General features: G+C 44.2%; 8 protein-coding genes across 17 annotated transcripts; 3 read left to right on the forward strand and 5 right to left on the reverse strand.

Annotated features, from left to right (window-relative positions):
• Positions 1–9,995: 9,995 nt before the first annotated feature.
• qtrt2 (queuine tRNA-ribosyltransferase accessory subunit 2) lies at positions 9,996–27,154 on the reverse strand. 6 transcript variants are annotated; one of them, XM_030079063.1, is made up of 10 exons: positions 26,976–27,154; positions 26,734–26,748; positions 26,439–26,645; positions 26,198–26,253; positions 22,504–22,580; positions 22,154–22,363; positions 21,754–21,953; positions 18,137–18,306; positions 12,672–12,780; positions 9,996–12,519 (listed from the first exon to the last, which is right to left on the reverse strand). In XM_030079063.1, the coding sequence occupies exons 3-10, from the start codon at positions 26,639–26,641 to the stop codon at positions 12,267–12,269; spliced, it is 1,278 nt and encodes a 425-aa protein (XP_029934923.1). In that variant the 5' UTR covers positions 26,642–26,645; positions 26,734–26,748; positions 26,976–27,154; the 3' UTR covers positions 9,996–12,266. The 6 variants fall into 6 exon arrangements, with proteins under 6 accessions (XP_029934923.1, XP_029934925.1, XP_029934921.1 ...); XM_030079065.1 differs by lacking the exon at positions 26,734–26,748 and having other exon boundaries at positions 26,439–26,642; XM_030079061.1 differs by lacking the exon at positions 26,734–26,748.
• On the forward strand, positions 26,275–40,935 carry ccdc191 (coiled-coil domain containing 191). Of its 3 annotated transcripts, none has more exons than XM_030079058.1 (17): positions 26,275–26,282; positions 28,285–28,323; positions 28,423–28,558; positions 28,677–28,835; positions 29,968–30,146; positions 30,308–30,531; positions 31,771–31,915; positions 32,047–32,237; positions 32,846–33,095; positions 33,903–34,333; positions 36,254–36,345; positions 36,745–36,827; positions 36,969–37,070; positions 37,374–37,517; positions 39,353–39,505; positions 39,891–40,045; positions 40,381–40,935. In XM_030079058.1, exons 2-17 carry the CDS (start codon positions 28,285–28,287, stop codon positions 40,604–40,606), a joined length of 2,709 nt encoding a protein of 902 aa, XP_029934918.1. In that variant the 5' UTR covers positions 26,275–26,282; the 3' UTR covers positions 40,607–40,935. The 3 variants fall into 3 exon arrangements, with proteins under 3 accessions (XP_029934918.1, XP_029934919.1, XP_029934917.1); XM_030079059.1 differs by lacking the exon at positions 26,275–26,282 and adding an exon at positions 26,630–26,667; XM_030079057.1 differs by lacking the exon at positions 26,275–26,282 and adding an exon at positions 27,396–27,577.
• zdhhc23b (zDHHC palmitoyltransferase 23b) lies at positions 40,918–49,604 on the reverse strand. Its single transcript, XM_030079067.1, has 5 exons — positions 49,243–49,604; positions 47,003–47,150; positions 44,784–45,473; positions 44,096–44,263; positions 40,918–42,739 (listed from the first exon to the last, which is right to left on the reverse strand). Exons 2-5 carry the CDS (start codon positions 47,137–47,139, stop codon positions 42,466–42,468), a joined length of 1,269 nt encoding a protein of 422 aa, XP_029934927.1. The 5' UTR covers positions 47,140–47,150; positions 49,243–49,604; the 3' UTR covers positions 40,918–42,465.
• A 1,701-nt stretch (positions 49,605–51,305) lies between these two features.
• gramd1c (GRAM domain containing 1c) lies at positions 51,306–64,311 on the reverse strand. 2 transcript variants are annotated; one of them, XM_030079852.1, is made up of 18 exons: positions 64,214–64,311; positions 63,408–63,519; positions 61,882–62,005; positions 60,927–61,027; positions 59,693–59,788; positions 59,465–59,545; positions 57,404–57,522; positions 57,144–57,303; positions 56,903–57,062; positions 56,632–56,775; positions 56,403–56,521; positions 56,157–56,299; positions 55,952–56,055; positions 55,401–55,571; positions 54,831–54,897; positions 54,526–54,645; positions 53,941–54,046; positions 51,306–52,769 (listed from the first exon to the last, which is right to left on the reverse strand). In XM_030079852.1, exons 1-18 carry the CDS (start codon positions 64,252–64,254, stop codon positions 52,701–52,703), a joined length of 2,037 nt encoding a protein of 678 aa, XP_029935712.1. In that variant the 5' UTR covers positions 64,255–64,311; the 3' UTR covers positions 51,306–52,700. The 2 variants fall into 2 exon arrangements, with proteins under 2 accessions (XP_029935712.1, XP_029935711.1); XM_030079851.1 differs by having other exon boundaries at positions 56,903–57,065; positions 64,214–64,307.
• Positions 64,312–64,827: 516 nt separating this feature from the next.
• atp6v1ab (ATPase H+ transporting V1 subunit Ab) lies at positions 64,828–75,732 on the reverse strand. The gene is made up of 15 exons (XM_030079088.1): positions 75,583–75,732; positions 72,007–72,107; positions 71,621–71,749; positions 71,091–71,305; positions 70,853–70,990; positions 70,306–70,457; positions 69,917–70,079; positions 69,718–69,826; positions 69,325–69,447; positions 68,553–68,667; positions 68,377–68,440; positions 68,063–68,266; positions 66,951–67,045; positions 66,485–66,656; positions 64,828–65,565 (listed from the first exon to the last, which is right to left on the reverse strand). The coding sequence occupies exons 2-15, from the start codon at positions 72,086–72,088 to the stop codon at positions 65,473–65,475; spliced, it is 1,854 nt and encodes a 617-aa protein (XP_029934948.1). The 5' UTR covers positions 72,089–72,107; positions 75,583–75,732; the 3' UTR covers positions 64,828–65,472.
• Positions 75,733–76,614: 882 nt separating this feature from the next.
• Positions 76,615–80,655, forward strand: naa50 (N-alpha-acetyltransferase 50, NatE catalytic subunit). Of its 2 annotated transcripts, none has more exons than XM_030079090.1 (5): positions 76,615–76,846; positions 78,080–78,213; positions 78,709–78,828; positions 78,934–79,000; positions 79,166–80,655. In XM_030079090.1, exons 1-5 carry the CDS (start codon positions 76,839–76,841, stop codon positions 79,341–79,343), a joined length of 507 nt encoding a protein of 168 aa, XP_029934950.1. In that variant the 5' UTR covers positions 76,615–76,838; the 3' UTR covers positions 79,344–80,655. The 2 variants fall into 2 exon arrangements, with proteins under 2 accessions (XP_029934950.1, XP_029934949.1); XM_030079089.1 differs by having other exon boundaries at positions 76,617–76,846; positions 78,077–78,213.
• A 212-nt stretch (positions 80,656–80,867) lies between these two features.
• Positions 80,868–90,091, forward strand: usf3 (upstream transcription factor family member 3). Its single transcript, XM_030079167.1, has 8 exons — positions 80,868–80,997; positions 81,558–81,678; positions 81,796–81,827; positions 81,943–82,025; positions 82,158–82,254; positions 82,428–84,812; positions 84,885–87,475; positions 87,687–90,091. The coding sequence occupies exons 2-8, from the start codon at positions 81,635–81,637 to the stop codon at positions 89,490–89,492; spliced, it is 7,038 nt and encodes a 2,345-aa protein (XP_029935027.1). The 5' UTR covers positions 80,868–80,997; positions 81,558–81,634; the 3' UTR covers positions 89,493–90,091.
• A 358-nt stretch (positions 90,092–90,449) lies between these two features.
• Positions 90,450–117,804, reverse strand: boc (BOC cell adhesion associated, oncogene regulated). The gene is made up of 18 exons (XM_030079730.1): positions 117,589–117,804; positions 105,309–105,437; positions 104,169–104,441; positions 100,137–100,283; positions 98,826–98,969; positions 97,919–98,212; positions 96,124–96,396; positions 95,777–96,045; positions 95,405–95,570; positions 94,910–94,975; positions 94,346–94,555; positions 93,793–93,968; positions 93,449–93,671; positions 92,996–93,181; positions 92,613–92,824; positions 92,365–92,453; positions 91,925–92,079; positions 90,450–91,622 (listed from the first exon to the last, which is right to left on the reverse strand). The coding sequence occupies exons 2-18, from the start codon at positions 105,418–105,420 to the stop codon at positions 91,453–91,455; spliced, it is 3,165 nt and encodes a 1,054-aa protein (XP_029935590.1). The 5' UTR covers positions 105,421–105,437; positions 117,589–117,804; the 3' UTR covers positions 90,450–91,452.
• Between the last annotated feature and the right edge of the window lie 9,696 nt (positions 117,805–127,500).

The raw sequence follows: 127,500 nt of genomic DNA on the forward strand, positions 1-127,500 counted from the left end.
AAGGAGTCACGAGGAGGAGGGGCGGAGGCCTCGGGAAGAGGATGTTCTTCATGCGTTCCGTGACAGGCATTCATGAACAGCACCGAGGATTTGAGGTACATGTTTATAGCGATTTGATGTAATTAGTTATAGATGGTTGCTGATGCAGAGAGTTGGCAAATGAGATGAGACAAGGGAGCATTTCAAAGTTCTTTCAAAGTGAATTACTTGAGTGAAACACCACTAAAAAAACTGCATGTACTGTATGTGGATAGGCTGTACGTGTACTGTCAAAAGCCTGTAGCCAGAGCTCTGAAACTGGCCTGAAAACTCACAAGTGAAGCAGAATACAGTGTAAACAATATGTACTTGTCAACCACATGGGCCAAAGTAAGAAGGATAAAGAAAATGGACATGAAATAATACTGTGAGGTAGGTGGAGATAGATAGCTGACGGCTTTTCTAAGCAGCTTTGTGTTTTGTTTTGTTTTTTGTTTTTTTTCTGATTTCATATTTGACTCTGAAGCCTTCATACCCATGTGCCTGATTTGAGTGTTTTCTTACAGATACAGCAGCGGGCTTCATGCTCCCTTCCCAGAAACTTGCTGTAAACAAGGACAAAATACACCGCACATCTTGTTGGACAACACTTTCCAATCTCGATTATTCACAATCACAATTAATCCACTGTTGACACTTCACAAAGCTGACAGATCTAAGGCTTTCAGGTTGCTGTGTTTTGCCTGGCATCTTCAAGTTGAGAAACAAAAAAGAAAAAGAAAATGGCTACATAAAAAAAAAAATCGTTAATGTTACAAAAGTAACTTTATCATTCAATTGATTTTTTTAAGACCTGTAAAATACTCATTTAAGACTTCTGTAAGCTTCAAATTGAGATTATTGAATTTCAGACTTGTTATGACTTTTCAAGGACCCACAGAAAACCTGACAAAGGAACCTGCAAAGACAGAGCTTGCTTGCTTCTGCTAAAGTAGCCACCGATAAGTCCTTGAGCAACCCCGAGTCCCCAAGAAACTCACAATTCCCACAGTTTCCTCTGCACACACAGCTTGGAAAAGGACAGACGCATGCACACGCAGACAAGTGTACACGTACAGTTTACACGCACATTTAAAAACATCATGCAGTAGCCAGTGTGCTCATCCCCTTTTAGGGCTAATGCTTTGTGTCAGTGCTTCTGTGGAGAAGATTAGAGGGGTGGGGAGCTCCTCTGCCCTGAGAATTAGCATCACAATACAGCCTTGTGATTAATATCATCTGGCCAGGTCTCAGCCAAGGAGCTGCTGTTGGAGTTAATGAGCAGTGGGGGAGAAAAGGAGAGACAGAGCGGACAGCGCTGCCCCACGATACTTATCAGGAGAGTAGGATTTAACAACCTGCTCTCCCACCAGGAGACAGCTAAAGCGGGAATCTCTCTCAATGCATGCACTCAAACATTTCCCCTGAGAGACTTCCATTTTTACCCTGCACTGACGGAAAAAAAGAGGCAATTTTGCCCAAACGGAAGGATGTATCTCGCAAGTTGCACTTATTTGCAGATAAGCTTTGCGGTTTAGATTAAAGCACCTGTTTGATATTTTATCAGCATGCATAAGCGATGCGTCCGATGCCTGGTCACACCTTCTCACTTTGGACCCTGACCATTTGGCTCCCCTCATTCTGTTAGTCCGGCGAGCAATTAAAGCCAAACACCCCGACAGCCGTAATTGGGGAGAGGAACTGCATGCGTGAGGAGGTTATGAGGAAAATGTGCACGCATGTGTTTGTATATGTGAGAGAGCGCAAGAGAGAAGCAAGTGGAGTATAATTACATTATATTTAGACCCAAATTACCATAATGACTGGTTATTTACATACTTCAGTCCCGCATTCATCATCCATTTTGAGTCGGCTGGCGATTGCTACAAAAAGGGCGAGGATGTATATCAGCCCTCGCCAGCCGCATTCACAAACCACACAGCAAACACAGAGGCCCGCGAGGACAGGAAAAACATTGTTTCCTCGCCGCTACCGTCCTCACTCATGCATACTAAGGGAGCTCAGGACGCATTCGGGTTCAGCGGGCCTGCCTCAGCGCCGAAGTCCATGTTTGCTTTAGTTGTATCGCACTCTCGCAAGCATCTGGATTCGGGCAGCACTGAGACATGTGCGCCATCTTTTTGTTTCCTAGCACACCTCTCCGTTATCTTCCTCCCTCCCTCACTCTGCCAGGTGAGACACAATGCGTGTCTCCTATGCCCGGCTTTAGAATCCGCAGCGCCGCGCCGCATTCAAAGCACATTTATTTTCCCCTTCATCTTTCCGGTTTTCTGGTTTCCCCACGCCTCCTCTCTCCTGTGTCAGTGCTTCACAATTGTCCCATCTGCAGCTCACTGTACCTTGCAGTTGTATGAGTGTGTGCTTGGCATGTACGCCTCAGACATTCACGTATTTATTGTCAAGTAATGATGCATGGTAGTCTTATCGGTGAGGCTGTGTGTGTGTGTGTGTGTGTGTGTGTGTGACCTGGCTGCTCCATAACTGCCTCCTCTGCAGTCTATTTGAGAAAGTCAGACGGATGGTGGGATTGCAAACTGGCTGGCAAGACAGGTGGAATCAAAGCTGGACTGAAATACTGAGCTTAAAAACAATAATGACAATAATAATAATTAACTTTATGAATATAGCACTTTTAAAAACAAATTAATAAAGTGTTTTACAAGACAAAAATATAAATGGTAGACAAACGACGGTTAAAACAATTTTAAAACATATATAATATCAGGAGGAAATATATGTCAAAAGCAAAAGTTGACCTATACAAATGTTTTTAGAAGAGGATATGGAGCTCACCAGTTGGAGAGAGAGAGAGAGAGAGAGAGAGAGAGAGAGGGCCCTAACACAAAATCATGTTAAAATGCTCGCTCAGTCTCGAAAATTTAACACATTCCTTAACTTGGTGTCCTTTTCTTTTCGGTTCCCTTAGGTCTGGTCCATTTCTCGTTACAATTACCCCTTTATCTCTCACAGCTTTTCTATCATATTCTCTTTTTTCCCCCATTTCTGCGATTCACCCGCTCTCCCAGCTGCAGGCCCCTGCTGCCTCTTAGTCCGGTGAAACTTGTTAATAAAATCTGCAAATTGAGAGACCCACCCTGGGGGAGGGCGGTCAATGTTTGATCGATGAACACAGATAGATGAGAGGATTCCTCTGTCCACGACACTGGCACAAACCTTGGTCCATTCTTCAAATTACCAGGCGGCCCTCTGCACAGTGCCACAGGAATCTCAATCCATCACCCTTACAGCTGCCTGCAATCTCCCTCTTGCTCCATCACGGAAAGTTCACAGTTGTTCTGCAACTATATATTACATTTAATCTATCTGTTACCCCCTCTACAACTTTCCCACAGCTATTGCATTCATCTATATCTTGCTATTTCTGTAATGTTCCTGCCTTTAATCAATTTCCTTTTTTTTCTTTCTTCCTTTTTTTTTTTTTTTTTGCTTTACCCCACTTCCCTTGGGCTCTGTCCCCCCTGCCTCTCTTCCCTCTGGCTGTTGATAAATCGGCTAAATCAGAGGGGAGATGGTGCTAGAAGAGCGCACATGCCATGAACGTGTATAAATGAAAACAGACATGCATGCATGCAGGCGCCCTTGTGCGAACACGTGCGCTCACACACGTAAGTCCACTCGGCAATCAGACAGCCCGTCCTCAGCTGCAGGCGAGCTCTCTGTTTCCCCAGCTGTTATTTGGACCCCTGCGGCTAATTCTGGGCCTGACCTCCCCATCTCCAGCAACAACAGCTCAGCTCAGCTGGCTGCGAGCGCGAGGCCTTCTCAAACATCAGCACACTCGCCAAAATGCAGAGTCATAAAGAAAACACAGGCATGAATCATCACACGCACACAATGGTTTGTCCAAAAGATCTTACATACACACCCTCAGCAACCCACCACCAATGAGTTCTTGAGTCCTGAGTCGGTGAACCTCAGGTGTGAACGCGAAGAACCAAACAACCACACAGAAAATGCCATTAGACTCTGAAACAAACTCATTTTTCACTTCCCTCTTTTACCTCCACAAATCCTTCCACTTTGGGACAAGTGAATAAATAAACGCCGTGGCCTTTGCCATCAGAGCTGATACACCACAGAGCAACCTGGCTGCAGGAGCCCCAACTTTGGAAGTTGTATTGCATTTTAAATCACTTCTCAAAACTGTTTTTTTATAGACTTTATTTCGTTTTGACCTCCTTCCTGAGTTTCACCTTTAAGGTGTTTGCTTTGTTTTCAAAGTTTTTACCGCTTTCATTTCCTGTGCTGTACATCCACATTTTGTAACTGTGTTTTGAAAACGGGTCTATTAATAAAAATCTATAGTGATCACAGCAGTAATATAAACCCAGAGAAATCTCAAATCCCTTGAAAGAACAACCCCCCCTATAATTTCCACAAGATTTTCTGGGTTTCTCAAATGTGGAGATATTGTTTGTAATTTCACAGCACAGAATATCCTTTTATTAAACTTTGATTAAAATTGTCTTGAAATCTTGAAATGATATTCTGGGCGTGTAATGTTTGCCGCCTTTTGATTGAAAATGAAAAAAATGCAGCAACTCCTCTGAATGAAAAATTTAAATTCAGAATCCCTTGTGCGCTATCCGTGTGGCTTTAAGAACCCGCAGCCTGAAATAATAATCTGGTCCTGTTTCAGCTCGTGTTTTCATCTGGCATTGTAACTATTTTTGCTTCCTTCTTTGTGCACATTTCTCCTGCATCTTTAGTTACATTAAACCAAGTCAAAGAGCTTTTTCTCGTCTATACAGATTGTAAAACCGAGCTATCCAAGTCGAAGAAGCAGTCCACATTAATTCAATTTATCAACGTAACAATAAACCGGGATAACCATCATTTAGCATCAGAGGCAGAACTACTCCCCCGACTCTGCATGCATACACTTCAAACGACTACGTTTGGTGCACAAGCCTCACAAAACCTTCAAAGGAAACTAAATTTAAGTGACATCTGTGGAAGCATTTCTTCAAGCACATACGACGTGTGCCATGCATTGACATTCAAATTAAATAGGCCAAGTGAGCGGAGAAGCACAGAGAAGCCACACTGCAGTGGTGTGATGACACTTGAGGCAGTTTGAATGCTGCTGAATGGACGTGGGCGTGCCGCGAATTTATAGACGCTTGTACTTCAGATGCACAACAAAAGGAGGTAAATATCTTCTGTTTACCCCGACGAGACATCTGATCACGCCGCTGCTGTCGTTCGTCTGCTGGATGTCAAAGGTGTGGGTGAGCGAGCGCGTGAGAGCGGCAGACACAAGATACAGTGAGGAGTGGAGGCCGTCAGCAGAGATTTGTGTCTGCGCGTGGCTGTCTGACAGCCTTTTCATCAATGGAGTTACAGACCCACGCAAATGTGTTTCGATGCCGCACTTCACCGGTTCAACCTGTGTTGCCGCACGATTCAGAGACACACACACAAACCCATAAGCCTCGAGCAACGGCACCAAGTAGCCTATTATTGTGCTCGCAGCGCCGTAGATCATTATTAAAGTGAGTTGTGATGGATCAATCAAGCCTTAATGATTTCCTCAAAGGTTAAGATACCAAACAATAGCTGACCCTCTCTAATCCATACCCACGTAATGCGCCCTCTTTTCATTTCATTAAAGAACAAGGAATTTTCCTCCAAGCACTAATGTACATGTATTTATCTCATGCAGGGTGCTATTTTCATGCTAAAAACACAAAGATGCATGATTGTCTGGAAAAAAAATGCTTTAAAATTACAAGGAAGTCAAAGAATTTGCCTTTTGCAGCTGTTTTACCTCATGCTGAGCAACAGACGTGGATGTGAGCTAGAGTCTTAAAGCCTCAGCAAATCTGCTTTTGATTATCCCAATGAACCTCTAATTAACTATTTATGTCCCACCACTTCCAAGTGATTAGCTGAGAAGAAAGCAAGCTGCGTGCTTAAAAGCAGAGTGATAGAGCCGTACTCGATGATCTCGATTTCTCCCTCTAAACAATTCATTTCCTATGCTGGTCTCTTTCCCTTTCAAAGGCTGCTGACGTCCCCCAACCCCCACGGCCGCCCCACCAATACCGCTATCTCCCACTCTCCCACTTCTTTGTAGTTTTTTTTTCATTCTTTGTGTGCTTATTTCTCCTCTCCACATCATTACGTGCTTTATGAATTCCAGGCTAACACTAGAAAGATTCAAATAATGAAACCTCCTGTGGGTTGTCACAGAAAAATATTAATGTACTGTGTGTTTGCACCACCCTAACGCGATGGCACACACACACACACACCCAGTCCAACGTGGTGGGAAGTCCGCTCGGTTTGAATCTTGGAGACGTGAAAACAGACTCACCTGATGCCGTTTGACTTCATCACTGTGAGGAGCGATCAAACTCTCCCCCTGTGAGCGCGATCGCTATTTAATCAAGGCTCCGCATGTAAGCTCATCAAGATGTTGAGTCACGCTCTTATGAAAACGGCCCTCTAGGCTGTCATTACAGGCGAAAGTCTATTGATTTTAATTTGATTGTCACATCATTGTTGGCACCATCCACCGCTCCCCTCAAGGGTTGATGCACCCCAGAGCTGTGTCTCATGAGAAAAAACAAACAAAAAAAAAAACCCCAACAAAACAAAGAGCGCTAACTGTTCACCTTGTCATAAATGCTTTGCACAGAGCTAATTAATTGGAACACTCAAGTACACTTTGCATTTGTTAAACATAAGGCACGTGGCGGAGGAAAACTTGACACACCGTGGGAGTGTTTGCGTTGCTTACATGAGGTCACACCTGCTTTGCCATCGGTGGGCGTGGAGACCTCGGAGGCCGCCGCTGACCTCGCTCCCCTTTTTCTGCCCTGACAAGAGAGGCCGTGCTCTTCATTATATACAGCTCACTTTAGGTTTTAATGAATAAATAATGTCAACATAGAGCACCTGAATTCTGGTTTGATAACATATGCATATGAATTAATCATTTGAGCCGTGTGTGAGGGCTTAGATTGAGGGCAGAGTGATGGCATAAACTCAACGTCATTAAGGCCATCTCTCTTGTGCGTTCGTTTGTGTGGAGCTGGCAGCACAGAAGCCATCAGCAACTGTGGCGATCAACTATAACGAGCTCTAACTTCCATCATAAATTACCGCGTTTAAACTCCACATAAAAATGGCATAAACAACTCCCTCCACGTTTTATTTGATATGGATCAGCCATCAGGAGAGGCTGGATTCCTCAATCACCGCTCATTGTGCTTTCACTCTCAAGCTAGCGCCTTCTCAGAAACAGTAATGGATTGGCGGACTTTTCTCTCCCTGTAAACACTTCACAGAAACAGTTACGCACTTCATTTCCCTTGATGTTCTCGTAATATGTGAGGCCAGAAACTTACAGCGAGAAAACCCTCTTCAGCATGAGCGCTTTAGCAGCCACTTCCTCCGAGCAGCTCCCTCTCTCCTTTCCTTTCAACACACAAGGAGACTTCCTTCCCCAGTCCCAGTATTACCTGATCACGCTCATCAGGAAAGGTCATATCCTCCGTGACCTTTTCATCCATCCCTTGTCCTACTAAACCGAACATAGCTGGCCTTTCGTTCAACTCCCTGTGACCTCTAGGGCAGCGGAGCAGCAGAAACAAAAAGCCTCTTCCAGCCAAACACTGTAACTATAGTAACACTCCTCTCCGCTGCCAGAAACTGGATAGACCATCCTTCAGCTATCGTCCTGAGCTTTAAATATTATTTACATTCAGGCATTCAGCTCAACATTTTCCGCAGTTTTTTTGCGCACTCAGCCAGCAGGAGTGAGGTGCATACAGTAGGTTTTGGCAGAGTCACTGACAGAGATTATGTTCTGTCTGAATTTTGGCTCCTGGGATGGTAATTATCTACACAGTACAGCAATTACGCCTGCAGGGTCCACATCAATATGCAGATGGAATATCATTCAGGCAATTTTAACGCCGTGCTTTTGTATGAAAGTCAGGAAGATTTATAAGGTATGAAAAAAAAAAAAAATTCAACGCGGTACGTAGAGAAAGCTAGAGAAACAGAGTGCTGTACCGTCATCTGAACAGGACGCTCTGTCTCTACATACACCAGATATAGATTTTTAACCAGACCCAACAAAACAGGACTAGTCCACGTCAAAAAGGCAACCAGCCTGCCTTTAGTGATTTCATATCACATCCCATTAAGATATACAACTGCACGACATCAGTGCAAAAGGGCACAAGGTATGTTAACCCGTAAGTCTGGAGCATTAATGTGTTATGACCTTCCCCAGTAAATTGTGGCAGAGCACTTGAACCCACCCACATTATGATGCAGAGAGTCAGGGGTCCTCATAAAATATTCATACAGGCTATCTCAGATGGAGAAAGCAAGCCCCTGATGATTCAAAACACTCCTCACCTGATGATTTAAGTGTAAATGAATCCCAAAATATATCAGGGAGGTAAAGAGGTGTCTGACCTCCTGTTTAGCCAGTTATCATTAACGACCGGCCTGCAAGCCAAGTGGCAAACGTCCCGGCTGCATCCCGGCAGCAGTTTAGCAGCCATCCAGTCAGGGGTTACCATGGGGACGGAGTGGAGGGTCAAGGATTACCGAGGGAATCGTCGCCATGACAGGTGGTGATGTTCAAATCATTTCTCATTGGGTGAAACGGAAGAGGAGTCCCTTTTAATGTAAAGTGACAGCTCGGCTCCGGATTGTGAGCGAGTGTCTTTGCGAGCGAGGCGAGCTCAGTCTGCAGTGACACCTTGTCAAACCATTGATCCAAGGTTACTTGGGATCAAATACATCATGCACACTTATATCTCAAAGTGACAAATATTGGCACCACATCACACTGTCGTAAAGACTTCCGATACTCTGTGACTATGCAATCTGTCAATGTAAAAACCCTTTACAGGCCGTGCTCCTCCATCTAAAGCCCATTTCTGCCTCAACTAGTCAGCTTTATTAAGGTTCCTTTTTTACCGGGGGAGGAAGTAAGCTCATTCATTTTACCTTTACGCTGCCACGATAGCAGATAGCAATCTGGTTGCTATGTGAAGTGAGAGACGAATGTGAGACCCGGCTCGCAAAGTTATCCAGGAGTGGAGAAAAAGTAAACTTGCAGTGATCCGCAGGGGTGGCTCTTTCCTTTTGTGTAATTGCTTGAAAAGCGCCATTCAGACCACTTTTAAATGTTAATTTTGCTCAGGGTCACACACACAGCAGCTCTGAATGAGATACACACACACACTGTAATGTGTGCATGTGCAGGACCATCATCTTTGGTCTGCCCCATGAAACATGTTAAAACTCCAGATGGAAATTTCTATGCAAAACTGCCGGATGCTGAGTAATTTGAAGGCTCACAGACAGACGTTAAGTGACACTTTGGGCAAACTTTTACCTTTACCTCATTACTGCTCGGCTTAACACCTACCTGAAACCGACGGGCCAGGTGTAAATCAATCCACATCGTATCAAAATTTTAAATGTCTCATAAGTTTGAGAAAATAGCAGCTGCTGTTGCAAAATTAAAAATTCCATTGTGCTTTTCAAGCGTAGTGTCTGCAATTAGTGTCCTGTGCTGTGGCTCAGACAGTTTAAAGGCTCACCAGCTCTGAGACTCTTTCAAACAGGACTCATACATATCAGAGATTTCACTTTTTTTTTTTTTTTTTTTTTATTAGAGATTCATATTACACATACACTCCCACTTGCTCTGTGCTGACGTACGTACGATTTCCTTGTTCTGTATCTCATAATTGCTGCTGCATAGATTCATTTAAATTTAATTTATTCTAAATCTGAAGGTCACAGGCTTGATAAATAAATCTCAATACAAATCAACAGAGGAAAAGTGAATAAAACTGAACATTAGCTGTTTTGATTACAAAGTGTCTTAAAACTAAGGACTAAGGTATATGAAGTGAAAGATGTTTGCAATAATAACAAGTTTTGTAACACCATGGCTGGTCTCCCTCCATGCAGATAGCCAAGCATGTTTTTTTTTTTTTTTTTTTAAACTCTTTTTTGGCCATTTCTGCTTTATTAGACAGTCGCAGCGGAGAGAGACAGGAAAGGCAGGGCAGAGGGAGGGGATGACATACAGCAAAGGGTCTGGGCTGCATGTGAATCCAGCCCGCTGCGGCTTCGCCTCTAGTATTTCATGGTGCACGCCCCACACAGTGAGCCACCGGAGCAGCCCCACCATGCATACTTTTTAAAAATAAAAATCTCCCCCAGATACACATTCACAACTGGAAGCGGTCCAATACAAGCATCCCCCCTGCTGCTGACTCCCCAAGCTGTTGAGAGTGAAGTGTCAATTCCAGCTGTTAGCATAAGAGAAAATAATGGTTGTTCACTAGTTTTTATTTTCGCCGGCAAACCACGGGGAATGACCTGAGAATGCTCCAGTCACAAGCTCCTCTCTAAATTCTTCTGTCTACTGCTATCCTTATTAAACATTTAAAAACGCCTGATGTCAGTGCTTGCCTTAGGTTTATACCAAAGTCCCCCATGGACATAAAAAAAACTTCTCTTTTCATCCTTCTCAACCCAATTCTGCTAATTTATTTATTTGTACCAGTGATCACACTGGTGTCAAAAGCCCCCCCCACCAACACACCCATCTGGTCTTACACATGCTCTTCAGGTGACCTGCACGTATTACAAAAAAATTCCATACATCTGTCACACGCTCCGCCTGCTCTGTCTGTCTCTATTTCCCACCGCACAGCCTGGCAGTCAATTATAGTCCCTCACCTTCAAGCCGCTTCCCTTCATCTCAGCATGGGAAGCAGTGGACTCTCATCTTTATCCATGCTCTTTATCCTCTCTCAGCAGCGGGAACAGTGGAGCTGTCAACTCAAACCTTCTGCTAACCTCCTGAAAACTCAGGGGAACTGTTCCTCTGACACAACCCATCACATATTCATGGAGGAAATGTGGGAAGGAATAATGTGACACACGTTTTTATCATAAATGCCAGGGATTCGGCGGATTTGCAAGTTCGTGAAATCACTGTGTGTGTGAATGCACACGGAACGTAACAGATATGATAAAGTCTCCAGGTAAAAAGCGATGAGTTCAATTTATCATGCTTGGCAAAGCTTGTTATTGGAGGAATTCAACTGAGCATAAAAAAAAAAAAAAATGACGCAGCACACGAGGAGCAAACAAGAAAGATGCTTGATGATGAAAACACAGAACTTGACCGATCAATAAAGTATGAGGCGACATCACCGGGGAGCAGCTCAACTTTTAACAGTTAGTGGAAAAAGACAAAACAGAGCCTCAAGGAAATCCTATTAGACACCCGGTGAGCTTTCAGGAGAAAGTAAGAAGTTCTTTGAGTCAACTACCCCCCCGCAGGACATAATTGTGCCTCTGGTTGGTTCTCCCTTTGGTCTGTGCTGCTATTCTTGATATATGTTAATGAGGCCACGGGACATTAGTCATCTGCTGGCCTGGAATAGGACCACAGCAAGAGGCTCACTGGGATACAGCTGTGGTCAATACTCCACCAGAATCCATCCTCCTACTACTTTTTTTTTTTAATGTTATCTTCCCTCTCTCTGTCTCAGCCCCTTCCTCAGCTCCTTTCCCTCCTCTTCCTCTTCAGTCATCGACCGCTTATTCTCTCTACACCATCTGCTCGGATCAATACGCAGGCTTGAAGTCACAATGCAGCTTCAATTTGAGAGCGCCTCGCTTCCTTAATGTGATATATTTCTTGCTGAAACGGGACACCGGAGTGGGACGCAATGCGGGGAGGGTTCACTCGAAAGTACATACCAATGGGGCATCAGTTTGGGAGAAAAAGTGGAGTTTTATTTGATGGGAAGAGCAGAGGGGCATGACTGTTCAAAAATTTGTGACTGTGTGGAATTTTTATGTACGCCTCCTAGAACATGATGCTGCCAAAGTTGTGAAAATAATGAGATTTCAATGTAAAAAAACAAACAAACAAACAAAAATGTGCATGGCATGACAGCTGGTATGAGCTAAAAAGGCTAAACAGTCATATTTCATGTCAGTGTGCTTTTTAGAAAATGGAAAAGGAAAGCAGACGACACACACATACAGCTTAAGTTGTTCCTCAGACCAGGTGGAAGGTGATACTTTGATTTCCCAGGCAAGTTACCCCAGTGACTCTTAAACGGAGCTGTGTTTCTTCTCATCAAAACACCCTGTTTCAATGTCCATGTCAATTCCTCTCCTCTATCTGGGATTTATCAATCTTACTCCTTTGATTTTGTCTGGCCACATTTCTCCTTGAGTACTTTTTTCTTGAGCAGGTCCAGTGTATCCTGAGCCAGAGCTTCCCTCAGAGCACCAAAGAAAGCGAGGTAGTGGGCTGTGTTGTGGAGCATGAGTAGGACTCCCGCCAGAAGCTCATTGGTCACCAGCAGGTGGTGCAGGTACGCCCTCTGGTGGTTCCTACAGCAGTAGCAGCCACACCCCTCCACCAGGGGCCTGAAGTCATCTTGGTACCTGGTTGGAAGTTGCAAAGTTTAAATAAAATTTGAAGTTTAAGTGGAGTTCATGATGTCCTGCATAAATGTTCTACAGTGTTTTGACAGCAAAGGTCCTGGAGGAACTCCTGGTTGTGGTATTTTATATATACATATATAGCCACAACAAACCTCTTGTCTTTCAAGTTGATCTCAAAGGATGTCATCTGGTCATCAAGATTAAGTTCTCCATTCTCGTGCGTCTCCCCTGCTGTGTCCCTCTCTTCGTCCGCCTCCAACACTGCCAAAACATGCATCTCATTAATCAAAAAAACTACAAAACAATTCCCACCACAATTTCATCCTTTCATGAAAAACAAAGTCTCTATACAATGCTGCTCCGTCAGTCCAGATCCAAAAATAAAACACCAACTCAAAGTTCAATCCAGGTTATAGAGTATGACTATGTATGAAAGAAGGAGCGATGGAGCGATGGAGAACAGAGAAAAAATGTGACATGATATTCATATATAGGGGGATGGAAAAATGATGGATGGTGAAGGAAAAAGCATCAGTAGAAACAAAATTGTACACTGACACTTCCACAGAGGACCAGTATAGAGCTACAGTGAGAAAAAAAAATCAATGATTAAACAGGAGAAAGTGGAGGGACAAAATAATAGTGGCTGAAGCTAGGCGAGAATGAAAAAGGCACGCTGATTATAATTAAGTATTGTGTACCCAATTAGTTTGAAAACTGCAATGCATTTGATGGAGAGAGCAGCTATTGAATCGCTGTAATTAGGTGGAGTTGAACTACAGTACGGCTCTAAGAAACATCCACTGATGTTCGCCTATTTCTGATTTTCAGACCCGGTGAAAAGAGAATTGCTGATTTAACGCCTAAAACATTGGCAGTTCAGCATATGCACTTACATATGGAGGTTTCTCCAAGATATCATCCCAAACATAGATAAATAAATTATACCAATGCCTAGCAGCTGGCACTTTAATATGGGGCAAGTATGATACACCCTGGTTTGTCCGTTTGTGATCATATTACAAGCTGTGACGGGCATCAGCACACAGAGCAGTTCCTAACATGTTTTTGGTGTTAAAATTTGCACTCCTTTCAACTAAATAAGTAAGGCCCAATATATTTTAGCATTTCTGATCCCTTTAAGATAAGTAGCATGAGCTGAAATTGAGTTGGTGGATGATAGAGAGAAGGAGAAAAAAAGAAAGATCGGGTGATCAAAAGAATTGGATTCAAAGATGAAGAAAGAGACAGAGATAAAGACGAGTTTGGATGGCCACAAAGTAAGGGAGGAGGCGAATGGGTAATGTATGACTTGTCATGCCAAAAAGGACACTGATTTGGATGTGGGGATACAAACACCTTCCAACACCTAATTGGTTGAGAGGGGAATTAAAACTTCAAAACCTCTTCAGGTTTTCTGGTTTGACGCCAGCACTTTTCTCACCTCCTGTAAACTCCATTAGACTCCCTGTGCAAAATCGATTAATGCAGCCTGACACTGGATCCTACCAAATACCAAACTTCACTCCATCAGGGGACTGTAATGCAACTTTTTGTATCAAACAGAGAATCCACAATGGGCAGAGTCATTGCATTTTCATTGGCTCTTGTCACACGGCATCTTACCTATGTACTCAGGACAGCAATCAGAAAGATGGGCATGGTTTAATTGTTACCTTACTACTGGAAATCTTATGAGATACAAAATGGATTTCATTGCACCAGCCGACTGGCTTCTTGACCAATTATTTTGACTGACCTGAGGCAAGAGAATACACACTACTCACTGTGCACAAACAAATACACACACACACACAAACACACACAATTTCCTTCGCTATTAGACCTATTAGTTCTGTATCTATTAGTTCACATCCGCCAGGCACCGTGAGCGGCACATGCACACAATTCTTTCCAATTTATTATACCCAAACAGGCATACGCAAACAACTCGAGAGCAAATGTGTGAAGGTGCTTAGTAATTTATGACATTCAGCAAGACCAGCTCTTTTCCAAGTGTTGTTAAGGATAGTGTGGTAATTAGTCCTAGTACAGCTTGTTATTATTATTAGTAATAATAATGCTTTTCATTTATAATGCATTTTTATAATACTCGAAGCACTAGGAATCATCAAAGCACACAAAACAGGATGAGGACATGCACAGCTGTACAACAATTTGAGCGATAAAAAGGGAAAAGAACAAAGCATGCAATATAAATACAGTTTATCAAGACAGCAGAAATAAACATCCAGCAGTCAAAAAGCAATCATCAACAACAGGCATTAAAATACGCGCAAAAAGCAGCAAAGAGCTGTGAATACATCAGGAGAGAACCCCTGCCTAAAATTATCAAAGGCTCTTTTACATAGATGGGTTTTCAGAAGTTTCACAGAGCTTTCAAAGCTGGGCGCATTTTTCCACTTGTCGTGCAGAGCATTTAACAGCTGGTGAAAATTACAGCAGACAGCTGTTATCCATGGTTTTAAGTTTGCCATGGGGTTGCTGGAAGGATATGAACTTGCAGAACAAGGAGAGCGGGTAGGTGTCTGCAGCTCGATCTGATCACAGAGGTAATCTGGAGTTGTCCCACAGACTCTTTTTATACGCAATTGCTTGGATTTTTAAATCAGTGCATGAGTATACAGGAAGGCAGTGTAAAACAGAGCGAAAGTGATGTATAATTGAGGTGTGTATAGGGATGCGTACAGCACTGCTTTGTATGCACTGGAGTTTGTTGAGAGAACTACTTGGAAAATAAATGAAAAGAACATCACAGCAATCAATCCTAGATTTAACAAAACATGTCTCAGGTGTCAAGTAATGACAAATGGTCTGAAGCTCCGGCAGCAATGTTTTGGAGGGGGAAACATGGTACGTCCCAAATGTATGTATAAAATGAGTGCTGACTATCAAACACAGCACCACAGGTTTGTACTAGAGTGGACGGAGATACTGAGGTATTGCCAGAGATAAGATTTAGGTTATTTGCTGTGCAGAGAAACCGCTGCCAATCCAAATTGCCTGTTTTGGAGCAATTAAGTTTTGAGAAATTGTGTTGCAAGTTTTGATTTCACTAAAGCACCCGCTTACAGCCAGCAAGGAGGCATTCATGTCAGGTCTGTCAGAGATGTAAATTTGGGTATCATCGGCAAATCGTTGACATCCCGGTCTGTACATCTTAGGCTACATCCACACTAATACATATTTGTTTTAAAATAGCATTTTAAAACCAAAATGAAGTTTGACTCCACAAGCATTTTAGCACTGTATCAGAAATAATCTCCATCCGTACTAACACACCTGAAAATGCACGTCACATGACAATTCACGCACACTGGGCATGCCCAAGCCGATGCAAAGAGGAGGCAGATTGTCTCGTACAGGGGATGCACTCTGGATTTTTCAGATGAGTATGGGGGTCAGCAGCAAAAGTTACGCATTTTAAAATGAATATGTATTAGTGTGGATGTAGCCTTAATTATGGGCCCAAGAGGCGGCAGGCAGGCTGACATCTGATGGGCCCCATAATTATAAATGGCATTACTCTGATAAATTCAGAGCAAACAGACAAGAACAAGTATAACTCAACCCAGTTTTGTGATTTCTGACATTTTGTGATTTTTTTTTTTTTTTTTTAATTTTCAGGCTGTATGCATGATATATCTGCTTAAGGCTGATTCAGTGTGGCTCCAACAGAAACCTATTTAAGCACAGCAAAAGAAGCCATAAACCATGAAACACACACTACAGAGTCTTGTGAAGTCTCATGTTACACTGTAGCATGTTATCAGAAATTGGTCCCTGCTCAACCAATCAGTATTTGTTTGACACAAGAGACATGAGATGCTGTTGAGGTTTACAGAAGTATGTTTTGAGCTTGACCGGTCTGGTTTACTGACATGTAGCTATGTAGCCGAGTAGCTGCAGAGGATGACTACTCCTCACTGAGGAGGGCTGCAAATACAGCCAATATTTCAAATCTTATCAAGACAGCAGAGTGTAAAATCTGCAAAATAAAACGGCTTGCCAGTGCATTAAATCAATATTAACAACAAATCTATTCTACAGCCACATCTGCACCAGACGGTAGCTAGTATTTATACCACCTGACTGCCTTAACAGTGCGACTTGACGACAGAACTGATATAACTTATATAAAGATAATTGAGAGCTCTTCTCTCCACACAAAATGTTCTCATAAAACCTAAAGAAGAAAGAAGACCAAGATGTAAATTATTGCACTCTCTACACTACTTGCACAAACAGAAATGGCATTTCTAGCTTACTATTATTATTAATGCATTTCTATATTGTAAATAATCTATAATAATGACACTCTACCATAGAATACAATTCTATTTAAAATTTTAATTTAAAGTGTACCATTTCTTTCTTCCTTGTGACAAATGGTGAATGACTTTCCAGAGAGCATCTTCCACCTGCTCCTAACACCACTGATTACATTAAAAATGTTAACCTCCCACCCCGCCTAATTATTTGTCATAAGTTCCACTACGTATGACATTTCGAAGTTTTTACTACTGGTTTAACCCTCTGGTCCCTGTGCCTTTCTTTTAGAGAAATGGCTCCAAGGAAAGCAATATCATTAGTAAGGAAGAATGGCATTTCCCACAACACTGTTTTTCATTTTGATATTATGTCTTTGGGATTTAATTCCAATCCAACTGCATGCGGTGAAATTGCTTGTTCCTTATCCACATATCACATATTGAGTTGTCAGTTTTCTGAGGCACACGAAGCATGTGGTGGAGGACCTTAGAGGAAAATACCCCCCACCACCACCCATTTTTTGGGTCATTCCCTACATTGCACCTACATTTTTCACCTGAAAAACAGAGAGAAAAAAAGGCCACTTCACACTGTATGGCCCTGGGCAAGGATGTTTTAACAGAAAGGTCATTTGGTTTAACAGGAATGTGAGAGCAATGAGGGAGAGCAACCATAGTCGAAAAGGTCTCATTTGCATTTACACTTCTTGTGTATAATAAAAATGTTATCAGTTTTATTTCTGAAACAAGCCATGTCATTCCTCCTGTATGCTGTGATTCAAGTGGTTACACATGTATATTAACCTACGTTCATGGATCAATATCCATGCAACAACTGGCAATTTTCTAAACAGAAGACAGAGGGGCTGGGATGGATAAACTCATATCAGAAAACCAGTAATTGATTTTATAATAATACAAAAAACTCTACATTACACTACTAGACAGTCTTGATGGTGTGTCCTAACCACAGACTGTAAAAAAAAAAAAAAAAAAAAAAAAAAATCAACAAATGAAATGTATGCAGCACAACAGCGTTTACAGTTTCAGTTAATACCCTGAAAAGTAAAATTAGTCTACCATCAATGTGTCAGCTGATGACGTACAGTAGATAAATAAATGTTCATAGTTTGATTACAGCATTGTTGCAAAATATCAGATGTTATTTGTTATTGATAATTTATAATATTACGTTGATTTTTTTTTTTTTTTTTTTATGTTGATTTAAAACAGAGTTAGAATAGTAAAACTAAGTTATTTGGGGTGATACTGGTATTGAGGTCCAAATCTGTGACACTAGTCTTTAGCACAGTAATTCACCACACCTGCAGAGGGCGCTCTACCTGCGCGTTCCGGGTCCGGGGTGATGTCGAAGTTGAAGCAGAGAGCGCAGCCTCGTTCCGTCACCTGGAAGGGGAAGAAGCTCTCGAACAGGTCCACCCCTGCCTCCACGCACGCCAGCACCTCGTCAGGCCTTCCCACACCCTGCAGCAGTCTGACGTTCATGCATGACGCACACACACACACACACACACACACACAAAGCAAACAGTTGTTAAATGCTACAGAAGACACAAACACAGCACAAAGTTAAGCACTGAACTGCACATGAAATCAATGTAAACAAACAACCCACAGACGTCAATGAGTACACAGACGATCTATAAAACGTTGCGACACACAACAGGTATACACAAATGCCAATAGCGTTTCCTTTCCCTATAGCGTGCTACAAAAGATGGTTGCCATAGCTTCCAGGGAGGAAGGCGGGGGTTGACAACTTGCCATGGTTTCTGGGACATTTAGTGAGCATTATGAGAGAAAGCACAGATGAAAGAGGAGTGGAAAGGCATAGAGTAGGGCAGGATGATAGTCTGTCTAATGGCCACTGAGTAAGCAACTCACTACAGGTCTAAAACCCAGGCCAGCTCAAGTGGAGTCGAAAAAACATACTCGCAAAATAAAATCTAGACCCTGATATTCCGGTCAAAAATGCATCAGCAAATGCAGACTGAGCTTTAAGTGTTTAAAACTGTACAATCCAAATGCACCTTAATGGCTCTTTAAAAGAAAGAAAGCTGTACCACGTATTATGACTTTTTCTCTACACCAAGGAAACTCACAGCAACTAAATTTAGCCCCAAACTTAACACCAATTTCCACCCACCCATTCCTGCTCTTCTGTCCACACACTGTCACACACTGACCTAGCTATAGCTTCAAACCAGGCTCCCTGACTCACACATAGCGCCGCATGCAGCTTTAGTCCCTTTCACAACCTTAAAAGCTGCCTGAAAAAAATGCTTTGCTCTACTTTCAGTGTTATCTATTCCCTCCTTACATTTTACTTCTATGTGATACTCTGATATGCCTAAACTGCTTCCGTCACGGCCCCCTGAACTCCATACAGTTAGGTTCTGTTTAACATTATGAACACTTGATCACCTTTTTTAAAGTTATTTACTCTTACTTTGTTACTAGGTGATGATAGAGTGCATAAATACTGAAATTCAGAAAGTGAACATTTTCTACTGTGCACAGGAGGCAGATTTTGCATGTTGACATCCATAATGATGATAGCTGAGGATAGGCATTCTGAAAAAGGCAATTAAAAGATGTGGTTATTCAAGCTACATTATAATAAGAGTAAAGTATTATATAAGTTTACCAGGCAACACTACTTTGAAACTGAAAACCCACAGACAATTTCTCAGGCATTTAAAGATGATATATCAGAAACATAAACCCAGGCTTAAGAATAATTCCTGTGTTTTTTGTGACAGCTGGAGAAGGCTACCCTTATTTACAATATTCCTACTATTGTCTGCATGGTCGGTACAGTTTGAGATAACAGGACTTGTTTTCTTGCCTTCAGAAGGGGCCGTTTTCTTCCATTCATTTCTCTACACTGACAAACAATTTCCACAAACATGAATATTGCCTGAGCTAGATAATTTATTGCCGTAAACAACGCCACACTACGTCCTCCTTGAGTTGAAGCTTGTGAAATAAAAAAAAAAACTGCCTTCTCAGAAACTCTGTGCATGCAACTCAGCACATGGAGGAGGTGCCCCTTTTTAATTTTTTACTTCCTGCCCTTTAGAGATTCTGTGCATGCTACTGCTGAGTTGAGTGTTTCCATATCAGCGCACTCTCATGCTGCGCCTGGCTCACCTGACGTCTGAGAAATGGAAGCCTCTGCGAAGACATAATCAGAGACATGCTGCCTAACAATGTATTACTGTAGGTGGGACAGCAGTTCATTTCAAGCTAGATTTGAAGCTGTATACTTTGTATTGTTCCTGTTATGAATAAAAAGTCAATAATAAACAGACGACATGCACTGCAAACACATGGGAAATGCTAACTACACATACAACACTAAATGGGCTATAGCTCTAAATGACACCAGCCGTGCTATCCTTGAAGGTTAAGCCGAGATGGCAGACTGTGGATGGCTTGGAGAGTTGCCACCAGAGCTGCTGGGTTTCCACTTGCAATTAATCAACATAACTAATTGACTGTGCAGATCCACACCCCACTGCTTCCCAAACACCCACCCACTCACCAGAAGTCCCCAACTGGACCTGGCTATGCTGCAGGTCACATTGTTATTGCAGTCGGGACAGAACACAGATGGCCACAGCTGGGTAGTGACAAATTGTGATGAAATACGGGAATCGGTTACTTGGTTTTGTGAGAGGAATTTGAATAAAACTGAATTAAGTACAAAAGAGTTCAGTTTGAGGATCAGTTAGGGGGCCAGTGTTTTTGCTCGTTTTACCCATTTGCTGCACCACATGCATACATTACATTACTGCCAACCATTTTTCAAAGCATATCATACGTTTGCAGATTTTTGAATACTCAGCTGATTTCCCTGTTTATTTAGTTTTATTCAAATGTTCAGACGATAAACTGACTTTAAAAACCCCCCGCTGTTCCAGTTGACATTCATGCCGAGATTTAGAAGTCAGGGATGTTTCAAAACGATGTTTGTAAATCGGTCATTTCTTCAGGGATTATTTTCTGACAGAAACATGTATTTTGTTGTGTGGGTTTCCGAGTGTGATAGGAGGGAAAGGTGCATTCAAGTGTTATCTATAAATGAGGGAAAAACACAAGCAAGAGAGCGCCACACCATCCTTTTTCCACAATGCTAAAGTTTGCATATTATGTGTATGTGTATGTGTATAATAGCATGTGAATGCCATACAGCTCGGCAGCCAATTTGAAGTCACAGTTGTCAAAACTTTGCACCTGAAAGTGAATGCATCAGACAATGTAAGGCCTTCTCGGATGAATGCAGGCCTTAAACTAAATGGTGAACCAACAATAAAGAAACTCTGTCAAACAGAAACCTTGGCAGGATGCAGGATGACAGATTACCTATCTAAATAAAGTTTCAAGTCTCTGCAAGTTGATTTTAGGCTCCGCACTGAAAAGATAGGAAAGGAATGGCTGACTAGACGGTAGGAAAAACACATTAAGATTTATATACTATGGCATGCTTTGAAAAGTTGGTAGTGATGCAAAATATGTGACTTGTAGCAAATGGGTTAAAACATGCAAAAACATTATCCTAAAGGCAGGGGTGCATTGCTACATCTTGGTTTTCATCTAGGGCATAAATGCAGTATGTGCCTCTAAGTACATCTCTCTTTTCTCACTGAGGTCAGGGTAATGAAGGAGAGGATATTAGAAGGGACAGAGTATGCCCACCCACCCACTACACACACCTGCTGCCTTGTGTTTGACTGATGTTGACTGACTGTTTATGTAGTTACACTTCATTTACACGCTGGGGAAGCAGGAAAAATTACAAAGAAATCATAGCACTGAAAAAGTGAAGGTACAAGGCATTCTCTCCTCGCAATTGTATTCCATTCACATTTTGGAGCTTCCCTACTGACTCAGTCACACATTCATGTGTACTGCCAACCTGGGTTTGCCTTCAGGCAGCTCCTTGGTAACAGCAGCAATGAGTTGGATCCTCAGCGCCTGATCCATAGAGCCCGTTTGGAGGCCGTCCAGACAGAATCCAGCCACGGGCCTCTTGGCTGTCTCTTTGGCTGAGCGCACCCTTTCTTCCAGGATGTCTCCTCCTTCCACCACCCCAAACACCGCCACTCCCTGCAACTCCTAACAAAAACAGGGAGAGCTGGGTAAAATAACTGATAGAGAGAAATCTTTGAAACGTGCAGAGAGACTGAGGGAGACAGAAAATGATGGATACTGGCACCCAAGAGGACAAGAATGATAAATAGGCTCAGTGCGCCTCTTCATCAAAATTGCATCCAAGTCTTTAGGTCGACTGGGAAAATTGCTGTTTGTCTGTGTACCTGTGTTTTGTGGTGCACTAGCAGACACTCATCCAGGTGGGCCAGAGTTCGATCCACTGATTTTCTAACTCTTTTGCGAGAGGTGTTGCTCTGCCAGGTCTCTCCGTCTGCCATACTCTGGTACCAGTCTGGCCGCACTGTCCTCTGCAGAGCCATGAACTTGGCAACTGTCAGCTCTATCCGCCCGCCGCTGCCCCACACCGACACCGTCTGACCACAACGAGACAAGATATTTTCACTTGAGAAGACACTGGAGTGACATCAGTGCCATTGTTGATGCTAGATTAGCACCAGGATAATTCTTCTCAAAAGAAATGTTGAGTGTCTGTGCAGAGTGCAGAGAGTCTGACCTTGTTGGTGATGTGACCTGCGGGGCACGGGGTCACGGGATCATGAAGTGAGCAGTACAACACTGTATCGTGAAGACCTGCACAAAGCAGAACAACAATCAATGTGTAAGGTGACTCTTCACTCAAAGAGAACAAAACAAGGCAAGGCGTTAGTCAGAAAATGGACTAAGCAAGGTGAAGAAGCCAGTCAGTTCATTATTGTATGTTAATTTCTCATCTGTGAGTCTCCAGAGAGGAATGAGCTGTGGTCTTATCAGCGAACCCAGCAGCATCAGAAGATCAAAGGGTGACCGAACATGAACGCAAGAACCAACAGCAAATACAGTTAATTTCTAATTATCCAATCAGAGCTTTCAATTTCTGGGACTCTCGATTAAAAACTGTAATAATCCTCTGGCGGTGAACAACAAGTGACGCTGCAGTAATTACATTTCTAATATCAAATCTGGTTGCCTAAGGCAGGGTAGAGCTCAGTGTCATTGCACAGATGGGCAAATGAGGTCACTCTTCTGGGGCAAATTACACAAAACAGAAACTGCTTTGAATCAAGCTCATTGCATTAATCAGCTTTTCGACAACATATTTAGAAGCACTGCAATTTAACTCCCTCCTTATAATTTCAGTCAGTGAAAAGAATGTGGACTGTGTACTACATGCACATTACTTTAAAATGCAACTCAGAGTGAATGTGTGCACCAGGCATGTATGACATTTACACAAATCCCCTGGTCATACCCACACAGGATTGTGAGCACCAAAATACCCAGGTGCAGGATCTTCTGAGGTGGTAGAGATTAAAAATGGCTATAAAATTGGCAAGAGGGCTAAACAGGCAATGGGTTGGAGCAGAACAGCAAAAAGGTTAGATACAGAAAAATAAATCAAGCCCTCCATGTGACCCAGAAGTAACTCAAATTCCCCCCCGCAAGGAGACAAAACTCTTTAAATGAACACCAAAGCCTTTACGGAGGATGCACAGGAATATCACGATCCAGAATGTGAACACGGCACATTGAAAATACATTCCTCTGAAATGAAACATGACTGACCCATTAAGGGGATCAGAAAGACAACTTTGACAGAGAGATGCAATATCTGAACATCGCTTGTCTAAATCCCCTGAAAATGAAAGTCTGTCAAAACCTTGAAATGTTTGATCAAAGTATAAATCCTCTGTGAGTGTATTTTTAAGCTCCCTGAGCCGCACTAATTTGCAGATTGACAACTTTTAACTGCATGCATCAAAGCCATTTTAATAACTTTGTAAAACTGCAGGAAAAAAAAAAGCTCACATCGCTGTGCATTTGGTTTCTTTGGTATCTTTCTCAGGTATTCTATCAGTATCCAATAAAAGAAGTTCTGCTCTAATGCGGCAAATATGAGCTTTAGTGATTTTGTTATTTGAAAGCTGATGATGTCTTATCCGTCATTTAACACTGCCTGAATGCGCTGAAAAGGCGTACTGTTATGGTTTAAGTCTCGCCAGTGATGCTCAGCACATGAACTGTTTATATTCATCCTCTGCTATCCTATTCAGGCTACTCTCTGGAAGGAATGTGATAAGAGAGGAGAGCAGAGTGCATACAATAAAGAAAATAAATTAAACTGCAGTAAATTTCACACGAGGAACCACCAAAAGGATTTTATTATACAAAAGTAAAAAAGATGGAGGACTTGGGGTGACACATCAGGGTCCTAAACATAAAAAAACAGCTTTTTGTGAAAATACTGCATCTAGTCTTCAAAGAAAAGCGACATTGATCGGTGAAGCCCTGAGTTGGAGCAAAGAAGAAAGGCAGAACAAAAAGCTCTGTGCCTTACAACAAACTTATTTATAATGATTTTGTGACTCATATTGCACACTGGATCAATATGTCCAGTAAAAATGCATACATGAAATGTGTGAAAATGTGTATGGCGGTGGTTTTGCCGACAACAATGTAGACCATTCTGACTACCAGACATGTATTCAAGACATTTACAGAGAAAAGTGATCAGAAAAATAAACAAGACATGATGTGGCTCAGTTGGCAGACGAGCAGCCTGAGCGATGCTTTGGAAAAACTAAAAGATTCCCTATAGATAACTGTGTAGACGATGAAACAATTGAACATTTATTATTAGGTCTGATGTGTGGGGGAAAACAGCCAGTGTTTTAATGTGAATGATAACTACAATGCAGTGATGTACAGGTTTTTGTTTTGTTTTGAAAACAGGAAAACAGGAATTTTATCGGACAGTTGTGTGTGCAGTAGCAACAAAAATCTGGAGGAGGAGGTGTGGCTGTGGACTGTACACCAAGTCTGTGATGTGGTCTTCATCAACCTGTGACTGACGTGAAAAGACTCAGATCACTAGACAGGAGACAGAAAAGACACACACCTTGGAACTTGTTGGAACGGCGACTTTATCAACTGGACTGTGCTGAAACTGTGGCCCCGTTTACACAACAACAATTTTTACAAAGAACAGTAAACTTTTGTTGCGGTTTGGCCTTTCATTTACATGACAACTGCGTTTTAGGTGCAAACTTTGGAAACCAGGTTCCAGAGTGGAATTTTTTGATAACACCACTACATGCCGTGTAAACTGGCAAAACGAAATTCTTGTGAAAACGATGACGAAACGGCCCCACTTCGTGTGTGACTTTGACGCGAACAGGAAAACAACAATGGTGGACTATCAAGCTGTGTTTGTGCTTTGTACGCAGGTGCGCGGTGCTACTCTGTGGTGTTACACTGCAAAGTTACACCGCCACCCACTGGCCTGGCATGCACACTACAGCGTTTTCAGTTGTTTTTGTGGATCCATCCCTGCGTTCCAAATCACATACTTATACTTTTTACTGTTAGTATGTACTGCAGCTGCCCTTACAAAGTATGTAGTTTAGTATGAAATGTGCACGCGTATGCATACTATTGGGACACACTACATACATCGTCCCTGAAGTCCGACCCTCTTGCTCACTTCCACTGCCGTCCGTAGCGGCAAATTTGAATGTTGTTGTGAAAATGCCGGTGCTGTTTCATACTGCGCTGTCGTCTGTCATATTTCTGATCTTCTGTCTTCCTGTTGCTGCTGCTGTCACTGAACGAGTTTTGTGCGATATGTGTGTTTTGTTGTCTTCCGTATGTGGGCGTGGCTTGTACACGCAACTCAGTCAGTGCGACGTAGCGTCCGCTGCGCATAGGATTGTGGGTCAGAACGGCCAGAGCAGCATGCTGAAATCCATACTGTGAAATCTGACCGGATGTAGTAGAACATCCTGGTACTCTTGGCATACTGCATCTGACATACTATGTATTGGGACATACTAAATCTTTTTTTTCCCTACTAAATAGTATGGTAGGTAGGTAGGTAGGTAGGTAGGTAGATACTTTATTCATCCCGCAGGAAATTCACATTTTCTTCAGCAGTATCCACAGATTACAGATTAAGTAAATAAAAAAATAGAAATAAAGAATAAGATCTAAGTATAACAGAATATAAGTATGACTATTGGAACGCAGGGAACTTTTTAAAAACACAAAGGATAAAGTTTTCAGTTTTTATCAGAACTGTTGTCGTGTAAACGGGGCCTGTGTCTTTACTTTTTTTTTTTTTTTTTTTTTACTTTTTTTTCCCCCTTTACATTTTTTTTTTCAATAAAGTATTACACACAAAGAAAAAGTGGCGTGTTTACTGTTTACAGTACCTGCAAACTTCCTGAATCCATCCTTGAAGTCCTCAAGTACTTCCTGGTGTTCTGCTCTTGAGGGCAGGCAGGAAGAAACAGAAATGTAAGCAAGACAATTTCACACACACACACACACACACACACAATATAAGCATGCAGGAGAGAGAGAGAGAGAGAGAGAGAGAGAGAGAGAGAGAGAGAGAGAGAGAGAGAGAGAGAGAGAGAGAGAGAGAGAGAGAGAGAGATTGGGGTGTCTTACATTGTCGACAGAGTGAGCTGAGTAACCGAGGGAAGGTTGGTGAGAGTGTGTAGGGTGTCCTGTGTGAGGTGGGGCACTGTGCCACAGCGTGTGTACAGCAAACATCCCGGGACCTCCAGGGAGTGCTGTCCGCTCCTGCCGAGCCCCTTCAGGACGCCCAGCCGACACCCCCCCTGTACCACACGGGACAGCTCCAGCTTCATCCTGCTGCGGACAGAGCGCGGCTTAAGTAATAATTAATTAAGAAACAAACGAACAAAATAATACCCCCAACATTTGCACTGCATTGTCTTACCAAAAGAACCGGCTTCTAGTTTGAATAGCCGGCGTTGTGTGATTTGTATGAGCCACGTAGCTAACACTGCCACTCACGTGTTAGCATGTACACACAGCTTCCGGCAAACTCTGAGTGTACGGATATTTCAGCGTTTTAAAACCCCTTTGTAATTCTCATTCAGATATCTAACAAAGAACAGACGCAACGCCAGCTGTATGTGAACAGAAATATGGCTAAAAAATACAGCACATTTCGCTTACCAAGCCTACAAGAAGTCCCGACAGGCAAAGAACTACAAGTCGTGTAAATGTGTCGTCATCAGCAGCAGCCGCGGGGAAACAAACTACTGACTCGCGCGTCCAAATGAAACGAGTAAAACGCCGTGAAAACAAGTCCTTTTCTTTCAAAATTGTACTTTATGTCCGACTTTCTTTCTTTTCATTTCTTGTTTTTTTTTCGACACGCTATCTTGCCTTGGTTAAGAGGGAGACTAAGTTACCATGGTTACCAAAGAGACGCTTCTGCTGCTAATAAAGCCTACTGGGAAACGTAGTCCATAAATGTTTCACCGGTAAATCCGTTAGCCTTGGGAAATGATTAATTTACTACATTACCCAGAGTGCTCAGCACACTTAGCTAGCTCTAGTACAGCTTTGACTTTCCCCCTGTCTTCTTTGTAGTTACTTAAATTTAAAAAAAGATAAAAATGCAAATAGAGGCCGATATGTTGTAGGTGATGGATAAAGCTAGATTATAGCATCGTAATTTAAGAGATTTAGGTGTAGCATAAGTGGTGATGACTTTCCCCGGCCACAATCCTCATCTCTTCAGCTGGAAGGGGTGCACACCATCCGCAGAGACGGTGAGTTTGGTTTCTGCATTAATGTAAAGCCAAGAAGCCAACAGCAGCAATGATCGTCTTAGACTTTATCGTCGCTGTTGGGGGAAAAGGAAAGAGGAGAGCCCCTTCAAGATGATAACCCGAAGAGCTCTTTCAGTTGCACCTCAGCACGTCCGCTTATCAGAGAGGAAAATATCAAATATTCATGTGTTTGAACTGTATTATACTTTTCAGACCTTACCTCGGAATATTAAATCCCCCAGTGAGATAGAGCCAAAGTGTAAAATCGTTCTCTTTCATCTCTGAATAAAAGAAAAGTGCGTATAAATTGAGCTCTATGTGAATAAACAGATTATTTCCATCTGGGGAAGGCTTAGAGGTGACACACGGATGACCTCTCCAAGATACTCAGATGTGTGCATTGTGAGTCAGGCCAGGGACAGTTTCATCACCGCCAGTATTGCACTGATTTTTTGACACCTGGGAAATGATGCTGAAGTAATCTGTCCCTTCAGAGGAATGGCTAAGATTTCCTCTGGAATAATCCGCAGACACCAGGCACCGGCTCTGGCCTCAATTTGCACACTGTGCCCGCAGCTTACAGCTTCTGTGAACTCGTCTGGGCATCACAAGCAGGCAGAGGTGACAGGGACCTGCTTTCTCACAGCCCTCACAGGCTCCTCTACACATCGCATCAGCTTAAGCCTAAAATTAATTTGTTTTAACAGATGCGCCGGAAGAATGGTGATGTTGATCAGTGGATGAAGGTGAGAACCTTTTCGCCTCCTCTTATGCATGTGTGTGTTTATTTTTGTTTCTAAGCTGTTTGCCCACATACACTCCATTAATGAAATTTCCTCCCTCAGCGAGTGGAGATGGCTTCTGCATTTGCTGTGTCAGAAGTTTTCTCCCACAAGAAAATTAAATCAGCGATAAACAGCCATGCAGTGGCACTGCAAAGCACTGACCAGTTGCAAGATCATGATGAAGCTTACAGTGAAGGTAGGTCAGCCCACTGAAATAATAGAAATTCTCTGGGGAGGTGTTACCTGGAGAATAGTGAGAGCTGCAGTAGACCTGAACAATGGACTGCAGGTGTTTGTGTTGCTTTGTCTTGCAGCTCAGGCTATTCTGAGTGACTGGATGAACAAGAAGTTGCGGCTGGAGATGGAGATGGAGCCGGACCAAGATGATGACCTGATTAGCTCCGCTGAGAGAAGCAGTCCTGTTGTGTTGGCTACTGCTCAGCCCACGGCCCTGGACTACAGCAGCTTTGATGGTACTGAGCATAGATGGAGATTACTGTATCCCTACAAGCAACCTGAGGCTGAGCGTATTTAATCAAGACTATATCAGATTCAATGTCTCTGAAGAGAATTGATCTGGGCCAAATGATGGGAGAAGATACTGAGACTGTAGTTAAATACTTTGATGACTGATACATACAATATTTTTAGAACAGTTTACCCCAAAATGAAGATTCAGTCATTAGCCAAAGTGTTAAAATATCTTAAATTCAGTTTTATGAATATCATGCCCCCATGGAATAGTCTTAAATTTGAATTTATTTCAACATAAACATTTTAATATCCATATATTTCTATTTGTCAAAATTAAACAATTTCCTCTATTGGTTTTAAACATATTTGATGTTATATAACTAAGTCCACTGCATAACCTAATACTTTATACTTACCTGTCCTTCTTACCAATACAGAGAAATTCAAGAAAATCCTTCACCCTGTCCTAAGTTCTGTAGAAAATAGTCAGATTTATTACAGTAGCACCTTGATATCTAACTCAAAGGAAACTGTTACAGGAATAGTTCATAGAAGCATCTAGTTAATAACCAACCAGCCATTGCACTGGACCAAATATAGTATAGTAGTACTTACCTTAATACTTACCTGCACATCTTATTTGACTGAGGAAAAGATGATTTGTCCAAAACTCAGTCATTTTAACCTGATGTTATAAAAAGACCATTAAATGCAGTAAATTGACTTTCTGATACCCGTAGATACACCGCTAATATCTACCCACCATCACATCAGTTTAAACTCCATAAATGTCTGCACCACCACCAAACACACACTGAGTTAGCCAACATAATTTTTCTCAGCCCCCTACCAAACGACTGGAGTTAAGAGCCATTTTACAACTCCAATATGTCCATCATATTTCTCCAAACAGCCTCTGCAGCATAACATAAAAAAAAAAAAAAAAAAACATAAAAACATAAAAGTATGTTTCAAAACAGCTGGACTGTGGGTGCAACATAAATAGGATGGACATTTTATGGGTCTAAGGCGCTGGTGTTTGGTATTGTGGAAATTTCAGTGCAGTCTCAGCTGATATGGAGGTGAGCAGGTAATGGTTTGATTTCAACTAAATTCACAATACATCCTCAGAGCTGTACAACCACTTGGCTGAGGAACAGGAGGACAGCATGATAAACAGCTTCCTTCAAGACCTGATGGAACATGACGTGTTAGACTCTGGAGCAGCGCAGCGCCTGGCATCAGACGCCGAACAGAATAGGAAGAAAATGAGAGACCCCAGCATCAGCATGGAGGCACGGCATCAGCAGGTACAGTTCGTCCTCAGAATGATGCCGAGGGGCTTAGAATGAAATGTGACGCTCTGTAGTGTTAGAGAAACCCACTGACTGGCACCGAGTGAAGCAGCTGGAACAATGGGCCCCTAAGCCATGTTCTCAGTCACACTGATTGCTGCTGATTGCCTCTGAAGGTGCGCGAGAACAGGGCACGACGGGACGCTGAGAGGCTGGAGCAGCAGAGAGAGAAAGAGGCCCAGCGGGCGGCCAGAGTGGAGGCAAAACGTAGGGAGCGAGAGGAGGAGATGAGGAGGAGGCACGAGGCACGTAAGCAGGAGGAGATGCTGCAGCAGGAGATGGTGAGACTGCGGCGCCAGATGGAGGAGAAGAAAAGCCTGGAACAGATGGTTAGACAGAGGTATGGTATCCACAGCAACCACTGACCCCTGCTGATGTGGCAACATCTAATCCCCACATTGGAAAGTACCCTCAATCTCCTATCTGATTGCATTACCTGTGGTGCGACCAGCCACATAAACACCTTTCTGAAACAGATTGAATGGATTTATGATTACTTAATGACTAGAGAAGATTCAAGATTCAATTAAAAGGCTCCCTGCCTAAACACAGGGCTCCTACACATTTTCCAGTCCAAAATTCCTGACTTGCATTTGGTGGATTTTTTTCAGACTATGTTTAACATCTCAGATTACTAATAGCTACATATTCATCATGAGTGTATATGCTCCATCTGTTAAATGTGCTGGCAGCTTCATTACAAATGATGAGACACCGGATGCTGACGATGCTTTGACAACATCCTCATGGCTTCTCCCTTCCCATATGATTAGTGGTGGCTGCCTCACTCATGTTAGAGATGTTGAATGACTTCACACACAGTTTGCACCATGCTCTTTCCTCTGTTTTAGAGTTTCAGATGGGTAAGAAAACTTGCATTTCCCATCTGGTGGCCTTGGATGAGATGGCACAGCGAGCGCCACGGTTGATTTGTGCACTGTAATACAGACAGGTGTTTGAATCTCTCTGCCCCGCCCACTCAGTGGAAAACAAACAGCTGTCTGCTCCAAACTGAACAAACTCAAAATCTGCTGCTTGTATGACTAATTTATTATTGCAGTTTCCGAATTAGGCTTTTTAGAAAAATACGTTTTAGAAAACTGTTAATACAACCATAGTCTGGAAACCAAATACTTTTCCATAGTCTCTCCTACTTTTCTATATTTATATAGACCTGGAAATGATCAAAATCATATTCCATACTTTTTCATTCTTTTCTAGACAGAGTAGGAACTGTGCAAACAACTGCTATCAAAGTCCCCTTGCAAGAAAGCATTTAACCCAGCGCTTCGAGTGAACAGCTCGTTGGACAATGCTGTTATGTAACCACTTCTCCCCCCCTGCATGTGCTGACCCAGGCCATGGCCATTACTGTAATTGCAAATATGTTCGATGCCAACCTTCATGATGTGCTTATTTGTTAATTAAAGCAGAAAAAAATATGCGAATAACATGCACGCACCTGCACTCATTTTGTAGTAATCGTGATGCTGCCACCAATTTAAATTTTCACTGTGCCTTTTAATTATAATGAAGCCAAAATAACAAAAAGTATTTCTGTGCCATGTGTGTCCCACAGAGAGAGGGAGAAGCTGGAGAGGCAGAGTGCAGCCAGGAGCCTCCAGTCAGGGCCTCCACCTCCCAAAAAACAGCAGCACCAGGATGAGGAGCGGCTGTACAAAGAGCAGCAAATTCAAACCCTGGTTCACATACACAATCTCAAGGTTGGCATTTGTACCCTGTGTGTGGGTGCCAGTATCCGTATTCATTCCCATTATTGTTATTTATGCGCATTTGAGAGAATGTTCACCATAGCTGGTGTGGCTGCATGCACGGATTTGTGTGCACATTTTAGTGTCTGCAGAGGCATTTCTCTGGATGGTATTCGCTGCTGCTGGAGCGAAGGATGCGAATGGGTAAAGTTGCAGCCCTCAGTGACTGGAAGAGACAGCTGAGAGCATGGAGAGCGTGGCGGGCACTGGTGTGGGCACAGCAAAAGCAGCGAGAGGAAGAGAGAACAGAGGAGGAGCTGCGAGCAGAAAACAGGCAAGGGCTGAAAACAGTAGGCTGTGGATACGCCACTGAACCCATAATAGTGAAAATCCTGTTGCAATTTGAAAGCGTCTTTTATTATAAATGGCAGAAGGTAGCCTACCTATACAGCATGAGACTGTCCATTGATATAGTTTCTAGGAAAACACACTGACTGACAAAACATTTACATCCTGTTCCCCTAACCGAATAATTCATGGTATTTAATTAGTAGGGCTGGTCCGTATATTGTTATTGCATCGACATCATGATTTGAGACCAAATCTCATCTGGGACTGCGGATATTGTAATAATATGTTATGGCATTAGTGTTGTCTTTCCTGGTTTTAAAGGATGCACTACAGTAAAGCGATGCAATTTTCTGAGCGTAATAATTTGTTGTAACTGTTAAGTTATTTGCACCATGACCATATTATTAATGACTATTTAGTAAAAATCTTTTGTGTGTAAATATGAAAATACCAATAGTCATCTCTACAGTAATGCCACTATCAATATTGAGGTATTTGGTCAAAGATATTATTTGTGATTTTGTTCATATCACCCAGCCCTACTAATTAGTGAAGATTAAGGAAAATGACCCAACTCTTCATGTCCTCCAGACGATGCCAGCAGGCCACGGAGAACAACCGGAGGCGATTGCTAAGGCGATGTTTGAATGATTGGCGGCTGTGGTGTCGGATGGAAAGGGAGCAACGAGAGATTTTGGCCCGGCAGGAGGAAACTCGGCACAAGATGGCTGCCCTGATCAATGCTGCATCAGCAGGCAAACTCAACACTGCCAAAAGCACCGCTTGTAAGGCACTGATGGCTCCAGCTGAGGCATCCGACCAACCAGAGACCACTAAAAAGGTGAGAGGTGCTCGCAAAAATCCAATTGTTGTCAGCAATAATGCACAAAATGTAACTTATAACAATATGTTTAATGGTGTCCAATGGAAAAAACCTTGCAAATCACACTGTCAAAAGCCAAAGGTGATAGAGTGACTGGAATCATGAATAAACCATCAGCTGTACAATAGGCAGCTAATTCTAAAGGCCAACGAGCAAGGCAGTGAGTGTCAGAATTTCCCATTACTATATGAAACTGTCTTGGCCTGCTACAGTTTGATTTCTACCTCCACAGTTTCACAGTGCTGAGAAAAAAATATTGCCATTGTTATACTTGGCAATAAACTGAATAAACAACTTCTCTTTCTCAGTTTCATGAAATGACCTGTACTTTTGAGTTAATCATCCAGGGAGAGAAGCCTTCGCTGCTGAAATATTCACAACCCTGCTAGGTATCACCAGAGTGAGAGAAAAGGGAAAGGAGTGGTGTAAATATAGCGGATGCAGGGAGGGGGAGGGTAGAACAGATGGGAAGAATGTGCAAGAGAAATAAGAGATAGAGGACAGTGGAACAGAGCTCAAGGGACAGAAGAAAGGGAACGGGAGATGAATTAGGAGGCAGTGCAGTTCATGGTGGAGGAGTCATGGGAAGCCATGCCTGTTATCAGGCCTCTGCTGCCTGTATCAGGATGCCTGGAGCTCAGCAGAGATTAAACTGACCTGAGATACTTATAGGAGATTGGTGTGTATGTTGTGCTCCCTTAAGCTCTGGGCAGGTTTTATCTTGTTGCCGTCTGTAATACCACTTCCCTGTCCGTTTTCATGTAGGAAGATCACCACAGGTCAGGCAGTCCAGCCCCTGTTGCTCCCCCAGCACATCAGGAAAACCTCCCGGTGGGTGCTGTGACCCAGCCGACACAGCCTTGGCAGGTGAGCCGACGGCATGCGGCGCTGACTGCTGGCGAGCTCCGCCGGGCACGACGGAGAGGTGAGGCGGGCGGTGGTGCCAGCTCCACCTGTTCTCAACGTGCAGCGTCACTGGGCAGCCACTTTGAGCACAGGCACGCCGTCCAGCAGCAGACCATCACCCAGCAGAGGAAGCTCCTCAGGGAGCAAAAAGAGCAAATTGCACAGCTGCAGGAGGAGCAGACCATAATGAGAGTGAAACTGGACGTGCAAAGAACTGCACAGCTGACACAACAGGCACCTCCTGCCCCCTCCAGGCCAGAGGGGCTCAACTTTGACCCCGAAAAACAGAGGTAGGGTCAGTGAGAGACACCCGGGCTGTATATGTGGGTGTGCCGCAGATTGGTCTATTTAGAGCCATGTACCTCAACTGTAAGCGTTACCTATCATCAGCAGAAGTGAGATGAAAGAGGCTGACTGTGCTTCCTTGCCCCACTTTTATATTATTTGCAATCCCTGTTTAAATATTACTTTTATTAGAATGCTATAAATTATTGAGTAGTAATAATATCTGTCTCCTCAATTCAGCAACTGAATTGTTTCCCATTTGGGAGTATTTAACTCGCCCCCAAGGTCAAATTGGAAACTTATACTTTACAGAGTTTGCTTGCAGTACAGCGCTCTCTGTTGCTGTTATACCCCCAAGATTGGAGGATGGAAGCTGGATTTGGAGGGAACTGAGAATGGTTATGCATGCAGGTAGTTTGCGGAAACAATAATTTAATTGAGGTGGGACAGTTCCAGGCCAATGTAGGATCAGTTTTATTAAAGTAATATACCAGGTCCCCCTCGGCATTCCCCACTGAAGGCTGACTCAAGGTTTAATCAGAATAATTATGAACTATTTGACGCGCATTAGTTTTGAAAATTTACAACAGCAGTAACTGCAAACATTTCATGACCTGCAAATCTGGTCTTTCTGAGTTTACTGTTCAGCAACGTAACCTGTTAGAGATCCAGATGGTTAAAACACAAAGCAAGTTATAGTTAAGGTTACACATATAGTGAAGATAAAAATCACATGGGAGGATGTATCAGTCTTGTGGATTGGTAAAGGCACAACAACCGTGTCTTTGCAGGGCTACAGAGAGGGATTTGGCATTATAGTGAATAGGTGTACACGTCACCTGAGGTTATGCAGTTTGGTATGAACTCCTTATGCCATCCTTTTCAAGTCAAGTTAGATAGTTAGACAGTCAGATAGTACAGGATTTGTATGGATAGCACATTTAATACACAATGGCAAAGGCAACAAGCATACATCAAAACAGCAAAAAAATAAATAAATAAATAAATAAATAAATAAAGTCCAAGCACTACTGTGTTTTTACCACGGGAACAGTAAAGTTTTCACTGGAACCTTTTAATGCAGTAGTGTTGCACGACTTATTATAAAATATCAACATGGCAATATCAAAGTGTACAATATCACATCGAAGATTTCTGTAAAAGTATTCAATATTCTGTCTATACTGTGGAAATAATAAAATAACAACAGGCGCGTTTGCAGCTGTTTCTTAAAAGCTTGTTTCGCTTTGAGCCAGAGCAGGGGAGAAGGAAACCAGTGGTGAAGTGAATTGTCAGGTCTGTGTCTCTATGGACATCCTGGTTGATATGCACAGGTGAAAAAAAGTAGATTTTTTTTTTTTTTGTTTTTGTTTGCTTTTTGCTTGTTCAGATGTAATACCCAGTAATACCGTATTTAATCTTTTCATTAAGCACACAAATGAGGTGACTCCAGGTAAAGCCATTATCTCTTATTGATTTCTCTCATTAAATTCAATGCACAATTTATTGGATTGTGCGAAAGTGGCTGCAAGTCAACATCTGCAAGATATCCACAGTATTTTGTGTATTCATTGTAGTTCATATAGTTAAATATTTGTGAATACAGTTTAGTGCTTTTGAAAAATTCTTAATATTTGTATTCAATTCAAGCAGTTTCACAATTTTTCTTCAGCAGATACTGTTCAAGTTTTATACCACACACCAACAGAGAGCCATGGGCTGGATGGTTCACATCGACTGACCTTGAAAATGTGTCTCTTCAGTACTTGGCTTATTCAAAGCTGACTGTACAAAGCAATGGGAATATCTGGGAGGTTAATCTGGGGACAGATTCCTGAAGGAGCTGGCTGGGATAAGGTTTGTCTGAATCCAGATGTGCTTTGCATCATCTCCTCCTGCTCCTCATATGATGTTTGCTGTTGCAGGGCACTGAGGGTCACTGGAGAATCTGATGACCACTGCTCACCTCCCAGGAGAGCAGTCACCCGCCAGCCTTGCCCCCATCCCATCATCATGGGTCAGTCAGCAGATTCCTCCGCTGAGCCTCTGGAGCTTAGCACACAAACACACAAACACACACACACACACATGTACCCATACACCAGTACACCTCCAAAAACCACACATCTGCTTCCAAAGAGATGGCTGCACAGAATGCTCTAGCCCCTTTGTCACTGTGTATAATGGAAAAGGGAAATTTAATTTCATGGCCCTGAATCAGACATATGGGGCTGTAACCTTTGCAAAAGAAAGAAAACCAGCACAAAGTTCTCTGGCAGCAGCACTTCCAGCTCCGTGGTCAGAATAGGAAGGGTTATACATGCTCAAAAATGCACATACAGCAGAATCTGCTGATGAGTTGCTGTTGTACCGCAGAGAAATACCTCAGCTCACCTGTCTCCCTCTGTCCCTAAAGCCATGGAGGAGCGTGCTCATCAACGTGCAGAGCGAAGGAGGGAAGTAGAGGAACTCAAGAGAAAGAAGGAAGAGGAAAAGCTGGTGAGAGACGGAGTGGTATAGAGAAAATAGCTTTGCTCATCTGAGACGGCTGCTTGTTGGTTTCTGTGGGACAAGCCTGGTTTGTGCGGGTAGAAGTTTGTGTTGGGGAGGTGAAACAGTCTGAAACAATAACTTTTTCAGGCTCAGATGAAAGCGGCTGAGGAGGAGAGAAAGAGGGAGGAGGAGGAGGAGAAACACAGAGCAGCCGAGAGGAGGAAAGAAGAGAAAAGGCAGGAGAGAGAGGTGAGAAACACTTCATATTTTATGAGAGCACAAGCACACATTGAGACCCAAAGACATGAGTCTGAATACAGGAAACATTCCTCTTCTGTGAGTTTAACAGTGACTTACAGCAAGACTGTACTGTTGTGACCACTTCTGTCACACACCTACTCTGTGTGTGTGTGTGTGTGTGTGTGTGTGTGTGTGTGTGTGTGTGTGTGTGTGTGTGTGTGTGTGTGTGTGTGTGTGTGTGTGTGTGTGTGTGTGTGTGTGTGTGTGTGTGTGTGTGTGTGTGTGTGTGTGTGTGTGTGTGTGTGTGTCCAGAGGGAAGAAAAAAAGCAGCAGCAACTGAAGCGGGACCAGGAACTGCAGACCCTAGCCCGACAGCACTATCGCAGGACCTTGTTATTTCGGCAAGGCCTGGCGCCATGGAAACGCCTCATTCAACTCAGGCAAACCAACATGCAGGTAACCATCAGTCCTGCCTGTCTCCACCATAGCAAAACACACGCAACACACAAAGTTTTTTTTTTCCCAACACACTGTAAAAAACTGCCCAGCCTCATAATTTAATTTCATATTCAGTGTTAAATCCTGTTTTTCTTAATAATGGAGAAAGTGGGATGAGATAATCCCTCGTTTCCAATGTTTGTCAGCCAAATTTTTCTTGAATCAGGCGTCTTTTTCTTTATATTACTGATTTGCCTTTTTCCAGCTTATTTGTATTTGTTCCTAGAAAAAAAATCCTCAAACAAGTGAAACTGCACAGGAAACAAGTGGGGTTATTTCATCCCTGTGGCAGATTGTTCCACTTACTTGAAGAAAAGCAGGATTTTGAGACTGAATTTGTTAAAATGGAGATTTGCAGTGGGAGGTTTTCTTGCCTTCAGTTCTTCTGACTCAACATCTGAGAGCATCCGAGCCTGAGACCAAAGGCACGTTCAATCGTCTTTCTACCATGTCACAAACTTTGTCAACATTAAGTGTCTTGAAATTTAGCAGTGGCGAGGGGATTATGCACGTTTTTATTTTATCTCGCCTTGACTGAAATTCCCTGTTTACCCGCCTTAACCAAAAAGAGGTAAACAGCTTCTCTGGGTGTTCAAACTGCTGCAGCAAGGCTTTAAATCAAAACAGACAGATGGGACTATATCTCCTCCATTTTAGCGTCTCTGCCTGGCTGTTTTAGAATTGGGTTTAAGATGTTATTTATCACCGCTAAGACTTTGCATGGTCACGTCCCTCGCTGTCTTTCTAAAAGTTTTCATAGCTTAAAGGTCACCAGGCTGTCAGGTCCCTGAGAAACTGCAGCTGGCAGAGTTAGTGATGTCTTATAAAACACAATGCAGACTTGTATAGCAACACCTTTCTGTAATCTTTTTTATTATACTGTTATTTATTTACTCTTTTTGTCTGATTTATCTCGTTCTATTTAATGTTTAGTGTTACTGTACTTTCTCATGTCTTTCCTCTACTTGTTATTCCTATAAGTGGCAACTTTTTTATAGTTTTATCCTGTTGTTCCATTTAATGAATCTGTTACCGTTATAGTATTTGTCTTGGTCATTTATCACTTTCTAACTTTTTTTAAAAAACTGAATATTATTAATATTACAAAGTGCCTCATACCACACACTGTGTATCCACAGGCATCCCACTCTCACACATGTAATAGACTGATAGTTGTGAGCTGTGAGAAAATTGTTGAGATAGAAAACTCCCACATGACTCCCACAACATAACGAGACACTCCAAGCCAAAGGCATAGCTATACATAAATCCACCATCGACCACACACACATGCACATGGATGTACACACAAAACTCAGTATTGAACTTTTTTTTTTTTTTTTTTACCATCCCATTACTCTGAGCATCTGCCTGGCCACCTGTGAGACTAACAGGAACACAGAGAGGGAAAGTATCCTGATAAGTGGATGAGAAACAGCGATGAAGTTGAAATAAGCGCAGTGCCGAGTTGTAGCTGCACTTTGTGGTTGCATTTCCCAGAGGATGTTGATTGATGTTTCAGGATTTCATTTTCATTATGCACTCCTTCAAAATGTCACTGCTCGGGTTTAGAATCACACCCAAAGCCTTGTGTGTCCTGTGTGCACATTTCAACAACCATGCAAAATAAATAAATGAATGAATAAAAAAAGGTTTTTCAGATGTAAAACACAGTCGGGCGGTCAGGTGTTTCTTCAATTCATGCTACTCCACTGTTTGTACCTGGCACTTGTGATTGAGTTTGGATGCATTCACCAATGTGCACCGGCGCTTTTCTTTTCAATCCCCACCAGCTGGCTGAATGCCATCACAATCTTTCTCTCCTGAGGCGGTGCACGCTAGCCTGGCAGCAATTTGCAGACGAGTCCCTTTCTCAGAAAGAAGCCTCAGCCGACCAACTGCACCAGCACTTTCTGCTTCGAAGGAGCTTGAGCTGTTGGAAAAGAGTGTGTATTCTCACAGACACAAAAACACACACACACACACACATTCACTCAATCAGGACTGCAGACGTACTCCCCATCTTCTGACACTGACTGAAAGCAACATCCTTTCAGTTTACACCTTTTCCTTATCTCCTCTTGTCGCTGCACTTGATTATGTTTTCTGTTGCCCTAACTAGAAAAAAAATGTTTTCCAGCTCTTGTATACTAGCATCCCCATTACTTATTTGTTCCTACATATCTTGCAATTGTTCTTTTTATGAATGTTCTGCTCTTCTGTTGCTTATTGTGAGTCAATTTGGACACAAGCAAATGTATGCAAATGTAATGTCAGTGTCCCAGATTGAAAATTACATTCTCTTCTCTGAGTGAGTGTCGTCTGTCTCAGCTGAAGGACTGGCAGATGATTCAGGAGGAGAGAGCCAACCGTTTCCACCGCCAACACACTTTGAGGAGGGTCCTACTGGCACTCCTGGACCATGTGATGCAGGAAAGGCTTGCAGAGTGGGACCGCCAGGAACTGGCTCAGCAGTACAGTGACAGGTCAGCTCTTTCCCATATGGACACTGTATGGGGCACTCCCCGGTCACATAACCAAAAAAAACAGGCCATCAGCAAGCTGCATAAAATTTAAGAATTTATAAGACCTTTGATAGCAGTGCAATATCACACATTTTTGGAATAATGGTCAATAAATCCCATTTTGATATCACCTGTAAAACTGAAATTAAGACTTGCTATGCTATATTTAGATTTATATAGCTAAAATAATATGATTTTAAATGTTTTCAGGGCCTGCAGACACTAGGGTTGAATTGTAAGTCCCTGAAATTCAGTTCTTATTGCTCACTGGATTTGCTCCCGTCTGTCTGTCTTAGACGAGTGTTGCGGGGATGTTTCCGGGCCTGGCGGCAGTTTCCCTGTCTGCAGCGCAAGGAGCGAGAGAGGGAGATGCGGCGGGAGCAGCTGAGACGGAAAGTGGCTGAAGTTCTGCCTGACTTCCGCTCTTCTCCGCTGCAGTGGCCCCCGGGGAAAAGCCAAACTGCAGGCGACAAAACATATACAGATGTAGACGACGCACGTGCACACAACCACATCTCATAACATGTGAATGCAGAGCGCACAATCACACCCAAACAAGCAGAGAATACATGCGCATATTCAATTTCTCCCTTTCTCTCACACTCACAAAAATGCACAAAATTGAATCTACACACTGACAAGCAGAATTTAATTTCTGAAGCTGTCATAAATTTGTATTGGAGAATTTATTTTTCTGTAAGCTGATTGAGTAGTTTTTCATTTCAAGACAATCCATTCCAAGACTGGCCTGATTATCTGATTTGTGTTGAGAGATGTCATTTGTCTGTTTGATAAATTTCCATGACCCATTTCACAAAGCTGCACATTAAAGCCAAAGTTAGGTTTCTTTATTTGCGAGCACTGTTGGTAAAGTGTTTGTGGAGGAAGGCTGGGGGTGGGAGGAGTGAGTACAGAGACCATCTTTCACCTAGAGGACCATCAAGCATCCCCCTTGTCTGAAGTGTCCTTGAGAGAGATAGCGAATCCCTACCATCTAAGGAGGCAGCGTTCTGAAGGTGAATCTGTGCTCAAACCTCCCTGTAGGCGAGTGAAAAGGAAATTTCCCGACAAGGATGAATAGTGTATCACATTGTTATTATTAGTTCACTCTAGCACTGTTCTTTTTTGCTGTGACACGCAGCAAGGCACGAGAATGTAGAGAAAAAAAAAGCAAAAACCTTCAAGCAGTGCCAGAGACGAGGCTGTGAAGGAGGGAGTAACAGTGATGGAGAGGAGAGATGGATGAAAGGTAGGGATGCACCGATTGTGAAATTCTGGGCCAAAATGGAGGTTTAAAACAACAATTTGGCCAATAGACAATACTTTTTTTTTTTTTTTTTTAAACTGAGAAAATTTCTGAGGCAATCTCTGATAGAACCTTTCACATGACAAAGATTGTTTTTACAAATGCAGCCTATCCTAGTTTCTCGCCAAAAACAAAATTTTGCAAGACCACATTTGAACACACGATGATGACATAATGATTTATCTTCACCGATGCTCATTTTTTTACTGAGAAGAGCTTGAATGCATCATAACGTAACCTGATGCAACCTCTAATGATAACAAGGAGCCCACAGCAGTGTGGATAAGGAGGAGGAGTGCTCGGTCTTGGGAAACTGTGACCCAGTTCCAATTCGGACTCGATCCTCATTCCTCCTCAGTCCTGACTTGGATCCGAAGCTGCAGTCCCCCAATGCTGACGGTCTGTTTGTGTGTCACTGCCATCTGTGACAGTGCCTACATTTACTCTCTCTAAATAATGCAATATGTTTTTCTCGCTTGAGGGAGGATCATTTCCAAATCATTTTATTTTTCATGGATCTTGCACCTCAGTCAACTAAGGGGACAGCCAGTGATTACTAACAGAAACAGCAAGTGAAAAGATACTCAGTTATCGTAGACAGTGGCAAAAATGGACAGATAAATATCGGCCACTGCCATCAGTGAATGGCAGTGAACATGGCCAATATTGGCCAATGCCCATATTCGACCAATAAATCAGTGCATCCCTGATGAAAAGTGGAATGAGGCAGCAGCAGGTGCAGAGTAAAAGTCAGTGAGTGAGTGGAAGCAGGATGAGGACTCATCAGCTGTCAGTCAGTGACATTAATGGCAGTGGAAGTGTCTTATTAGTCTTGGTTGTTGTTATTGCTCAATGTCAGTGTCTGGTCAGCTCAGGTGGTGACTCCGTAACTGCAGTAACACCTTGACAAAGGCGTGCTGAGAACATCCCTGTCAGACCCCAGGTTTGCTCCAAAGTGGGACAAGGCCAGCCAAGTGAGACTGGAGTAAAAGGATCCATGCTGCCATCCAGTGGTGACAGGCGGTACCGCAGCCACAAGCTCACACACACTGCTCAGCCAGCCTGCACGTCTCTCTTACACCAAGTCTGTAGGGGTGTTATAGGGCACATTCAGGTTGTCTCCCATGGTCATGAACTCTGCCCAGTTTCCACGGAAGCCTCGAGAGTAGACGCCAGTGTCCACGATGAATCCCCACATTGCGCTGCGGGCGGTTTTGTCCCGCAGAGCCATGCGCGCCTCCCGCTCCGTCACATTGTAGCTCACGTTGATGACCTGCAGCACCAGCAGGTGGAGTAGCCCACCAGTCACTATACTGCTGTACCATGCACAGGTGAAGCAGAGTGCATTGCTGCAACACACACACACACACACACACACACACACACAAAAGGGAAAACATGTAATGTAGAAATCGCTCAGATCCATATATGATAAAGAAGCTGCATTTGCCAAATAAAGAAATACAAATGTAATGTAATCATATTTATTCACCTACTTATTCAATTAATATTTATGCACAATGAATGTATGAGACCGTATATGCTGAAAGCCTCAACTGTCACATTCTATACTTTCAAAATCAAAATTCAACCCTGGTGGCCGCCAACATAATGTAATTAATTTTAACCACTAATAGAGAAGTTTCCATTGTGTATTATTAATTTATCCTCTTTCTTTAAAAATCAGAATGGTATGTGCGCATATAAAATTCACTGATCAGATAATAAAATTTTAATTGCACATTTCTATTAACTGTTCACAGTAAAATGGACATTATTTTTTCATTTCTGCATATTTCAGTCATTATAATCGTTCAGTAGAGAAGAGCTGAGATAGATGAGGCTTTAAAACTGTAGGCCTATTTTCAGAGAAACATGCACACAGCAGCGCCAGCAAGTTAGTAAAACTGGCAGAGAGCTGCCTGAGTAGCCCTTTCCAACTACTTCAGATCCACTCTCCCATCACTCTGAGAGAAAAAAAAAGGCTTTCTCTCGCTCCTGCAGCTCAATCAGCACCACTTCGTAACATGCAGTGAATCTGGGTCAGCTCTGTGGCGCGAGAAGCATTATGTCCAATATGCACTAACCTCACAGAAACCCCAATTAGCCACAATTTATACTTAATTTTGTGAGAAAAGGCTGCTGCAGTGTTTCAATTAAAGTCTGTTCCCCTATAGTATTCAAGTAAAGCAAGCGGGCAGTGTGCTGCTGGCAGAAGGTTTTTTTTTACCGTGGCCTAATTCCGTCAGGTAGATTGGAGCTGTGAATGTGCACCCAGTCATTTGTTTTATCCAGACATCACGTGTGAGTCCAGGAGTAATTACTGAGAAAGTTTATCTCTGTGCACTTGAGCAGATAAATTTGGTAGGTTAATACTCTGTGACTATAGGGTTTTATAGTCACGGATCTTATAACGCTGCAATTTAAATCACGGCAGCTGTGTGGCATAGAAATTCTTGAATTCTTGTATCTTGAATATTGTAATTATTTTTGTATCTTGTATCATTAGTAATGCGGACGATGAGACAAATAACTGAACAGCTCTAACAGTCTCATGTTCAGAAAATTGCATCCCTCTACTGTAATGCAGTCGTTAAAACTCAGAAAAGACTACACTCATTCCACATCATGATATTACGATATTTAATCTCATCTCACAGTATCACCCAACCCTTGCGTATACAGTGTGGCTGTGCTCTTAGTACCTGTACTGGTTGTAGACCCCCGGGCAGTAGAGCAGAGCAGTGAGGAGGTTTTGTCGGGGACACACACTCTGCAGCACCAGGCTGATCCCGTACAGGGAGGTCAACAGGAAGAGGACGAGTGTCAGCAGGAAGCTGCGGTGATTGGCCTGCCCCACACAGCTGTTTATCCTGCCCCGACAGCGACAGAGAGGACACACACACACACGTGTACACACACAGGCAGACAAAACATCGTTCTGAGACTCCAGGGTTACAACACATACACACACATGCAGCCGTGGTCACACCTTACCACACACTGCAGAGGTGGATGACAAGAGGGAAATGTTGGCTGCCAACTGTAACTATATGAATGTGGAATGTACTGGGACTCAATGTGAACGCCACATATAAAGACAGATGGTTACAAAACAAAGACTGTGTACTAAAAAATACCCAAAACATCTGAACTTTTGTCTGAAAAGAAAGAAAGTCGCTTATGAAAATAGACTGGGAAATTTAAAAGAATTAGTTTTTTTACATTTATTGCATAAAGTTTGAGTGCAGAGAACACAAGTGAATGGTAGATAAGATACCCTTTAACATGTATCTGAGATGTGAGACAAAGTGGCAATGTGGAAGCGATGTACAGACAGAAAAGATGATGACCAGCCAAGTGAGAGGCACATAAGGCTTTAATGGAACCCACCAGACACAGTGGTGGTCAAGACGCAGCACGCACACACCACAGATCCGACAGTGTCCCGCCCTGGGCGGCCGCACAACCCTGCACACCGGACACCAGTTCCGCTGGCCGCTCCCCTTCTGCTCCAGCCCCGCCTGCTCCGACGAAGCTGCCCGGTTGGCTACTGTCGTGACCACCTCTCGCTTCCCCCCGTTGACGGCAGGATCTCTGTCTGGCAGTGGTCCAAAATAAGTCACTGTGCTGTGGACGTCTTCTTGTTGCGGCCGCACAATGCCAGGTTCTTTCTTGGTGTGGGCGAGTGCTGCCAGGGTGAGCACGACCCCTACAGTTACCACTGTGAGCTGGGCCGGGCTAACGTCCCCGCGGGGAAGCACCTCTGTGATGAACAGGTAGTACATGTAGGCCAGAGAGAAGAGCGCCAGGCTGAGGAAAAACAGCGTCCGTCCCTTCTTGCGGTGGGTGAAGTAGTAGTACCACAGCACCAGGCCTGGCAGAGCTGTCAGGACCACCATGCCTAGGAGGAAGTGGAGAGCGGCCAAATGCAACAGGACAGGAAGTAGGATAAGAGGCGGGATCACAGAAAGGTCCAGTTTGCGGGCTCCCCCCCACAGCCACGGGACACGAATCCGATCCGACACAACCTCAGTTAGCTTTGACAGGGAATCAGGTCTCTGCGCCTTCCTCGACAGCCATCTACAAGAGGATGGAAAAGGTAAAATACTGCATCACTAACAATCCTATCATTATTTGGCCACAACATGGGAAAACCTATACTCCTTTTGCTTCTTTTAAGCTAAGGCCTTGAACAACTTGTGGTTGCTAGGAAACATTACAAACGCAGTCCATGTGGAGTACTTTTAAAACAAAGGATGCAGTGTCAAACTGCTTTTCTTTCTAAGGAAGGTTAGTTGGAGGAAACAAGGAGAGGGAAGGAGAATGGACAAACAAACAAGCTCCAGCAAACTGTATCTGTCCCCTTTAATTCACACTCCTTGGGGACAGACAGATACTGCTTGCCAGTGAGATTCAGCAAGAACTAGTTCAAATTCAACCTTGTGCCCACGAGGGCTGTGGATTATGCCAGGTGTCCAAGTGCAATATCAAAATCACTAATTTTTTGATAAAGGTACAATGTAAAGAAGTATTGTGGTGCTACAGAGATGCTTTGGCCTACCAACTGTATTTTCCAGATGTAAGAAAACATGTTTGTTTGGTACAGACCCCAGCAAGAAAAAAAAATCATGTATTAGCTTAAAATGAAAATTAGAATGCAAAAATGATCATTCCTAATAAAATCATCAATCACATCATAATATAAGTATCTCTAAAATTCATAACAATATGATTTTTTTTTACCTTCAGCCCTACAATACTCCAGCAGTATCAGAGTGCTAGGAGACTGGAAAGCTCACCACATCACATAGAAACTACCTGGATCAATAGACTGCACTCGGGGCAAGTGGAAAAATATCCTTCTTGTGTTTTGGGTAAATTGTTCTGTTAAAGAGCCATAGACCTGACTTATTGTTCATACACAGGTTAGTCTCACAGGCACACAGGTAGAATGCTGATTATAGGCTTCTCAGTTGTTTACTCTCTCATCTCATCCGTCTGTTTAAATTGATTCAGCATCCACAACATCACAGTCTCAGCATGACCATGGAGGTGAAATATAAATATACCTCGCAGAAGAAGACACCCCTGTGGGTCTTTAGCAGAAAGCTGCTTTGTCAAAGGATTTTTCTCCAGTCTTAAACAGTTAGGCCTGTGCAATCTATCAGCATTATATTGGGAACTGTGATATAAGACTAGATAGCATCTGGGACTTTGGATATCATAATATGGTGATACAGCATAAGTATCCTCTTTTCCTGGTATTACAGCAAAGGGATGCAATTTTCTGAACTTATTAGACTGACCTGAACTTAACTTGCTGTTCTTCCCTTTGCTTCTACCTGCTTTGTATTAACATCCTAATTACAAATCCTTTAAATATAAATATCTTACAGTACCACCAAGAGTCATCGCTACAGTATTGTCGCAGTTTTGATAAAAGTAATCAGTCAAGGACATCATACTGCCCAGGCTTATCAACAGTCTCCAAAGCAATGAAGGAAGAATCACTTTTGGGGGTCAAACAGGAAACAGAGAAGACATTTTTCCATAAGTATCCTGAATTCAAAGCATATTGAATGGTAGTAGTCAGAACAATGTGCCCTCACCTTTCACAGGCTTCGTCCAGGTCCTCACAGTCACAGCAGCAGGCTGCTATATGGCTCCTCTGGCCTTCCCTGTTCATGTACTCACAGCAGCACAAGGCCTCCTCCTCCTCCACAACCTTGCTGCCTTGCTTCTTCATGATGGACAGTCCTGCAACCAAACAGATGACAAAAGAGTTTATTACTAACATCATCAACGGGGGCACTTGTGTGTGTTATATTTGGATATGGAGATGAGATGAGACAGATGGAGTGAGTCAGGGGACGAGACAAATAAAATAACACTGGCAATGGGAACAGAGACAGGGACCAACAGAGACTTGGACTCTGTGAAAATGCCTTGGCTCACGTTTACAGGTAGAGCTAAAACAACCTGCACAGACACCAGCTCACCAACCACGGATAGCTGAAGTCTTTGGGGTTTTGTTTGTTCTTTTTTTGTACATGTGTTTGTGTTGTATATTGCTTTTTTGGTTATTTTAAAATGCATGCATGGTTGTATGTAAGTGTATGGTCATATTTGTGAATGTGTATGTATAAGCATGAATGTATGGGTGCATGTGTCTATGTACACATTAGGGCTATAAAACCAAACCATAAAAAAACGAACTGTTCAGTACATAATACACATAACGTGATGGTTGAGTCCACATTCTTATGTTTGTTTTAAATACAGTAGTCTAGGTACACTTTTGCCTTGGAAAGAATATGACGAATATTTGTTGATTTCATATTGTTATCCCAAATCTCTGAATGAAAAAGTTATTTTTGAAAACAAGGCAAAACACAGGTAAGTTTGGAAATGGTAGTGTTTCTTTTCCTGATGTAAAAATAAAACAAAAACTGAGCCAAAACCAAAATTGTGACCCAAAAAACGCAACTTAGCCGTGGGTTTACTGAACCATTACACCCTTGCAAGATATATGTATAGTTTAATGTTTTTAATGTACAATCGTGTATACATAATTTTTTGTATTAATTTCAATTCTGCTTCTATTCAGTTGTCAGCCGTGAGCATGAATGTAAATAAACTCAAACATTTGCATGTGTTGTAGGTGGTGGGGTGGTTCCAATTAGATTTCATGTTCCACAAAACAACAAAGCAAGCCCTGCTCATTTGTTCCTACGCAGATTTTCTAGGAGGGTTAACCTCCTCCTCCGGCATCTGTCACACATCTGCCGTGCTTAAAGATTTACTGGCAACGTGGATTGTAGGTCCCACCATCGAAACCCGCTGGCTCATTTAGGCCACACAAATGGAACCAGCGAGTGATGAGGCAGTGGCAGGAGTTACAACAATCGCAGATCTTCACTAATCCGCAAATCATAGAAAGCAAGGTTGATGACTCCCCAGAGGGCCACTAAGTGGGATTAATCATTTAGCTCAGGCAAACCCCTCTCCAACGGGAACTGGCTCAAAGCAGAACCTGAATGTGCCTCTGATTAGCTATAAATCAGAGCTAGTATGGTGTGCTATTATTAAACCAATACAACTAATAGGGCCAAAAAGGACATTCAGGACAGGGAAGGTCACAGCGATGCCAGCATCTTCGTGTTGAGTCCTTCCAGATGGCCTCGGAGCAGAGACTTCTGGGTGGACAGATTGGCCTGCCTGTGCAGTTATCGGGTGCACTGGGGGATGGAGATGGGTGTTGACTCAAATACCACATCTGCTTCCTCATGAAAAATCACTGTAATAAGGATTCACAGTGTATCTGTGTGTCACAGCAGCGCATTTGCAGCAGCCAAAACACTACGCATTGTGGTAGCCTGTTTCTGCATAATCTGTTTACACCATGGGATTAACTGAGATATAGGTTTATTGACAGCAGCTACAAGTTATTTAAAAGTTTTGCTATGGCATTTAGCACTATGTTTGCCCTTTTTTGTAAGGAATGTCTTAGTTCAAGAGACTTAAAATGACAATAAAACACATTTGTTTGATAATATGTCAACCAAAAGGCAAGACATCTTACTGTGGAGAGAGATTAATAACTAATCTACCCAGTGCTCTCTCAGGATGTATGAATGTATGCATAAATGAATGAATGGATACACAATTGTGACACTTACTAATGGGCAACAAAGTGCCAGGTAGTCCGACTAAAATAATGCAGTTTATGAAGCACTTAGTGGAAACATTGCTGCTCAATTGCGGAAAACTACCACAACACAGCGGCTGGCCAAACCGGCAAGCTGCGTCAAACATATGCGTGACACACGAAAAATACGGTGTAACATACCTGAACACAAAATCTGCTACATGCTGAAACTTTCGAGTGTCAATCGACCGAATCGATTTCCTGCCTGCACGCTCCACAGCAGAAGTCTCGCTCGCTCTCCCGGTATCCGGTGACGTATCCGGGGAGCTACAGGAATGAGCCGTGGAAGTCACTAGAACAGCAGCTTATAGCAAAAAAACCATGAGGGCAGGGTTGGTCTGTGGCTGCGGGTGTCCCGGTGGAGAAAAGGGGAGCCCCCTCGCCTCGGTTCACTGTTTTGTTTTGCTGGCCAAACGTCTCGCGGCTGTTTCCGCCCCCAAGCCGCGTGCACACAGTTTCCCTCTCTGTAGACGCGTGACGTCACCCGAGGAGGACTCGCTCGCTCCCTCCCACAGCAGAGGACAGAGCAAGGGTTCACACTCAGAGCGAGAAATAAAGCATCCCGGCTGCTTCCCAGAGAAATAAAACAATAGTTTAATAAAGTAAAAAGCAATTAAGGAGCTTAGACTTGGACTTGGAAAGAGTAGAGGGAAAAAAAAAAATAGCATAAGGGACAAAAAGGTCATTAGCCTATAAACTTAATTAAACTGAATATTGAACACCACAATACTACAGAGACAACATAATCCTTTATAAGAACATTACAGAATTATAATCGTCATTATTATTATTATTGTTGTTATTAATATTACAAGTAGTAGTAGTAATAGTAGTAGTAGTAGTAGTATCATGGGAATTTTTAAGGATTTGCTTTCTCCAGAGGTGGAAGCAATTAATTACATTAATTACATTACTGCAATTGAGTAGTTTTTTTGTGTACTTTTAAAAAGCTAGTCATTTCACTTTTACTTGAGTATATTTTTGCTTGAGTATTGTGCTTCACTGCATATTAAATCACAGCCATTACAGAGAACAAATGATCAATGACAGATATGGAACCTTTCACAATAAAAGTTCAGTCAGCAGAGATGAGAAGCGAAATCTGCTTCTTCTTTGTTGGTTCGACTTTTTGTCATTTCCAAATTTCCATTAAAAGGTGCATTTACTGATTTAGAACCAATTGGCAAAAAAAGTGGAATAAGTGTGGAAAAAGGGGAAGAACATTCAGTGAGTTGGCCTGATGGTGAGAACCATGTGGACTCAGCCATCACATTATTTGTTTATTCCATATTTGTGAGTTGAGTCTACAGGGTCCTCACTTCAATTTGGCAGAATGCCCCTTTAAAAGCATGTAGTTTGAACAGCAGTACTTCTACTTACATAAAATGTCAGCGAGATATTAGTATTTCTACTTGTAGTTTGCAGTAGTCTTGAACCACTGGCAGCCTCATTAGTGAAGCACATCACCACTGACACAGAAAGACACACACACACACACACACACACACACACACACACACTAAACTGATTCTGCTCCCATTACTTCCTCCTCTCTCCTTATGTAACCGTGGCCGCTGTCAGCTCCTTACCAGCAGAATCTATAATAAAACTAAGAAAGATGTGTAATGCTGACTTTAGAATGCAAACTGTACTTCTGCATGCTTTTTTTTTTTTGGTCAGTTCAGCATCTTAAAGAACTGCTCTGAATGTAAGTTGGATTTCTCCTGAGACAGTTCAATTTTTTTCTGATGATCATCACCCAAAGTATGTTCAGAAACTGGAGAAGCACAGCAATTCCACAACCGGTGTGCAGTCTTGAACTTACCTGGGCTCTATCCTGTGTGTCAAGTTTTACATTAACATATTTATCATTTAACAAACACTGATCGTCACTCCTGTATTCAAGATCCTGTTGTCCTTGTTCCTTTGTTGAGTTCAGAAAGTTCAGTATAACCTGTTTTCTAATGTCTCCAGTATATTTTTGTACATGTATTGGGGAAAACTGTACATGTACAAACCATGTGACCATGTGTGGAGCTTTCCATGTGTGAAACATCAGATTTGGGAGCAGGACAGACTTTCCTGTCCTCTAGTAATGGGTGACATGATTTCTGTCCACATCGACAGACTGGGCAGTGAAAGAACATTTTAAAAAAAGTATACATGTCACAGTATCTCGCTTTAATATACTCTACCTTCACAAGTAGCCAGCACCTTTTATTCAAAACAGGACAACTGTACAAAACCGTCATTCAACAATGGTAGTGTATCATATATCTGGGTAAGTGAAAGGTGCACTGCGATTGTGCACTACCCAATTCGAGTTTCATGGCAACACGGTGTAAACGTCAAACAAACAAGGAGCACGTTGTACTTTTGAGTCACCAACAAGTCACTGAAAAAAAAAAATCAACATGGAAATAACTTGTAGTTGTGGCTTCAGAGTTTATAGAATCTTCTGTCTAATTAAGTTTTGATAGTGTGAAGGCACAGGACTGAGGTATCAGATGTGGGTGAAAAGCATAAGCCTGCCCTCGCCCGTATAATTTTATTGCAATCACGTGAGATGGATTGGTATAAATCAGCATTCAAGATTACACCAACCACACCTTTTTCTTTTAAACTTTGGCTCAATGCAGACAAACACAGAGGAAGAGGAAACTGCATCCAACTATGATGTAGACTGGTGGTAAAAGAGGCCTGCTGGCTGCTTAAATCACAATTAAACTCAATAAAGATGTTTCCAACAGGAAGCTAATGGAAGCTCCATTAAATGTGTTCTGATTTAGAAAACAGTATTTGCAGTGTTAAGACTTTGAGTATATCAAAGTTATATAAAAATGTGAGAATGGTCATCTGATGTTTGTAGTTCATAGTGCAAACCAGTTGCAACAATTCCTAAGACTCAATTTAAGAAGAAAGGACAAAGGTTTATTATAATTTAAAAGAAGAAAACCATTTGATTTATTGTGTCGCTTTGATTCTACCACATTTTCATTGAAAAGAAGTAAAATCTCAAAAGAAATCTAAAATATGCCCTTTAAGGCGTAGAAGTAAGAGCAAAAATAATTCTCCTAAAAAGAATTTAAAAAAAAAAAAAAATTAACTACTGCCACTCGCCAGTGATGGTGTTGGACAAATCAATGCCACTCAGCATAATAAAACAAAATGTCACACTGTATTTACACTAGTTCATTTGACATGGCACTGAGCAAACAATGGGAACGGTGAGGAGAGGGGAAGGATTACAGGTTCTCTGACTTTCATCAAGTCCAGTGCTGCCATTTAAGACGAGACTGAGGAACAAACCAGCCAAGTGTGCAGACAAAGGCAGCCGACAGAAACATGACCCACTGCTCCGTCCGCTGCTCACAACAATGCAACACACAACAGAGCTTTTAAAAACATCCTGGCACCTGATGCCACACCAACAGCTTTGGGGCTTGTTGCCCTTGGCAACAAACACAGCCTGTCAGGGGTCTGGGGACATCTCCATGGCAACGTCACTGAATATGAGAGTGATTTCCTCAAAGGCAGTTCGTTGCTGCAGTCCTTTCTGCTACATGACCGATGGGCCCAGGTCACCAGGCGTGGGAGCATCACTGTGGCGCTGCCGTCTGATTGGCTGCTGCAAAGTTCTGCTGCAGCATCATCAGAGAACTGCGGAGCTGCGAGGAAAAGAAGACCTGATTCAGCAAGAGCAAACACCTGCTAGCCTAATTCTGAACATCTTGGGTAAATAAAATGGTCTTGTAAAGCAGGTTTGCTTTTATGTTGGGTTTCTGAGACCTGAGGCTGCTGCTTTTGAATAAAAAGTTATGCAACTGCTGAGCGTCTCATTCTGGCCTCTGAAGGAGAAAAAGCTTTTAGCCCTTTGAAACTGCATCAACGTTCAGATTCCCTGTGTTTAAATGCTTGTGAAAGGCATGTTTGCAAACTGTGCAAAATGGCTTGATTTCTTTCAAAAACATGGGGGGAAAAAAATGGAAAAAAAAAAAAAAAAATCAGAACATCATTAAAAAACTAGGGCAAAAATGAAAAGTAGATTTATTAAAATCATACATTTAAAATTATGTTACAGGAAAAAAAAAAGATTCTGTTTTGGGTAATTTTCAGTATTTTTTTTCCCCAAGACTTTTTTTGGTTTGGTTGCTTAATTTCAGGTCATTTTCTTTCTTTTGTTGTTGTTGTTGTTGTTCCCATTTTCAGGTCATATGTTTGTAACTTTGTACTAATTTCTTGCTAATTTTTGCATTTAAAATCAAGCCAATTTGCTCAGTTTTCAAAGGGTTAATGACAAATACTGGATGAAAGGGCTAGGCGATATGGGCAAAAACAAACATAATAATATCTTAATAATAATATTGTGACAAGACCATAGGAATGGCTACTTGGGCTTTCGCAATAAATTTATACATAAGAAATCAGGGATAAACAATCATTAAAGCTTGATCAACGTGCACATTCTCCTGAAATGGGTGGTGCTCGGAGCAGATCCCCAGACACATACACTGCAAAAAAAATCACAACTTGCTCCCGCACTCACATTAAAGCTCTGCTGTTTATTGGGTCAATGTTTCGGTCTAAGTTGTGATTTTTTTGCAATAAACAATCATTAGTAATGTAGATAGAATGACCAAGCAGGCAGAGGCGAGTACTAAAACAGCTAAAACAATCAACGTTAAGAAAATTGTTTTACTGTAATGCAGCCATTAATACCAGGAAAAAATACTTGTCACGATATCCAAAATCCCAGATGACATCTAGTCTCTTATCATAATATTGATATAATATAAAAATATTACCCAATCACTCTGGATGATTAAGCAAACTATTAACCTGTTCTAAAAGGTTGATGGAGTCCTGCAGAACGGCCTTCAGCAGCTGCATCTCTTCTCTGGTCCTGTACCCTGGTGCCTGTCTGGGACCAAATTCAGGGGCCAAGCTGTCAAAAGATGGAAAATCATCATTCTGATGTGACATAATAATATTCACAGCTGCTACACAAAAGGTAGAAGTCTTTACATAAGCATAAAGTCTGAGGGAGGTGAAAGCCATAGAAAGGCATTAAGTGAAGGATGTGAGAGGTAAGAGATGGAGTGAAGGAGTGCTGTCGTAAGCTTGTGTCACACCAGAGTCACTTATGTAACTGCATTTACTGAGCCGCTGGGCAAACTGGCAGTTTCAACACTGTGAGTCATAAGAACAAGAGCTGTCTTGTATATGTGGGCTGCTCAAACACCACTGACAAGAGGAGGGAGACTGACCCCCCTCCAACCCATCCACCCACGCCTGGACTCCTCCTCTCCGAGTGATCATAGTGATTACTGTGAGATTTCACGGATTTTTGCAATAACAGAGAGGCTAAATCCGAGTGGAAATCAGAAAATGTGCACAATGGAAGGCGGCAGCAAGACGTCTAACCTGGACTCAGTCCTCTCCCGCATTCGGTGCTTGGCGCTCAGGTACATGCGGTGAGCCACGTCCTCCATAGCCCACAACTTGAAAAATAGGCCAAGATTGAGCACCGTCAGAATCAGCAGACTGAGGAACAGAGAGCACCGAGGTTAAAATGGACGTCAACACACACACCGTTACAGACACCTCACTAAGACACCTCACTAAGTGCCAAATGTGCACAGTCAATAATGTGAAAATATACACACTGTGCACTCTTTGTACTGTAACAGAAATAATGCTGAATGACGTGTGTTTAATTGTTGACTTACATTATACTCATTGCAGCCACTATAGTAGTGATGTTCCACCTGTATGGGCCTTTCATCTCTATGGGGCCTGAAATTTAAAAAAAAAAAAAAAAAAAAAAAAGAGCAAAAGATTCAGTTTAGGTAGAATGATACGATATTCTCTCCAACATGCTGACAAAAAAAAAAAAATATGATCAACATTTCCAAAATGTTCTGAAGGACAAAATTACTGAGGTCAATTAAAGTGGGGACCTTTTAGACTCAACTGGCAAAGCATGTATTTGATGGTTGAGTATACATGGTTCTCATCTTTGGGTTGACTCACCATGCCTATTCCAGATTTTTTTTTTTTTTTTAAGCAGTTTTTTTTCTACAGGGTTCTCAAGTCAATTGATGCCCTGAAATTTTGAAAACAGAACTCTGAAGGCAAACATTTACGATCTATAAATCTCAGCTGCTGAAAATATCTTCATAGTTGCAAGGTATATTATTTAGATTTTTTCCTCAAAATGGATCTATATTTACATTGATTTGGAAGACAACTGTTCAAATATTCATCAAGCAGGTTTAAAATCACTCCTCATAATGTACCCATGCTGCTGTCTCTGTGCTGCTCAGAGTCCGGCCCGTACTGCTTGTTGGGCTTCATGTGGTCCTGCAGAGTCCGGCTGAAGGTCCGCCTCCTCCTCCGGAGCCCGCCCATCCTCCCAGAGTCTCCGCCCCCCTGATTCATCTCTGCCTCCTCCTCCAGCAGCTCCGCCTCTGTACGATGACATCAGTCCCACAAACAGACACTTAAAACACCATTTGGATTCAAGGTCACAAAGGTCTCCCTATATTTAGATATTGATTGATCAGACAAGCATTTCAGTATAAATACATCTGCTAAATGGATAACTGATTAACAAGAAATCTCCTCTGGAAACGGGCTGAGGGAGGCAATATCATATTATTTTACCCTTTTGCTTCCCTTGCAAATGCAGCTGTAATCTGATTCACTGTTGCCCGATAGTGTCAGAGGGGGAAAACAAGGAACAGTGCATTATCTGATCCGAGTTAAAATCAACCAGAGGCTGAAGCAGGAAGACGGGGCAGTGCTCTTTGTAGTCTTCCCAGTGTGTGAACAGAGATTTACCGCTCACCCAGCTGTCTGAAATAATCTTCAATGCCGCTCCAGGAGTTTTTCGTGATAAAGGACTTGACCAGACCCCATGGCTGTTTCTTGTACTTCACATCAGTACAGACCCTAAAAAGCACAAGACAGACTCCATTTCAAGTCTAAAAACACTCCATACAAAAAAAAACAGGAAATAAATGAATAGACAAATTACAGGTGTGTTTTGCTACCTGAGCCGACACTTGCGCTTCGAGTTGCGTACGATGCTGTATCGGTTTTGAGTGTAGAAGTAATCATGATAGGGAACGTTGTGAGTGTACACCTCAGCATCTATGAGGTAATACTGACCCTCCCTGGACTCTTTGTACAGGGTCTGAGAGATTAAACAAAAAAATGAGCCATAGCTAACAGTAAAACGATTAATTTATCCAAAACTATGCAGTTGCACACCCTTTTTCAGGCTGATGTCAACACACCTGGTACTCGGTAGCAGTGGAGAACTTCCCAATCAGAGGATTGCTAATGGTTATTGTGTAATTCAGACTCCTCTTCATGTTTCCAGAGGCTTCTCTCTCCCATGTGTTAAAGCTGTAATCTAATAACACAAATAAGAACTGTGAACAACTGATATAATGCACAATGAAGGGTTATCAAGGCTTTTGTGGGTCTCAAAAGGTGAGGCTGGGACGGGAACGGCAGACTCACTGGTGATCTTCCTGACATTCATGAACCTGCGTATGAAGTGGGAGTCGGTGAAGAGGAGCTCGAACATCCTCTCAGCGCTGATGTGGAAGACTTTGTTCAGGTAGATTCTGCCCTGCACCTGGGATGAACCCCCTCGCTCCTCCACTGACAAAAACAAGAGGGCAGAGGAGGAACAAAAATTAAAACAAGACACCGAAACAGACTAAAAAAAAAAAAAAAAAACACATAAGAAGCTGGAGCGTCTCTGGCATCTCAATGGGTTGGCACTCACCTTCCTCGGCGCTCTCCGAACCAGTCTGCTCAGAGATGCCGTCGACGTTGGCGTTGAGGTCGAGAGAAAGAGAGGAGCGCTTTGAGGTCCGTTCTGGAGCAAAGCGGTCAAGTAAGGGAGCGGGGCTGCGCTGCTGGGACGGGGTGCTGCGAGACTCATCCTGCTGCATGGAGACACACATCAGAAATGAGTCACAGGCAGATTGAGGACACCCAACAGATTCAAAGACGATTTCTCATACCGCGTTGCTGGAGTTGGCGCTCTGTGAGCCGACGGGGGACGGCATGTCATCGTGGGGCGTGGAGGCCTCAAGGGGACCCTGCTCCACCGAAGGCAGACGAAGGGAGGGTGTCCGCTCCAGACGCCCAAGGCTGTCTTCCACACCAGGCCTCACTGAGGGGCTGCACACACACACACAGACACACACAGAGACAGACAGCTGAGTGGCATCACACTATATTTGAGTGTGTTGGGAGTGGGTGTAGGTGAGTGAGCGCCTACCTGGACTGCATGGTCGGTTCTGCTGCTACCTGTAAGCTCTCCATCTCTTCATGGCTCAAGCCCAGGTCATTCCCATAGTGCTGCTTCACCATCTGCCACAGCTCTGAGCTTGTCAGAGGCTACAAATAAATAAATAAATAAATACCATCATAAAAATAAAAAGAAGAAGAAGAAGAAGAAGAAAAGGAAGGAGGAGGTGGTGGAGGTCACATGGACTTGAAAATAAGAACCACAGAGCTTGTTTGGAAATCCAGTAGTGGTAGATATCCTCTTTCCCAATGCAGACTCCGCTTTGGCTGATAATTTTGTCATGTGCACAGAAAGCACACAGTGTTAATCGACTCTGAATTTGCCTATATAATCTATAGTCCAACCTCCACAGGTGAGAAACCCTAACTCTACTGGCTTATTCACGACAAACATTTGCGCTATAATTTCCACCGTAAACACATTTCGTTGAAAAATCGCCTTGAGTCATGATCAAATATGAACGCACCTGCGGCCACAGCTGTTCAGAGGACACAATCAAGGCCCTCGGTTTTAATGAATACACAAACCGGATTAAAGTATTATACAGAAAACTATTCAAACTGCTGTCAAACACTGCCTTGAAAACTATAAACAGGTCATGTTTGGCGAGACGCGGTTTTATGCCATATGGAGCCTCAGCTGGTTCAGCGGGTTGAAGTTAAAAATCCATTTAAAAATTAACAGAAGGCTTTTTTTGCACGGGGTATACACACTTACTTGTCGGTGGACTTTTCCCTGACTGGGCTAAGCGGCTGGGCGCACAACAGGTTGGTGGACTGTGATCTAGTTTCCTACACATACCGCGCACAAACACACACTCACCGTTCAGGAAGTCCTTGCTCTCTGCTACTTTGACAATTGGAAAAACGAAAAGAGCACGCCGCCGCCCAGATTCGTTACCGAGATAAAAACAGAACAGACAGCTCGTCGTGTCTGTCAAAACTCAAGTTCCCCGGCTGCTCAGACGGTCAAGGCTGATCCTCGTTTTAACTTCGCCTGCTCCAAAGTTTCAGCCTAAAGACAGCCCAGTGCGTCACGGCGCTCCGTGGCTCTGCGGCAGGTAGCGTCTCTATGTAAATTGGCCCTCGCAGCCACACCTGCAGAGGTCAATGAACTTTTGAAGGTGGTGTTTTCATACAGGCGTTTGTTGTGCTGCAGACCCCCTCTGGGTGCAGCACAGTGACATGAGCTGCAAAACACTGGGGGATATTACATCATCTATAGGTGATCACCCCGGACAAAATGCAATAAGCAGCTATGAGGTGAAATAGGTAGTAAAGGCATTGATCATTGTTAGAGAAATTTATAGGCCCCATCTGCTCTTGATATCAGCCACCACCATTATTACATGTGATGAATTTACAATACTACAAATATTTTTCTCAGTCTAAAATGGTGGGTGAACTTTCATCTGTCATTAAGATATATATCTAAACAGGTTTGTTGGGTTTATTTTTCACTACAACCCTGAAATGGGTAATTCACACCAGCATAAAGACAGTAACACCAGTGTATGATTCTGAAGAATAAGCAATAGATAGTTTCTGCTGAACCTGTTAGCAGACCAGTCACTTTGTGTAAATCTTTACCCTTCATGCAGGAGTTGCACTGATAACTGCTGAGAAGACACAGTCGGTGATCTGGCGGTATGATATGTACTCTGAACTGATTAGATAAGTGCTGCTAAACGGGGTAAAGTCACAGCCCTGCTGGTGCTGTGGGAGTGTTGAGTCACAGGAGTCAATGTATTGAATGACAGACACATATTGTGGTTACAAGAAATGCCAGCAAAGTAAATTGTGTATTGTTGACAGCCCCTGCACTGGGCCACTGGATCAGCTGTGATGTGTGTAAAATGCCTTTAGGTGCTGGTCAGGGTTGCTCCTCATGCATGTGACTGAGGTATGAATGAGGGACCGTCACTGCCCCTGAATGGGACATTGTACCTACAGTTTGCATGTCAAACTGATAGGAGGGTATGGATGTGTGTCTGCAAGTGTCAGGAGGCAAATGAGCTGAGCCAGGCCTTACCTTGTCCATCAGTGTGTTTTGCCACAGGCGGAAAACACCCAAGTAACTTTTCTCTCTGGCTGAGAAGGAAGTGAAGAACAGCTGTGGGAGAAGGCGTGACATGATAAAAAACATATGGCAGCTGATCATGGGTTCATCAAGCATGAAATAACTTGCGACTGACTGTGATTGCAGTTGAGAAAAGAATGAGTAAGAGCTCAGAGCTGCTGAGAGAGTGGATTGCGATACCTTCTCTGTGCTCGTGGAGATCTGGATGGCGTTAGGAATCAGCCGAGCTGTTTTCTCCCTGCTCATGGTCGTGATGTATTTAAGATTCAGTATAATCTGCCCAGTGACACAGCATGAAGGTGAAAGGTACAGCAGCTAGCTAGAACACAAATTTACCTGCCACAGTATTAACAAAAAAATCATTGCTAGAGATTATAAGTCTGTGATGTCCTATGTATTCCAGGAGTAACACTATATGGACGAAAATACTGGGACACACCTCTTAATCATTGAATTCGGGTATTTCATTCAGTTCCATTGCCACAGACGTATAAAATCAAGCACCTAGCCATGCAGTCTGCCTTGACAAACATGGCACTGTAACAGTAATGTAATAGGATGCCACCGTTGCAACAAGTCAGTTTGTGAAATTTCTGGTTGGGCGATTTTGGTGAGGAAGAACTTGACTGGCCAGAGCCGTGACCTCAACCCCATCCAACACCTTTGGGATGAACTAGAACAGAGATTGTGAGCCAGGCCCTCTCGTCCAGCGTCAGTGTCTGACCTCACAAATGCTCTTCTGAATGAACAGGCGAAAATTCCCACAGACACACTCCAAAAATCTTGTAGAAAGCCTTCCCAGAAGAGTGGAAGATGTTAGAGCTGCAAAGGGGGGACCGACTCCATATTAATGCCTATGGATTTAGAATGGGATGTCAAGCTCCTGTCGGTGTGATGTGCGGGGGCCCAATATTTTTGTCCACATAGTGTATTTTGTGATGAAATGTTGTGATTAACTTCTTCAGTGTGCTCATTTTCCCGCAACCTGCTGAAAGACGTCCTTGATGTTTCAGTGTCTGACAAAACAACCTGACATTGATTCTTTCATTCTTTAGGTAGGCATCATTAGGCATAATTGATTGTTTAGGTGGCTGCAACCATCTCTACTATCAAACTCTGCTGTTTTGCAAATTATCTCCTCGAACAAAATACATCACTAAGGCCCAAAATTGCAAGATCCACTGCCTCTCTTATAAACACAGAATAATACTGATGCTTAGGAAAAACATTTATGACAATACAAACTTTGATGAACCAAGGAAAACTATCTTGCACTTTTTGCAGTTAGTTGTGTTTGGCATTTGTCCAGAGTTTACCCATCCTTCTATTTACTTCATTGTATGCACTATAAAAGCCCAGAGGCTGTGTGCTCCCCTCCCTTTGTTCCGCCCCAGTTCCAGCTCCAGCTCCTTACCTTTGTCCCCCAGAAGACATTGCTGTAGAAGCAAAGCCAGTTCTCTGAGAGGTAGAGGCGTCCCTGCAGGAGGATGTCTCGCTGGAGGGCACATGGGTAATCTGGAGAAAAATATATAGAGCAGGTGAAGCAGGCAAATGGTCCATGCAAATGACTTCACCTGAGGCACTCAGATGCATTTCCACATGAAGTAGGTCACTGTGGTGAGATTAATGAGGAAACACATGTACTGCGCTTTGCAAATGTAGCAAATATGTAACAGCAAGCTATACCTTTGTGAACTGAAATTAATTAAAAAAATATAAGGTAATGACCAAGCATGTCTGATATGATTTTTTCCTGACCACAGTGACATACTTAAAAACTATTTATTACCTTATTCACACATTTTATTTATTAGTATATTATATTCAATAGTGTTTTTTGTTAATTAAGTCTTTCTTTAACCTTTTAATGTCCAATGGATTAGTGCACCAAGTTAGGGTTTAAGGACATCAGTGACATCACAAATTAAAAACACATTAAAGTGTGTTAAAGTTGTTATATTTTTGATATTCAAATATAAATTTGTGATTAGTGATTTTTTTTTTTAGCGTTTGTTTGTTGTAATAGCAAGTGATAGGGAGGTTAAAGGTATTTATCTATCCCCATGTTTCCCTGCCACTGGATAGGTATGATGGTTCACTCAAGAACTTCAGTATGGGTTTCAGTGGAGAGTCTTGATGTATACGTACTGTTTCAGGGGCTTTTACATCCTGATACAAATCAATTTCAGCGGGAAACAGTAACTTTTGGAAAGACTTAATACTGACATAAACTACTGGCACTGAATGACTAAAAAACAAAAGTATCAATCACCTCATATCTGTCTGACTCTATCAGGGAGCACAACTCACCAATAGCACACTACCACCTCAATGCACCTTTATTACATGAGGCAGCTGGTGTGACTCACCCATGATGAGTCTCTCTGACTCTGGAATCTCTTTGAATAACCTCTTAAACTCCTCGAACCTCTGTTTGTAGGTAGTGGGAGGGGCTTGTGGAGCTGCCAGACACTGTCTCTGGAGATCAGGGACCTGATGGACAAGATATGATCATTACTGAAACATGTTTGGGAAGTCCTACTAGTCTCTTGATAAAAGAAAGACTGCTGTATAACTTAAAGCTGACTGCCCTCATCATCATCACTTTATTTGTCTTTGAATAACCCTTGTTATATTAAATCACCTAAAATATTTAAAAAGATGAAAATAGAGAGGAAACTAAAGGTAGGAAGTCAGAAGTGAGAAGGAAAAACAATGTAGGGTGTCTGAACAAATGAAAATCATCCGGCCCTGAGCTCTGGGTTTTGCATCAGAGACCACAGCAATCCTACTTGTGCATGATGAAATGCTTTCAGCTGCAGCAGCACAATGTATAATGAGTCTTAACACCACTAGAGGGCAATCCAAGTGATAGTCATTGTATCACTAGGAACCAGGGGCCAGTTAGTTCACAAGAGTTAATCTGGATAAAAGTGATCCGGTTTGGATCAAATCTTCAAAACAGGTTGTTCAAAAGAAAAAAAGAGACTCTGTAATCAGATTAGATCATAAAATCCAATCTTGGTTTGGATCTGGATCAAACCTTCAGTTTATGTTGTTCCAGTCGTTTAGGTAGGATTGGGAAACAGTTGATCCAAAAAATCTGGATTATTCTGATCCCAGGAGAAGGGGGATTCAGTGTGGGTTTCAGGAGCAAAATATAATAAAACTGACTTAGAACTGGTCAAATAATACAACATTTGTATCATGTAGTGTATATATAGACATTCATTTTTAATTTGCACTTGATTTGTTCAACCATTAGAATGATACATTAGACAAAGCAAACATTAGTCTACCTATTAAACCTCTCAGTGCAATTAAGTGAAAAGAGTAAATAATTGATAAAATAATCTCCCAGATAATTTTCAATATCAAACAAAAATTATTTAAATTTATCTTTCATTTCTCACTAATAATTACAGCGAAATAGTCAAAAAATAAATTTGAACAACTGCATCCTTTAGTGCACCCCCAGTCAGTCCCTCATTCTGGGGCATAGCAGGAGGATTCTCTGAAAATGGCCAGTAAATAAATAAATAAATAAATGTTGTATGTATTTTCTCTCTTTTCAAATAAAAATTTAATGTTTTACCTGTTATTCTTCACACCGCCTATATTGTAATATTTAGTCTCATTTAGAGCACTTTTTCCGGATTTGGTAATCTTCCAAAGAAATCGGTGTAAAAGTGAGGTGGATTACGTGATCCTGGATAGCAAAAAAAAAAAAAAAAAGGGATTCCCAAATCCGGATCACTTTTATCTTTTGAACAACCCGTTTTCAAGATTTGACCCAATCTGGATCACTTTAATCCAGATTCAGTTTATTCAACAACTGGCCCTAGAGGTGTGGCAGTGGATTAAAGTCAGTCATGTCAGGGGTCAGTCTGAATACCTCGTCTTCGTCTGAGCTCGACCTGACATCCACCGCGGATGTGGTCTCGTCTGTAACATCGTCGCTGCCCAGCCCTGAGCGGCTGGAGCCCTGCTCCATCTGCTCCGCTGCACTGGGAGGAGAGAAACACAGTGTGTGTGGTTGGTGCAGCTCAACCCTGCAAAGCTGTTCCACAATGCTGGGGGTCATCATGTTTACACCGCTACAGACATTATTTAGCTGTATGGGATAAAACTAGTCCATCTTCCTTTGAGAGATTAAGATTAAGAACAAAACTTTAAACTTTTGTGAATGTCACCATACAGAGGCTTAAAGCAGGAACACAGAGGAGGACAGCATGATCAGTGGAGAGGAAAACTGGTTAGTCTTGTGGAGCCACCCTGGAGAAACTAACCACAAAAAAATTACCCATAGTCACGTTTCTGGACACCGATGGTTAATTGTTCTTAGCAGGGCATCTTTTGTTTAAGTATTTATTTAGCTTTCCCCCCATACATTTGACCATTTTAACACCAAAATGTGAACCACCGCGTCTTGCCCCTCTGTGCGCTTTAAAGATCATGTAACTGATACAGACTATTGTATGTAAAGACATAAGAGACAAAACAAAGTCAAGCTCTGTTTCCAAAGTGATCTACGGTCATCATCAGATCAGGAAAGCCTCATGCCGATGTCAAACCTGTGCGTAAAAAGGCGGCGCTCACAATGCCCAAAGCGCATCGTATCTCATCAAAGTGTGTTTCTAGATGCGGGTTGACGGCCTGGGAAAAAAAAAAACTGTAGTGACTGCTTCATCTGTCACCTACCTGACACGGACAGGGTCGTCCTTGTGCATCCGTAATGACATTTTCAGGAAAACGCCGCCTGCTCCACACAGATCTCCTCGCCGGCAGAGTGTTTTGCAGGCATTGTGTTACCCACGAGTTCCCCTCGCCAGGTAACAGGTGTGACAGGGAGCATGTCATCCAACTAGAGGAGCATACCTTTGGGGAATCGTCAGCTAATTGCTTGCAACCTAGCGTAAACAATCGAAATGCCTCCAAAAATAAACCTCTTCCTCCATTCAGCCAGGAGTCTTACTGGGTCCACCCACCTCCTGATTACAACCTAGCACAGTTTATATTTCAAGAAACTGACGCATTAAGATGCTCTATTTTTGTTGGCTGGAATCAGAGTAAGGAGGTATATATTTCTGATACATTAAAACATATATATCTACATCTATATATGTTTATTTTAATTAATTGCATAGACTAAAATAGTGACCAAATGTGATTTTTTTTTTCAAGCATTTTGACAGTGAAAACTTTGTGTGGGTGATGTAAGTTTCCAGACTATGAGCAATATGCAGTGAGACCTGTTCAACAAGAAATGCAGCATGGCAACAGCAGAGACAATGAAGCACAAATACACACAAAGATCATGATTTGGTTTTTTTTCTCCCACGTTTTAATTCTTTGAAAGTAACATCATGTAATTATTGGACAGTTTGGTGTCGGAGTCCGACTCTTTACACATTCACACAGCAAATACACAGCACTGCACAGCTGGAAACGATCATAAAACAAAAGAAAGAACCACAAAGCGTTCACATCAAAACACTGGCAATAAATAGACTGATCTTATTAAATTTATCTTTAATACTCTTCTGTACAAATGGACTATGAATGACAATTACATCAACTGAAGTCTTCAGGGAAGACCCGACACGGCTACAGACAGAAATCATGTAAACAGAGCAAGAAAAACAGGGCGAAGAGTTCTCTCTTTCATACATACATAATCACACACACATACACACACGCACACACGCACACACACACACCCTCAGAGTGATGACCACGCAGAGGATCCAGAGTAAACCTATGTGAGGCAACAAATAATCATGAATACAGTACATCTTGCTCTTTTCCCTCCACATGGAATTGCACAGACACACACACTCGCACATACACACTCACAAGGGGGCACGGTGGAGCACAGGATTTGGGAATATCAGGTGGTGGAATGTGATTCTGCAGTGGAGGGGGTCAGAGATGAGAGTGGAAAGGTGAGCGGTGGAAGTCTATTCCTCCAAGGTGCGGAAGGAGTTCTGCATGTCCTCCAACAGCTGGGCGTACTCGGCCTTGATCTTCGCCTCTCCGTCCTTCACCGGGTCCTGTAGCAGCACACAGGCAGAGTCAAAGAACATTAAATTTTAACTTTGAGTTTCTTCTTGTCATAATTTTCAGATTCACTATATTGTGGCAAAAGACGATTTAAAAAAGCTCAAATAATCTTTAAAATCTAAGAGATGATGTCTCGAGCACACAGATATGGGGTGACAAAACCTCAGTCAAGAGTCAACCGAGGACTCTGAGGAAGCCACCGTGTGTCGCAACAGTCCAGGATTTCGTTGCACCTGCAAAGTTTTGTAAGTCCATGTCTGTGAGCTCGAGATATCATATCTTACGTGATCCACAGTCTCTTTTCTGAGAGGCACCAGGTAACCGGCTCGTCAGCTCAAACACACTCCCATCTCTTTAATCCATAACGAATACGTAAATACTACCAAGCCAATGCACTTAGAGAATTCAAACTGCATTTTGTGAGAAAAAAAGAAAAATAAAGATAACATATTATATGTAGATAAGATGAAATTGAAAACATTTACATTAAATTACATCTTCTGTCTTAACCCATAAACTTAAAAAAAAAAAAAAAAAAAAAAAGTCCCAGAAGACGCCTGTGGGCTATTGCACAAGACAGGATTAGAAAGTTAGTCAGGTAACTGTGGAAAACTTTATTCTATGGCCTGGAGATAGTGAGTTGAATCTGTCAAACTCAACTTGAATGTTAAATTTAGGAATCTGATCTTTCTTCTGATAAAGCTGTCTTTTTGTAGGTGTACATACTATGAGCTTTTTTTCCCAGTAAGTTTAGGGATAGGATTCAAACATCTATGATTACTCATAATAAACAACATTTCAGAAGTTTTTTTCAGGTTTGTGAAGATGTGTGGCTAATTTGCAAATCCATCTTTATGGGATACGCCTGGAAATATTCACAGGTGTACACACACACACACACACACACACCTTAAACTTCATAGAGCTGATCCTGTAGAGGATTTCTCCCAGGTGCTCCCTGATCATGGCCCAGGTGATTTTGCTGTCGCTCTGAGCTGTGGTCTCTACTGCGTGCCGTGCCATGTCATAGAAGGCTATCATGTTGGACAAAATGCCAACCGTCTTGTAGAAGGGGCAGAATCTGAGGAAAGACACGATGAGAAGTCAGAGTCATAAGGTCTGTTGACCTGATGATCAACTCACTGATCCATTTTTTTAAAAAATCATGCAGTCTTTTTTTGAGATATTCACACAATAACTAGCTCTTCATCCCGACCATTGTCTTCCACTGTTGCCCTGTAAGCAGCTCCACTTGACAATCTGAACCTTGCTAAGAGACAACTTGGCTGTAAGAGTTCAGTGTTTCACCTTGACTTTGTCCTTTCTGTCACCATATTTCCAGCATTAGCCCAGAGACAGTAGCTGTGTGTGTTACCTGTCATAGGGTGTGTAACCGTTCTGCTGTAGGAAGTCATCCTTGATCAGCTTTGCAACCTCCAAGGTGATCTTATCCGTTTCTGCCAGCGATGCCTGTTAAAGACAATCAGGTGTGAGGCTGCATTAGGACACATCAATGTCATCATCAACAACATATATGATTACATGCTTTATTTATTTATTTATTTTAAATCAATGTATTTTAATAATGTGTAAACGTAATCATCTTAAGTTTTATTACTGTGCAAATAACCCTTTAATAAAGCTTTTTCCTTTGTGGAAACTGTGAAACCCAGTAATAATCAGAGGCGCTGCCGAAGCACGTGCTCATGACTATTTCCATGCATGAATTACCAAAGAGTTTATAACTTTGTAATGAGTGTACATACACATGCCCAGTATGGCTGGGTGATACACTGACTTTATCTCAACACAGTGAGAGTTAGTTACAATCTGGGATGTTGGATACTGTAATATGGCTTGTTTCAGTGTTGTATCTATCTGTTGTATCTATCCTGGTGATTTTATTAACTTATTGGACTGTTTCAGCTGTCCTATTATTTGCTTCTATTTAACCCTATAAAGCCATCAATTCTGTTTTTCGTTTTCAGTTTAATCAATACTTGACCAAAATACTGTTGTATACGTTTGAACACTTCCCCTGTTCACCATGGTCCATACCATTGGCACTTCAAGTACATATCATATATCATACACCAGAAAGGTCGTGTAATAACATATTTTTTGATTTTTTTTTCTTTATATATATTTTGTTATAGGACTAAATAAAGGGTTCAATTTAAAAAAAAAATATGAATTTTCTGCCAATTCTTTCATAGTTCAGGCTTTATAGGGTTAATTGGTTATCATATCCACATTACTCTTGATGGTTCAATCAGAAATCACTTGTGTGCAAATATCATATGAAAGCACCAAGACTATTCCCTGCAATATCGTGAGAAGTATTTGCTCAAAAGATACGGTGATATTTAATTTTTTCCATATCGCCAAGCCCAAACGCCCAGGTCAGGGATCTAGTTCAAAAGATGAAGCTCGGATAGTCGAGCAGTCAAACCACTGGTCCTGAGGTGAGAAATGATGTCAAATGACCTTTCCGACGAGCTGCACGATCTCTGCCAGGTCCTCCTCCTCCTGCAGGATCTCCTTGGCTTTGGTGCGCAGGGGCACAAACTCTGGGAAGTGCTTGTCATAGTACTCATCCAGAGCACGAGTGTACTTGCTGTAGCTGATCAACCAGTTCACAGAGGGGAAGTGCTTCCTCTGAGCCAGCTTCTTATCGAGACCCCAGAACACCTGAGGGAAGAAAGGAAAGGGGAGATAATCATTTTAAGAACTCGGCACCCTCGGCAACCACAGCAGATCTGTTTAATAAGGAGGCCATGTGATCTGAATATGTGTTTTACCTGTACAATACCAAGGGTGGCTGAAGTGACCGGGTCAGAGAAGTCACCACCAGGGGGCGACACACTGCAAGAAACACAAAACATTTTAACATCATCTGAACTATGTTGTTTTGCTATAATCCACTAAAAGACAGGGAGCGTAATGCCTCGCTCTAGTGATCAAAAGTTATACTCACGCTCCCACAATACTGACGCTGCCCTCTCTCTCAGGGTTGCCCAGACACTTCACCCTTCCAGCACGCTCATAGAAGGAGGCGAGACGGGCACCAAGGTAGGCAGGATAACCACTGTCTGAGGAGTGAGGGCACACAATATGCATGTTTGATTCATGCCCTCTACTAATTTATTAAGTGAGGTTAGAGGACTGAATACTGCATTGTCATACTGGCTTTTCCTATCACATAAAAAAAAAAAAAAAGGTTCTAGCTCCATCTTGTGGTGGATTCAAGCATCAAAGAGTAAAAAATACAGATGGCAGCTTGAGTCTGCAGGTCATTTTTCACCTGGAAGAGTGAAAAGAGCTTGTTATGGCTTCTGGGGAGGGCTCTGCTCACAATAGTGGAATTGAGTATGACTTTAATTATGAGTAACATTGAAATTTAACCTTAGACTCTCAGTGTTATTCCTTTCAATGAACTTCCCAAACAAAAAATTACAGCTTAGATTCGAGGATATATATTTTCACAATGACAGGAGTTTTACTTTGTTTAGGTAGAGAATGCTCAATAAAAAGACATGGTTAATAGAGAATGATGCTGTCAAAACATGAAGTATAATTGCACAAAGGTATAAAGGAGTGAACTGTCCAATACTTAACCTGCATTTGACTCTTAATTTCCCAAACATCGTGATGACAACACCATGGGCAAAAGTGTTTTTCCTCATGACTAAACTCTTTGCTTTGGGAAAAGTGAGTCTGCCTTAGCCTCCAGCAGGCTGCGTGCTTACCAGCGGGCATCTCAGCCAGACGGCCAGAAATCTCCCTGAGAGCTTCAGCCCAACGGGAGGTGGAGTCGGCCATCATGCTCACATTGTATCCCATGTCTCTGAAGTACTCAGACAGCGTGATTCCTGAGAAGACGTACTAAATTAGTGCACATAATTCAAGCAAATGATGGGAGTGAATTTACAAGCAATCACAAGAAGAGAGCAAATGAGTCTTTTTTTTAAGCAAATATGGCGATTGTTTTCACTGTGAGATTTATTATGCTCCATTGTTCTGTGATTGACTGGGCTCTGAGAACTGATTACATAAAGACAGTTTTATTTTCCAAGCTTAATAAGTGATTGATGTGTATGTTCCAGAGTATTTAGTGAGCCGTGTGACTTGTTGGCATGTACCTGTGTAGATGGAGGCTTCTCTGGCAGCCACGGGCATGTTGGAGGTGTTCGCTACCAGCGCGGTTCTCTTCATGATGCTCTCCGTTTTCCCGTCCACCTCCATGGTCAGCTGTTGGCCAGACACACCGTCCGTCATCCCAAAAAACCAAACAAAGTCGGGACATTCTCAGGTCGTAGCACCAACATTATTTCCACCCACCTCAGGGAAGTCTCGCAGTACTTCTGACATCTCGTTTCCACGCTCCCCGCAGCCTACGTAGATGATCACGTCGCTGTTGGAGTATTTGGAAAGGGACTGGGAGATGACAGTCTTCCCGCAGCCAAAGGCTCCTGGAATGGCTGTGGTTCCTCCTTGCACACAACTTCAGACAAAGTAAAGGAGACAGAGAGGAAAATGGACAGCTTAGAGGAAAAATAAAGATTACTGATTCGAAGATTACTGGGTTCAGTGACACTGCCAAGGACAGGGAACAGTTGAGAAGAACGCCACATATTATTTAAGTGGAGAACATTTGTAGTGACTCTATGCAGCCAGCACAATAAAAACGCATTGAGTGAAATGTTCAAAGGGACGGATCAGACACTCACGGAAAGAGGGCGTCCAGTACTCTCTGTCCAGTCAACAGTGGGTGATTGGCAGGCAGTTTTTCTGTGACGGGCCTCACTTGTCTGACAGGCCACACCTGCACCATGGTGAACTTCTCCTTCACCCCCTCAAATTCCAGCTCCATCACCACATCCTGACACAACGACAGACACGGTCAACGCACGGCAACATGTGACAGTCACTTCAAAAACCAAAGATGTGACAGAAGGTAGGAACTACAGGAATTAAAATATTCACAGCCTTTTTAAGACGCATTTTAACTCAATTTTGGACAAACCATCTATTTCTTATTCAAATAGGCACTGCAGATAAATATTAGGGAAAATACTATATATTTATTCCAGCGCAAAGGTATGTTTTAAGTAAGAACATGGCAAGATATTAGCTAGACCACTCTACAGGTACAAGCATAGCATGTAATAATGATTTTAAGACAAAAGGTGTTCAAGGCCTAAGATTTATAAAAATGATTGTCAGACATTTTAAGGCCTTTTAAGGACCTGCAGACACCCTGTAAGAGGAACTCACACTGATGTCGTAGTTTCCAGGTGGGGCTACGTAGGTTACGGTGCCTCTGTTTCGTGGAGGCAGCATGATCTTATGCTTGATGAGGGAATTCTCAAACACAAGCCCATAGATGTCTCCCCCTGTGATGTGACTGCCAGCCTAAGAGACACAGAAAGTGGAGCAGACAAATCAAATTAACTGAATGATTTGAGCACTTATTGGGAAAGTTTGGGTGTGGAAACTGTACACAGACACACACCCGCAGGCTTTTACTGGGAGAAAATTCCCATTTGAGGTCTCGGTTGAGGGCTCCAATGTTGACACCTCGGGGGATGTAGATGCTTTGTGTTAGGTCATTGATGTCCTTTAGGGGGCGCTGGATACCATCAAAAATGGACCCCATGATTCCAGGGCCCAGCTCAACAGAGAGAGGCTTCCCTGTACGCAGCACAGGATCTCCCACAGATACACCAGCTGAGGTCCAGCTCAGGAAAAGAGTTTAAATGGGAGTCTGGGAATGTTTCCAGTATGAGTCTTTACATATGCACCAGACTGGCAAATGAATGAAATGAAATGTGCAATGAATTACAAGCAAACAAGTGTGAAAATAAAAAGGTGCACTTAAAGAAGTAAAGCTGCCAACAAAACATTATCTGCTCTCTTTTGTGTCATTTTAGCTCCCCAAATAAATTCATAACCATACTCCGGCCCAAATTGGGAGCTATGAGACCAAGCGAAGTCAAAGAATGACCGTATGTCACTTCAAAATCACATTGCCCAAAAGGATACACGTCTCCTCGTAGACCTGGATGGTGGCCATGTCTCCCTCCAACCTGATAATCTCTCCCACCAGCTCGCTGTGGCCCACACGCACCAGCTCGTACATGGCTGCTCCCGCCATGGCTGTGGCTGTCACCACTGGAGGAGAGAGGAGAGAAAAAAATATCTAGGTAAACACCCACACTAAAAAACACATGGATAAAACTGACTCACAACTGACTCAAACGGCTCCAACTATATGAACAGGGAAACCGAGATAAAGTATTTCATTTCTCATCTGCTGTGCGTGCATGTTGTTCAGCAGCATCCATGACGATAACAATAGGCTTATTGGTTGAGGCTAATAGTCATGGTGTGTTTGCACAAGCGCATGTGTGTGTCTGTTCAATAGTAACCTGGTCCGGAGACTCCATGAACGTATCCAAACTGGCTCTCCCTCTCTTCATCCCGGATCTTGGGCAGCTTGGACATGTCCATCGTTGCAGGCTTGGTCTGACTGGAGGGAGAAGACAAGACGAGTGTTGTAATGAAGACACTAACAGAATGGCAAGAGAGAGGAGGATGTTGCTTTCCCCAGTGAGTCAGTTTGCTGCAATGGTAAAACCTTGTCAGCAATGGGCTTTGAACAACATAACCGCTTGATCTATTTTAATCATTGATGACTTTATTAATGAGCTATAAAACCACTGTGGCTAAAAGTGCATTGATTACTGTTTTAACAGTTCACTTCATCTGAAACCACACAGTTACTGTCCTGGCTGATGACTGGGCGAGTAATGACTGGGTGATTATGGGCACACTGAACCCTGACTAGGATTTATTGACATGGTTGTGTGATAGTTCACAACAGAGAGAGGCAGGAAGTGTGGGAAGAGAGAGTGGGGAATGACATGTGACACGGTGGCAGGCGGGATTTGAACTCAGCTAATTTGAACCAGCACCAGTTCAATGATCATACTGTTGTAATAGCTTCCTATGTTGCATGAGAGCATATTTCATTATCTAATGGGGTAAGTCATTTTCTACATTGTAAGTGTACATGATATGGCTTCTCCAAAGAGCATTACCCCAATTTTTACCCCACAGGGATCGTCACCTTAGGAAGTGTCACCTTATTTTAATGTGACTGTGCTACATGAATTTCCTCAACATAAACACAGAACAGAAAAATCATTTAACATGGAGAACTCATTGTAAGAATCTTTTTATGAACATCACAATCAGTTGATGAATGAACAAATTTTTGACTGTCCACTAGTTAGTGTGTCAGCCATTTTGATGTAGTGTCCAAAGCTTCGTTCAGTCGTGGCTCATACAGTTTCAACTATATGGGAAGACAAAGACCATATTGTAACTAATGAATGAGTGAACGAATGAGCCATTTCGGGCACATCAGCCTTTGTATATCTGTGCTGGTATCTCAGCAGAGGTAAAGTAGCAATCTGCCAATCCACTGTAAGCATGCAAACCTCCAGGCAAATACAGCAAGATCACGAATTCACATTTCTCAGCATCATGCAGACTGAACTGGGACGCTCCCTCTGTCCTCCCTCCCTCCTCCCGTCTTAGCTGCGCACTCCAGGGCCAGTAGTAGAGTCGGCGTGACGCACCAAGCTAACATTAGAGGGGAATCCCACACCAGCAGCACTGACTGTGCAGTATATATACTGTCAAGGTATTTCTCGGTCTTCTTGACGCATACACACATATTGCATACTCCTTTTCCCTTCAAGAACCATTTTTTTTCTCCCACTGCTGTATTTTTTATATAAAAAGGATTTCAGTTTGTATTTTGCTGTAATATATTTATATCACATATCCTCTAGCTGGCTATATTATCCTGCACACTTAGGATTCATGCAGCAGCAGCAGGAACACAGTCTGCCAGCAGACATGACACACTTCCATCCCCACAAGCAGCCACTCTGCAGGCCTCGGAGAGCAGCTTCCTCATGCAAGACCTGCATCAGCCACAGATCCAGGCTTTACACACTTATTTATTATGGTTAACGTCACACATCATTCATTCTTATCTTATTCATTCTTAAAGCCATATGCATGCACCAACACTATACCCTTATGCCCTTTTTTTGTCCTTCTCACTGATTTACACATCTTCCTGTTTACGCTAGGCTGCTTATCCCATCTGTCGAGGAATAAAGCAGCTCCATCAATAGGCCTCTGCAGGAACTGCAACCGAGATCCCTAAAAAGCAGCATTAGCAGCTTCAACTCCAGCACAGAGACCAAACAGGCCTAAGTTAGCCTAACTTCCCCTTACTGCCAGCTGTTCATAGGTGTGTCTTTTATTTAAAGGACAAACAGTAGAGACTCTAAGAAATATGTGTACCATGAATACTCACAAGCAGCCACATTACAGTAATGTTCATCATGCAGATTGTCAATCACTGTTCTTATAACTACATATTGTGGTGATGCATTAAGGGTGCTTTTAACCCCGTCTGAAAACAACGTTTCACTAATGAGACAATAAAGATTTGAACTTAATTTTAGTGCTACACACCAACACTGACTGAGTTTAGTCCAACAACTTCCCCATGCTTGGGGTGGGCCTTATGAACTGCCCTGCCCTTCTTCACTCAACAACAATCAAAGGGGTTGATGCAATTTTGTAATGGTGATTTCAAAGATCAGCATACAGTGGACAGATAGGAAACCTTGATTAGGCCTATTGTTCCCATGATGAGTTTATTTCAGAGCACAGACCACTGGCTACCTGCTTTTTTAATGCTAACCCGCAAAAACAAAACCAAAAAAATCAATTGATCATTTAGTTAATCATTCCCAGTTGAAAGACCAACAGGCAAGCATGCTGGTGAACAATGTACATGACACTGGATCATATGATCTTGGCACATGACTGCTTGGCTGCGCGCTATGGGGCTGTTTAAGGAAGTGGAAAACTCGAGTGGGGCAAAACTGGGAAGTACTGACTATGACTGTGTCTAGTAACACTGGAAAAACTCAGCTAAAACCCAGTATTTAACAGAAATAACCGGCCTTGAGGCACACACAAGGTCGTGTCATGTTTCTTTATCCTGACACTGACCTAAGGAAAGCTGTTAGTTTGCTGAATATTGCAGCCACGGTTTCAAATGGGCTCTAAATGTGAAAATCAAAGTGAAAGTGACAGTAACTTTCATCTGATTTCTTATACTCAGACTCATTAAACAATCCACATTCAAACTACCTTAAGTAAATCCTGTATATTGTAAGACAAAAATTTGCTGCTGACATCGAATAATGTTGGCCTTTGCTTTTCTATCCGCATGAATAAGAGATTTAAATCAGCGTTGCACGTACTTACGTCTGATCATGTCAAAACGTTGCTCAGTTAAAAAAAAAAAGAAAAAAGAAAAAGAAAAAAAGTGACATGCATGTGTGACATCCATGCACAACAACCCTGACACATGGATGTTAATTGCACACACTGTGCAAACGCAGCAATCTGATCACATGATCCTCCAAAACCAAAGGAAATAAATTCATACAATCAGGTAGAAGGTGGAAAAGAAATGACCTGATATAGCAGGTATTAAATGACTACGGCTCTCAGGCATCCCTTCCCCCTGAGAATTAAATGTCTGTACATGACATTCAGCTAGAGATTAATGTTTGACGTTCACGCTTACTCGAAATTGTATCGTTATTGTATAATGACACAGCAGGCACGGGCTACAATCTGGCCAATTAGATACATCAATCATACGATTTTCACACAGCTCTACTTTAATTTGTTAAAAAAAATTATGTAACACTGGCTGTCTCTAAAGATTATTCTGCATTTTTAAAAAAACGATGCAGGCAAGCAAGATTGGTCTTGGCCTGGCAGCAAAACGCTGGTTCTGCCATTTTGGCGCAATATGGAGAATTATTTCATAATAAGCATACACTAAAGTCAGAGAAATATGGTATAAATCGTGCAGTAACACAAATAAATGTAAAGGTTACCTTCTGTGTGTGAATCTGCGGTTAAGTGTCTTGCCTCGAGAGAAATGAGAGGTGCTGCGATGCGTGACAGCAGACGGTGATCAGCTGACTTCATTCACTCGCTGCTCGGTTTTACTGCTGTGTCGCTGCAACCGCCTCCATTTTGGATCTGCGCGTAGCTGCTGCAAAGATTTTACCTCAGCTCTGAGATAATCCGCTCCGCAGCTTTATTCGTCTGCAACCAGTTTCGCTTTGCCCTCCTCTTTTCTCTTCACTGACACCGACTACACAGTGACACTGTCCATATTATTTAGCACCGTGATAAATCTGACTTCTGCACATGTACTTTGTTGTCCAGTGTAGTTATTTTGAAACTGTTTCAAGTCGAGGATCCTCACATATGATTGTTACTTGGACCAATGACCATATTTAATGCTTTTGTCGTAAAGAACCATATCTGTGAATAATTTTGCTCTTAGATATGCCCTTATAAAACAATTGTAGGCTAAGTAAAAAAAGAAAGAGTGACTCCTCTAACCAAACAGCCCATTTGTGGTCTCTAAAGGAATAAAATCTTTAAAATGAAATAATAGAAAAATTAATTTACTACTCATTATTTCTGGGGACCTCCAGTAAACCGACGTTGGCCCCCCAGAGGCCCATGAACTTCAAGGAGCCTACCTCATCATATGGTGAATATCTTTGCACTGACGTTTGAGCCAAAATGGCGATGCTGTCACGAACTGTTTTGCTCAGTGATTTACTCCTTATAAGCCATGGAAGTATCATATGGATAGGGATATACACTAGATGAAAACCCCATTGTTAAAAAAAACGACTGTTATTATTATTTATTGATCCCTCTAATTAAAATGACGTGTGTGTAGGATTTTCATGCATCTCAATGAAGAGTTTTAGCATTTTGCTCTCCTGAGAATGTTGTATAACGCAAAACACACAAACACCCCCACACACTCTCTCTCTTTTTATTTATGTATTTATTATTGTTTAAATTTTTCATAAATTTGAAGTGAGTCCCACAGAGTGCATGCAGCGGTGCGGTGCGCATGCGCACGCGCGGGTCAGGGTTGACAGCAGTGCACACAGTCGTGGAAGGAGTGCGGCGGCTAAGCTAACTGCAACCATCGTAACTAGCTACATGTGGAGGGTAAAACGGGAGGTAACCCCGACCCTAACTCTTTCAAAATCCCCCCTTTTGGCCCAAACCAACTCTACACTTCAACCCAGTCGAAACTAAGGAATAACAGTGGTTTACAATGAAAGGGTGAGTATGAGCATTTAGAGACATGATTGAGTAGCTAGCACGAGTTAAAGTTTTTCATGTCTTTTTTTTTCAACAGTGGGAGGCGGGGAGGAGACGGCGAGGCTAGCTAGCTAGCTAAGCTATTTTCATTCTGTTGTACACATGCTGGGCAAAACTGCTCACGACAGCAGGGTGGCTGAACCAGTTTCGAGTCGGACTCTCTTGTGAAGTCAAGCTGTTCGCTGTTTAGTCGGCAAACAGGCTAAGCTAACTAGCCATCACTGCTGAGGCGAAGAGCTGCCTAGTTAGCAAAGCCAGTTAACCTACTTACTTTAGCGCAGCCAACTAGCTAAAACTATGCACCTCGGCGCACGTATTTGCCTGTCTCCAAATTGACAGCAGCGTCACTGAGCACCAGTCCCTGCTAATTAGCTGATTTGGGGAGCCAGTAGCCAGGTGAGCAGTTTGCCAGCCACCCAGCGCAGGTCTGGTCTCGTTTGTCGTTATTTCCTACGTCAACTCCAGAGTTGTGTCAGCATGCTCCCTGTAACCTGAGATATCACACTAACGCTCTCGAGCTGGCATGCCCACTCGCCTTAAGGAGCAATTTGGATAACTTGTTGAATTTCAGGTAAAATGGCAACTTTAACTGTGATTGTGATGAAACATTAATTCTAGGAAAATGTTAATGATGTGGGGTTCACATGTTGACTGATGCTGGCAAGTCCCATGTTGTTGCTGTCACTGCTGGTATATCCTAATGAACAACACACGTGACCACCAGCTGTTGTGTCGGGTTTTGCTTGTGGAGTCTCCCTATAAATACCACTGTGAACTTATCAGCCAGGCTAAGAGGGTTGTGTTAGTGCTCCTTATCCAGAAACAAGTGTACAGCTTGACAGAGTGACATACAGGTAATAAAAAAAAAAATGCAAAGTATAACAGGTGCATATTATTAACTCTTATTCCAAGAAGCAAGAATAATTTGCCACACCTGTTTGTGCCATGTTGTATTTATCTTGTAGGTGGATTGTGCCGGCACTGGTAAATGCAATGTAGCATCAAACTTGTGGGGAAAGGGTGCCGCTGTCTGTGTATTTAAGTGGAAGGTTTAGGAAAGCAACCCATCCTTGTCAAACTTACCTGTCAAGTAAACGGGTTCATTTGTGCATTTTTTAAAGTCAATTCATCCTGACTGTATATTGCAGGTTATCTTTTGCCAGCTGTTTGACCGATTTGCTCTTGTTCCAGTAGCCGGATCGAGCTTGGGGATGTTACGCCCCACAACATTAAGCAGCTGAAACGCCTGAACCAGGTCATCTTCCCTGTCAGCTATAACGACAAGTTCTACAAAGATGTACTGGAAGTGGGAGAACTTGCCAAGCTAGGTGAGAGAGACATCAATCATCACTTACTATTAGGAAAACCCAAACAAACATTTAGCCGTTTGTTTACTTGCAATCATGATAGCTGGAAATTAGAACGAGGGGCAGAATAGAAAGCATCTCCACTAGCAGGATTCAGTGCAAAATTAAGAGGACCCTGCACTTTTAGATGTTGGGATCTAAGCACTTGTCAATTTCTGGGTAAAAACATATATTTTTATATTTGTGAGGTGATTACATTCTATCAAACACATATTTTTCCGGATATTGTTGACATATCATGTTATCCAAGTAGACACTCAACTCCCTAATATCTGATGTTGAAATCTAGCTGTAGACCTAATCCTAATTGGAAAGCAAAGCACACCTTTCACGTCACTGCATCTCACAATCTAGCAGTAATTATTTTTTAGTTTCTTAAAAAGTAAGGACAAACTATGGAATCTGTTTTTTTTTTCATCGGTGATCGTTCAGCTTTGGCTCTTCCTTGTTTTGTAGCATACTTCAATGACATTGCAGTCGGGGCTGTGTGCTGCAGAGTGGACCACTCCCAGAACCAGAAGAGACTGTACATCATGACACTCGGCTGTCTAGCACCCTACCGCAGACTAGGAATCGGTATGCGCCTCTGCACCCCTAGAAGACTAAACATACCCCACACTGGATTACACTTCATTTTATGCTTGTTTTTGTACTCAAAACCTCACCTCTGTCTCATTCCAGGTACAAAGATGCTGAATCATGTGCTAAACATCTGTGAGAAGGATGGCACTTTTGACAACATTTACCTGTGAGTCTAATCCTGTAGTGGTAGAGAGTATATGTGAAGGACATTTGGCTGATTTTTATGGAATAAATGCATGAGTCAGTTCAGTCAGGTATATTCAGAGATTTTACCACCTCCAGCTGTGCTAATACTAACTACAGGTTGTTGTTTTTGTCCTTCTCCCCACAGTCACGTGCAGATCAGCAATGAGTCGGCCATTGACTTTTACCAGAAGTTTGGCTTTGAGATCATTGAAACAAAAAAGAATTACTACAAGAGGATAGAGCCTGCAGATGCCCATGTGCTGCAGAAGAGTCTGCGCAGCCCATGTGCACCCCCCACCGGAGAGCTTCAGAAGGCAGAGTAGGGGCACAGCTTTTGGGAAGAACACAGCTGTGCCCGCCTCCACAGAAACAGAACTGTGACAAATGCCCCAGGGTCGACACATTCAACACTTTCTTCAAAGGACGTTAAAAAAAGAGAAAACAAATTTACAAAAGTACAAAAATGGCTGCATTTATTTTGCAAAGGGGTCCCCTTAATTTTGCATATTTTATTGCCCCCTTTCCTCATTCAGATAATTGACAATGACACAAAGCTCAGACTCCAAAAGTGCTCCTATTTGACAAAGCTGCCAACTTCAGACAGTTTTAGACTCGGTGGAGGGGGAGGGGGGTGGTTTTTGCAAATCATACTGTTTGTGTTTGAGTTGTTTTTATGCGGTTATAAAGCTAACGGGGACATATCTTTACTGTTTTAGCAAAAGAAAACAGTTTATTTTGAAGCGGGAAAGTCTTTTGACACACTGAGTCCCAGCTGGTAACCATGGAGTGATGCTTCGAGTTGTCATGGTGACATGTGGAACACTCACAACTCCATTTCCTGACCACCTGAACCCTGGGACCTATGGGAAGCGTTTGACCAGTCGGTCTGTCATGTCCAGGGGGAAAAGCAGAAAATCTGCCCCCACGGTATGGGCGTAAGGAAGGTTGAACAGTTTTGAGGTGGTCACTGCTCATAAAATCTGAACAGTTTTGTTTTTCATCCTGTTAATTTAATTCCCCTTCAACTGTTTCTGTTTTTTTACATTGAGATGGCGAATGGTTCAGAGGTTCTCCTGGGTTTGGTACGAAGGCAGCAGATGTTAAAAAATCAGTTTATCAGATGGGTAGAGATGAGAGAACTCGGCAAAATAACATTGTGTAGAATAATGTGTTTTTGAGAAGGACACACACCACAATGTCCAGTGAAGTAACCGAATAGCCGACATGTTAGCAGGTTGATGGTGTGAATCACAATTTGCGTTATTAGCAGTTCTTTAGAGGGTGTGTCTGTCTCTAAACACATAGACGTACCTTGTTTAACATGGCATCCTGAGTGCCCACCTAGTAGGAATCCAGTCTCATCAAACTTCCTGCCAAAGTCAGCTTCTGTCATTACGTAGATCTTAACTAGATTTTGAAGATTGCCTGATAGCTTGGAGGTTTGTTTAGCATGGTCTCTCTCACACACAGTATGCGACCCAGGGGAAGCTCTGATCTTCTGCATGCTAGGAGAGTTGTGTCCTCTCCACTGTAGTATAAGCATGTTTTTCCTTTCTTTGAAGAATTTTATCTTTTCTGGAGCTCTATATTGTAAGACTTTTTAACCTCTAAATAAAGGAATTACTATTTGCATTATTTGGTATTGCTTGTCTCATGTCCATGCTGTGACACTGTGGGTTTATTGACACTAAACATGATTGATCATTACATATACATGTTGCAGAAAGGATGTGCACACATCTGTAGGTGCATACAATGAAATTTATCCCTAATGTGCTTAACACGTGTTGATTGGCTCATATGTCCGACATCTGAAATGCTATTGGCTGTCACCATCAGAGCAGTCCCCTTTCTGCTCTGGTTTAGATTGTAACTACTAGATTGTTTTGAGATGAGTTGAGTTGAAAGCTTTGCCAGCTAGCCCCCCAGACTAAAAGTTCTCGCAGGGACAAGGTCTCTAAAATGCTGAGGCTACAGGTCAGTGGAAACTTGCACCTTTTACAAGCCTTTTAGCCCCAGAGACGCGAAAGAAGGATCAGCCATTGCTTTGTTTGGGTAATCATGTCGGTAACCGTAAGCTAAGCTAGCTATTAGCGAGTTAGCTAAAAGAAAGCTAGCTAGCTGCCCAGGTTGCTTGGTTTATGCTAGTTAGTTGAGTGACGGGGTAACTGTGTTAACATCGTTTACTGTCCGCGATTATCTCAGCTTAAGATACAGCCTTTAATTTTGTACGAGTCTTTAATCATGCTGTTGTAATTGTGGAAAATGTCGGAGGAGGTTATTGAGTTTAGGTTAGCTGTGTTAGCTAGGTTAATCTGCATCAGTTTGTTAGCAGCTAGTAGAAGCTCAACGTAGCCTTGCAAGGTTAGTATTCCCTGATTCCCTGATGGTTGTTTCTGCTGATGTATTAATGGCAGCGCAGAGAGGAGATTGCAACGCATTGGATGTAAGTGCATTACTTGGCGTTTAATTGTTGTCTGGTGTCATGTAGAGTTCATGTTTTGGTTTGGAGGCTGATGCTTGTGTTTTGATTTCAGGATGGGCAGGGAGGGGATTTGAGGAGCTGGTAAATGTGGTGACTGGTATCTATCATACAGGCAACTGTTAGGACAGGATGCCAGAGATGACTGAAACTCAGACCCCTGGTCGTAAACCCAAGTAAGGATCTATCTACCTATCTTGTGGCTATTTTTTGTGCAAAGACATTTAATGCAATCACTTAAATAGTAACAGTAGAAAAAATGCTAATAATAATACCCTCTTTTTTTTATCTAGAAAGAAGAAAAATAAAGAATCTCACAATGCAGGTGAACTAATGTCTCTTGTCATCATCCTCCTGTGCAAACCGTACTATCTGATGAATGTTGGTTTATTGCCCCCGGTCATTTTAACCAGACTTAAAAGTTCCATCTCTGCTTTTAGTTGAGAGACACAGAAAAGAGAAGATCAATGCTGGGATTAACCGCATTGGCAATCTACTGCCATGCTCCCAGGCACTGAAACAGGTAGGAAGCGAGATCTCATACTGGCCTTCCTGGTCATCCTGTGGTCATGGCTAGATTTGTCTACATACATTCTAAGTAAGTGAGCTGCTGTGTGGCATCCTTTAATATCAACTTGTATCCCTATGTCTCTAGAGTAAGAATATGATCTTGGACCAGGCTTTTCGCTACATCACAGACCTGAAGAAGCAAAATGACACAATGCTTCTTGAGGGAGGCGATAAAGTGCAAGGTGAAATTTTAAAAAATTGTACATGAATGTGGAATTTGTGTTACATGCTGCCCTTGCATTTGCACACACTTGGAAGTTTTCTCTTGTTTTATTATACTTTGGATGTAAAAGTGTGATAATATTTGTGCTCTGTTTTGCACTGTACTGATGTCACTGCATTGTTCTCGGTGCAGCGGAGGAGATTCAGCGACTGCGGCGTCAACTAGAGGAGCTGAGGAAGGAGAGTGCTCACTACATTGAGCTCCTCAAAGCTCATGATATCAACTTCCTGGAAGATCCCACCATCCACTGGAAGGGCAAACAGCGCAGTGCAAAGGTGGCCAAGGTGACACCCACTCACCAACTTCCGAAGGGCATTATTGTCTACTCCAATGGGAATGTAATGTGCCCTGCTGGAAAGGAGACTAGTCCGGGGAAACAGCCTTCTGAAACGTTAGTTGTTCAGCCATCTCCTGAGGTCGCTACTAGGGTGAGGGTGAATGGAGCCCTGCTGCAGGTTAACACCTCTTCCCCTGCCCCTTCGCTTCTTCCTGGGGCAGCCATTACCCCCTCCCAGTCTACGCCAGGCCTGAGGGTTGTAGAACAGTGTGTGGTTGAAACTCCAGCTGTAGCCCCCACTCTGCCACCCTCTGTGTCCTACATCACGCTCCAGATCCCTGCTGTCACTACCGCCCTGCCCCAGCAACCTCTGCCTGCCACCCCAGCGCAAAGCCTGAATATAGCAGCCAGTCCAGCCTCACAGCTGTGCACTCAAAGCCCTGTTCAACCTATCTCCAGCCTTACCACCCTTCCCCAGAATATAACCACATCCAGACCAGTAATGTCAGAAGTTCACTCTTTGGTTACACAGGACACTGCCATCAGAACTGTGAGCTACACAACTATTCCTAACAATTCAGCCCTTCTTAGAGCTGGGGCAGCAGGCAGCACACAGACTACCTGGACAACACTGCAACTGGCAGGGAACACAGTGCAGCCTGTCTGCCAGAGTCTCTCCACCCCAGAGGTCACCAACACCAGCCAGGCTGTCCAGCAGTTGACTGTGTGTCCTATGGGCAACAAACCTTCCGTTCAGCCCATTCAGATACAGATGCAACCTCAGGTACCTGTGCAGCAGGCACCCATCACAGCCCACATTCAGGCGCAGCCCATTCAGAGGTCTCCCCAGCTACAGCCAGCCATCCTTACCCAGACACAGCCCCAGCCTGTTCTGGCCCCCCAGCCTCAGTGTGCTGTTCTCCCGCAGTCAGCTGTAGCGCCCCAGCCAGCTGTAGTGGCCCATCCTGCTGTGGTGTCACAGCCCCAGCCTCCTGTACTTCAACCAGCGTCAGTGGTTCCACATCCTTCAACTGCCCTTATCCCTCAGCCCCAGCGTCTCCCACAGCCAGCCCTAGTGCCCCAGCCACAGGCTACTGTGCTGCCACTGCTCCAGACCATGCAAGTACTGCAGGTCAATCCAACTGGGGCAGCAGCTTCTGGGGTTACTGCTCCACAGAACACCAACAATCCAAGCGTGGTCATCCTACAACAGGCCAATGCTTGCCCTGCCCAGACGGTGGTGAGGGAGGAACTAGCCAGTCAAACCCCATGTCAGCATATTGTAATCATTCAAGCACCCAATCAAACAGCACCTGCCCCTCAGAATCCTCAGGTTGGCATGGTGCCTGCTGTTGTGCCCACTGCAGTGCCTGCTGTACCCACTCAAATTGCCACAACCAGCTGTGCAACCTCTACCACTTGCTTACAGACTGTTGGAGGAAAGCAGCTGGTGCACATCCTACCACGTCCTGTTCAGCCCCAAATAAACCAGCCCCAGCAGGTCACCCAGGCTTCCTCAGCCCAGCCAGTTCCTCCAACCCCACAGACTATCACTGTGAATGGCCAGGTGTTTGCCCTACAGCCCATGAAGACTTCAGACAAATCTGGGCTTCAGGGTGCCCAGAGTACACTCCAACTGGTCCAGCCCACCACCACTGAGGAACCAACCACCAACGTGGCCCTCAACAGTCTGGGGGCCCTCAGCAGCCTCAACCAGAGCATCTCTCAGGGCCTTCCACTCACCATCTCTAGCCAAAACAGTGTTCAGCTTCCTGCTGCTCCATCTTCAGCAGTCCAGCAGAAACAGCAGCAGCAAGCTCCTACCCCTGTCACCGTTCCTGGAGCTGCACTCACCCTCCCTGTCCGGCAGCTACAGGTCCCAGTCAAAGTAGGGCCAGTGGTTAATGCCGCTAAGGCCTCAGGGAGGAGGCCTCGCACAGCTTTGATTTCTAAAAGAACAACACCCAAAAGGACCAAGCCACCTAAGAAGAAAGAACTCAAAGAGGCACGGACAGCTGTCACCATTGCAGCCAAGCCAGTGCCTGCTGCGGCAGAAAGTCAAACAGTTGAAGTGGCAGTATCTCAAGTTGTCCCGTCTTCAGGTGTAACAGTCACTGATATTCCTGTAGTTAGTGTTACAGCTGTTACAGCGACAACTTGTAGTGAGGTATCAACACAGAGCAAAACTGTAGGAAATAGTGACACTTCAACACAAGGCCCACTGAAAATGATCACCATTTGTAGTTCATCTGGTGTATCAACTGTATCCAGTAAATCCCTCTCACAGAACACAGCTTCTGTCAGTAGCACAGCCATTGTCCCTCAGAGCAAATCTATAGCTTGTGTTAGCACAACACAGAGCGAAATTATTTTCAGTCATGCTAGCACAAGTGTCAACGTAACTGAGGTCACAACTGTCAGTGTCACAGCAGTCAAGCCATCTGTCAGTGCAGCTGTGGCCATTGAGTGTAAACCAGCCTTAGTGACTGGCAACAACTCCATTGTAACCAAACCCACAGCTCCACAGGGGAAACAATCAGTCACCACTACAGCAGCTAGCATGACACAAACTAGATCAGCTGCCACCACTGCGAGTTCTAGACAGAGCAGGTCTGTGGTCAGTGGCGCAGGTGCCACTGAGAGTCAGTACACGTCCCCGAGTGAGTCTGTTGCCAGCTCTCCTCCAGTCTGCAATTCCAGTGTTACCAACAGTGCACCAGTGATTTCAGTCCAGGCTAGCCAACCAACAGTGTGTCAGTCCCATACATCTAATGCTCAGGGTTCTCAGCCTCGTCTGAAGCCTGAGTCACAGCCCACCACCTGCCCCTCTGTGTCAACTACTGCAATCTCATCCGCTGCCCCAACATTTTCCACGGCCTCTGTTACAGCTCCTGTAAGTTCAGAGTTCAGGAAAAGGGTCACTGTCAGTAAAACTGTGACACAGCCTGGCCTGAGCTTGTCCAACCCCTCCTCCTCTCATCCTGCTGAAGTCAAGCCACCCCACCATCCTGAAGGTGACAGGGAGGCCCAGAAAGAGGGACATCCCACAGCAGCAACAGGAAAAAATGGCATGGTATCTGCTGCTTCTGCTGAGACTTCCTCTAGAAAGGACTTTGCACTACCTCAGCAGGTATACACTAACCTAGATCATGAAACTATGGAGCATCCTATGACTTCAAGCAGACAGACAGATTCTCCCATGTCTGCGGGGGCTGGGGCAGGGAGAGGGTTCTCCGTGGCCTCCATGCTTCCCCAGGGCCACAATATCAGTGCCTCATCTGGCTCCTTCGGAACATTTTCATTCACTACTGAGCAGGCGGAGATGCTGGCCTTGGCCATGCTAGAACAGGATAGTCCTGGGAGGAGGAATGGAGGATGCCCTGGGGAGAACACTACTTCAAACCCAACCACAGCAGCTTGGGAGCCCCCCAAGACCCCACCAACCTCTACCAGCAAAGAAAGAGGCTCGGCTGGACAGCATGCAAAGGTAACCAAGCCCATGGATACAGCAGTAGTTAAACCGCCAACTCAGGTGTCTGTCAGAGGACAGGTTGGAGAGGGGGCTGTCAGTGGGCCCACCGGAGCCAGACATCCACAAAACATCTCATATTCCCAGTCTCAGTCCCTCCCCCAAGTCCAGTCTCAGAGCCAGCCCCAGAGCGGCACTGTGGCTAGCCTTAGTGTCAACAATCTGATCAGGCCCAGCTCCAGCCAGCAGCCTTATCCTGGGTCCCCCAGCCTGGCTGGCCAACAGGCCTCAGTTCCATCACCTGTGGGCACCTCAGCCCACATAGCCCAATCCTCTAACAACACTCTCCCACCCTGTTCAGGTTCAGCCCAGAATGAGTACACTCCCCTGAAGAGTGCTCTGATGAGGGTGCAGACTGTCAATTTGGGCGAGCGGCATGTAAAGAATGTTTCCAAGCGCCAGGCACAGGAGGAGGTGATGCTGTCCTCTGGTAAACGACCCAAGCCTTGCCCTCCATCAGCCACTGTGGGCCGTATGGAGGTAAAAGCACCAGACCACAGCCAAATGATGGTGGGCCAGCTGCCCCCCAGTTCTTCAGCCATCATGACTAGGATCAACCCTGAAGGCGGAGGCCCGCTTTTCTCCACAAACTCCTTCATGAGCACAGTTTTACGGCCCACTGATGGCCACTGCCCTCCTCAGGGACCCCCTGAGCAGAACCAGCCAGGGGTGCTTCATCTGCCCCAGGGTCACCCGCAGCATGCTGGCCAGCATCTTGGTGGGAACCCTTACATGAAACAACAGCAACAACAAGAGCAGCAGAGACACCATCTGTACCAATTGCAGCACCACTTGACACAGCCTGACCCTGCGCAGCTCCATTCTCTCCACCAGAGGGCACTGCAGCAGCAGCAGCAACAACAACAACAGCAGGACCAGCAGCATGCCCAGAAGAAGAGGGGACTGGTTAGAGGTAGTCAAACTGGTTCACCTGCTGGCCTGCAACAGAAACAGCATCACCTGGAAAAGTCTGGAGTTCAGCAGCAGCACCCACACCAACAGCAACAGACACAGCATCAACAGCATACACAGCAGCAGTCCCAACAGCATGCACAACAACAGCAACAACAGTCCCACCAACAGTCACAACAGCATCAACCACAGACTCAACACCAACAGTCTCATCCACAACAGCACCAACAGCAGACTCAGCTTCAACAGCAGCCCCAGACACAACATCAACATCAACAGCAGCAGCAGCAGCAGTTACAGCAGCAGCAGAGCTCGCACTCCAGGCACCAGCAGCACATACAGCAGCAGATCCAGCAACAACAGCAGCAGCACTTTCGACATCAGGACAAGAGCTGTGAGGCCCAAGCAGCAGGACCTAGAGGCCACCACGGCAGCCACCTGGCTCCGCAAGAGCACCTTAAGGTTGGTAGAGTATCATCTAACTGAGAATATGACATATATTCTGTTATATACATAACAGAATATGACAGGAAGAGTCCTTGACTACTGCCTTTGTTTTGATCATTGTGACATTTCGAGCATCTAGTATTACATTATTGATTATTTCAGCATAAGACTGGGGTTTTAATGTGGCGATAAAATTTTTTACATATTCTGTTTTGTCTTCCTTCAGCCTGGTCAGGACCATAATGCCATGCAAAGGTTGATGAACTCTCGGAATCTGGAGCAACAGCTCATCTCCCAGCCCAGCAACCCTGTGTCCCGGCCCTCTGACCTGGCCTGCGCTCCATCACGCCAGGAACGCCACCGTGTTTCCAACTACTCTGCTGAGGCACTCATTGGTAAAAGCTCCACAAGTGGTGAACAGCAGCAGCGTATGGGGCTTCATCTTCAGCCTGGCCGCGGAGGCACACAAGAACAGCCAGACCTCAGGGGTTACCTGGACACATCTAGAGGAAAGGCCAACATCGGACACAACCCCCAGAACCGGCTGCCTCAAGACCATCCTGGGTCTGCTGATGTTCAGCGGGTTTCAGAATGCCCCCCATTCAAGACCATGGGAGGAGGAGGAGGGCATCAACTGGGTGGCTTTGAGGCTCAGGTGTCACGGGGAGGAGAGATGACACCCAAGTCGGTGCCTCCCTCACAGAGAGGGCCTCAGGGGCAGCAGCAGGTGGGATTCAGGATGGGGGTAGGCCCTCCAGCTGATGGCAGGACACGTGGCGGGTACGGTGGAGCTCACCCTGGAACTCAGGGAGTACAGATAGGAGCCGGGCTGCCCCGAGAGCAGGAGGGTTGTCACCAGAGTTTCATGCAGAGCCTGCTCTCCCCCCATCTGCCCGAGCAGAGCAATCACCAGCGAACAGTGCAGTGCTGCCCCCCAGTTAGTATGGAGTATAGCTGTGTGCCTGGAAGCTCTTCAGGAGACATGCAGGCCAAGGCCTCTAGCCCCAGTGTGCCCCAGACACAGAAAACCATGCGGCTTGGGGAGGGTAACAAGGGCCACATTTCTCAGGTCAGTGGTAACATGCATGGAGGACCAGGCGTCCGAGCAAGTCTCCCCCATCCTCCAACCCCACAAAGCAGCTCTGAACCAGGCCGTTCCTCAGCCCCCTCTAGACCACCCACCGCTGTTAGCCAGCGTTCTCGCCACATTGCCCAGGAGAACCAGCCCTCCAAGCTTAGACCCGGTGACCGGCCCCGATCAGGTACCCTGAGACAAAGCAACCCCTTTGAGCCTGAGGGACACCTGTCTCTTCCCTCTGGAGGAGGGGTGCTGCTCAGCAGACCACAGTCTGGAGGAGAGGCTCGTCGCAGTATTGTTCGCTTTATGACAGACAGTGCTCAGGTTACCACTGACAACAACCTGGTGCCTGACCAGCATCTAGCCCAGAACTTTGGTTTCCCCTTTATTGCTGAGGGAGGGATGAACCCTCCGCCTCCCATCAATGCTAACTCCACATTTATCCCTCCAGTCAGCCAGCCCAGTGCTTCCCGTACCCCTGCCCTCCTGCCTGTGGAGCCCCAGAATACCTTACCCTCCTTCTATCCTTCTTATTCTCCAGCCGCCCATCCCAGCCTTCCCAGTGACATCCCCCTTCAATACTTTTCCAACCAGATGTTCACTAGCCCCAGTGCTGACAAGGGCAGCGCTGCCCCACTTAACAATCGCTTTGGCTCCATCCTTTCCCCTCCTCGCCCTGTGGGTTTTGGCCAGACCAGCTTCCCTTTGCTCCCAGATATGCCCCCTATGCCCATTGCCAACTCCTCTGGCATCACCCCACACCTGTCTAACTTTAGCCTCACCTCTCTGTTTCCAGAGATCGCCACAGCCATGCCAACTGATGGTTCAGCCATGCCCATGTCTCCCCTGCTATCTCTCTCAAACACCTCATCTGCCGACTCTGGCAAGCAGCCCAATCGGCCTGCTCACAACATCAGCCACATCCTGGGCCACGACGGCAGCTCTGCTGTGTGAAAAAAGGCCCTGCTGCATTTTGAATGCCATGTTCTGGATTGCTTCAAGCTTAATTTGTTTGAGACTTTGTGTTAATGTGCAGAAGTTCAGTTAATGGTAGAGAAGCACTTGATGTCTGATTGCTGAAAAGCGGACTAGGTTGAAAATATGTGGTTGACACACAGTGTCAGGTTGAGCTGGAGGTGTTTTTCATGGTTTATGTGTTTACACACACTTTCTATATTTTCCTTTGACATTTGATGTCTTAATTATAATTTGTAATATTTCTTAAATCTTTTGATTTAGGAGAAAGGGGAGGGCTGTCTTTGAAAGCCCTTCATTTGATATGTTGGTCAGACTATCTGATAGTAAAACAAAATCACGTTTAGGATTTGGATTTACTGTAACCTCGAAGAGAGGGACATTAAAAAGCTTCTGCACAGTACCCACAAAATGTAATTTACTAACTTATATCAGGTTGTGCTGTACAGAATCCATTTTTTTCAAGAACTATTTTGTAAATACTAATGTTTCATATGAAATTGTTAGAATATGTATCTATTTGTAAATACAAAGTTGATTAATAAAGTTTATAAGGAGACCTTTGTATTTGCTGTCAACTGGAGGTGTGTGTGGTATTGCTCATTGTCCACTAGGGGGCAGCTGAATTCTGGGGGGAAATCTTTTAAGAGTTCTTTCTCCAGCTGTGGGGGTTGTGCTACAAATCAAAAAAAGATAATAGGAGGAAAATCTGTACATTACAAATTAGTGGTTTGTCCAAAACCAGCTGAAATCCCAGCAACTATATATGCTACCATTATTCCAACAGGAGTGTTCATGTTGTATTTGTATTACAGCCTATGCACACTGCTCAGCTGTAGCTCTAAAGTTAAACATATAGCAGTACAAAATACTTGCAGACTATGCCACAATCATACTTAACTGTTCCAGATGAAAAGGATGCGCAGAATAACCTGGTTCATTTCATAAGCTTTTATTTACATGCAATAGTGCTCCAGCATGTGTAACCACGACAACAGCAAAGGGAGTACAGATTCAAGATCTCCTTCATTTTGATCGCAGACATCTCTTGCGAAGACTAATACTTATGCACCGTTCTGTGAGGGAACAATAATACTGACACACCTGTCAAGGCTCCCTCACTTGGTAGTCATTTGGTGACCAGCATATCAGTAAACACAGAAGTGGTTGCAGTCTTGTATAAAGTTCAGCTTATTAATGACTGAGTAAAAGATATTTTCCAGAATCTCTCCCATTCAGTGATTAAAAATAACATAAAAATTAAAAAAAAATAAATAACTATACAATATATAATCTCTTTTGAACACTACTGAAACAGGATGGTTTTATGTTGCATACACTTGTTAATAGTTTGTTAATGATGAACAATGCATAATACACGTGTTATTTCTATACAAAATGGTTGACTGACAGTTGTACCTTGAAACCTTGGTAAAGCAACACAGAACTAAATCGAGAAGGGAGCAACACACAATTACAGCATCAGAATGGTTCACATGGTCCCTTTGTCTCTGGTGTATATAAAGCTAAGTACTGAAGGTCCAAGTCCGAAGCGCTGAAGATGGAGATCTGCCAGGAATGACTTGAGGAGTGAGGAGGGTCTGGATCTGAAGTGCTGACTTAAGAGGAATCCGTCTCCAAATTTATGATCCTCTGACTGAATTTCATAACTGGAATAATATCTCCTCAGACGCATTTCCCTCCCCAACAAATGCAGACACCATTTGAGATTAGAACACGAGTTCAGCATGACAACATGGCACTCCCTTTGTCCATAATGCAGTGAGGAGGATGTATGAATAGAGTCTTTTTTTCATTATGAAAATAACCTTATATACACTATAATGAAACACTTTTATGTACAAAAGTATAAATATATAAATATCTGTGATACAAAAATAAATACTTTTTCTTGTTTTCTTCTGTTTGTTTGACAGTCTCATGCGTCTGTTGCGTCTGCTGTCCCTTCGTCCTCTGGGGACGCTTCACTCGGGAGGATGTTCACCTCCTGTATTGTTGTGTCTTGGGATTGTGGTGTTGTTGCTGCTGAAGATGACGTGGTGAAGATCCCCTCGTCTTCCAGAGATAATAGAGGAAGGGAGGCTGGCTCTACAAGAATAAGAAACATAGGTGAGGTACTGAACTTTTGAGGATAGACATTTAACAAACAGCGCTTCAAGGATGTTATTGTAAAGCTAACCCAATAAAATGCCAAGAAAATTTGTTTCAGCCAACTGCATCTCCCATTAGGGTTCGAGTCAGTCGAGATGGGTTTAATATGCATTGCATATTAAACTTGCATTATGCACTGCATCATCACAATTTGTAAGAGAAGCAATTTTCCAGATTTGGCACTTAAATGGACTCTTTGGTGTATAAAAAGGAAAAAATGCAACAGCTTGGACATATACCATGAGTAAGATCATCCTCCTCCGCTACGTTCCCAAGATAAAAGTTGGTATCACCTCCCACTTCCTGTGGACTGAGTGGCTCATGGGAAGTGTCAAGGAGCTGAAGAGCAGAATCATCACAAGGACAGCAATCCTGTCCACGATGGTCAGGACCACTAAGGAAGACAAGGGTGCAAGATTGTTTAGATATGCCCAATAATCCAACACAAAAATTATTATGAATTCTATCATCATGAATATCTAGTCATAGAAAAAAAAAAGCATCCAGTCAAAGTGCAATTATAGCAATTTGCAAAGATCTCACTGTTTCTCCTGCCCATTTGTGGACTTTTTATGAGGAATTTGAATATATCACTGCAAAATATTTGCCCTATCACATGTCTCTGCAGGTTTAAATGGCAAGCTGACCCCTACATTTAAGGATTGACATGTACATGTACCTGGTAGAGTAGTGGTAGACAGGCAGGTGCCCATTGGACATTGTCTGTGGCAGCAATGTGTCACACTCCATATCACAATCCACCTCCTCCTGCAAAAAACAAACATACTCTAAATACCACACATCACAATTAAAACATAAATGAAAAGTGTTCATCCTAATGAACTTTTGCCAACAGTTATATATTCTTATCAAGCTACAAACTGTATATTTAAGTCTATATGTATTCCTTTATAAATTGTGGTATACCTGGTGCAGTCCAGGCAGGCAGTGTGTGGGAAGGTGGGGTTTGCCGTTAGGAGTGTATTCTCCATTAGGCTGGTAAACTCCATGTGAGGCAGTCATGTGGGGGTCCAGTGGGCAGTGGCCGACCAGCGCCAGCCCCTGAAGGGGAACCATGGTGTACTGGCAGGACGATACAGGGGCCGCCACAGCAGGGAAACACAGGTCGGACGTTTGTTCTGAAATGAGCACAAGATGAGAACATTTACATATTTATATTAACTATGTTCTTTTGTTCCTCACATGGTATTTGGGGTGTCGTACTTGGTAACTTTAGTCTTGTTTGCACCATTAAATGCTGTGAATTAACTGGTGTTTGGTGTTTTCCTTTGCAAATCACCACCACTCACTCTGCTTAGCCCAAGCCCGCCAAAGACAGAAGGGGATGAAGGCGACGATGATGAAGACAAAGGCTCCCAGAACGACACCAACTATGAGGTAGGGTAGGTCGCTGGGCCGGGGCACCGCTCCCCCTGAGTGTCCTGGACCTGGGGCTGGAGATTCTGACGGCGCAGGCCGCTGGTGGTTTGGACGAGCTGAGGATAGCACAAGGAAGGAGTGGAAAAAATATTTAATAAGACCGTTTAGTCAACATCAGCAGTGAAATGTAGCTTCACTTTTTAACAAGAGGCAAGTCACCAAAGAACATATGATTGCAATTAAACATTCAAACAGTCTGTCAGGCTAACTTTGCTTCACTGTACTGGCCAGTGGTAGAAGTAACCCATCCAAAGTGGCTGAAAAACTGACTAGCGGCAGTGAGTCTACAATACAGGCAAATACTACACACAGGATCAGCTCACCTTTGGTTTCTAGGATCACCACGTTGCCGAACTCGCTCTCTCCGCCCTCGTTGAAGCACTGCATCTTGATGTCGTAGGCGGTCTCAGGCTGCAGATCAGTGATGGAGTGCCAGTAGCGGTCTCCCTCCACTACATCCTTCTTATAGTCGCTGTCGTTATCGCTGTCTGTTGGCCGGTAGTAGATGTAGAAGCCATAGATGGGCGTGTTGTTGACAGGAGTGTACTGATAAAAGAGAGAGAAAAAAAAATGAATCATGATGAAAAAAGAGAGCACGCAGCACCGGCTGATCTCCACCTCCACCGTTTTACAGACGAACACATTTCCTCTCTTTGCTGCTACTCACTGTCCATTTGAGGATGATGGTCGTCTCGTTGATGGCTTCGTTGTAGGTGATGTAGGGTCCGTCTACAGGCCGCTCGTTGGTTCTGCCACCCACCACTGTGTAGGCCTTAGACGGGGCGCTGGGAGGGCTGGAACCAATCACGTTCACCGCCACAACACGAAACTTATAGGATGTTCCTGCAGTGCAGAGAAATGCCATGTTAGTCATTACTGCATAGAAGGAGCCTCTATGTTCTGTGTTGAGTAATGATGTTTGCTTTTAGCTTCCTTTTTTTTTTTTTTAGAGAGAGAGTAAATGAAATGTTGATTGCAATCTGGTTGTGGTTTTGATTGACTGCAGTAATTACTGAAATGACTGCAACAACACTAATTATGCTGATGAATTTCGGGGTCATGGGAATATAATGACATCATCATTGTAATTGTATGGTACAACATCCGACATCCCCACCCACTTCACACCGCCCTCTCCAGCATTCTCTGACAATAACAACAACAATGCTGTTGATGTAAGCATGAGGATGTATGTGGCTTGCGCCGACGGGGAGGCCGACCTTTCTCCAGGCCTGTGATCTCCACAGAGAGCCGCGATGGCGGGATGTTGGCCACGGCCGTCACCCAGTCCTCTCCTGCCTTCTTCACCTTCTTATACTCCACCTGAAACGACTGGATGGGGAAGCCACGATTGCCGCGCGGGATCCAAGTTACATACGCAGATGTCTCCGTTGCCGTGGAGATGGTGGGTTTGTCGGGGGCCTCGGGAGCTGTGGAGAAGGAAGAACGGTGTCAGATGGAGGACAACGGCAGACGCACAAACACACACACCATTTATCTGTAATCATTCCATCAACATGCAAGTGTATCACTAAAGCAAAACACAGACGACATAAGAAAGAGGCTTTAACACTTACTGAGAGCTCATCCTTCAGTGAAATGAGGGAGAAATTGAGATGTGCATGTTAGTCTGTAGGAGGGTTAGGAGTTAACAGCTTTAGTCTGGCATTATCTAGTTATGGTTATCACAGGAGAAACTGGAGTTATGGTTAGTACATTAAGTTAATTAGAAGAAAGTTTGTTAAAGGAGAGTAAAAAAAAAAGAACAGGATGTGAAGGCTTACGAGAGAGGCTGGGAGAGGGAACAGCAGTTTTTGGAGGGTCATTTTGGCCTCCTGGACCCCTGCGACCTGTTGTTAAGAAAATAAGACCAGAAATTGCAATAAGGGTGCGTTCTGAACATACATGGTTAAAATCTGTAATTATGATTATGCTTATAATCGTTAAATAAAGTGCCAAGGTCCAGCATATGTACATAAAAGAGGTAGTGATAAATAATTGAGTGGACTCTTGTGATAACTGTACCAACTGTTTGTAGATTCCCATGAAAACCACATGCATTTATGTCTATTTTGCTTTTTTCTGAGCCTGACAAAATGTTAGCTATAACAACTGTTACATATTTGGGAATTTCTGCTTTCAGTAAGCTGTAAAAGTGGGAAAGGTTTTGGACTTTGCAGTTCTACCCATCATAAAGACTGACTGAAATCATCGCTGGTGAATTAGCTGTACTTTTGTGGCCTGATGGCGTGTGTGTATATGTTTTATGACTGATGTACCCTTGCCAGTTCTGAAAGTCATCATGGCAGGCTGTCCCAGCCCTGCACAGTTCTTGGCAGCCATCTCCACCTCATACAGACTGTCTGGCTGCAGCTTCGCCAGGGTTAGTTTGTGCAGAGAGCCTGAAATGCTGCTGGAAGTCCACTCGGCGAGAGGGTCTCCCACCTAGCAGAGAAAACAGCAAATGTGAAGTGTGAAACAACGTATTTACTTTAACATTATATAATCTATTTTTAAAAATTGCAATTTATAGCATTCTCTTAGATCGCCACAATGTTAATATTAGCAACTGGTACGAGTAGTCTCTAAGCTTCAGCTGGTACCATAAACACTAATAAGTGAAAAACAATGCAGTAAACTCTTTGCAGTACCTTTCTGTATTTGACCATGTACTCCAGCACAGGGGGCCCTCCATCATGGCGTGGCCTCCAGGTCAGTTCATAGAAGTCAGCCTTGCCGGTTCGTGGCTGGCTGAGGATGATCGGGGCCTCCGCAGGCGAGATCTGCCCTGGGAGCTCGGAGCAGTCGAGGGGTAACATGGCCCCTGCGGCCCCGGGCCTCACCGGCGCCTGCTCTCTAAGCACTTTGTCTGGGCTCAGCGGCCGCAAGATGGACGGCAGCTTCCCACGGGATGGAATCCCTACAGAGATACAAATAAGTTGATGGTGGACACTGCAGGAGGGAATCAAAAGACATCCTATCCGACTGCACTACTCACCGGTTGGCAGAGTAACAAGTCGGGCCGAGGCCTGTGAGCTGCCCACACCGTTCTCGGCCATGCACTGGTACAGCCCGTCGTCCTGAGGCCCGACGTTGAAGACACGCAGCATGCGGGAGGACAGGCGATGGCGAGGAGATGGGGCGAGGGGCCGAGCATTGTGGAGCCACACCACGGAGGGAGCGGGTTTCCCCCGCGCCTGGCAGCTGATCCGCACCGTCTCTCCCCACGCCGCCTCCTGCTGCTGCAGCTCCACCGTCACCTGAGGAGGCTCTGAGGGAGGCAGAGAGAAACACGAGTGAGAGGAGGCGCACACCCAGCCACAGCTTGGATCTGTGTGTGTGTGTGTGTGTGTGTGTGTCTACACTGGAGATGGAACATGAAATTTCAAAATCATGGTTATTGTGACTAAACGTATCATGGTCTTCAGTACTATCACAGTATTGTAAGAATGTGATGAAAATGTTATAATAATAATAATAATAATAATAATTACTATCACACATTGAAATCATTTCACCATGATTTCTATTGAAAATCACAATTTAAAAAGAGCACTAAGCAGTTTCAGAGGTTCAGCTGAACAGGACTTCTTTTGACTCACAAAAAAGTGAAATTAGTTCCAAAGAGGAGAGCCATGCAGACTCATCATCACCCTGTTGCTTATTTGACTTTTTTTGTCACACAAGTCTAAAAGCTCCTCAGTTCAAATCAATCCTGGGCAACTTCGCATTGCCTTCACCTTTAAATTACTCACACCACCTTCTACCATGGAAAAGCAATAGAAATGCAATAAAAAGCAATAAACACGTATGCTGCCCATGGGCGTTATGGAGACTTGACTGGTTGATACTGATTTTAGTTGATATGAGACAGTAGGGCTATGTACAACAAAAACTGACTTAAAAAAAAAAACCACACAAACAAAAAAAATACACTCATCAAAACTGGTTATTCTGATTAAAACACGAAACATTTCAACCAACTGCCAGATATTGTATCACGGTTTATAGTAAAAACAAGAACCATTCCATCCCTGGTGTACACGCATGCTTGTCTATCTTCTCTTGTGTGTGAATGCCTGGGAGTGTGTGTGAGCAAAGTGAGCGATCATGCACGTGTGTATAGGCAGTGTGACAGGGGTGTGGAGAGCCAGGCAGGCCAGGCCAGGCCAGCCAGTTGATGGTTGGCTGCTTGTGAATCGTGGAGAGACAGAGCTCATTAGAGCTACAGCAGCTCTCTGGCTTTAATTAGAGCCAGCTGCAGAGAGACAAGCCCACAACACACACACACACAATCACAAACACACACACACACACACACACACACACAGAAAATCACTGTAAAAACAGTCATCCATAACCTAGACACACTCAATCAAGTCCTGCTGCAGAATAGAGAGCTGTGTCTCCATTCTTACACAATGCCGCCCAGTCTTACATTCTGCTCACACACACACACATACAGACCCCTGTCTTCTGTGACCGCCAAACAGGAGTCAGTCTAATTATTAAATCCATGACACAGACAAAACTCTAGTCATTAAAAAAAATCCTAAAAGGGAGTGGCCAATGAAGAAACCCTCTGAAGCTAAATTAACTCCATTCACCACTCAAAGCCTATAGGGGAATCAAATCAGTGTCTTTAAAATCACAATCAAAACAAATCATTCAAAAGGCCAAACCAGAATGAAAGTTATGAAAACCACTCTGTGCCTTGACTGCGTATACTCTCTACCATTTTGTGCGAACACACAACATGCACCAACACATTTCCCCTCCTTCCCTTTACTTACCAAACACCTGCACGTCATAGAGCACGGTGGCGGAGCTGGCCAAGCCGATGCCGTTGTCGGCGCGGCAGATGTAGGTGCCTGAGTCAGCCTCGCCGACTGCGTCGATCAGCAGGTTGCTGAGGAGGAAGCGCGTGTTGTTATGGAAACGCAGGTCCTGCCCGTCTTTGGCCCAGGTGACGTGCGGAGTCGGGATGCCGCTGGCCACACACTCCAGCACGAGCCGCTGGCCCTTGGTCACGATGATGGAACGAGGCGCTGGGGGGTAGATGATACGAGCCGCCTCCGACGTGGAACCTGGCAGAGACGAGGACAGTCAGGGGCTTTTCGATGTCAGATGCTGTGACACTGAGTTGCTGTGTATCCAGGCTTCGCACTGAAAACGGATCTCTTACATAAATGCCTATTTATATAAATCTGTGCCTGCATTAGTTTTTCCCTGCTCTGCCTTCCGTCTCTGTACATTGCTTGCGTGTGTTTGCACGAAGGCTGGATCACATCCAAACCATCTATAATTACGATCACATTGCATTAATTACAGTAACCACTTTCCTTTCTGGATTTGAAGATTCAACAGCTTTGTCATCACAATTTGACTGCACTCATCCACGCCTGTCACTCAGTGTGTCCTGATGTTACTGGATTATAAAAGTTGACAAACAAATGTACCTACAGCCTCACAGTTAGAAACTATCCAATCCCCTCTTATAGCCAACATATACAGTTAGTTACCTACCGATGAGTTGCTATTTCAATATCAACCACAATATATTGACTTCTTCCACATTTGTCATGTGTTTTTTTTATCAGTGCTGGTAATACTGGTGCGTATGTGGTGCATAACTGCATTGAATGTTACGTCTTTATGTTTCAGAGTTATGTCTTGTGTGTGTTGAGGTCGGTGACTCACGGCGGATGCGCAGGCGGTCGGTGGAGGTGGACGTCTTGACCTCCTGCGTGACCGGGTTGTAAGCAGCACACTTGTAAGGCCCCTCGTCCTCCTGCGTGGCGTTGGCGATCTGCAGGTTTCCTGACGGCATGATGAGGTAGTTTCCTGCAGGAGAAAACAGACAACAGATTACACACCATAAAGATCACATATGAACCCAGCTACACCGAACGTGACAGTACGATCTTTATTTTGCAGACACATGCAGTGTGTTATGTATGTAGAGATATACAATTAACTTAAATAAATGAAATCAGCTTGGACTCTGGTAACATGTATGTGACTCTGACACCCCTGATTATCTCTTACATCAGGGCACAGATCAGCCCCGTGACAGTAACTTTTAAACTTTTAAACTTTCAGCCCTGTGACACGCAGGCTCGCCATGCACAGCCATCACTTCACGATGTGCTCTTCAGTTTATCAAACACCCAAAACAGGCAGCGCTCATTTTCAGGTTGTGGTTGGTCACTATTGGGGCTTTGGCTGTTTTGTTAAAGGATTCAAGTGCACCTGTTCACCAGAGCACACAGTGAAGTGGTCACTGAACTGATATCAGATGGACTTAGATGGACTACATTAGTCATGGAAAATGAGAACCTTGCTAGTTTTCCTTTTGTGTCAAGCAGCAAAAAAGTGGTAGCGTGACCTGATTTGGTTAATTTGCTTTACTTGACATTGTGCATCCTGCAATGTGACTAAACTGCACACGCGCACATCGCAGTGTCAATGCTGAAACGATTCATCATGCAGCCCTCGTGCCATTACAGTGCTGATGTCAACTGTACAGACTGCAGTATAAGCTGCAGCCACAGGGTGGCGTCCCAGAGTCTGACCCAGACAGGGCGAGGGAACGCGCCTCAATATGGTCTTCATTTCCTCCAAGATAAGCTACAGATATCAGTACCTACAGCTCCCAGGCATCATCAGCATACCAGCCACAAACCACAGGGGCTTTTTTCTTTTTTTTCAAGCATCTTAGAAATAAATGGTTGAAAAATAAACAAGGGTATTCCCATGTTTCAACATTCTTAAGATAATTCCCTTATCACCGGTTTTATGATGGGCCAGATAGCAGGATTATAGCATTCCAGTAAGTCATGAAGAGAGATTGTGCACAGTGAGGGAAGTGGAGAGCGAGCGAGAGAGAGAGAGAGAGAGAGAGAGAGAGAATTATGGGAGATCATAACGAATTAGTCCTCAAAAGCAGCAGCTATCAGAGGCCGGGAGATCCACAGTGAAGTGACAGAGAGAGAGAGAGAGAGCGAGTACCTTTGGACGTCTCCAGCCATTCCTGCTTGACGCTGTAGCGGACCTGGGCCTTGGGCTGGCTTTCAGGGAGGTGACATTCAATAACCGCCGTGTTGCCTTCATCTACCTCGATTTCCTGCTGGTCATCAGGCTCAAAGTCACGTAACTCTGAAAAACACACCGAGAGGGAGCACTGAGGTCAACATACAGTCCAGAACTACACCACTGGAAAACAACTGTATTTCCATATTGGTTATAGCTCACATGTCCTCTCAAAGGTCAAGGTGTCAGGTTGCTGTAGCATTTTCACTCATTACATTGCAAAAAAATAATGTTTAAAAAAAAGGGGAGAATTTTATTTATAGTTATTTAGCCTCATACTCTTGAAATCTTGTTTGTCCCAAATCTGCTAGTGAGATGAGATAATCCCACTTGTCTCCAATGCAGATTCAGGAATTTTTCTGGGAAGTACAAATATGTCGAAACAAGGCCGAATGAGGCAGCTCAGCCCACAAACATCAAGAAAATGACATTTGATTCAGGGAATTATCTCATCACACTGGTGGACTTTTTCACTTGTCTTAAGAAAAACAAGATTTTCAAACCGAATATGAGACGAAATAAGAAACTGGATGTTCTCATTTTGTGCCGCTGAAGAGTGTGAGGAAAACATCGTGTAAAATGTGTGTACTGTTTGAGTAGGAGACACTGATTGTGTCTAACATGAGTGTAACTGGGCCCGGTTCAGGTTCTGTGGGAATTGGGAGTGGGATTACTGCAGCCATGTGCTGCGACTTTGTCCCACAGACACACAGTCTGCACAGCACAGACACTCTGCTGACCCCCGACCCCGAAACCCCCACATGGGGGCCTCGAGGCCTGGCCAAGGGGTCAAAGGTGAGAGGTGTCCATCCTCTAGAGTTTCAGGGAAAGATAACCAGTTTGGATTTGGGAGGAAACAGCACAACTCCCCTCCAAGAAAAAAAAAAAAAAAAAAAAAAAAAAAAGGAAGACGAAGAAGAGGACCGGGGTGGAGACGCTGCCATTTTTAAGGCGACCAGGAGAGGACAGGAAACAAGAGACGGGAACGGCGCAGGAGGAGAGAAAGAAAGAGCAGCTGGGTGAAAAGAACATTAACAAATAGAGCGATTTGTCGTGAGGCAGTCCAAATGTGAAATGAAAGATAAATAAAACTTCCCCGAGAACCTGATTAAACTTCTACCAGCCTTTGTTGATTTATTCTTAACAAACACGGCCGGCGCTCCATTCTTTCCAGAGGTGCTATAACGAACTTGTTTTTCTTGGACCGGCAGCCTCTCTCTCTCTGGCGAACAGGCCAAGACCAAGCCACTGGTACATATATATATATATATATATATCTACACACAATCAGCTGAGCAGACTTTGTATACAGCTCTAATTCAATACACAGAGTTTAGTTAAGGCCGCGCTATCTGTCTGCTGATAGAGACGCAGGAGTGATTTACTCAAGGCGCTGAGCAAACACTGCAGGAGGAGAGGCTGAGGCGGCTGGTTTTCATGTCTGATCTATTCACCACGCACGCTGGCTCTGTCCCCGTCTGTCTGCCTGCCTGTCTGTCTGTCTGGGGCAGCTTTAATGGAGAAATGGCTTATGGGAGTCTGAGGCTTTGACAGGTGAACCCCCTCACTCCTCCCACCCACTGTCTACACACACACACACACACACACACACACACACACACACACACACACACACACACACACACACACAAACCTCTAGCTCCATTTCATCCTGAGAGATGAGAATCCCAGGACGTGTCATGCAAAGTGGTGTGTGTGTGTGTGTGTGTGTGTGTGTGTGTGTGTGTGTGTGTGTGTGTGAGGAATATAGGGGGTGGAGCCTCAAAGAGAGAGGCCTTGTGACGCTCCATTTGCTAAATCAATCAGGCCCTGTTTTTACAGCTACCCCCTGCCTGCCTGCTCTCCTTCTCCTCTCCAACTCTGCACACACACACACACACACACACACCCCACCCCCCAACACTCACACACACACACACACACACACACACACACCTCCTCCTCCTCCCTTTGCTTCTCCCAAATTCCTGCACTTACACCTTTTAACCCCCCCTCCACTCCGCATTCTTCACAGGAACAACCCCGCATGGGTGCCTCTCAGGTGTATGTGGTTGCATGTGTGTGTGTGTGTGTGTGTGCGTGTGTGTGCGCATCCTGCTGGCCCCGGGTGAGAGGAGCAATGGAGGATTGATGGTATTTATAAAGTGAAGCAGACCTCCCGCACCAGGGCTGCTTGGCAAGGCCCACTTAAATATTTCTAGAGAGACAGTGCATTCATCATCTTTATGTGCAGAGGTAGGACGCTTTTGTGTGTGTGTGTGTGTGTGTGTGTGTGTGTGTGTGTGTGTGAGAGAGAGCGAGTATGAATTGTAAGATGTTTATGCCACGTGTGTTCATGTTGCACAGATCCACATCGGTCCAATTACCTCTCCTGTGTTTTTTTTTTTTTGTGCAAAAGGGAGGGCGACTGTCAACAAAGGAATTCAGGCAAGGACTTTTAAATAATGCCAAAACAGCAGAGACCCGGGAGATTCTTCAGAGTCAGACAGCAAAGGCCTGGAATCAAACTATCTTGATCACACACACACACACACACACACACACACACACACACACAAAAACATGTGCGTTTCTAAGAGGAAAACAGCACGCAAATGGAAAGACGTGCACTCCCTGTGGAGCAATTCCTCAGGCGCTTTCGGGGTGGCCGAGAGGAGAGTGTTATTAAATTAGAGAAGCTTTTTTTTTTTTTTTTTTGAGAGGGGGGGCGGCTCCATATGTGCTTAGCTCAACATGATTCATCAACTACTGGATGTATCAATGACATGTAACGCCTTGTGTACAGATGGGATTCGTCATTGAAGCTCTGCGCACATAACAGGCGCGCCGCTCGCCAAAGCAGAAATGAGAGGGAAAACGAGAGAAAAGAGAAAAGAGAGAGGAGAGAAAGTGAAAGATAATGAGAGAGGGCGACAGGTTGAAGAGTGAAAAAAAAAAAAAAACGCGCGAGGGGAGAAGAATGTGCGGAGTGTGTGAGGTTATGGAGCGCCGCGAGGAGACAGAGAATGTGACATCACGTCTCATCTTGTGCGAGGATCCTGTCTCGACTGGCCTGGAAGACGCTTCCAGTTTTTGAGCCGCACAAAAAAAAAAAAAAAAAAAAAAGAGCGCAGGATACAGTCAGTCCTGTCTTCTCTTCTGCATCGAACGGTGCGCGATACACAACACTACACAACACTCTCACCCCCCCACGTCCCCCTCTCTCCTTTTGGCAAAACAGCCCTCTACCCAATTACGGGGCCATAATTTCCGAGGCGTCCTGAGGAGAGGAATGCGGTGTTGTGGGGAGCAGAGAGGCCAGAGGAGGCAGGGGGCCCCCAGCTTGAGCCCCGGTCCCCTATCCCCGCTCTGACCAGCCCCGGCCCGAGGGTCCCCTCCATTCCTCGGTCTCAGGTTACACCGCCTCAGGCCTCCCAGTCCCCTGATGCATATCAAATAAAACACGACGCACTCGGTTCAGCGCTGCACTAAAAATGTCAGCATCCAGAAGAATTTACTTGAACCTCGTTTAGATCAATATACGCGACGGGCCCGCGCGCCGCATGACGCTGCAGAAAAGTCCGGGGGTTATTTCAGCCGCGACCACAACAGCTGCACGGAATGAACACTCTATTACCGAACACGGCTCCCATCATTTATCAGTGGTGCGCTACAATTTGTCAGGCGCGTTTCAGAGCCGTCTGCATCAAAAAATAGAGTCGTACATTTGAAAAGTCAGTGGAAAATTACATGGTTTACGTTGTTGTATTCTTGCAAAACATGGCAAACAAATTCCTCGCTGCGGTGCAGAGTGATGACTCCAACTGTGTTTTTGTTGAGGAGAATTATGCCCGAGATGTTGCATGAAAACGGGGACAAACAAAACCCGCTTGTGTGTATTTCATAGCTCAGTGTGTGTGTGTGTGTGTGTGTGTGTGTGTGGCTACTCACTGGCAGCAGTGACGTTAGCAGGCACGCTGGCCAGGGCTCCTGCGCCGGTGCTCGCCACACACTGGTACCTGCCCAGTGTCAGGTTGGAGAGGGCGGGGATGAGCAGGGTGCCCGGCCCCAGCACCACGTCCAGCTCCCCGTCCGCCACTTCCTGCCCGTTGAGGCGCCAGCTGATGTTGGCCGAGGCGGGACGGGCGCTGCAGCGCAGGGTAACGCCGCCCCCCAACTTCTGGACCACCGACGCGGGCTCTTCAGTGAACACGGGCACCTCGTCTAGCAGGGAGAGGAGCACACGTAACAGTCAGCGGCGTGATAAAAAAAAAACAACAGAACAGTTTTGAAACATGGACTTTTATGACTCAGCACGCCGTCATGACTCTGATCAAAACACGGAAATGAAGAAACACGGCAGACCGTTGCTCACATATTCTGGATTTTCTGATTTTGGGCGACATCTTGATGCTGAAGTGGTCCCTGGTGTGTGTTTTTCATGCGCTGCACATCCCAGAGATGACATGTCATTTAAACAGCATCTCCAGTCCTGTGGTGTCTTTTTCCTTGGTTTGATTTTTGTTTCTATTTTTAGAATTTCTGGAGTTTACTGCGTGTGTCTGCTCAGCCACGGTGCCTATCACTGCTCATGCTCACGTCCAAGTTTCTCTTCAGTTTATTCCAAACAAACTGTTGTTGCTGCTCCGGCTGTGCAATATATTGATATTGTATCCATATCGTGATATTAGATTACATAATGTCTTGGATTTTAGACACTGTTGATGGCATAAGTGTTGTTTTTTTCCCTGGTTTTAAAGGCTACATTACAGTAAAGAGTCAAAAAGGACATTGTGATATTTGATTTTGTCCATATCGCCCTGTTTGCTGCTGCTTTTATAAACTGGGTAGAGGCTGAATTACTATGGGGTAATCCCAGTTAATTTATATGACATTATTATTTTAGAACTACAGATTATTACTTCAAATTTGTGTTGCAACTACTAATGTTATCATTTCCAGAGATTTTAGGGCAGTCGTTGGAGCAGCATTTGAATTTCAGGCAGTGAGAGCCAAATAAAAGAGGAGTTTTAAACATCTCCATGTTGCTCAGCTGGGAGGAAGCGGTCACCTGAGCCGCAGGTTACTCACCGGAGACGGAGGCGCCGCCCTGCAGGCAGGACAGCAGCACTGCAGCTAGAGCGCACAACACTGGAGCCCTTCTCTTTTTCATCCACGGAGTCCAGTCCAGCTTTCCAGACATCTTCCATACACTACCCCCTGCAACACACACACACACACACACAGCAAGGTTAGAGGGTCATTTACAGACTTGGTGCACTCATAACAAACAGTGTAAGCCAAGTCCCACTGACTGAAACAAACACACACACATACACAAACACACACACACAGCGCACCGAAACACCAACAGTCCCATTAGGAAGACATAGGTAGACCAACACACTCATTCACTCTCGACACATTGCCAAAAGTCCCTTCTACCTTTATGGCACTTGTATACACGCACACATACACACACGCACACACACACAGAGGACGCTCATGAGCAAAACATGACCCGCAACACGGCGTTGCTCTCTACCCTCAGCAGCCCGGACACAAATAAAGCCTTTCTTTTCTGTCAGCCCCCATCTCCTCTTCACCCATCCCTCCCTCCCCTCCCCTCCCTCTCTCTGCCTTGTACCCGCACCCATTAAGTCAGTGCCCATCAAAGGGGCGCCCTCATTCTGTGGGCTGTAACCTGACAGCCACCCCCCGCCCCCCCTCCCCTTCCCACTCAGGTGTAACTGATACAGGTAGAGGGTCCAAGACGAGAGGGAGGGGAGGAGGAGAGCAGAGGAGAAGGGAAAACACAGAGGCTGCATTCAGCGCTCAGCACAAAGAGCAACTAATGAGAGGCAGGACAAGGGGGGGGGGCAGAGGGAAATATATATCACAGGACTGTGTGTGTGTGTGTGTGTGTGTGTGGTGATGGTGGTAGTGTAGTGTAGTGGGGCGGGGGTCTTTTATAGTTGAGCGCAGTATGTATTAGTGGAGAATGGAGAGAGCTGGGAGAGAGAGTGTGTGTGTGTGTGTGTGAGAGAGAGAGAGACTAATGGTAAATGGTCAGTCTATTAACAGTTAATGTAGAGAGGGGAGGCTTTTCTCTCTCCCTTGTCGCTCCCTGCCAAGTTTCCCAAATTCTTTCCTGTCAGGTTAAACTAACAACTTCCCGTCAGGATGAGGAGGGTGGTCCTTCGCTCCCAGGCTGAGTCTCTCCCTCTCTCTCTCCCTCCCTCTAGCTCACTCACTCTCTCAACCCCCCCTCAGCGCCATCATAAATATCAAACATCCACATACTCCAAAGGATACTGCATCGATAGAATTGGAAACACAATTTTTCTCACAAATATTTGCCCTGATCTTATTATGGCGCACGAATGACTGATGATGCTCTGAGCTTCGGTGACAGCAACGAGCTACTAAACACACACACACACATACATAGAGAGAGAGAGGGAGAGAGAGACCAAAGCAGGACAGCGAAGAGAATGGAAACTCTTACAGCGCGACTTCATCATCTAATGGCCCCAGCAGCGAAAAAGTCTGGTTGCCAGGCAGATTTATTGAAAATGAGCAAAGCAGGGCGCTGATGGGAAAACAGGCAACTGCCACACTGGCCCATATGCTTCACTGCTGCATTATAATTACATATCACCAATGGACCTAAACAACTTCTACATAGTTTATTCTCATGGTATAAACTGACACACACAAAAAAAAAAAAACACACGTGTGCTCTGTCTCACGTTCATTCATTCACTCACTCACTCACTCGGAGTAAGCCATCGGTAGTTTGCTGCCTCGGTAAACAAACAGCGAGCTACTGCCTCCTGTGGCTTCTGTGGCCGGGAGCCATATGGACTCAACCCAGGACAGCTGCCCATAAAAAGGCACATACATCTGTATCGAGCACCTGTCCCAACTGGGAGAGGCGCTGCCCGTAAACCAAGCAGGTGAATCTGCCAACTGGACGCACATTTTGAACATTTCATACGAGCGTGCGGGATCTCTAGCACCCCCTCTTTGCCCGTTTTACACACATAATAAGAGAAAAGCAGCGACGGCGAGGCAGAGGGAGAGCCTGCGCCGTGATAATAATAGTGCGACGGTATGAGAAAACCCCCACACACACACACACACACACACACACACACACATCAGCACTCCCTAAAAACAGCCTCGTACTCCTCTGAGCCTGCCTGTCCGACTCATTAATCAGCTGGGTGCTGTGTTTGCTTAGCAGATACCCTGCCTCAAGATGAAAAGTTGGCCTGACATCCATGTACAACTTTTTCCATCCATGCAGAGCGGGAGAAGGAGAGAGAGAGAGAGAGAGAGAGAAAAACAGGGAGAGAGAAGCCTCCTCCACATCAGCGAGACTGATAAAAACCAGAGCCGACAGAGAGACAGCTCCAGTGATTCAGGAGCCAGCAGAATGTACTTGCGTGCACGTGCGCACACATGTATCTATGTGTGTGTGTGTGTGTGTGTGTGTGTGTACAAAGGCCAGTTGTGCTGCTGCCTTAATACAGAGGAACAACACTGCATGGCGAATACTTTGTGGCAGCAGCTTTGTGGGTTTTTTTGTAGAAAATATGCTGCAGTGTTTGTGCAGGAAATCGTCTGAACCGTTCAAATCTGCCCATTCCAGTGAGGAGCCACGACCAGAGGCTCCCTCTGTGCCGCCGTGCCGATGGGCTCATGCCTGCTGGAGAGCTTCACTAACTCCTGTGTATGCGCGGCGGGCATGCGAGTCCGGTCTGTAGGCATGCACCATGCGTGTAGGTATGCGAGCGCCGTACATGTCGGTGTGTGTGTGTGTGAGAGAGGGAGAGAGTCACTTGATGGAAGTTCATTGTGAGCGTGCTAAAGTAAAGGAACAGGGCCCCCTGTTCTCCCAGGCCACTGCCGGTCCCATTGTCCCCCTGCCTCCGTGGATAAATTCATTTTGACAACCCTGCTAATTGGATAAAACCAGACTGGAGCCTCCTCCCTGAGCGCTCACATTCCATCTGCTTTCTGGCACGGAGAGGACACAGAGGAGGAGGAGGGGAGTGGCAGGGTAGGGTAGTAACTCCTTCTGAGGAGCTGAGCTGTTGAATATTTATCACCCCCACTCCTCCTCGTCTCCCCCTCCTCCTCCCCAGTTTTACGTCTTTTTACACCCCTCGGACCCCCCCCCCCCCCCCCCCCCCCCCTCCTCCCCTCGAGGTTCTCCAAACACCACAAAGCCCCCCCTTTAGATAAACACATGCGGTGTCAAGTGTGAGGAGTGCCGGGGTTCAACTGCCCCGCTCGGGCCCGCGGCCCACAATGCCATGCTGCATAGCTGCCATGCGGGAGGCCGGTTGCCCCTGGCGACGCTAACAGGCAGAACGCACCTTAATAGAGTGGAGAGTCATTGTAAAGCAGTGAGCCGGCGCGCGGACAAAGACCCCGTGGACCCCCGGAGAAGGGGAGACGCTACTCTGAAGAGCCCGGGGAAGAGCTGATGGGCCCTGCTCAATGGCCAAAAAAAGAGGGAGGGGAGGGGGGGGCTCAATGACCAAGAGGTTTGGGAGTAGTGTGTGGAGAGGGGAGGGGGGCGGGGGGTGTTCAATGCCTTCAGGGATTGATGTGAGATGGGTGAAGGGGGTTTGTGGGGGCAGTGTGTGGGGGGGGTGGAGGGTGGAGAGGTTGACTGAGAAAGCAGAACGGGGACTCAAATTAATAGAGGGGATGTCAACTGGCAGGCGAGCAGGAGGAGAGAGCAGGGCCTTGTCAATGAGAGGGTGTGTTTGAGAGAGCGTGTGTGAGAGCGTCGCTCAATGTCCCAACATATTTTCCCCTCACTCTGTCAATCTGTTTGCTGGCCTCTTGGTCCGCCTGAGGCTGGACGGAGGGGAAGACGACGAGGAGAATCCAGCGAGTGTTTAACAAAACCGACACGCAGGGGAAGAGGAGCAACACGGGCAAGGGTTTAGAAAGTAACAGGCACACACACGAGTTCAATAACTTCATCAACCAAAACTCGAGCAACACTAATACACATCATCACTGTCAACTGAAAACCGAATTTCTCCATAAATAGCCATCTTTTAGTTTAGCAAACATACATTTTAGACATTAAATTTCAATATGTCTTCAAATTTAAACAATGAGTTGACAAGAGATTTCTTAAACACGAGTGGTTAAATAGTCTCAACCCATAAAGGAGGATTTAATCCGTCAAATCTGAAGCTAAAACATGAAAATCATCATGAGTGGAAGTTTATACAACATGATCATAGTCCTCTCTTTTACTCTGTGTCTTGAGGCTTGAGATCATGAGTCCCATGTATTTTAATGTCCATGCAAAATAAACTTAAAACTGAAACTGCCACAGTCATTTCATTGGTTAGTTGTTTGTTATCCACTGATAGAGCACATATTTCTTTTTTCTATTTCCACAGTAATAAAGAGAAAACGTTCTGAAAGGAGGAGGAAATCTTGTGTGAACTTACTGTTTGGCATCCAAGAGTCGTGTAATTTTCATAAAGTATAATTTGTTTTGGAAAAACCAAACTGCAACGCAATGTATCATCATGGTGTCAAAAATAAGACGAATATGGTGACATGATATTTTTACCATGTCACACAGTGTTAGATGTGGCACTTTCTTATTTCAGCTTGCCAGAGATAACACATCCCTTTTATTTTCATACTTCGCTATTTGACACATAAAAAAAAAAAAAAAACTTGGCAAAGATGAAAAACCAAAATCTATTCCCATCTATCACTGCGCTATCCGGGGACGGGCCTTCCTGGACGGGAACAGAACATTCTTATTATGTCTTATCTTGGCATGGGACCCTGCCCAACAGGTGGAGAGGGGGGGCGATCCAAATCCCTCACTCGAGCCATCACTCGTTCTCATGCCATAAAATTACACATCAAAAGCATCTAAGCATCTCTACGAACGCTGAGACTTTGCCCAACTCCCCCACCCCCCTATGAATCCAATACACACACACACACACACACACACACATACACACCCTTCACAAAGTATTAACGAGCTATATGCACAGCCCTGCTCCCCCCCGGCACTAACGAGCTACAGAGCGTCTCGAGGATTAACGAAAGGGATCTGGACAGGCCTGCAATGGAGGGATGGGGGGGGGGTCTAATCAATTAGGCACCGCTGCATTTGCATAATTTAGATAACGAAGCCGAATTAACCGCAGAGAGCTAATTACGGTGCCATGGCGAACACACCCACCCGCATTCCTCCGCCTGGCGTGGGATGCCAGCGTGCCCACCAAGGCCATGGGAACCGCCTCGCGCCTCCTGAGGGGGACGCAGCCACATACCCCCAACCAAACAGCAACGTATGGAGCGTTAAGCCATCACACACGCACACACACACACACACACACACACACACACAAATGGTTGGACATGATATGCACAGTATATAAACAAAGATCATTAGTGCAATGTATTCAGCAGAGAATGTGAGGAAAAAGGTGTGTGTGCATCAAAGCTGCAATCCTTAAGCAAAAGCAGCAATATCATGAAGGTAAATACTCCTGAATTCATAATTTTGCTTAAAGCATGGAGGTATTATGCGTAAAATGCAGTGAAAAGTGAATATAGTCACCATGAAAATAAACCTGTGAGAAATATCTCAATGTTGTAGCTCTAACTGCTCCATACACCACCAAGATTTGATGTTTTGCATGTAAAACCTTATTTTGCAAAGCAGCAAGGAACTGCAGCCAGAAATATGTAGTGCAATAAAAAGTGTAATATTTCCCTGTGAAATGTTGTGCAGTAAAACGTCTCACAACTAGAGAGCCACTGCTTCCCAACTGTACATGAATGCAGTGTTTGAGCAAATGTAATCTGTTACTTTTTGCCTCTGGTGTGCATATACAGTGTGTGTGTGTGTGTGTGTGTGTGTGTTGAGACTCCCTGTGGGGACAGCACATCATTTCTGAGAAGCCTTCACCAAGCGCCAAGATCCTCAGCACACAGTCACACAGCACCTAATCATTCCCATACAACGCCGGGAGAAGACCCCAAACTAATGCCCCAGATTTCACAGTACCCATTTTACACAAACACACACACACATGCATGCATACACACACACACACACTGTTACATATTTGAGTTACCCGCACCCATTCTTCCCCCATGCCTGTCTCTCTCGCTCTCACACAAGACACACACACGCACACTTGACAACACATAAGCAAGCAATCACACAAACTCCTATTACATGGTAAAAGTATACTCACAGAGGCACATAAATATGCAAACCTCAGGAAGTTTTTCCAACACCAAATGTCAACACACACAAAAAAAACCCAACACACACACACAGGCTACCACTTATCTGTGTCCAAAGAGATGAAACACAAAGGCGTACATGCTAAAAACATGGAGGTTTTCAGAGCTGTGCACATACGCAGCGTGCTCCTTGTGTGTTCGTCCATCATGAGGAGGTGGAAGGGTGGGGGGAGGGGGGGGGGGGGGGGGGGGGGGGGGGGCAGAGAGGAGAGAGCAGGCAAAAAGGAGGGAGGGAGGGAGAGATGGAGGGGTGAAAGGGGCCCCCGGCTCCTTTGGCAGCTCATGCATCAGAATGAATGGAACCAATTATAAATCAAGAGCAATTTCTCCCCATTATTCAGCAGGAACCAGGAGGGAGAGGGAGAGAGAGAGAGAGAGAGACACTGCCTGGCCCGACTCTCCTACAACTCTCACTGGGAGATGAAGGGAGAAAGAGGAAGGGAGGGGGAGAAAGAGAAAGAGAGAGAGAGAGAGAGACAGAGAGAGTAGAGTAAAATATTATATGAAAAACAGATACGTGGAGGCATTAGAAAACAGAGAAAAGTGGGAGGACGACAGAGGGAAAGAGAGGCGAGGGAATGGGAAGACTCATATGAAACGAGGGGTGGGAGGAAGGCTTAGAAGTTGTAGAAGTATGAAAAACAATATATGAGGATGAATTTTTCCAAAAAAAAAAAAAAAAAAAAAAAAAAAAAACTGAGGTGAGGCAGGAAATTGAGCAGGAAAAAGAAATGCGGTGGAGAGAGAGAGAGAGAGAGAGAGAGAGCCCGCACGTCAACTGTGTTTGAGATGGAGCGGTAACACAGCGCCGGTTATTCCACGGTTATAAAGTGAAAGCTGCCGGGTCTGAAAGAGTTTCTTAAGAGGAGAAACAGCTGGAGGAGGCTTGTTTCAAAGAAAGCTCTCCGTTTCAGAGGCTGGATTAGTGTGTGTGTGTGTGTGTGTGTGTGTGTGTGTGTGTGTGTGTGTGTGTGTGTGTGTGTGTGTGAGAGAGAGAGAGAGAGAGAGAGAGAGAGAGAGAGAGAGAGACAGAGGGAGGGAGGGAGGGTAAAGCAGAGCAAGAGCGCTACCATTTGTCCTGTCAGTCAGGCCTGTGGATACTCTCTCTATCGTAAAGGGGGAAAGCTCTGAAATATCATAAAACAAAATCTCACACAAACCCGAGCGCGCTGTTGGACAGCACACAGAGGAGCAGTGTCGATGGAAAATTCCAGCACTGATAACCCCTGGGGCCCACTAACTAACTAATCTGGTGCCCAGTGATTTATTCTGTTGAATCATGTCTTCTCCTGCCAGTTTGACATTCTTCAATGATGAGTTTTTCTCTCTGGGGCAAAACTTTAAATCTTATTATTGGTTAAAGCCCTGGAATATAACCCAGATTTCCTTGACGTTTTCAATTTTCTGGTGCCTTTATTGTTTCTTTCACAACTGCTGCACAAACACACACATAAAGTCACTGCTCCAGCATATAAAAAGATGTGTGTGTGTGCGTGTGTGTGTGTGTGTGTGTGTGTGTGTGGAAGTGTACAAACACACTGAGACGGCCTGTTCTAGTAGGGTGTCGGTACATGAAGACTGACTGGGAGACCTAGAAATGCCACACTAAATTCAAGCAAACCCAATGAAACACCACTCGGGTGTGTGTGTGTGTGTGTGTGTGTGTGTGTGTGTGTGACAGACAGAAAGTGACTGGCTGAGAGAGTGACACAAAGAAAAGTGACTGAATGGTTGCAGGCAGGGTGCTATTTGGTGTTTGTGTGTGAATGATCTATTAGAGGGTGTCTGGGTTGCTTTTGGCTCGTAATAACGCTCCCTAATCTTTGTCCAAATATCTGCTTTGCACACATAGGGGTATTTGTCTACACACACACACACACACATACACTGCTTACCAAGTCTGGAGTTGATCAATGACTTAACAGCACTACACCAGGGCAAACAACAGTGTGTGTCTGTGTGTGTGTGTGTGTGTGTGTGTGTGTGTGTGTGTGTGTGTGTGTATGCGTGGTTGGGGTAACTTTATTATCCAATCAGGAGCTTAACTTTTTACCTTAAGTACTGGAACAAATCAACTCAACTGCTTTACAGGCTTTCGATGATCCCTATTCGATCATTAAGGCACCGAATGAAAGATCTAATTATCTTTTATGATAATGGCTGTAAACTGAGGATGGGCATGTCTAGATGCAGCCTTGGAACGCCGTTTGAAATCCAATAAATGCCGCTGTGTAATGGAGAAAGTTGCACACCTGTTTCTGAATCACACGTTCCCCTCCCTCTCCGCCGATTTTGCTCATTTTCCATCCCAGGCATTTCTTCCTTCGCTCCTCTTCCCTGTGCCCGATTTATCTTCCCCGTCCCTGTCTCAACAATCTCATCCAGCCTGATCGTCGCCTATTTTATTAGCCTCTCCAAGTCTCTGTCAGAATTTCCTCTGACTGTTGCCCTATTTTTTTTTTTTTTTTACCTCACATTCCTCCCCCTCTTTGTGATCCTGGCTGAAATGGAGGAGGCTGCAGAGGAGAGGGGAGAGGTATGCAGCCCCAGGGGAGGAGACTGGACCCTGGCCACCTGCTGCTCCAGGTGTCCCTCTCTGGTTATCCATGTCTGACTGGACACAGAAACCCTCCGGGGCACGAAGCCCGAGCCCGAGCCTACAATCTGTCAACGCTCAAGCCCTAATGCACCGTATGTCAACAGGCCAATAATGTTCGGCTCTGGGAAAATCAGGCAGCCATATTTGGCGATGAGTGTGTTTCTGCCTGGTTTATGAAAAGTACGTTATCCCAGCAAAATCCTTTCTGAAATATGAAATGTAAACTACCGCTCTCCGTCTCATACACACATTCCTTCTCTCTCCCTCTCGCTTTCCCCCGCTGGCTTTGCCTCTCTGGCTCTGATGCAGCCGTCTCACAGGACCGTGCAGGTGATCCTCCAGTGGAGGCAGGTTCAGCACCAGAGTGACAAGCAGCACATTCCAGAGTGAGGAGATAATCCTGATTGGACAGGAGCTATCACTCATACACACACAGACACACACACAAGAATCGCACACACACAGAAACACACGAACACAGGCCCACAGATTCTGCCTGCAGGCTGTTATGACTGCATGAGTGTACCCGCTGCCGTAGAGATGAAAGCATACCCTCAGGAAGGATTTTTTTCTCCTTTGTCAATTAACACCGACGTTACACCCTTTAAAACAACAATACACTTTTTACAGCACCGCAGTCCAAGCTTGGGAACTTTTGAAATACAGTCACAAGCACAGGGTCCGAGTACAGTGAAGTCGAGCCAGCGGTAATGGCAGTCCGTGTCGAGCCGCGGCCTGTTTGTTGTCTCAAAATGTATTTTTCCATCTAAAGCACAAGACTTGGGTTTACGTCCAGATGCATTATCAACGCCAATGATTTCAAAACACACCATGTGCAGGGCAAGAGTCAAACAAGTTAAAGCCTATCCTTCAACAGACATGTTATGTCATACTCGAAAATGGCAGAATAGATGTCAGAACCAAAATAAGCAATGAATGAGAGATTCTATTGCCATTGGCTGCAGACCTAAACCTACACAGGAATTGATCTTTATAAGCTATGGGGCTGTATTGCTATAGACTGTATAGGAAATTACCACCAGCCACTGGCCAAATGCTAGTAAATTTGGCAGCTCTGCAAGCCACGTTGGCAGGTAACCGTGATTAATCAACCATGATTAAAGCTAAGGTCCAGCTGGTAACAGTTAGACAACAAAAGTGGCTGGTAATTTTGATATAAATCAGCCTCTGTAACCTGTGGACAAAAAAGTTAATTTCCTGTCCTGGCGTCCTGTAAATCTGATTCGCCTACAGCTGGACGTGGCCTTCACTGACCTGAAACCAAAGAGCAACTCTGAATTTTTCATAGCATGTCACACCAATATCAAAGTGCATACGTCTTCTGCTTCCAGTTCATGGCCAACAGCATGGGTGCACACTTTTAGACCATCAGCATCACCTTAATGACAAAATCACTAATATCACGGTGACATTCCTGCAGGACTTGGTGGTAAGAGCAGGTAAACGGTGGTCTTGTTGTATTTCATGGTGTTTTATCACCTTGTGGGGCTTTCTGTGGTATGATTTTGACCTGCATGGTGTTTCAAAGTTCTGCTGTGACATTTACATAATATCCCACTAGAATTGGTTATGGACTATGGTGCTGTCCTGTGCTGCAAGGCGTAGCTAATGGCTCTTCATGAGCAACCAAATAAGGTCAAGGACTGTGAGATACAGGCAGATAATCAGACTGGAATCAATTAGTTCAACTTTGATCGAGCCGACCGCCACTGATGATCAACAACAACAAACCCCGCTCCTGAACAACAAGGGGCTCCCTTTTCTCCCCTCCAAGACCAATTAATTCCCTTATGCGGTGCGCCTAATTGGAGGAGGCCAGGCCATTCGTTTCGACTTTTAATCCAAGTGACATTGATTCAGAGGGAACAATCGGGCCCTCTTGTCTGATGCCATGTCTGTCACTGAATTGCCGAGGTTTCTCCGTGCGAGCCAGTCGGGGCTAAATGTAATCCAAATAACAAAACGACACCTGGGGTTGGAAACTTGAGCCCCTGCGGCTGTTCCTGTAGCTCTCCATGTCCTGCATCCCCTCCTCCTCCACCACCACCACCTCCTCCTCCTCCTCTCTCGCTCGCTCAAACCCCCGGTGACTGACACCCCGGCCAAGACTCATTAGCAACCCGAGGATTAAGACAAACATTTTCTCATTAAATCATCCCTGAATAAGAGGAGGGTGATATCAGAAGTATTGAGCGAGGCTCTTGACAGCTATGGGCAGAGATGCTGCATTCCGCGCTGCATTGATGTTTGAGAATAGCTGAGCAGCTGTCAATTTATTGGAGGCTCTAATTAGCTTATTCTGACAGCAGGAGTTTGCTCCGCTGCTGAGGGGCACCGGGACTTAAGAGACGCACACAATTAGCGCTGTTATACTTTGCTTTCTGCGCATAGTGACATCTGCTCGGTTCATTTTGTGCAGAAACAGGCTAATAAAATGTAGGCAGGGATGTAGCGGAGGCTGACCCATAAACAACCTCCCCAGCCCAATTAAACCTGTTTTCAACTAAATGTACCCACTTTTTCAGACTGACCCACATCCTTCAAACCTAAATTCATAGTGTGCATCATAACAAATAAGGTGAAAGTGATGAGTTATGTGAAGAAATGGTAATTAAGAGGAAAAGGCACGATGCCTCTCTGACAATAGTTTTTTTTTGTTTGTTTGTTTGTTTGTATTGGTAATTGTTTGCCTTATGATGATCACCAACTGGGGGGTTATGATTTATCAATCCTTAGGTTTAGCAGCACATTCCGCTGATGATATGGGGGTAAATCTGGCAGAGCTCTCCATGTCTGTCTCCTGTTACCCTATGGGAGCGACTATAGGCTGAGGCCTGCAAAAACCCAGGCACCTTTTCCCCCAAAAACAAGCATGTATCTCTGCAAAACACACTTGGGAATCTCCGCAAACGTGTCACACAAAGCCCATCCCTGCTCAATATCTGTGTTGTCCGGTAAAAATGTGGCAGAAACCGGCAGGATTTTTTTTAAAAAAGAAAAGAAAAAAGGAAAAGTTTTGAAAATATGGACGCAGAGCTCGTTCCATCAACAACAAGCTAAGTCCCAGAGCAAAGTTCCCGTTTCTTTTTCACGAGTTAACATCCCAAACCCAGACCCACAGCGCGCATTTGCACCCACACTGGAGATATTTGATCCTAATACTTTTTTAGCAAACAGTTACTGGGCATCACTCCGACGAGGAAACAAAACAAATGTTGCTATCGAAGTAGGCACCAGCATGCAACATGGTAGTCTAACCCCAAAAGTGACCACTTTTACTATTTATAAAGTAACACACGCGTTAGTAAAGCACTCAGGAAGGCTGCGACTATGCGGTAACACGCATAAAGTTGTCTATTATTTTGTAAAACATGTTGTTACGCAGCGCTACAGCGCAAAACATGGACCAGTTGACGGGGTAAAACTTACCAAAACTGCTAGATTTGGTGCTCACACCTTGTTTTAATAACCCGATCTTCAATCCGCCTCTCTCCGATGTTGAGTTTAGTCCGAAAAACAACACTTCTTATTTTACTTTCCCTCTAAAGCCTTACTGCTTTAGTAATTTACTGCGATGCCACCGACATTTTCTTCGGCTCCCCAAGTTCTCACATTGAAAGGCCGTTTTTGGATGACTGAGCTCTCAAACAATTCTCCCTTTTGCGACGCCTTTCGGGTCCTCCCACTTCCCAAGCAGGAGGAGGGATCTGAACAATAGGGACTGGCTCCCAAAATCCCAGAGTTGGGCACAGCTCTGTCGTTTCTTCCAGCTACAGATCCTTGCACACAACTCCTCAACACTTTTCAGTGGTTCTGTGTGCAGCCTGAGACTGGCGGTACTGTTTACAAACCTCTGGCATCATATATACAAGTTACAGCTCTTTAGAAAATAACCTTTCTGCGGCACTACGGTGTCCTGGTGGAGAAAAGTGCGCCCCCTCCCCCTCCTCCTGTTCCCCCTGATTTGGTATGCGTTGGTCCCCACAGAGTTTGTATTGACCCCCGTCCATTGAGGCCTGCAGGCCCTCTAGTGCAGCTGTGCTGTGCTGTGTGGTGTTGTGTTGTGGACAGGACAGTCCCAGTCAGGGCTGTGGAGCACACACACTCTCATAGCACAGTGATCACAGCACGAACCCCCCCTGTGCTCGCTCTGGAATTCTCTCTCCACTTCAATCAGCACACTTTGAAATGAGGGGGCCAAACGGAGCCATTCCTATCCAGTTCATTAATAACTGACTATTTGAAGATCACAGGATTTGATAGGGGGGCGGCTGGTAGGGGCTGGTGGGAAGCGGGCAGCCTCTTGCCTCCATGAATACAGGATCTCCCACCATGTACCTGTGGGGTTATTGCAACCCAGCGGGGCACCATTCAGTGACAAGCTGTGGCATTTTATGCCACCTGTTGCTCTTGTTCAGGTGAAAGCGTGGGCATGTGTGTGTATCTGTGTATCTGTGCATGTGTGTGTGCACACAGTGAGTGCGGTTGGTCCCTGCGGTCTTTCTGCCCCGGTGTGTGTTGATCAGAGTCGGTGATGTCAATAGGAGTGTTGATTAGACTTTTGGAGCTTTTCAGTGCATTCACAATCCACCTCCACCTCCCAGACTCAATAAGACACATGTTCACAAAACAGCAGGATATTCCAACTTCAAGATGTTTCGAGGAGTAGGGCGTCATTAATTGTGGGTGTTTTCCAGTGTTGTGGTGCAGTTTGCCAACACTTTGCAAGCCCTGCCAATGTTTTGGTGATGTTGCTACCGCACAGGGTGCTGTTTGTATGTGGCTCACTCACTCTAGTTCACCCTGGACTACTTTCCCTTGAGTGAGAGAGAGAGAGAGAGAGAGAGAGAGAGAGAGAGAGAGAGAGAGAGAGAGAGATGGGGACTCAAACCCCAAAAAACTCTCCATGGTGCCCCTCCCCCCTCTCCATCTCTCCATGCTGGGCAGGATGAATTAGCCCAGGACAAAAGGCTTTGTGGGCTGGCCATGAAAGGCCTATTAACCATACTGCATCCCCCAGAGGCCCTGCCCGCGGGACACCGCCTCCCAGAATGCCACTTTCTCAGCAGGCCGCAATCCCAGCATGCACCGCTTCCCTTCAGCACTAACCCCTGTCACCCCTGAGCCTCATTATAGTCCCACACAGATTGTCATGTAGATGATTATAAATGTTGTTATGAAAGTAATGGAGAGCGAGAAGGAGAGAAAGAGAGAGAGGGAAGGCGGGCTGGGGCAAGGGTTGATGGGTAATGGTGGTGTGTGTGCATGTGGTGTGATTTGTTAGTTTTAAGTGAAAAAAGAAAAAAAAAAAACAGCCTTGGTTATGCTGAATGAGAATGCTGGATGTCTTTGAGGTGTTGTGGTCAGGTGCAGATTTGTGTAGTGTGTGTCTGACTGGTACAGCATGAAGAAACCGTGTGTGTGTGTGTGTGTGTGTGTGTGTGTGTGTGAGTGTGTGTGAAGAGAATGAGGTGATTTCTCCTCGAGGGTCTCTGTCGTAAGATGCGGCCTCCTCTCTGACCTCCTTACTCCATTGTTTAGCTGGGCGCTATGACAACGACCCGCGCTCTCCCTCTCGCTCTGTATCCTGCTGACCTTAGCAGCTGTGTCACTTCCTCACTGTGACAAAACCCAGAATGAATCACACACACACACACACACACTTGTACACTTTGTTGCACAAAGGTGTACTAAATCAGCACACTTTCCCTCTCTGAGAGCAAGACACTTTCTCTTCACTCCATTCTCTGCTGTCTTCTCACTGATTATCACAGAGGTTTGGGTTTTCACGCGATACGGTACAAGCACAATCACGACTATTAGTTATCGCACAGGCCGGGATGAAACATTGAAGAGGGAAAAATCTCCATCAGCCCTGTGGGAGTTTCAAGGTTCAGCTGCACTGACAGAAGCCACATTTGCCGCTGGTCGCTCCATAAACACGCACTGTCAGTCATGGTTCAGATCATTACAATAACCCAGACACTCAGAAAAACAGGTGTTGCTGTACCACTCCATTGTCTCCTGCCTTCCTAACAGCAGCACATGATTCCTGTTACAGTATTGAAGGAATTCATCGATATTGAAAATACATTTGTGTGGCTGTTTATTTTGCCATTTTGTAGCGTATATGCCCCAAAAATGTATCCATACTCCTTCAGAATGTCAAACTTGTCCATTTTGAGACCCAGAATCCTGTTTTATTGCCACTAACTTTTTTTCCCTGTGTTCCCATTTTTTTTTTTTTTACCTTATTGTTTCACAGAAAAAGTAAATGGGAAAATGCCACCGCAGAGCCCAGATTCATCGAGTTTCATGACCTTTCTGAACTGCAGCTTCATCCGCGAGATGATGATGATGATGAATCTTGAATATTATAAAGACGGAGAAAAAAGGAAGAAAAAAAAAATAAGATCTGAGATGCCGAACGGTGCCGTGGGCATGCACATCCAGACACAATCAAAATTCTCAGAACAACGTGGAGCAGAGAGATTTATGGCAGGCTTTCCATTTCAGCTGCATTCCCCCCATGAGGCACACACACACACACACACTCACACACACATACCCACACACATACACACACTCACATACCTCCAGTTCGGCTGTGCATTATTGCCCCAGGAACTTTTCATATCCGGAGATTTTATTGTTCTTTTTCATTCTTACTGATGTAAAGCTTTTTTTTCTGTGTGTGTGTGTGTGTGTGCGTGTGTGTGTGTGCATGTGTGTGTGTTCAGGGGTCTGAAGGATACAGAGGGTAAAAGGCTGTTATTGGTTCTCATTCCAGTGTGATTGTGCTGCAGAGACACAGAGCCAAGCTCAGGTGGGGTCGGACCTCAGGGTGAGTTTGTGTGTGCGTCATAATCTGGAAACGCAGTGTGTGTATGTGTGTGTGTGTGTGTGTGTGTGTGTGTCTGCTGCGATTAGACATTGTTTAGCTGCAGAGAAGCGCCTCGTACCTCCACTGAGACTATGGATCTAATTTGTTGTTACAGTTTTTTATTAAGTGAGAGTTTTTGTTTGTTTATTGTTTGTTTGTTTGAGGGATTGTTCACCCTGGTGTCTGTCCAGGGTTTCAAAGTTGGCCAACAGAGCTTGAGACGTCGGTTTGGTAGCTGCAAGTGGGTCACTACTGCATGTGCAGAGCCTGGTTTCCATAAAGCATCACTTCACTCCTGAGAGGCCAGAATGGTATGTTTTTAACTCCTTGTGGCACAAATCTGAGCCTTTATGACGTCTAAGATGTGGAACGTTGGATAATATAGAAGTCATTTAGTGTCATATTTAAGTCTTCAGTCAATGTTTAAGTAATTTTTTTCTGGTTCTTGGTTGTTTTTATTTAAAAAAAAAAAAAAAAAAAGTTAAATTGGGTTGAAAATCAACTTGTTTCCAGGTATTTTCTTGAATCAAGTGTCATTTTCTTGGTATCAGTGGGTTGAGCTGACTAATTCTGTTGTGTTTCAACATTTTTTTTTTTTTGAGAAGAGAGGAGAGAAACTGCATGTAAACAAATCAGGTTATCTCATCCTGCTGGCAGACTTTTTCACTTGTATGAAGAAAAGCAGATTTTTTTTTTTTTTAACACAGCATATGAGACTAAATAAGTTGTAAAGATGGATTAAAAAATAAAAGTTTATAGTTTTCCTGTTCAAACAACAACCAAATTATCCACTATAAGGGTTCAACATCCAATTTTGCATCCTGTAATAAAACGTCAAATCAAAAAAAAAAAAAAGATATTTTCTGTTTGTTTCTTTGTTTTCTAGTGAACAGAGAACCGTAGAGCTGAGGTGTTTCTTGGCACAGGTCTGCTCACTTAAACTCACACGTGAAGGTACAACTGAGAGGGCTTGTCGTTTTGGGATCTCAGTTTTTCCAGTAAGTGCGTGCCCTCAGCAAGCCCTGAAACACGGCTATGTTGCAACACGGAAAAAATCCTGTTATTGACACAATCTGACAGCGCCATGCCAGCTTCACTCAATTTCAAATGGCTCTCTCTCCTCTTTCAGGCTTTATCAGTGTAACCATGTTATGACTGTTGAGGAGCAGTAAATTCGGCCCCGCTCTTTGTGGTGTATACACTTCGAGCCTAGCCGGCCTACAGGCTAAGCTGTGACTCTGTACTCCTACTGGGGTGAAGTGTAAGTTTTGACTCTAACCCTAACTGTGTCCAGATGCAGCAGACAGTCCTAATTGGACCTGGAGCCAGTTAAATCCCAGGCCCACTCAGCTCAGATCAGCTCATATAGCTGCTTGGCCCCGGCTTGGCCTGAGTTGGCCCGGACTGGCCCGGGCTGGCCTGGACGCCGTCCCGTCACTATCTCCAAGCTCTCCTGGCAGCGCCTCAGCTTTGCGCAACACACTTTTACATCCAAATATACGGCCTGCCGCATTGCTCCATCGACGTCCTTGATGTTTATGCTCTCGCTCACATGGATGCCCCGCGGGGAGTCGGGTGAAGAACGGCCCGACGGTGAGGGCAGGATGGCACAAAAAAAGGTGGATAGTAAAGTTAAGTTATAGGTACAAGGCCACGTTGCTGAAAGGGTCAAAAGGCTGGAAAGAAAAGCGAGGTCGGGGAGTGCAGTTTGTACTTCAGAGGTGAAGGAGACCTACGTGATGGATAAGACAGAGACAGAGGGAGGAGGAGGAGAAAACATCCAAAAACCTGACATGGTTGAAAAAAGATCAACGTAAGGGGAAAAAAATGACATTCCACCTTTTATCAAGCACCTGGTTTTATCATCCAAGCCCTCCCTACATATGGTTTTATTTGGATCTGTCTCTCTATCGCTCACCTCCCCTCTCATACTTTTCCCGATTCCTCCCATCATCCATCTTGGCTTTCCCTTCTCCTCCCTTATTTTGACTCTCTTTCTCACCCCACCCCCTCAATCTCCTTCCCCTCCTATCATCTATCTCTCTCTCCGCCTTTCCTCCATGCTTCCCTCTCTCCATCTCTCTCTCCCTTCCTCCCTCTCCCTCTCTCTCTCTCTCTCTCTCTCTCTCTCTCTCTCTCTCTCTCCGTCCGACTTCCTGCTCTCCAGCCTGCCAGACGGTCATAATTAACGGGGAAAACGATAGTCCCCCTGGCCCTCTGGAGCCCTCTACACTCACTGCCCCGGGTCTATGTGTGTGTGTGTGCCTGTGTGTGTGCGTGTGTGTGTGTGTGTGCATACGCAGATCTCTGTTTCCCTGTACCTCCAGACTTGGCCTATGGTCCCACTCGACTCAATGCGTCTTTATGTTCAGTGTCAGCAGTGAAGCATGATCTCACCCACTCCAAAAAACACACCAAATGACTTACAGAGACTCCCAAGCACAAGGAATACAAGACGGCCTACTATCCAAGAGCAATAACACACACACTCACACACACACACACACACACAAACACACTTACACAAGTCGTCCACTGGCAGTACCTCTCGTTATGACTAATTCTGACGAAAAAGCAAGAGAGTGTGTCTGTGTGTGTATTAGCCTGCGTTGTTACACTGGTATAAGTCCATGGAATGAAGTTGTGAGGTGATTCGGTTAAATAAAATTAACCAGACTGTGTTTTAAAGTCTGACTTTCCTTGAAACTGCTCCTTGAGTGGCTTCACAGTAGAAGCGGTGTCGTGAACCTGCAGCTTTTTGCCTGCTCCTGTGCAGCTTTTTCACATTTTAAAATACATTGCTGATGAACCAAAATGCACCTAGTTTAGCGCAAACATAAAATATACTTGTGCAGATGCAGAAGTTTGTCAGACTAAGTGACTGAATCGCCATGGCAGAGGCAGGAAAATGCAAAGCTGAGGACACTCTCACCTGAATGGAAGGAATCGTTTTTTTATTTGGAACGAAATGGGAAACTGTCTTCTTTGATGTGTCAGATTTTGAAGCTTCAAACCTGGAGCACCATTTCACCTCGCTCCATGCTCACATGGCCCACGAGTTTCCCAGAGTCACTGAACATCGCAGGCACGAGATAAACGTGTTGAAATGTCAGCCAGAGAAGCAGACTCAGTTTTTTCACAAACGTATGAAGCACATTAGCATCATATCTGGTGGCACAGAGCTTTCACACTGTTTGTGCTAAAAAGCCATACAGTAATGAGGAATTTGTGACAGTTTATTTGTGACATTTGTGAAAATGACCGTTTGAAGCCTTCTGGGTCAGATGAAGCACAGTTACATACGGCTCTTGAGAAAAATTAGCAGCAGGTAAGAAATGTGTTAAATGCAGCTCTTTGCAGCCATGTCAGGGTTTCTAGTCTCTTTATGCTGGATAGGTTATGATATCATATTTTTTTCCATATTGTACAACAGTGTCACATACATGTTCTGCATCTGCTGGTTGAAATGCTTCACTGAAGGTACGTCACGCTTGTATAATGAGTGAAATATTCAAATCCAAGATGCTATTGCTTTACAGCTGCACCATTTCGTCAAACAGAAAATATCTAGATCTCTTGTGCATCATTTTATACACATTCAGCAGGACATATTTGGCATCTTATAATAAATATTAGAATTTAATATGAAGTTCTGTTCTCTTCATAGCATAAGGGCAAATAGCATAAGAGGCTGGTAAGGAAAAAGGGTATCCACAACATTTTAATTTCGCTTCCAACGTTTATTTAAAGGACCGTGTTAGTGATTTTGAATGTTTGGCCCATTCAGTGCAATTTACCCAGATTTTACATTGCAACAATCCATTTTTCCTCCATTCATAAACCACAGGACTGTTAATGCGCTGGGTAAAACAAACAAACATTTCCCTGGGGAGGATTTTGCGGCGGAGGGGCCGTTTCACTCCACCCGGTTTCCAGTCATCAAAACACGACAGTGCTGCTGCTTTTGGGAAAACTAATGTGGGCGACTTTATTACGGTGATGGGATACCGGTGTGAAGAAAGTCTGAAGCCTCTGAAAGCTCATTTTCATATCATAGTGGAATGAAAGGAAACCAATGACCAATTATGACTGTTTACTTTGGGAAAAGATTAGCAGAAACATGCAGGATATCTTTTTTTTTTTTTTTTTTTTTTTAGATATTACGCTACCATCAGCCATCAAATTAGGTGCTTTTTTTGCCAGTTGAGTCTAAAGGTTCCTCACTTCATTTGACCCCAGGCAGTTTGGCGCAGTGCACCTTTATGTCTTGGAGTGCGCTGAGGGACAAAACCTCATTGATGATGCCGTTGAGAGGAAAAAGAAAATCAAAACCAGGAAAAACAAAACAAACAAATCAATCTATCAGCAGGGCATACGGAGCGAGGAAGTTATTAGTGTGGAATTAGAACCAATTATATTCAAACCTCCCCAGATTTCAAACATCAAATGAATTAAAGGTCATAAAGTTTGTGGTTTTCAGAGACAAATGTACCTACACTTGTTTGCGAGTTCCCATGTGTGTGTGTGGATGCCTTGGCATTTCTTAAATGATGTGCCATCATAATGGCCTGCCCTCACGAATCCAACCCCCTCCCTCCCACACACACACACACACACACACACCTCCCAAAACTGCACTGCTGGCAGGCAGATCCCAGATCAGACGGGCAGGGGAACGCAGAGCCCATTCCAGCAGCCGGAGCTGATAAGGAGCTGTGCTGATGCTATCTGTCAGTCACAGCCGGAGGGCGGGGCTCAGAGCCAGGCTAGGGGTCAGGGCTGCCGCAGCTCTCCCCTCCTTCCTTATCTAAACAAACAAATGCACTGCTCGAGATACTCTCACATACATGCAGAGAGGATGTGCACATCCAGTATAGGCCTGCCCTCGCATGCACAATCAACTGCATATATGCCAAAAAACAAAAAACTAAACTTTGCAGTCACCACAGTCCTGTTCATTTGTTGGACAGTGATACTGCAGATGTTTTCACTCCTGCAGCTGCTTTCCATCCGTGCTCATGCAGGTACACGCCTCTGTGTTTGCATGTCCGCAAATGCATGCAGGTGTGTGTGTGTGTGTGTGTGTGTGTGTGTGTGTGTGTGCATGTGTGAGGGTGTCTATGTGGCTGTGGGTCCGTCCAGCAGTGTAAATATTGTGTTGTGCTCTAGTAACAGCTCTTCCTCTGGCTCTCCAGTAGCAGCACGCTCGACTGTTTATTTTCCTTCCTGACGGACGACTTCTTATCAAATAAGCAGACACTGCCTCCGAGCCCGCTGTCCAACCACGCGCTCCCAAAGGAAATCCCACCCACTTTCCTCCAGGCTGTCACAAAGTGAAGGCTCTGCAGGCCGGCAGTGACTGACACGTCTGGGAACCAGTCACACCGCAGCCACTGTCATTACCACTATCTCTCTGCATCTTTGTCTCAGAGGTTTTTGGTAGTGATTGCAGTAATCTCTGGTGAGACTTAGTTTTTTTTCCCCTTTAATGTATGAGTGCAGATGTGCTTGGAAGAGCATGACAGGCAAATCCACAGCTAACAAAGAAGACGTGCCTCTTAGATATTATTTTTTTTTTCATCTGCAGTGATGCTCCCCTCCGGAGAGGATTTCTGCCTTCAAAGATGCACATGTGGACATATCCGCCTACACACACACACACACACACACACACACACACACACACAGAGCAGATGTGACAGATGACACAGTGTTTTCTCTGTCGCCATGGCAGCCCCCTCAGTAATAACAGAGAGATAAGAGCTGATAGTGACTCTCACAATGGGGGCTTTATGAGTCAACATGGGCCTGGAGAGCCACAGAGACTCCAGACACTCAGCTGGCAGCGACAGAGGGAACATTAGTAAATGAATCAATTTGACATGTAGTGTAGGCTTACACATTAACTTGATAAATTGGTTCCTTTTGGAGTTTTGAAGTCATCGCTGAGGGACTCTGAGAGGGATAACGCCGGGCTGTCTTTGCCGTATCGTCACTGGATCCATTTTTATTGACGTACACTGATAGTCTTTATTTTGAACTGTGTAAACTGCATTTTTGTTTTTGTCTCAAGCTTCATGTCTGGCTGGGCACCTTGACCAGAACTCCAGTGAAAAAGAGTCAATCTAAATCCATCTCAGTGAGTCTCACCTGCATAATAAAACATAATAGTGCCACTAACCCTACCAATAGTAATAATATCACCACCACATATGCACATAGGGCCAATCTGTTGTACTGCGGTTTATTATTTCATAGCTTCTCATCAGTGCAATTTATCATTAATTAAATTTGAGAACTGTATTCATGTATGTATGAGGCCTGTTTCCTAAATTTCTGTACTGATTTGTGTGCATAAACATACTTTTTATACTTCTGTACTGTTTTCTGTGTATATTAACTCAATAAGGCACACACCGATGCTCCCTAAAATTTTCCTGTAATTTTTTTTAATACCG

The sequence above is a fragment of the Myripristis murdjan genome, chromosome 20 (genome assembly GCF_902150065.1).
Source record: "Myripristis murdjan chromosome 20, fMyrMur1.1, whole genome shotgun sequence".
Taxonomy (NCBI): Eukaryota; Metazoa; Chordata; class Actinopteri; order Holocentriformes; family Holocentridae; genus Myripristis; species Myripristis murdjan.

Coding starts and splice junctions, on each gene's coding strand:
- atp6v1ab (XM_030079088.1), bottom strand. CDS start 72,088: ATGGACATGTCCAAGCTGCCCAAGATCCGGGATGAAGAGAGGGAGAGC. Junction 70,080..70,305: donor GTACTGGACGCCCTCTTTCC/GTGAGTGTCTGA, acceptor CTTTGTCTGAAG/TTGTGTGCAAGGAGGAACCA. Junction 69,827..69,916: donor TACTGCGAGACTTCCCTGAG/GTGGGTGGAAAT, acceptor TCTGGCCAACAG/CTGACCATGGAGGTGGACGG.
- usf3 (XM_030079167.1), top strand. CDS start 81,635: ATGCCAGAGATGACTGAAACTCAGACCCCTGGTCGTAAACCCAA. Junction 82,026..82,157: donor GCTCCCAGGCACTGAAACAG/GTAGGAAGCGAG, acceptor CTATGTCTCTAG/AGTAAGAATATGATCTTGGA. Junction 82,255..82,427: donor GGGAGGCGATAAAGTGCAAG/GTGAAATTTTAA, acceptor TTCTCGGTGCAG/CGGAGGAGATTCAGCGACTG.
- qtrt2 (XM_030079065.1), bottom strand. CDS start 26,641: ATGAAGCTGGAGCTGTCCCGTGTGGTACAGGGGGGGTGTCGGCTGGGC. Junction 12,781..18,136: donor AGGTAGAGCGCCCTCTGCAG/GTGTGGTGAATT, acceptor ATGTTTTGGCAG/TGTTGGAGGCGGACGAAGAG. Junction 12,520..12,671: donor ATCAACTTGAAAGACAAGAG/GTTTGTTGTGGC, acceptor ACTTCCAACCAG/GTACCAAGATGACTTCAGGC.
- boc (XM_030079730.1), bottom strand. CDS start 105,420: ATGTCTGGAAAGCTGGACTGGACTCCGTGGATGAAAAAGAGAAGGGCT. Junction 100,284..104,168: donor TGCTAACGTCACTGCTGCCA/GTGAGTAGCCAC, acceptor TGTGTTTTTCAG/AGTTACGTGACTTTGAGCCT. Junction 92,825..92,995: donor GCGGGCTTGGGCTAAGCAGA/GTGAGTGGTGGT, acceptor TGCTCATTTCAG/AACAAACGTCCGACCTGTGT.
- naa50 (XM_030079089.1), top strand. Junction 78,214..78,708: donor GGGAGAACTTGCCAAGCTAG/GTGAGAGAGACA, acceptor CTTGTTTTGTAG/CATACTTCAATGACATTGCA. Junction 79,001..79,165: donor ACTTTTGACAACATTTACCT/GTGAGTCTAATC, acceptor TTCTCCCCACAG/TCACGTGCAGATCAGCAATG.
- ccdc191 (XM_030079057.1), top strand. CDS start 27,512: ATGACTTTCCCCGGCCACAATCCTCATCTCTTCAGCTGGAAGGGGTGC. Junction 30,147..30,307: donor TGGAGGCACGGCATCAGCAG/GTACAGTTCGTC, acceptor TTGCCTCTGAAG/GTGCGCGAGAACAGGGCACG. Junction 37,518..39,352: donor TCAGGCAAACCAACATGCAG/GTAACCATCAGT, acceptor AATCCCCACCAG/CTGGCTGAATGCCATCACAA.
- zdhhc23b (XM_030079067.1), bottom strand. CDS start 47,139: ATGAAGAAGCAAGGCAGCAAGGTTGTGGAGGAGGAGGAGGCCTTGTGC. Junction 44,264..44,783: donor CTTGACCACCACTGTGTCTG/GTGGGTTCCATT, acceptor CTGTCGGGGCAG/GATAAACAGCTGTGTGGGGC. Junction 42,740..44,095: donor GGGGTCTACAACCAGTACAG/GTACTAAGAGCA, acceptor TGTGTGTTGCAG/CAATGCACTCTGCTTCACCT.
- gramd1c (XM_030079851.1), bottom strand. CDS start 64,254: ATGTCATTACGGATGCACAAGGACGACCCTGTCCGTGTCAG. Junction 56,522..56,631: donor GAATGTCAGGAAGATCACCA/GTGAGTCTGCCG, acceptor TTGTGTTATTAG/ATTACAGCTTTAACACATGG. Junction 54,047..54,525: donor CGGGAGAGGACTGAGTCCAG/GTTAGACGTCTT, acceptor ATCTTTTGACAG/CTTGGCCCCTGAATTTGGTC.